This window comes from Scardinius erythrophthalmus (assembly GCF_964197995.2).
Source record: "Scardinius erythrophthalmus genome assembly, chromosome: 3".
NCBI lineage: Eukaryota > Metazoa > Chordata > Actinopteri > Cypriniformes > Leuciscidae > Scardinius > Scardinius erythrophthalmus.
Window position 1 is genome coordinate 58,218,981 of NC_138223.1, and position 144,179 is coordinate 58,363,159.

At 40.1% G+C, this 144,179-nt stretch overlaps 1 protein-coding gene and 1 pseudogene across 3 annotated transcripts; one reads left to right on the forward strand and one right to left on the reverse strand.

The window, feature by feature from the left end:
- The first annotated feature begins 9,566 nt into the window (after positions 1–9,566).
- LOC308687984 (E3 ubiquitin-protein ligase TRIM35-like) lies at positions 9,567–11,185 on the forward strand (annotated as a pseudogene). Its single transcript has 5 exons — positions 9,567–9,674; positions 9,756–9,778; positions 9,862–9,980; positions 10,063–10,656; positions 11,174–11,185. The product of its transcript is annotated as an E3 ubiquitin-protein ligase TRIM35-like (transcript).
- Positions 11,186–11,861: 676 nt separating this feature from the next.
- Positions 11,862–113,587, reverse strand: LOC308687548 (uncharacterized protein). Of its 2 annotated transcripts, XM_081360144.1 has the most exons (11): positions 113,445–113,587; positions 90,106–90,166; positions 27,978–28,024; positions 27,321–27,897; positions 15,286–16,205; positions 14,893–15,035; positions 14,404–14,583; positions 14,040–14,292; positions 13,828–13,911; positions 13,019–13,128; positions 11,862–12,867 (listed from the first exon to the last, which is right to left on the reverse strand). In XM_081360144.1, exons 1-11 carry the CDS (start codon positions 113,584–113,586, stop codon positions 12,757–12,759), a joined length of 2,628 nt encoding a protein of 875 aa, XP_081216270.1. In that variant the 5' UTR covers position 113,587; the 3' UTR covers positions 11,862–12,756. The 2 variants fall into 2 exon arrangements, with proteins under 2 accessions (XP_081216270.1, XP_081216271.1); XM_081360145.1 differs by lacking the exons at positions 27,321–27,897; positions 27,978–28,024; positions 90,106–90,166; positions 113,445–113,587 and adding exons at positions 17,151–17,727; positions 17,808–17,849.
- Between the last annotated feature and the right edge of the window lie 30,592 nt (positions 113,588–144,179).

Consider the following 144,179-nt stretch of genomic DNA (forward strand, 5'->3'; position numbering starts at 1 on the left):
ATGTACAAGGGTATAACGTTTTTAGATGTGACCGAAAACAAGGAAAAGGTGGTGGAGTAATGATATATGTGAAAGAGAGGTTTGACTGTAAATTAATTGAAAACCTCAGTGATTCTTTAGAATGTGTGGGTTTAACCATCAGACTCTCACCGGAAATTTAATTTGTGGTTACTGTGTTGTATAGACCTCCAACAGAAAAGGACATTTTCTTTCCCCATCTCACTGAGATACTTAAAAAATGTAACAATAAGGAAATTATTTTGCTAGGAGATTTTAATATCAATAGGCTAGATAAAAGCTGCAGAAAAAAATTAAAACAAATAACAATTAAGTTCTCTTACGAGAGGTTCTCTCGTATTGCGTAGTTGCTTACGCTACGGGAAAGCCTTTCTTTCTCGAGATACTGAAGCCAAAAATTATCCTTAATTTTTATAATCTTGTCAACGCAGTGCGGCAGCCTGCAGACCTAGGGCAAGCTTACTAGCGTGCCCATTGGCTGCCCTGCGGCAACTGCAGCAGCCTACCGCTGAGCCCTTGGCGTGACGTCACGACCAATGAGCGCGCTTGGCGCGCTTAATGCGTCACAGCCCGCGAAAAGGGGTGTGGCTTAGCGTATATAAACAGGGCTCGGAGGCTGCTTCTCTGATTTCTGTCTTTCAGCGAAGCTCTACGCATCGCTGCTCTCTGAGGAAGCCGCCGTCGAATCAAGCGACCAGCACGCCGAGGATCTCAGCCTGAGGACGCCGGCCGCCTTCGCCGCCTTCAGCTTTCCCTGCCTGCTTCGCTATCCGGCGAATATATCCTTTTACTGCTCTGTGTTGTATGTGTTTGTGTGTTCGCCCCGCGACACACTTTGCATCTAAAAGAGCGCGAGGCGTTGTTGCAAATGCCTCGCTCATCCTGTGGCTCGTGCAGAGCCGCGCTCAGCGACGGAGACCGCCACGTGATCTGCGCTCTCTGCCTGGGTTTCGACCACGCAGCCCGCGCCCTTCACGGGCGGCTGCGAACAGTGTGAGGACTTGCCGATGTCGACCCTGCGGGCTCGACTCGCCATGTTTCACGATCCTCCACCTTCTCCGGCTGCCTCTTCCGGGCCGCGTAAGAAAAAACGCCGCTCTCAAAGGCCTTCCGAGCCGGTGGTTATAGCTGAGCGCTCGCCGGAGCCCCTCCCGCGAGCCTCGCTCTCTCCTTCTCCCCCGCCCTTCACCGACGCGCAGCGGCCGGCCTCTGCCCGCACTGCCGTCGCCTCAGGGGATGAAGCAGACCAGCTGGTTACTCCCCTCTGTCAAGCCGCGCAAACGGCGCCGCTCACAAGGGATGTCAGAACGGACGGTCACGGGCTATAGCTTCCTTTACGTTACAAGGAAGCTACCCCCCCCGGATGACGCACGCCCTCTCCCCCTCTGTTCGAGCCGCGCAAGGCGCCGCTCACAAGGGATGTCAGAAGTAGACGGTCACGGGCTGGCTTCCTTTACGTTATAAGAAAGCTACCCCGCGTCTCGGTCGCGCGCGTCACTCTCCGGCCACCTCCGTTTCTCACACATTTCTCAGTCCCCTCCTAGCTCAGGCGACTAGAAATATCTATATTGCAGTAAACGAGCCTGTTATACACGCACGCCTGCAAACAAACGATGTCACAGCACATAATGACATCTTCCCGCTCTCTCTCCCTTTGTTCGAGCCGCGCAACTGCGCCGTTCTCAAGGGATATCAGAGCGGACGTCACGAGCACCGGCGAAAGGAGGAAGAGAGAGTGTTTACGTCCCGCTTAGGCCGGACTCCCTCCAATCCTCGCATATTTCTCAGTCCCCTCTAAGTTCAGGCGGCTGGAAATACTATTATTGCAGTAAACGAGCCTGTTGTAATACACGCGCGCCTGCAAACAAACGCTCGGTCATATGCTCGCACTGACTGGAAGCTCTTGTGTGCCCCTGTGGCTCAGTGGCAGAACATTAGACTTCCGCACCGGAGACCCGTGTTCGAATCCGGCTCTGGCAGCAGAAAAACTTTTTTCTGCTTGCTTCTCTCGAGCTCGCGGCCAGCTTTCTTACATACAGAAAGCAAACCCGCATCTCACGGGATACAGATTTCTCAGTCCCCTCTAAGTTCAGGCGGCTGGAAATACTAATACTGCAGTAAACGGGCCTGTTTTAATACACGCGCGCCTGCAAACAAACGCCGAAACGAAACACGACGCTCGGTCATATGCTTGCACTGACCGGAAGCTCATGTGTGCCCCTGTGGCTCAGTGGCAGAACATTAGGCTTCCGCACCAGAGATCCGTGTTCGAATCCGGCTCTGGCAGCAGAAAAAAAAAAAAAAAAAAAACTTTTTTCTGCTTGCTTCTCCGAGCTCGCGGCCAGCTTTCTTACATACAGAAAGCAAACCCGCATCTCAAGGGATACATATTTCTCAGTCCCCTCTAAGTTAGGCGGCTGGAAATACTAATGCTGCAGTAAACGGGCCTGTTTTAATACACGCGCGCCTGCAAACAAACGCCGAAACACGACGCTCGGTCATATGCTCGCACCAACTGGAAGCTCATGTGTGCCCCTGTGGCTCAGTGGCAGAATTTTACTGGAGAACCGTGTTCAAATCCGGCTCTGGCGGCAGAAAATATTTTTTCTGCTGTCTTCTCCGAGCTCGCGGCCAGCTTTCTTACATACAGAAAGCAAACCTGCATCTCACAGGATGGTGCTTGAGTATTTATGAGCGTCTAAACATATGAGCCATCAAAGCATTTGCTCTATAACGCCGATGGTGTTACAAGTGTAGAAAATGTGCCCACTCCCATGTGCTCACTGCTACACACAAACACGGTCCCCATGGTAACGCGTTCAGAGCGCTCTCTCATAAAGCGGTCACACGCCGCTCGAGTAATAAGTGTAGTAAATGTGCCCACAACTCTGTGCTCACATCTACCTGTAACTCGCTCTGCCACTCGGTTACCCCGGGCAACAGCGGCTCAAGCCGAGGGTGTTATAAGTGTAGAAAATGTGCCCACTCCCATGTGCTCACTGCTTCACACAAACATGGTCCCCATGGTAACGCGCATAGAGCGCTCTCTCATAAAGCGGACACAAGCCGCTCGAGTACTAAGTGTAGTAAATGTGCCCACAACTTTGTGCTCACACCTACCCGCTGCTCGCTCTGCCATTCAGTTACCTCGGGTCGCACACCCTCTAAGCTCCCAAACTCTGGCCGTGTCATAAGTGTAAACTCTGCGCCCGCTCAGGTGCACGCGCACTCACTTTTAGACATTACAATCCCCACGCCGCTTTCGCGCCAGGGGTGTTTGTCAGCAAATCGCGCTCCATCCTCTGGGACCGAGCTACCGAACGCTGTACAGCCGGCCAATACTGTTTACCAGCCCCCGTGTTCGAGCACCAGCGGCGCGCACGCCGCTCCATCCTCTCTGATACAGGTTCCCCAATCCCGCGCAGCGCGGCGATCTGAACCCAGAGACCATTCGACCCCTAGCTATGCATGCGGAAGCATGGGAAGCTATTCAGGGCGCGTCAGAATGGGTGCTGAGTACTATAAAACACGGCTATTCGCTTCAATTCGCTCGTCGCCCTCCGCGCTTTCTAGCACAGACGGAGACGAAAGTGAGTTCAGAAGCTGCGCACCTGCTTCAAGCCGAAATAGCGAAGCTACTGCGCAAAAGGGCTATAGAACAGGTTCATCCTTCTCTAAGCGAGTCGAGCCTTTACAGCCGCTACTTCCTCGTACCCAAGAAGGACGGAGCGTTAAGACCTATTTTAGATCTGAGACATCTGAACAAAGCCCTCATGAGACGGCCGTTCAAAATGATCACAACCAGAAAATCCTCGCGCAGATTTGCCCAGGAGACTGGTTTATCTCTCTCGATCTAAAAGACGCATATTTTCAGATCCAGATAACTCCCCGTCACAGGCCATTCTTGAGATTCGCCTTCAACGGTCGAGTATATCAGTACACAATCCTGCCCTTCGGCCTGTCTTTGGCACCCCGTACATTACGAAATGCATGGACACGGCTCTCGCTCCCCTGAGAAAACAGGGAATGCGAATACTGAATTATCTGGACGATTGGCTTATTCTAGCGCTGTCAGAGACGGAACTTGTGTCTCACGGAACAGCGCTTCTCAGCCATCTGGAGGAGCTGGGTCTCTCGGTCACTGGACCAAGAGCTCGCTATCGCCCCGTCAGTCAATTTCCTTCTTGGAATAGAACTGGACTCGGTGGCTATGACGGCCAGACTGTCGGAGCAGCGCGCGCGCCGCATCCGCCTCCTCGCCGCATCCCTCCAAATAGGCAGCCGGGTTCCGCTGAGGACATTCCAGCGTATCCTGGGGCATATGGCCTCAGCTGCAGCAGTGCTCCAGCTGGGCTTACTGCGCATGCGCCCGCTTCAACGCTGGCTGAAAGCGCGCGTGCCCCACCGAGCCTGGGCGGCCGGCGGCTTGCGAGTCAGAGTGAATCAGAGCTGCTTTTCAGCCCTGCAGCCCTGGCTGGCAGCCGAATGGAATCACACAGGAGTGACTATGGGAGTGATTTCACACCGGAAAGTTGTCTCGACAGACGCTTCCAACCTAGATTGGGGAGCGCTCTTCGAAGGCAGACCGGTCTATGGCCGCTGGTCAGACCAGGAGAATTTCCTACACATAAACTGTCTAGAGATGCTCGCGGTCGAGAAAGCTCTCAAACACTTCCTCCCATTCCTCCACGGTCACCATGTTCTAGTCCGCACGGACAATACATTGGTAGTGGCCTATGTGAATCGCCAGGGCGGTGTCAGATCAGACACTCTGCACCCTGGCGGAACGCCTCCTCGTGTGGGCTCAGCACTCTCTGCGCTCGCTGAGAGAGCCGCGCATGTGCCTGGCCACCTGAACGAGGGCCCCGACAGACTGTCCAGGGACAGCGTTCCCCCTGGGGAGTGGTCTCAACACCCCCAAACAGTCCAGTCACTGTGGCGCCGTTTCGGCAAAGCGAAAGTCGACCTTTTTGCGTCAAAAGACAACGCTCATTGCCCAGAGTTCTTCTCGAAGAACGAGGACACGCTGGCCCAGACCCGGCCCAGCGGCCCGCTGTATGCTTTTCCCCCGGTCTCTCTGCTGCCTCAGGTCATCAAGAGAATCAGGGAAGCGCGCCACACAGTGCTCCTCTTAGCCCCATACTGGGAGAACCAAGCTTGGTTCCCGGATCTAATACAGCTGGCAGACTCAGCCCCCTGGCCGATACCGGTGAAGAGAGACCTTTTCTCTCAAGCCCGCGGCTCGATATGGCATCCCCATCCAGAGCGCTGTCTCTGCATGCGTGGAGCCTCAACGATTACACGCTGATCTGCCAGACGGGGTCATGAACACGATCATACAATCTAGAGCCCCCTCTATGAGGCGGCTCTACATGTCGAAATGGTCAGTGTTTAACAGATGGTGCACTGCTAAGGGGCTCGATCCACAGACATGTGGGGTATCGCGAGTACTGTGTTCCTTCAAGAGTTACTGGACGCGGGCAGGTCCCCCTCCACGCTCAAAGTCTATGTCACGGCCATTTCAGCGCTCTCTGTTCAGAGCTGGGCCGCGCATTAGGAAGGAACGAGTTCGTCATCCGCTTCCTTAGAGGAGCCAGGAGGATGAACCCCCCGCGACCCCCCTCGGTTCCTATGTGGGATCTTTCACTGGTCTTGGAGGCCCTGAAAGCGCATCCCTTCGAACCCTTGGAAACTGTGGATATGAAATACCTCACGCTCAAAACCGTTTCTCTGTCTTCAGTCAAACGAGTGGTGGAACAGCTCTTTGTTTCGTTTGGCGGGCGCACCAAGGGTCTCGCCGCCTCGAAACACAGCCTGTCCAGATGGATAGTGGACGCTATTGCTGCTGCTTATGCGTCTAAAGACCTGCAGTGCCCATTGGGCATTCAAGCTCACTCCACCAGAGGCATGGCCTCGTCGTGGGCGTGGTCCAGCGGGATTCCCATTCATGACATTTGTGCAGCGGCAGGCTGGGCCTCCCCCTCCACATTTGTTAGGTTTTACAACCTGGATGTTCCCGCCTTGCAGGCGAAAGTGTTATCAGTCTAAGTCTCGCGTATGCCAGCCCACTATCTGTGCGCGGGCTACGTTGTGTGATTTAGCTCTACTGGTTGAGTTGCACTATGCAGGGAATTGTCAGTTCGGACCGGCCGTGCCGCTCCTTACCCCCTAGTGTGTGCTTATGTACGGCGCTAGCCCTCTTCGGGCCGCCCGGCTCTCTGCTATCACGTTCCCCGGGCTCTCCCTGGGACTCATTCAGTGGATGCTGGGCGCGCACGGCGTTGACAAGGGCGTTCCCGTAGCGTAAGCAACTACGCAATACGAGAGAACCTCTCGTAAGAGAACGTTTCGGTTACTCACGTAACCTCTGTTCTCTCTAGAAGAGGGAACGAGTATTGCGTAGCCCGCCGTGCTCGCACCACGAGCTCATTTCGCTTCATGCGACAGAAACCAGAGAAGCAGCCTCCGAGCCCTGTTTATATACGCTAAGCCACACCCCTTTTCGCGGGCTGTGACGCATTAAGCGCGCCAAGCGCGCTCATTGGTCGTGACGTCACGCCAAGGGCTCAGCGGTAGGCTGCTGCAGTTGCCGCAGGGCAGCCAATGGGCACGCTAGTAAGCTTGCCCTAGGTCTGCAGGCTGCCGCACTGCGTTGACAAGATTATAAAAATTAAGGATAATTTTTGGCTTCAGTATCTCGAGAAAGAAAGGCTTTCCCGTAGCGTAAGCAACTACGCAATACTCGTTCCCTCTTCTAGAGAGAACAGAGGTTACGTGAGTAACCGAAACGTTTCACATGGCGCAAATGATAAAGAATGCAACTCGTATAACAAAATCATCCCAAACATTGATTGATCTTATATTCACAAATAGAGAAGAACGAATTGCAAAATCCTATAACCTGATAACTGGTCTATCTGACCACAACCTTACTTTAATAGTCAGGAGGTTATCAAAAAAGATTTAAAACTTCTAATAGAATTGATATCAATTCAGGGACTTCATATATCTCAAAAAGAGACTTGGAATTGTTTTATAATGAAATAGAACAAATTCATTGGAAGCAGATAACTTGTGGCAAAAATTGCCAATCAGCAAGTAATGACTTTATGATAACCTTTAGTGATCTCCTATCGAAATATTCCAAAGAATCATCTCGGAAGATCAAAAGTAAAACACCTCTTCTCTGGATGAATGAGACGGTGTGGAATTTAATGAAACTAAGAGATGCAGCACTTAAAAATTCCTTGAAAACAGGCCTTTTGACTGACTCGCTTTTGTACAAGGAGCTCAGAAACAAAATCACCACATTGTTACGAAGAACTAAAGCAAATTTTTTATGAATTTAATTGAACAAGCAAAAGGAAACGCTAAAAGACTTTGGCAAACCATTGATAAAGTAACTGGTCGGAAAAGTTGTAAAGGTCATAAATTAGAAATTAATATTAATGGAAATCTGGAAACTGATGCTCAATTAGGGCGAATCATTTTAATAATTACTTCATAGAATCAGTCGAAGAACTGGGAATTCAAGCCAGAGACTCAAATAATTATGTACGAGCATCTGATTGTATTGATTTATGTACGAAGTCTGATTGTATTTCACATGAACAAAACATGCTAAATTTTAAATTGGCAAACGAATTTGAAATAAAAAAATGTTCAAAAGTCAAGTCAAAAGTAAGTTATCAACATCTAAGGCTAATGACATGGGTGTCCCACAAGGCTCTGTTCTTGGGCCATTGCTGTTCGCGCTTTACATAAATGATCTTCCTTCGGTGTGCGGTGAGGTGGACATGCAGATGTACACGTGCGTTTTAACCACTCTGTATATTCTAATGATTTTATGTATATTAGAGTTTTAATAGGTTTACATGTTGTCTTAGTCATTTTAGTCCATTTTATTCCTCTTATCTGTTTTATGTGTGTATGTCTTTAAATGATTATGGATCTGCCTGTCATGTGAGCAATCACATGACAGGAAACAGGAAATAGCCAGCATAAATGAAGCAGCATGGCAAACAAACGAGGTCTCTGTCAAGAGGACCAAAGCTGGATCGAGGAGTTGCTTTTAAGGACTTACCATTCCAGCAAACCACATCACTTTCATTGGATTATCACTACAGTTGGATTGTATATACACCGGTGGACACTTACACATTGGGACTTACAGCACCAGGACTCTTAAGGACTGTTTTAGGGGATGGAACCAATGGACTATGCTTTTAACAGCTTAAGGCTTCTATGTTGTATTGTGTTGTTTTAAGTTCCTTGTGGAAATTTCAAATACACTTCATTTATTCACTTTATTTCCGTTGTCGTCTCATCTTTTATAACACTTTAAAAACTTTAAGTTTAATCTGACCCCATTTTTAGCTCATGTAACTCTACCGATAAGGCCGATTGTTACACACGGACGATAATGTAGTTTACGTGCATGGAAGCGATGCGACCATTGTAGCTAATAAACTAACCAATGTTATGGGAAATATCTTAAATTGGCTTTCCTCTGCCTCGCTCACACTGAATGTAAATAAAACAGTAGCAATGTATTTTACCAAAACTCAACGACTTTCCATGCATTTATGCCAACCAGAGTCAAATAAAAGTAGTGAAGGAATTTAAATATCTATGCCTCGTTTTGAATTCAACCTTTACTTTTAAAAAACATGTTAAGAAAATTTGCAGCACGCTAAAATACAGTTTGTCTGTTTTTAGACATATTAGGAATACATTGACATTGACATTGACATTGATAATTCTTCATATTAATTACTGTATTTCTTGTTGGTCACAGACGAGTGAAACCGCAATAAAACCTTTAAAATCTTTATATAATCAAGCTGTTAAAGTATTAGACAAAAAGCCACTGAGATATCATCACTGTCTGATTCTTGGAAAATACAGCATGTTAAACTTTGATAATATAATTGTGTATACCAATGTGCGATTAGTTTTTTAAAATTTTGAATAATATCGTGCCTCCTCCCCTGAAAACATTTGTCCAGCTCTGTTCTGAACAGATGACTAGGAGCTCCAGGTCCACGAGTCGCAATGACTGCAGATTGCCTAAACGTGGCTCGGCCTTTGCACAGACAGCCTTCTTATTTAAAGGCATCAAAGAATGGAACAAACTCCCACAGAGTCTGAAACTTTCCTTAGACCTGAAGGATTTTTCTCGCAATACAAGGAAAGTCGTGTCAGCATAGATAACTGTATGTAAATATAATTTTTAGTGATGTTTTATTGTAGTAATTTTGGTATGATTTACTTGGGACTGATGGTTGTAATGGGGAATGGTTGAATGAATGAATTAATAGTTGTATTTGAGTGTCTAATTACATTTTATATTGTATATGGTATTTTAATTCACCTGCTCGGGTACTGCAGATGGAAACTAGCTTAAGCTAAATCTGGTGCAAAGCATCTTTAATTAATGTTTTTTGCACATTGTCCCTGTTGAAATAAATAATTAAACAAAAATCCACCGGTTCCTCAAAAAGGAGGAGGAGAGCAGGATAGCAGCTCTAAATGAAGAAGAGAAGCAAAAGAGAGGAAAGATGGAGACGAGAAGGAAGGGCAGAATACATTCACTCTCAGACAGACTCCGAGAGGTGGAGGAGGGAATGAAGGATGACGACATCACTTTCCTTCAGGTGGGGGAGGGAATACACTTTACATACTCAAACTTTTTGTTATTTTATTACAGTCTCTAATCTAGCTGTGCATTTTCACAGAATTACAACAGCCTAATGAACAGGTATTTATTGTTTTCTAAAAGAAAATATTCATGAGTATATCTGTGTAAATATTTGTTTCTCTGAGGTTTGTGTGTGTGTTTAGGACTAAATACACGCTTCCAGATGCAGAACTGAATTCAGAAACTCTTATTGATCTTCCTAAACATCTGGGCAACTTGAAGTACCAAGTGTGGGAAAAGATGAAGAACATCTGTCCTTACTGTGAGTACTAGTAATTTGTCGGATACTGTAAGAAGTGCTTATAAGTCGACTAACAGATGTTTTATTCTTCTAATCTCTCCAGACCCCGTGATCCTGAATCCAAACACAGCTCCACCAGACGTCTCTGTGTCAGATGATCTGACCTCTGTGACCTCATGTTTCCGTCGGCAGAACGAATCAAACCCTCTTCATCTGCACAGGAACCGGATGGTGTTGGGAAGTGTGGGATATGGTGATGGTGTTCACACATGGGAAATTGAAGTGGGAAACAGTCACCAATGGAGTGTGTTTTGGATTGGAGGGAAAGCCCATAATGCAACCTTTGACCCCTGAAAACGGCTTCTGGGGTCTCAGACGTGATGGAGACTTGTACAGATTGCTGGCCACTGGAATGTCAAGATTAAATATCAGTGTAAATCCAGAGGTAGTGAGAGTAAAGCTTGAGTGTTATGATGAGGACTCATGGAAGAAGAAACGCTGGAGGAAGGTTAGCTTTTCTGATGCCAGCAGTGATTCTCTTATTGCACAATTTATCAGAGTGCCGTTGGAGGAGGATCTCTTTCCCTTTGTGATGCCGGAAAAGCGCTCCGTCCCACTGCATGTCGTCCCAGCTAACGTTATTCTGACTGTTGAACAGAAACTGTCGTTCATGGAGAGACATCGAGTCTTAATCGACGTCTGTTTTTATTTTGTTATGGCTATATTGATGGTTATGTTATGGAAGATTGACAAACAAGGCAGATGAAAAGGAAATAACTGTTCATTTACTGTAATGATCTGTTATACTGATCACTTCAGCTGAGACTTGACTGGCCCTGCTGAACCATCTCTTATTTATTTGAAGGACCTTTTCCCCCACATCAGTTTTAATTTATTTTTTTTTTGTATTAGATTGATTTCAGAACAATCACGGAAACTGACCAATTCTTTATCCTCATCACAATATCCCAAAGCTTTTCCTGTTGGTCCGCAGCAGCAAAGCAGATATAACAGTCATAATGTTGAATGCTTGTGTATCATTGTGATCTAAAGTGACACCCTGTGTTCTTAACTGACTCGTTGGTTTCAGCAGCACTTATTATCATGGTTAATGTGTGTAAATATCCAGTTGAGGGTTGTTCATATTCTATGATTCTGTTTTGCTGGCGTAACCTTCCATGCCTTTCCACTTTTCTCTGTTTTTTGACCATTAGTTGCTGGATTAGATGTTTAGATTGGTATTTTTTAACTATGATACTAGGTTATTGTTTTTTTTTTTGTTTTTTTCAATACATATTTACATCACATTATAAATGTTAGTTTATAAACTTAAATGTCAGGCAGTCAGCTTTTAACAATTTTGTATTTGACCCACTGGAATCCTTAAAGAAATGAATAATTGGGGCCCAGTGTTCACCCACTGTTTTCCCACAATAAAACTGTAATGGGGCCATTTATGGGTCCAGTGTGATCACCCATGTGGGCCCCATAAGGTTTTGTGTGTAGTCCACTTCAGAACCATTATTAGCACCCATTGGCAACCCAAGTAAGCCCACATAATGAACATCTAAATGGGTCCCTCTTAGAGCTCATGGACCCATCATGTGCCCCAATGGGATAACATACATGAGGCCCATGTGGAGCCAATGGATACATTTCTATGGGCACCATTTGGGTTGTCCAATCTGGTCCCAAGTGACAGCCCATCAAAAACCCACATGGGGACCACATGGACATATTGGCTGGGCAGATGCAGGAGGCAAGAGACAAAGGCATGGTAACAAATTAGAAAAGCTTTATTGATTAATTTCCACTTTTATCAAAGTTATATAAAAAAAGATTAGCAAATATTCTTATAACAAACTATCTGATGGAAGAAGTAGTGCACATTGACACTATTTTGAAGGCAAGGCAAGTTTATTTATATAGCACATTTCATACACAATGGCAATTCAAAGTGCTTTACATAGAAGAAATTAAAATAATAAAAGAAATAAGAATAATTAAAACAGTTAAGAAAATAAAAATTAAATAAAATACAATACAAACAGTCGGACGATTTGCACAGTGCTCATTCAGTAAATGCACAGCTAAACAGATGTGTTTTGAGTCTGGATTTGAATGTGACTATTGTAGGAGCACATCTGATCTCCTCTGGAAGCTGGTTCCAGCATAATAGCTAAAAGCAGACTCGCCATGCTTAGAGTGAACCCTTGGTATTTCTAGCTGATATGATCCTAGTGATCTGAGTGTTCTGTTGGGTTTATATTCAGTGAGCATATCTGCAATGTATTGAGGTCCTAGGCCATTCAATGATTTATATACCAGTAATAATACTTTAAAATCAATCCTAAATCTAACTGGGAGCCAGTGTAAAGACCTGAGGACTGGTGTGATATGTTCATATTTTCTGGTTCTGCTCAGAATCCTGGCGGCAGCGTTCTGTATGAGCTGCAACTGTCTTATGGTCTTTTTGGGAAGGCCAGTGAGGAGTCCATTACAATAATCCACCCTGCTGGTGATGAAAGCATGAACAAGTTTCTCTAAGTCTTGTCTGGAAACAAAGCATCTAATTCTTGCAATATTTTAGATTTTGAAAGGAGAAAACTCCTTAGCAGTTAAATGGTTAATATAATAATATTACAATAGCAAAGTAAATGAGATTGAAGTAAAATAAATGTATATAATTGCATGCAATAGACTGCCTGTATATATTTAGAATGTGTTTTTGCATAAAAGACCAATCTTTACTATTAGCCTGTGGTGTCTTGCCTTAAACATTTTAAACTGCACATAATCAGAGTCCAGGGAACAGGTAGAGTTTCTTTGGAAGGGACGTCCTGTCAATACATGGCATTAGTTTACCATAGGCTGACAATCTTGTGTCTTTCTCCATGCTTGAGGTGACCTATAAAAAAAGATCTTATTTGAATGTGACAAACAAACCCCTGTATTCATTTTAGGCGAGCAAAAAAAAACACAAAAAAACCTGGAAGAGATTATTTAGACTTTGGGTTTAAATAAATCAAACCAATTTAAATGGGATTTTCAACATTTACCTTCCTGAACAACTCCATAATGTCATCAACATGAGCTCGTTTACAGAACACCTCCATGATGTACATGATAAAATAACTTCCGTTGGACATATTCCTCCACGCGCTGATACCTGTGGAGAAAAGCCATTGGTGGGTTGAGGTATTTCACAAAGTAACCCAAAATTGTAAACATTGCTCATCATTGAAGAAACACTGGCCAACACGAGTGATTTCATCAGTTCACCATGGCAGTGTGAATCCATATTAAAGTAATTTTGTTAAAAAAAGGAAATCAGTTGCTTTATTTTTACCAGGTGTTACACCACGAAAGTGCGGATTTCGTAGGAAGACCGTGAGTGTTCAGGGTGCCATTTGGGACAGGGCAATAGTGTCTGCCCAGATCTGGCCCACATCTGATTATGTGTGGAACCCATGTGTAGGGTTGCCACCTGTCCCTTAAAATACGGAATCGTCCATCAATACGGGACGCGATTTGTCCCGTGTTTTACATAGGCCCACACATGGGCCCACACAGTGTGGAGAATACTAATAGTAAATATAAAGAAATCAATTTCACAATAAGTAGTAGAGAAGCTCATTTTCCCGTTATTGCATTTTGGGGGCTTTGTTTCCATAGCGACGGAGTCTGGTGAACATGTGCTGTAAACCTGCATGGTTTTTTAACCCCTTGTGCGCTGTTCGGGGTCGGAATGGGTGTCCCTTATTTTCCAACCCTATCCATGTGTATCAGGTGTGGGCCAGATCTGGGCCGACTCTCTGCTGTCTGGGCAACAAGTCAATCTCATTTCAGAAATCAGTGTTTTACTGACCAGGGAGGCAGGACTTAAAACAGACGAAGTCTTTCTCTCTGTGCACAATGAAATCTGATTGTATATCCACAGCTCCTGGATGACCTGGACAGAGAAACAATTAATGATATCAATGATAATAATACAGTAAATCCAGGAAAAATATGAATACAAATTACAAAGAGAAACAGAAATATGACAAAAGGAGTTGAGTTTTATCAGTAATGTCATACCTCCTCTGCAGGCTTGAATCAGAATAACCTTTGGTTTATCAATCAGATCAGGACATTTCTCTGAGCTCAGACTGGAGAAGATGTCGTCAACAAAGAAGAAATCATTCGGGTTTTGCTGGTGATGATAGTTGACACCTAAAATGGCATCTTTATTTAGGATTATGTTCCCATGAGACATCAGAACCACAAAGGTGCTGTCCGAGTCTTTATGTTTAGAACGTGCAGCGAAGTTCTCGACTCTAGCAGATATTTCCTGTCAATAAAAACATTTTTTTTTTACAGAAATGCAGAGTATATAATGCATTGTAAAATATTTGTTCACATTTCTATATCCACATCAGAAGTCCACTAGCTCTATACGCACTTTCCCAGTTAGATCTGTGTATTTCTCAACTCTGTAACCCAAAGCATTTTGCAGCAGCCACTCCATGTTCTCCTCGTCTCTCTCTGCTCCTCGCCTGTTGTACTCTGAGTGCTTGAATCGTATGTTGGTGATCAGCAGAGCTGAACGTTTCCTCTGAGACTTGTCCATTGGAATATAAACCTGTGAGAAAACATCAGTATTAACAGAATTATAACACTAATAGAGTCACCTGAACTGAAAATAAATTGTGAAACTAAGGAGCATTGTGTGCAAACTAAGAATATGCATTGTGTGAATAGATGAATCAACAATATAAAATTCATAATTATTCAAATAAATCATAAAAAGTGATTTAGATGAACTCCTGAACTCTTGCTGCTTCAGCTGCTGAATGGACTTAAACTCTGCAGGACGACAGCTCTACAAAAGCTGGACTAGCAATCCCTGAATGCACTGTTTTCACAAAAGTATAGAAACAGAGATACTTGCCTCATCTGTGTTTTTTAGAATTCTGTCCTTAAAGTCTTGGCTGCTTTGTTTAATAGTGTCTGGTCTCTTCCAGTCGGACTGGATGGGCTGATACTCCACAGACACTGAAGCATTTCTTCTGTCCTCCGGCTCAGACCGCTGAACTGAAGTCAGGAAAACACACATCACAATATATCAACAGCCTGAAGAACATCTCTACATCTGTCTGCAGCTACATACGTATACTATCACAGATCTTTCTCATGCTCTCCTGACTGGTTAAACTTTGTGTGATTTCTGAATATTGTTCCTCATGAATTAGTTTCTGCTGACAGAGTTTATCTGCAATGATCTGGACATTTGTAACCATCTGAATGAGATCTGGCCAATGGTAATCAAAAAACTGTTATTTACCTTCCTCACTATTCAGACGCGGCTTGTCTCTCTTAGAACGAATCTGATCAAGTTCATTTTTCTCAATCGTTGCAGTCCAGACCTCCTCCTTATCCTCTTCTCTGATAAGAGTCATTTGAAGATCATTCTCCAGACTTATGTTGACCCTGAAGTAGTTTGGGGGAGTTTCTCTTCTGAGTGTGATCCCTTCTTTGGGATTGATAGTGGAGGCACCAGGAACGTCAAGAATGTGTGGCGTTTTCATCCGAAATGGCCCGTCAGGTCTGGGATGCCTGATGATGCATGATGAAAAAGAATTTTCAGTTTCCTCAACTTTTTTTTTTTCACAGTCATCAACTGGAAAAAAGTAGAGATGTAGTATGAGAGGATCTTTAGAATGCATGTAGAGAAGAAGATCGCAGTGTGCATCCACTCGCATTATCCAACTTATAATTAAAGTTATAATAGAGAAGGATGGTTGGACAATCTTAGCATGGAATCGGGTCAACTGCACAGGTTCTGTGGTTATTCCCTCGTCTTTTACGGTGAGGACTTTCACAGCATCTTTGAGAGAGGGGTCAGACTCTCCTAAACAGGCGTAATGGGGCAGATGAACTTCCTCCAGTTTCCCTGAGATCACCGTCACGTCAATCACTGGACCGATCCGGTTGCACTGCAGCCTCTCCAGCTCTGCGTTGAGGAAGAGTCCGTCTACGGTACGGTACTGAAGGGTGACGACACAGTCACAGACCCATCGCATTCTGGTCCTGACACACTCGTAACGGCCTGGGTCAGTGCTGACCCTGAACTTTGACCCTCCTTCATCTGTACAGGCCGACGGCTCAATCTGAAGCCACTGATCAGAATCAGCTATATGGACACAAGACTGACAGTTCAGCAGCGGGTGAATATCGAGCCCAGAAGGTTTGGGCTGAGAGAACCTGTGAAGAACCAGAAGAAGGCAGAAGCAAAGAGTCAGCTGCTTTTATTAATCTCAGTTAATGTTATTTTCAATGATTATTAATACATTATTAAAATCAAAAGTTATATCTGTCAATATTATTTAATGGACCTGAACTAACATGAACTAACAATGAACAGTTGACTAACTAACGTTAACAAATACAGTTAATGCATTAACGAATGTTAACTAATGGGACCTTATTGTAAAGTATTACCAACAATTCAAAACCAACAACATACAAACAGTTTACTATAAAAACTATTTGACAGGCAGTTTCACAGAGAGAAAATATAAAGCTAGTATATAATGCTGCGACTGACACCTGTGATATCACTCACTAATAACAAACAAACAATTTTGTTCTTAGCACCACCCTGAGAACAAGAATTCGGAGACAAATAATTGTGCTTGATTGTAATTGAGGGAGTGCTGGAATAGATCATGTAATACTGAGTGAATTTGACTAGTTCTGTCTTATTCCTCGTCTGCAGGAATATTAATAGAAAAGAAGATCACACTACAGCTAGAAAATTACAGAACATTAATAGCAAATTACAGTTTAGAGATCGTGTGGGATCAGGAGCTTTAGAGAAATACCAGTAAATCAGTCTAAAGCCCTATTCACAGAGACCTCACAACTCTGAAACTGAAGGAGAAATAGATTTAGCTCTAAACTAACTAAAATGAAGAATAATGTGTTTATAGTCTCTGCACAGGAGAGACTCTGTGTTGTTTCAAAACAAAGGAAAATATGTATTTATTGGTACTGGCCAAAACATGTTGTAAAATATCAGCATATGGAGTATCAGCACAAACCCAATATGGTGCATCTCTAGTGTTTAGTGATGTATGAAGAACAGAGGATTGAACTATTATTCAGTCTGGAGAAATCCTTCACTAAGACACAGTGTATTTCACTCACCCGGTTGTGTGTGTATCACTGGTGTTTCTCTCAGGACGCTGTTTAATGTCACACAGAGACACTGAGGAGTAATAATAAACCCCAAATCCAGCATAGAGGGGTTCAGTGAATGTGGTGTTGAGTGTGTGTAAGTGTGTGAGTGTGTGTGTGTCAGAGACGCTGTAGAAGGACAGAGTGCCGGCCGACACGTCCACATACACTCCTGCTCTCTTAGAGGATGAAGAGACGACAGGAATAACAGTGTAGTTCTTATTGTGACGGACAGAGAATCTGTTATTAGAGCAGAACAGACTCCAGGATTTGTCATTTAATCCAAACACACAGTCTTTACTCCGTCCTTTCCTGCTGATTCCTTTATATGACACTGATATAACAGCACCTGTTCTGCTCCATTCAGCCTCCCAGTAACAGCGTCCAGTCAGACTCTCTCCACACAGAACCTGAGGAAGAACACCAAATCTCTCTGGATGATCAGGATACGGCTGACGCTCAGACACACTCTTCACTGTCCTGTTCTCATCAGACAGAATGAGTTGAGTGTGTGCTGTGTTTGGATCCAGTGTGAGATCACAGGCATCTGAACACAAGAAGAGAAACATTTCACTAAATGACACAAATCAACAATAAATCACTAAATGATTGTGTGTGTAGACCTACATTTGTGTAATCCTGCTCTCATTCTGAACTCTCCACAATGATCCACACTATAAAACACAAACATGATTCATATTCATTTCTAAAGGAAACACAAGAAAGTGTGTGTGTGTGTGTGTGACTCATCCTTTCTTTTTGAGTCAGTGTGTGTGTGTGTGCATCATCCTCCCTTTGAACATTTACATTTACATTTATGCATTTGGCAGACGCTTTTATCCAAAGCGACTTACATTGTATTCAAGGTACACATTTTACATTTTGTCAGTTCTTGCTTTCCCTGGGAATCGAACCCATGACCTTGGCGTTGCTAGCGCCAACGCTCTACTGTTTGAGCTACATGAAAACGCATGAGTGAGTGTGTGTTTGTGTGTGTGTGTGTGTGTGTGTGTGTGTGTGTCTTATCTGAGCTGTGATTGGTCTGTCACCGCTCGTCAATGTCAGAATATTTGAGAATAATGACCAATCAAATCAAAGTAGGCGGGCTTTATGTTCACAGCACCAATTCCAGTTAACGCTCAAAAAGTGCGAGTTAAGATCTAAACTACCATTCAATAGATTTGGATCCGTATGATTTCTTAATGTTTTTTAAAATGAGTCTCTTCTGTTCACCAACTCTGCATTTATTTTATTAAAAATACCAACAACAACAACAACAACAACAACAAAAAACAGTAATATTGGTTATTCCAGTCTAAATCAGCTGTGTGTGAATATTTAATAAAATGTAATTTATTCCTGTGATCAAAGCTGTATTTTCAGCATCATTACTCCAGTCTTCAGTGTCACATGATCCTTCAGAAATCACTCTAATATGATGATTTGATGCTCAAAAAACATTAATTATTATTATCAATGTTGAAAACAGTTATTTACATTTTTATTTCAGGATTCTTTGATGAACAGCATTTATCTGAAATATAAGCTTTTATAACATTAAACACTACCCTTCAAAAGTTTGGGGTCAGTAAGATTATTATTTATTTATTTTTTTGCATTTAACCGTTTCATTATCTGAAATAGGGCTGGGAGATATATCGCACGATATTGTTATGCGCATCTCGTCAGTAAAGCCGGTTCCTTGATTAGTAGTAAATCGCCATCACCTGCTTTCAGATGGAGCGGCATTTACTACAAAGCAAAAACTCCAGTGTTAAATTAACACTCAAGAGTGTTAAAGTTAACGAGATAATTAAGTGATTAATTTAGTGATGCTTGAGCATTATTGAAGACACCTGATGTTAACAAGCAGAATCACTGAAGGAGAAAATCACAAATTGTAAGCCACCGTTTTGGCGATCAGTGTTTGCTTTAGTTGGGCTCTTGACCTTTACACATTCACTTTAAATTTTGTTTGTTTGCTGTTATTGATTTATAACAGTCAAAATGAACAAAGAAAAGTGTGATCTGATAGTGTTGGTTACGTTTTGACATAATCATGCTGTGATCTAAAAAATGAAACTTATTGAGATAGTTTGGTTTAACTTGTTAACAGCAGCTTTGTGAGTCTACAGCATATGATTTTCAGTATATTTCTTTTAACCCATAATATTTAATAAACATTGTTCTGATCAAAATACTTTCAAGTTTTTTTTTTAGAAACACAGACATCAATAATCAGTCTGTGAATCTCAACAATGGTGACAATAATAAAGTATGTTGCAGTGGCTGCCACCAATCACAACTCATTAATGGCTCCCATCATGCATTGCGGTATGAATAAATTATGATCTGAATTGTCTATGTAATTTACTTTTCCTAATTGAATATCCTGCTCGTCACCATTGTTGAGATGCATATACTGAATTTTGATGTCTGTGTGTGCCTAAAAGAAATATTTTTTATTTTTTTTAAACAACTTTTAAGAAATCCTTTATATTACATCTAAAATTCTGGATATTTATGCAGAAAAACAGTTATTCTGTGGTCAATAACATAAATTTAAGTTAGAAATAAGCAAATAAGGAGTTCATTGATCAAGCTCAAATGATGATTGTCATTATATAACCAACACCATCAGATCACTTTATTCTTTGTTCATCTGGCAGTTATAACTCAGATACAACAGCCAAACAAAATCTAAAGTACACATATAATGGTCAAGAGCCCAACTAAAGCAACTACCCATCACAATAATGGTAACTTACAATTTGTGATTTTCTCCTTCAGTGATTCTGCTTGTTAACATCAGGTGTCTTCAATAATGTTCAATCATCACTAAATTAATCACTTAATTATCTCATTAACTTAAACACTCTTGAGTGTGGACTCATACACTCCCAGGAGTGTTAATTTAACACTGGAGTTTTTGCTGTGTACAAAGAGCCGTAGTTAACTGACAAGCTGAGCCATATCGCATTAATTATTGCTGGCGATACGTCCGCGATATTGATGCGATATGGCTCAGCTTATCAGTTAAATACGGCTCTTTGTAGTAAATGCCGCTCCATCTGAAAGCAGGTGATGGTGATTTACTACTAATCAAGGAACCGGCTTTACTGACGAGATGCGCATAACAATATCATGCGATATATCTCCCAGCTCTAATCTGAAATACACTTGCATATTATTTTGACGTGGAAAAACCAAAACTTCCCCAGAAAACCACCACAAATTCTCATGACAGACCTATTAAGCTATAACTCTTTTACTGCTGAAATAATTGTAGAAACCAGGTCCTCTGTATATGTATTGTATATACTGTGTGTATGTGTGTGAGTGCATGAGTGTGTGGGTGGGTGGGGGGGTTTGTGGTGTTTAAAACATGCCTATGTTTTTAAATATTGTTTAGGTGTGTGGTGTTGGGAAAAACTGGTGTAAAATTGTTTGAAGAGAAGCATGTTGGTTTGACTCCAGGAAGAATAGCTGTACTTGTTACAGCTAATGGAAATCAAAATAAATACAAATAACAAAAAATATATGAATTTTTTTTAAGTGTTTTTGTTTCATGTTGTGAAATTGAAGCTTTGAAGAAGTCACTCAATTTAAATGAAAATTTGTAGGATTACTAACTTCTAAATTGTCAGAAAAATAAGCTTGTTTTAAAGGCTAAAAGGTGCTTCATTTATTTGGCCTTTACTGTGCGCACACACACACACACACGCTCATGCCTCCCCGATAAATATTTTGATTTCTCTGATCTTCATCTGTGCATTTCAAGACGCTTGAAGGCTAAAAAATGGATAAGAAACATCTTTAAACCCATGACAGTGGACAGTAGATTATTTGTCAATCCCTGTTCTCTCCTCATCTCCATCACTCTTTTCCTCTCAGTCTGCTTATTTTGATGCTTCTTCCCCTCCTAAAGCTAAGCTTTGACTTATTTTACTAAAGCTACGAACGCTAGATAATCATTTTTTTAAAAATCATTCACAATATGTACACATTCATTATTAATCTTATGCCTAGTAAGATGGAAACAGCTTTGTTTATGTTTCTCGTCTGCTCTCATTGAGTTAATTACTACATTATATGAATCACGTAAATTATATAGGCCTATTTTAAGTTCAAAATGGTGAAATTAGACACATGTTTATTAGTTTGCCTGATTATTTTCGTTTAACATTTAGTCAGAAACACAGGGATAGGTCTAGTGTGAAAACAGTCAAAAAGAGTGAACCCAAATGCAAAAAACAAAACAAAACAGATGACAGTTTTGGGGAAATGTTTTCAATTCTATAATTTGATGAAAAGGGCAAAAAATCCAAAAAGTCAACTCCAAAAAAGTTTGCCAACAGTTCCACAAAGTAAATCAAGAAGAAAAAATAAAAAATAAAAAATTCTCAGGAGTCAATACAAAAAACGAAGAGGAATAGTTCCAGAAGGTAAATCCCAAAAGTTCACAATGCCAATCCAGAAGCCATTCAAACAAGTTCAGAAATATCGGTAAGTAACTCCAAAAATTTCAAAGAGCAAATGTCAATAAAACAAAACAAAGGAACACCAGGTACACGAAGTAGATTTTAGATAAATCCAAAATGCACAGCAAGAGAATGACCTAGACCGGAAAAACTGATCAAAGTACTCAGGAGAAGGGAGATTTAAATACACAAACAGGGAACAAGGAACAGGAGACAACAATATGACATGATGACAGAGACTGACAACCTAATGGTGCCTCTAGTGGACAGAAATAAGTCTATAAACCCTGACACATTTCTATTCTAAAACAGCTGTCACATATGAAATGTTTAGTTTAGCTACTTACACTACCAGTCAAAAGTTATGGATCAGGAAGATATATATATATTTTTTAAATAAGTGTCTTCTGCTCACCAAGGCTGCATTTATTTGTTTAAATTTGTTAATTTTGCAAATTTGTTTCATTTATGTGATTAAAAAAAAACAGTAATATTGTTAAATATTATGACTGTGTTTGGGCTGAAAAAGGTACATGATCTTGGTAAGCAATTGGACAACATTGTAGTAAATATTTTCGGTGCAACAAAAAGTGTGCTTGTTAAGATACCAGCATGCAAGGTGTTAAGGTCCACCTTTTTAAAAAGTTCTTTAGAAATAAGCCTAAATAAAACAATTAAATGTAAAATTAAATGCGTTTCCACTGCCCGCATTTGGCGTCTTTGCGTCTTGCGTTTTCGCTTTGAAAGATTATGCTTTCTGTGTGAACCGGCACTCCTGAGTTAGTATCATATGGTAATATGCAGATTTGTGTGCTGTGCTTTTTAAAATGCATCATGAGTTCTGAGCGTTCTCACAACGCTGTACTCATTCATTTGTATGTTCATATTTTTGTTTGGGCTGTTTAATATTAGGATTTTGTTTAAAAAAAAACTTTATCATAGCACCGCCCCGCAATATCAAGCCCTGCCCCCTAGTACCCCCCTGATAAAATATGTTCCCGTGGCTATGGACTACTGTAACGTCTGAAGAACGTAAGACAAGGGAGGCTCTGTTTCTGAACTTTTAACTGGAACGCAACAACTGTACACAATCGCACCAGCTTAACTCACTCGCTCGTTTCTCTCTACCCGGCCTTTTCCGAACTCACCGCCTTAAACAGCAATTTCACAACAATTATAAAGAGTCTGTGCGCTAGAGTACTTTGATTATGGTGGCACTTGCACTTATTGTTTGCACTTAATAAGACTAAGAGGCTATGGTTCTGTCGAGAAAGAGGCCTCCATCCTGCCCGGACCTTTTCTTTGGGGCAACCAGAATTGACCTTTTTGAGCAGTTGAATATTCTGGGACTATGTATCGATAAGAAGTTGCTATGGACTAATCACCTGTCAAACATCTGCAAGCGTGCTGGACAGCGTCTTGGAGCTCTGCGCAGGTTGGCCAACAAGCTTGATGTCAAAGGTAGGGCCAACGTCTACAAGGCACAAGTCAGGAGTACCATGGAGTACTCATGCCTTGCCTGGATGAACGCATCACAGACCACCCTTGGGCAGCTTACCAAAAACATCCAGAAAAAGGCACTGAAAATCATTGGGGAGGATGAGGACACTGCCCTAAGGAAATATGCAATCAGCCAGCTCAGCCATCGTAGAACTGTTGCAGCAACAACTGTGCTTTTCAAAATGCACAATGAAAACTGTCTAGAGGATCTCAAAGCTCTGCTACCCCCACCTGATCTCCTTTGCCGAACCACTTGAAGAGCACGACCAAGTCACGCCCTAAAACTCCCCAAGTCCAACACCAAATGCTTGGGGAGGAGCTGTCTTCATTCGGCTATAACAACTTGGAACTGCCTCCCCTGTACTGTAGTAGGTGAAATCACCTCAAAGAATGTTCAGGCCTTCAAGAAGAGACTAAACAAACACCTCCTTAGCAAAAAAACTGTAATCTCCTGATGCTTAATGTCACTTATCCTATATATCTAGTCCTGAGTAGCTGCAGATCACGATAGGCTTTCGGAACATGAACTGTTAAAGCCTGTATCTGCTTAAAGGAGAACTCCGGTCAATTTTAACATTGAGCTCATTTTTTTGTACATTTGGAGTGCTGTCAATACAGAGTAGTCGATTGCCGAGTTCACGCGCATAGGTTTAGTTACCTATGATCACGCGCGTGAACTCGGCAATTGACTACTTTGGACTTCCACCGAAAACAGGATGTAAACACAGGTATTTGCGCTGGCTTAAATAACATCATTTTTATACATATCTTTCACATCTACTGCAGTCAGATTCACTCGTGTTCACTCTGAAGGAATCACTCACATGACCTGTGCACTTGTAATGACACATCAAGGATGTTAAGAGGCTAAAAGCAGGTTTAGTACTTGCCCCATTGAAGTCAACAGGGTGCAAATTTTAAAAAGAGGATAACACGGTGTAGGCAACACCGATTTTTGTCGTTGTTCTCTGTATTGACAGCACTCCAAATGTACAAAAAAATGAGCTCAATGTTAAAATTGACCGGAGTTCTCCTTTAAGCTTGAATAAAAAAAAAAAGAGAAAAAAAAAAAGAGAAAACTTTTTTTTTTTTTTATTATTTATACTGTTTTTATTTCTATGTTCAATTTGTGGAAAGGAGTTCAATCACAGAACACACAGCCTCAATCAGAAGTTCTGGAAGCTCATAATTCATGTACAGTAAAGTCTGAAGAGAATCATGTGAAATCATACAAGAGAAAAGCTAGTCAATTGAGTTTGTGGCAAAACCTCATACAGTGCTTGTATATTGTTGTCTTTCAATGCATATGGTAATTCATACTCGAAGTAGAACTGAAATTACATTAATTTGAAGATTATTAGTTAAAACGTTTCAAAATGCACCTGCAGACTGTTTTTCCAGTCATGAACTTTGTCATTGAGGATTTTTATAAAATATTGTGCAAAAATCTCATCTCGTCTCATTCTCGTGAGATAAGGGTCTTGTCACACCATTTTGAGTGGGTGTGCCACAAGTTTTTTTTTTTTTATAGCGGAAATATCACCCCTTTATGGAAAAGTTTGTTTCTATTGTTGCTGTCAACATTGTCTTCAGAAGATACAATTAAAATGCAGTTAGCTTCTGTATACGTATCTACAATGCATGGCATGATATGTGTGTCTCACTTGCTGCTCGTACATGATAAACCATTTGTTTAATTTAACTAGTGATGTAGTACTCGGTGATGTACGGTCTCGGACTCGAGTCCGGTCTCGAGACCGATTTCTGCTTTCTCGGACTCGACTCGGACTTGTTCTTACAAAGACTCGGTCTTGACTCGGACTCGACCCTTCAAAAACTCGGTCTTGACTCGGACTCGGCATAGGCGGTCTCGTCCCATCACTAGTCCACTAGAATACATACCACTAGAAAATTTTAATTGACTGTTCGCAAAGACCCGCCCCCCTTAGTTACTGTCGCTATGTCCGACAAGCTACACCGTTCTCACGCCACACCATGTTCTCACGCAGTGAAAAATACATCGCGGAGCAGAGAGGAGACTGACAACACGCTGACAGACAGGACAGACCAGGTTACTTTTCGGTTACTTTTGATATTAAACATATTAAACAAAGTCTCGCCTTTCAAATTTGGTCTTTTTAAAAAGAAATTTAAACAATAAATACCGTTTTGTGGCTCTTAAATGTGTAGTGACAGATCGCTGTAGAGCATCAGTTAAAGCTGCTCGTGAACCGATCATCTCTTCCTTCTAGTTAATTTATAGCCTCAAATAAACATGAACAAACATAAGAAGCAATGTTGTTTTAACCACGGAAAGGCGTCAGTACACTCCGTGTTTCAAGTTCAAATCCTCCCATGTTAACCAACGGACTCGGTCTCGACTCGGACTCGACCCTTCAAAGACTCGGTCTTGACTCGGACTCGACTGAATTTCAAAACCAACGGACTCGGTCTCGACTCGGACTCGACCCTTCAAAGACTCGGTCTTGACTCGGACTCGGCATAGGCGGTCTCGTCCCCATCACTACATTTAACCTATAATATATCCCGGATAATTCCAATAGATGATTTAAAGGTGAACTAAGTAACTTTTTTACCTTAACCGAACAGCTTCGGAGTCATTGGAATGGTTACATTACTTATTTTGGGTTGAATGGTGGTCATTTCGCACCCCCCTGGTGCCCGTGAGCGGAAAATTCGCACTTGCAACTTTGAGCCGGCGGGCCGGCGGCCGCCGCGTCAGGAAGTCTCGCGTGATATCAGGTCTCGCGATGTAAACAATTGCTTTACGGCCAAAAGAAATCTGCTAAAATGGTGTCATTATTGCGCTCCCTCACGCTGTCCGAACCCGAATGAAGAAGACGTTTTAAAGAATGTCCCATCTGCTTTGATGTCGTTGATCTACTAGCCTCTGGTGTCCGAGAATCGCCTACGAGTTTTTACAACAGTGTTGTCAAATATCTATTCCGAAGCTGTGGGGGGAGCTCTAGAGAGAAACCTGCGAGCAAAAAGCGAGAATACAGCGAAGAAATCCAGAAGTTACTGAGCCCCGCTTTAACCTAAATCGTGTGATTAATCAGTATCTAAGAGCAGCATCTTTGGAATGCGTTATATTTTTAAGTAGAGATGCACCGATTACAATTTTCTAGGCCGATTCCGATTTCCGATTTTTCCTTGAGTTTGTCCTGCAGATACCAATTTTAGCCGATTCTGATTTAATTTTTTTCTAACCACTTTACAGCACACACAAATATTTATTTTCGATCTTTTCTTTAACCCTTTCACGCATAAGTTTAAAATATTCTAACTGACACCCCTACCCCCCAGAGTGAGTTTTTTTTTAGGCGAACATTCCCTTTAATATTTCCATGGCGATGTGTCACGCGATACACCGCAGCCACAATAATACTGTATGACAGATGTGTCGCTTTTATTTCGCTTTTCCTTTTTTATTACCATGTCATCAACTAGCCTATCTGATATTCCGATTTTCGAATACGTGTAAGTGAGTGTGTTTGGTCGTTTAAAAACCTTTAGAAATAATCTTGATCTATAACATGAGATGGGCACCACAATGTTGTCCTGTCAGTCGGATTTACAGCACGTGAATTCATCAGTTTCTCCTGAAATAAATGCAAGAAAGTGGCCGGTGAACTGAGAAGAATAGAGTCAACTTTATAGTTACTTCCACTATGTTTGTCTGATATGAATAACACATGTCGGCAAATTATATTTGAATAGATTGTTATTGCTGCTTCCACAGACATCAGTGTGTTTTACAAACTCCAAATGTATTGTTTTACTCGTGCTTATGTGTATTTAAATATGTGAAACCTAAAATAAACATTATGAGGTTGAAAACACTGCTTAGTTGTGATATATGACAGCGCTGAACGTATCCAACTCTGGCTCAGCGCCAGCCAACACACGAAAGCAGTTTGAATCTGGCAGTGATGCGACAGAGTGCTGGAATAGATCAAGTAATAATGAGTGAATTTGACTATTTGACTATCTTATTCCTCGTCTATCAGCATATGGAGTATCAGCAAAAACCCAATATGGTGCATCTCTAGTGTTTAGTGATGTATGAAGAACAGAGGATTGAACTATTATTCAGTCTGGAGAAATCCTTCACTAAGACACAGTATATTTCACTCACCCGGTTGTGTGTGTATCACTGGTGTTTCTCTCAGGACGCTGTTTAATGGCACACAGAGACACTGAGGAGTTAGAATAAACCCTTAATCCAGCACATAGGGGTTCAGTGAATGTGGTGTTGAATGTGTGTAAGTGTGTGAGTGTGTGTGTGTCAGAGACGCTGTAGAAGGACAGAGTGCCGGCCGACACGTCCACATACACTCCTGCTCTCTTAGAGGATGAAGAGACGACAGGAATAACAGTGCTGTTATTATTGTGACGGACAGTGAATCTGTTATCAGAGCAGAGCAGACTCCAGGATTTGTCATTATATCCAAACACACAGTCTTCTATCTCTCCGTTCCTGCTGATTCCTTTATATGTCACTGATATTCCAGCATAATATCCGCTCCATTCAGCCTCCCAGTAACAGCGTCCAGTCAGACTCTCTCCACACAGAACCTGACGAACATCATCAAATCTCTCTGGATGATCAAGATAAGGCTGACGCTCAGACACACCCGTCACTGTCCTGTTCTCATCAGACAGAATGAGTCGAGTGTTTGCTGTGTTTGGATCCAGTGTGAGATCACAGGCATCTGAACACAAGAAGAGAAACATTTCACTAAATGACACAAATCAACAATAAAGCACTAAATGATTGTGTGTGTAGACCTACATTTGTGTAATCCTGCTCTCATTCTGAACTCTCCACAATGATCCACACTATAAAACACAAACATGATTCATATTCATTTCTAAAGGAAACGTAAGAAACACACACACACACACACACACAATCTGTTCTGTGACTAGGGTTGCCATCCGTCCCATAAAATACTAGATCGCCTCGTATATTTACAGGTAAAATGCGTATCAAATCAATAAGGGTTTGTTTGATTTGTCCAGTATTTTACATTAGACTCACACAGTTGAATAGTTAGTTAGTTAGTTAGTTAGTAGGGGTGTCAAAATTGACTGTTTCTACGATGCATCGTGATGCAGATGAGGACGATTCGGTATCGGTTCAGTAATAGACCATAACCGATTATAATGTACTGACGCTTTTCTGACGTCATTTGTGGCGTAGGCCTATGTGCTTGTCGCGGTAGCATACAATGGCAGAGGGAGGAGAGTGCGAGAAAATTAAAAATGCTCCAACTACTTTAAAGCCAACATCTGGGCACATTTAATTTCGGCTATTATGAACAACCTGGTAAGCACGACCTGCAGAAGACACGCGCTGTGTGCACTCATGTCACGCACAAATATTCATTTCATTCATGAAATAGAATATGCAGGAGGTAATACCACTAACTTCATAAACCACGTTAGCCGTTTTCACCCCGAGCTGTTAATGCCTGGCAGAGTCTGACTGCTTTAGGGGCCGATCACACCTGACTTGTTTTTTGCAGTGAGAGGCGCCTATTTTCAATTGCTTTCCTATGGCAGCGAGCGTTCTGCGCGCTGTTTATGCGCCCGCTGCGCCTCGCGTTTTACCGCCCGCTGCGCCTCGCGTTTTTGAAGTTGAAAAAAAAGCGACTCCGAGCGGAAAAAGCGCCCGACGTCATCACGTTTTTTTCCACTGTCCAATCGAATGAAGTGAGAGGCGGGCCTTCCGTTTAAATGATGAAAGCTACAGTTGCTTGAATGCCAGGAGAGTGCGATGATAGAGGGTAAACTTGTGGTGCTCTCGCGGGTTACAAGGAGCTTAACGACTTCACGAACCGTAACTACCACAATGTTAACAGAAAGTAAATAAAGGTAATAAAAGGCTGATTTGACGTTTACTTGACTGACAGGACAGCTGTTTCATTGGTTGCCTAGCAACATAAAAAACAACGCAGCGCACTGCTCGTTCTGTGTAATGTAAATTGCTGTGCACCTCGCGTTTTCGAACCTGAAAAACGCGTCAGGTGTGATCGGCCCCTTAGAGATGCGTGGATGAGCTCCAACGTCACTCGAATCCACAGCCAAAAATAAATCATCCACCCGCCTCAATAACTCTCTCTGATTTAAGTATCCGCACCCTATGGTCAAATTACAATTATTCTGTGTTGTTACGCGTGATTATAAATGGATGACCGTTAGCGGATTCGGCGACGGTTGATGCGCGCATCTCTATGGTAATATACTAACTTACACTGATTAATGAGCGCTGCTTTCAAATGAACATTTCTTTAAAACAAAATGTATTTGACAGATTTTCCTTTTCTTAATGGCATAAACAAGCTTTACTCCCTTGAAACTTGAACTGGAATGTCACTGTTTCTGTCACTGCGACTTCCCGAACAAGTGAGCACGCGCGCACACATCACTTTTGAAGTCAAATTTAAAATTGAGGATGCGGTGCATCGCGATGCATTGTGATATAGAATTGAACTGAATCGATGACATGATAATCGTGATCGAACTGAACCGTGAGACCAGTGTAGGTTCACACCCCTATTAGTTAGTAGTATTTTATTGTTCAGCCTTAGCTGAAAATTGGTCTTTGGTCTCGCCATACAATCACAAAACAATTAACAATACACAATATACATCAAAATTAAAATATTCACATTTCCTTCCTCTTATTCAAAAGACTTATTGCATTTGGTACAAAAGTTTGTTTATATATTGCTTTAATCGCTTTTGGTGTTCTGTAGCGAACACCAAAAACATGATAATTCAAATTAATTCAAAAACATGATTCAAAAACGTGATTCAAGGGGTGTGTTGTGTCTCTTGCTATAGTCAAAGGTTTTCTCTGAAAAGCAATTTGATATAACTGTGCGACTGATTTTTGCTTAGATCCTATAATTTTTCCTACTACTCTTGTAATTCTGTCTAATTTGACTTTATTCACAGATGTAACTCGTCCAAACCACAGTTATATTATACCCTAAAACACTCTCAATTAAACTTCTATAAACTCTTTGCAGAACATCTTGACTTACAGAATATTCCCTCAATTTCCTTAGCAAGAATAGCCTTTGATTTGCTTTCTTACAAATAAGATTCACATTATTTGTAGAAAGCTCTTGTAGAAAGCTTTTGTAACATTAAACACTACCGTTCAAAAGTTTGGGGTCAGTAGGAATTTAAATTTTATTTTTTGGGGAAAGAAATAAACTAAATAAATACTTTTATTCATCAAGTTAAACTGATCAAAAGTTACAGTAAAGACATTTATAATGTTACAAAATATTCTATTTCAAATAAATGCTGTTCTTTTGAACTTTCTATTCATCAAAGAATCCTGAAAAAAATTGTACACAACTGTTTTCAACATTCATAATAATAATTAATGTTATACTGGTAATGGTTGAATCCCAAACCCTCAAGCTAGAGTGAGTCTGGTGTGACCCCCAGGCTGGGAAACACTGGCTTAAAACACCAACATATCCTGGAGAGTTCTTTAGAAATAGGCCTAAATAAAACAATCAAATGTAAAATAATATAAAATGTGCTCTGTTTTTCATTCGATTGCTTCCTGTATAGGCACCATTGCGCGCAATATGAGGCAATATGTTAATATAATATAATATAATTTCTTAATTCCGCATTTCTTAAAAACATTTTCTTAAAACAGTGAATTGCTGTTTCAGTTTAATATTTAAACGTATAATTTCATTGTTTCCATCATTTCATTTACATTTATTCATTTAGCAGATGCTTTTATCCAAAGCGACTTACAAATGAGAACAATAGAAGCAGTGGAACTAACAGTAGGAATACAATATGCAAGTGCTATGACCCTTCTCAGTTTAATCTAACGCAGTACATGTTAATTGTTTTTTTTTCATATTTCAATATTAAAAATGTTATATTTAAAACATTAATCTCATAACATTATTATGCAATTGTAATTGCAGTGTAAATGCATCCATGGCTCCTCTGCATCTCCTCTGCAACAAGTTGCAGTCTCACACAGTGCAGCCTGAATCACAGTTGACTGATCGCGTGATGATGGCGGAGGATTTTTTGTGCAACAGAGCCTTAAACGTCTGATAAAATGTCTTATCTTGTAGAATGCACGCACAGCACTGCCGCTACGGAGTACGGAATCCCAAAGTGAAAGTAAAACGTCTCGGTTACATTTGTAACCGTCTCCGAGCCGTCTCCGATTTTGGGATCTCGCTCAGAGGACCGATCTACTTTGAGTGTAACTAAACGAGTCAATTTCACATTGGTATGCAATCATTGCATTCAGCTGCTCTGCCTCATCAGCGTGGGTATAAATGAGCAGCTGGTGCGTGATGCAATCAGTTTTTCGCTGAGGAGTTGAGCTGAGTTGGCGACCCAGGCCCCAGCAACGGTACAGCGACGAGACGAGATGTCTCCGTTCCCTCTCTCAGGGAACGAGGGTTACATATGTAACCTAGACGTTCCATATTGTTCGGTCACTCTCGACGTCTTGTCGTGACTGACGATTTTAGGATGCCTACCAAAGCGCCACGGGCGTTGCCTGCTTCCAGCGCCCTGGGCAAGCCTCCTATACCCTCTTACTCTTCTTGGCGATGAGACAGGGCTTACCCAGAGAGTATCCATCACTACTGTTCCGAATAACCCCTTTATAGTGACAAATATTGGATAACGCTGGGAATGCGTGCCTCCCTTCTTTTACAAACTAACTACTAACCTTGTGATGACTGTGCAATACCCTGAGTGGTTCTCACCATCCGGAGGATGACAACACAGGCAAGGACGGCAGGGCGGACTCTGCCAGGGGAGACACAGGCTTCATTAAGAGCTTGCCGTGGAACACGCATATGGAAACCTGCTGAAGGTCGTACATATGGGCATCCAGGCCTAGAGCTGGCTCTCGAGGATACATCAGTCGTAGACCTGGCACCGGACGCTCCGCAACGTCCGGACGCCATAGGGATGATCGGAGGACTAACTGCAGACACGACTAACATCGGAGGACTAGGCTATAAAACCTAGTGAACGTGTTGGGTGTTGCCCAGCCCGCAGCTCTATGTACAGATGTCTGTCAGCGAGGCGCCCTGTGCCAGAGCCCAGGAGGATGCAACAGAGTCTGGTAGAGTGAGCTCGTAACCTGAGAGGACAGGGCATACCTTGTGCTTGGTAAGCCAAGCAGATGGCATCCACTATCCAGTGGGCCATCCTCTGCTTGGAGACATTTACATTTACATTTACATTTATGCATTTGGCAGACGCTTTTATCCAAAGCGACTTACATTGTATTCAAGGTACACATTTTACATTTTGTCAGTTCTTGCTTTCCCTGGGAATCGAACCCATGACCTTGGCGTTGCTAGCGCCAATGCTCTACTGTTTGAGCTACAGGAAAGCCTTTCCCTTCTGCTGGCCTCCAAAACAGACAAAGAGCTGGTCTGAGGTCCTGAAGCTTTGTGTCCGTTCTATGTACACTGAGTGCTCGGACGGGACAAAGCAAAGCTTGGGCTGGGTCTGCCTCCTCAGCGCTTGCAGGTTCACCACCTGGTCCCTGAAAGGAGTGGTGGGAACCTTGGGCACATATCCAGGCCAGGGTTTCAATACCACGTTGGTGACACCCGGCCCGAATTCCAGGCACGATTCGTCGACCGAAAATGCATGCTTCCCCTACCCTCTTGATGGAGGCCAATGACAGCAGAAGCAAAGTCTTCATAGTTAGAAGCTTTAAGTCAACTGACTGCATAGGGTCAAATGGGATGAGCTGAAGTGCTCTTAGTACCAGCGTAAGGTCCCAAGAGGTTATGATGGGAGGTCGAGGAGGATTTAACCTTCTTGCCCCCCTAAGGAACCAGACGATCAGGTCATGCTTCCCAACCGATTTACCCAGTATGGGGTCATGGTATGCAGATATTACAGCAACAAAAACTTTGAGGGTGGAGGGGGACAGCCTCCGCTCCAACCCTTGCTGCAGAAGGAAAGCACGGCTCTGATCGAACATTTCCGGGGGTCTCCTTGGTGAGAAGAACACCACTCGACGAACAGGTTTCATAAACAGCTAACAGCGCATAAGCTCGTCTCGTAGACGGTGCTCGGGCTGAAGTGATGTTGTTAAGTACCTCTTTGGGTAAGTCACCTAGAACTTCCGCGAGTTTCCAGAGGTCTGGGCATGGGTGCCAGAGTGTGCCCCATCTCTGAGAAAGCAGGTCCTTCCTCAGAGGAATCGGCCAAGGAGGGGCTGTCGCGAGGAGCATTAGTTCTGGGAACCAGGTCCTGCTGGGCCAGTATGGAGCTACTAGCAGGACCTGCTCCTCGTCCTCCCTGACCTTGCACAATGTCTGTGCGATAAGGCACACTTGGGGAAACGCATATTTGTGCATGGCATGAAGCGACCTCAGATGCTTCTGACTCCAGAGGAGGAGGTGGCGGGTGAGTTGCGACATGTGGCGAGAGCGCAGACCACCTTGATGGTTGATGTACTCAACAGTTGCAGTGTTGTCTGTTTGGACCAGCACGTCTTTCCCCTGAAGGCACCGTTTGAGGCGGCTCAGAGCAAGACATACTGCAAGCAACTCTAGGCAGCTGACATGCCAATGCAGATGGGGTCCCGTCCAGACCCCTGAGACTGCATGCCCGTTGTACGTGGTCAAATCAAGTCAAGTCAAGTTTATTTATATAGCGCTTTTCACAATACAGATTGTATCAAAGCAGCTTCACAGTATTAAATTAAAATAATACATCAATGCTTGTTTCTAGTGGAAAACGTCCACGTTTGGTAATGCTGATCAATAGTATTGTTGATTGATTAATTAAATTAAATATCCCCAAATATCCCCCATCATACGTGGCACCCCAGTCGGTGGCAGAGGCATCTGTGAACACCACTGCATGTCGGGACACTTGTTTCAGGGGGACTCCTGCCCGCAGAAACAACGGGTCTGACCACGGGCTGCCACGCCCACCTCGGAACTCAGCCATGGAGCCAGTGCTGAAGCGGTCTCATATGGAGAAGACCGAGCGTACTACTATATGCCCAAGGAGCCTCTGAAAATGTTTCAGTGGAACCGCAGTTCTGCCCTTGTAAGTGTTCAGTCAGTTCAGCACCGACTGGACACACTCGTCTGTGAGATGTGCTGTCTGTGAGACCGAGTTCAAGAAAAGAGATCCTCTGCACTGGCAAGAGTTTGCTCTTCTCCCAGTTGACCTGAAGTCCCAGCTGGCTGAGGTGACTGAGCACCAGGTCCCTGTGTTCGCACAACTGAGCTCGGGACTGTGCTAGGATGAGCCAGTCGTTGAGGTAGTTGAGGATGCGAATGCCCTGCTCTCTCAGAGGAACAAGGGACAAGGGAACAAGCCTCCGTGATCTTGGTGAAAACACGAGGCGACAGGGACAGCCCGAAGGGTAGGACCTTGTACTGGTATGCACGACCCTCGAACGCGAAACGCAGAAATATTCTGTGTCGCTGGAGGATTGAGACATGGAAGTACGCGTCCTTCAGTTCTATCGCTGCAAACCAATCTTGGGGACGGATGCATTCGAAAATGCGTTTCTGCGTCAGCATTTTGAACAGTAGATTGTGTAAGGCCCGATTCAAAACTCGTTAGCCCTGACAAGTATTTACAGGCCCGGGGGGGGGGGGGGAGACACGGTTCCCCCCTTAGTGTGGAGTTAGGGGAAAGTTGCATGGCAACTGCCCGCTCCATGGGGGGGATACGCGCATAACCCTTGGCTGCCCCACCATCGAGAGTAGTGAGGGGGGAGGGGACCCTAGGACCACTACTGGCAGTAAAAGGTGCCGTCCATGACCTAGTGATCTCCTCATGCACCTCGGGGAAGAATGGCACCAGGGCAGGACGCTGAGAACCAGCACGGGCTGCCCCGAGAAACAAATCATCCAACCGAGAGGGTTCGAGACACGGTGGAGGGTTCCACATGAGCCTGACACTCTCGGCGGGCCGAGATAGCATGGGTCCGACTCGGGCAACACTGCCACACCCGAAGGGAGCAGCACAGCAGAGTCATCATCCCCGGATAGAGAGGGCTTTCCCTCCGATTCTGCGATCGACATCTAATCCTCCTCGGGGCGCCGAAGGATACGACTGGTGCAGACCTCAAGGGTGCCCGTTCCTCCGACGGTCAAGCTGGTTGCGGAACAGGGGAGTGAGTGGATCCCGGGGATGGTGGCCCCGCGGAACCAGTCCTCACTGTCACCCTCAGATCTCTCAAGCTACGGCCTGAAGTAGCCCCCCGAGGAGGATTAGATCAAGGCAGAGGCGAGGGGACTCCCATACCTTTAACCCCCTGAGGTCGACAATCAAGCCGGCGTGATCTGCTCGTTTTTTTTTTATATCAGTGCAAAATACTCTGTTGATTTTGATTTTACATACTTGTGTTGTACATCATTCAAAGCTGTTAAATGTCTTCTTTTATTTGTGTACACTCATAATAAAAACAAAATGTTGTGTTTTTCGTAAAACAAAGAAAATAAACATGATGCGCGTTCTGCCGTCTCTCTCAATGTGAAACTCATTCTGAAACGCGACAGAAAATGACCTGTAACTCAGCGAATGTTTGTCACACAGACTTGAAACGCATGTCTATACAACGCTTGGAATCTCTATTTTTAAAGTATGTAAATTATATAAAAAACAAATATTCTATTTTTAAGTAATCCATACGAAAGCAGCGGCATGTACAGTTTCTCAAACGCGTCCTAATTAACTATAATGTGACCACACCCACGCGCGCACGAGCGATTGACATGCAAATGATCCATGCGGAGAAATGCAGACCTGTAAACGCCCTCATTACCTCAAAACAAAGAAGCAGAGACTTCATAACTTACTCTTCTCTGCTTTCATCGGGTTTGGACAACTGTAAGCTGTGCTGTGCTGTGCTGTTTACCTTGAATTTACCTCGGATTTACCTCAGAAGAACGCGATTTGAAGATGAGAAGATCTTTAAGGTAAGACATGTTAAACTGGTCGTGCCAGATTAAAATGTATGTTATGAAATGAGTTTGGAGTAAAAACATGAACTAAGCCTAATGTCATATATGTACATGTATATATAGACAGAAACATGAAATGTGAACTAGAATGGTAGGTAGGCAACCTTTCAGTGCTTGTATACATGTTCGACACGAGGATGTTTTTATATTCTATAATAAAACACAGCATGGTAACAGTAGGCTAGTATATATATATTTATATATATATATATACACATTTATATATATATTTATATATATATATATACACATAGTGTGTGTGTGTGTGTGTGTGTGTGTGTATTCTGTACATTTAAAAAAAGATATTTTAACCTGAAAAATCTAAAATGTATTTCCCAAATTGTTCAGCATAGTTTCTCTTGATATCAGCATGTTCACAGCTGTTTTGTTGTTGTTGTTGTTTTTAGAGGAACAAGATGCCACTGAATAAGTCCTGCTGACTTCAACATTCACATAAGTCTCCATACATGAACATGCTAAAGTGAAAAAGTGAAAAATCAAACACCATGGAAATGAAAGGTATGTAGCCTACTATGTTTCAGGAATGGCACAAAGGTGTGTGACAGTTCAAGTCTCTGTCTTTAGTTCAGTGTGTTAAATAATGTGTTTTTTTGTCATTTGTGTATCTTTGGATTATGTTGTGTTGTAAATAAATTAAAAACAATCTAAAAGTCATTCTTTTTTAAATCTCCTCATTCTTTGTGCAAGGTTGCTCAGAATGGCAGGGCCTGATAGCTCCTAATAGGGCCATTAGGGAGTGTCTTTGTCTTTCTCAGGTGAGAAAAGCTTACATATTAATGAGGTGATCCGCCCCTTCGAATAAAGCTTTCTAACACAAAACACGTCGTAAAATTTTTAAATCAATATATTGTCTTCTCTGAATGAGCAGTCAGGATGATTTTCACATAGTTTTGAAGCAAATATTCTAGGCTACGTGATACAATTTTCAAAAGTCTTATGAAGAAATAATCAGTATGGGTTTCATGAGCTTATTTCAGTGACAATTGTTTTTTGTTTTTTCACAAACCACGCATAAATGTTATTATCTCAAAACTACAAACTTTTATATACTTGCTGCTGATATATTATTGTAGCAGAGTTTGTGCTGAATACAGTGTAATCAGACTTTAGCCATGAAAATGTCACAAGTAACAGAAATAAGCACAAATGTCAGAGCATGTCAGAACACCTCCAGGGCCCAGAAAACAGCTCAGACCCCAGAGGGTTAAGGAGTGAGAGCCGCAATCAGAGCTCTAAATGTTCATGTTCCTGCAGTGAGAACATGACTCATCCACGAACGCTGACATTGCATGCCGAATGCCCAAGCATACAATGCAGCGTCCGTGACCATCACCTGACGTCATGAAATGACCGCATCCAGAAACGCAGAAAAACTCGTTTTCTTACAGCGAAAGACTGATTGCATCACGCACCAGCTGCTCATTTATACCCCCGCTGACGAGGCAGAGCAGCTGAATTCAATGATTGCATGCCAATGTGAAATTGGCTCGTTTAGTTACACTCGAAGTAGATCGGTCCTCTGAGCGAGATCCCAAAATATCCCAAAACTCACCGCCTTAAAACAGCAATTTCACAACAATTATCAAGAGTCTGTGCGCTACAGATTATGGTTGCACTTGCACTTATAGTTTTGCAATTAATAAGACTAAGAGAAAACTTTTTTATTTTTATTATTTATACTGTTTTTATGTCTATGTTCAATTTGTGGAAAGGAGTTCAATCAGGAGGTCACACACAGCCTCAATCAGAAGTTCTGGAAGCTCATAATTCATGTACAGTAAAGTCTGAAGAGAATCATGTGAAATCATACAAGAGAAAAGCTAGTCAATTGAGTTTGTGGCAAAACCTCATACAGTGCTTGTATATTGTTGTCTTTCAATGCATATGATAATTCATTAGAAGATTATTAGTTAAAACGTTTCAAAATGCACCTGCAGACTGTTTTTCCAGTCATGAACTTTGTCATTGAGGATTTTTATAAAATATTGTGCAAAAATTTCGTCTTGTCTCATTCTCGTGAACCCAATCTCGTGTCTCGTCTATTCTCGTGAGATAAGTGTCTCGTCACACCGTTTTGAGTGGGTGTGCCACAAGTTTGTTTGTTTTTTAAGCCCCTGGAAATCAATTTATAGCGGAAATATCACCTCTTTATGGAAAAGTTTGTTTCTATTGTTGCTGTCAACATTGTTTTCGGAAGATACATTAAAAACGCAGGTAGCTTCTGTGTACGTCTCTACAATACATGGCATGATATGTGTCTCACTTGCTGCTTGTACATGATGCACCTTTTGTTTGATTTAATCCCGGATAATTCCAATTAAAGATTTAACCTAAATCGTGTGATTAACCCCCTGAGGTCGGCTATCGCGCCGGCGCGATAGGCTTGTTTTTTTCCTTATCAGTGCAAAAAAAAATCAAAATTCTAATATTAATTTTTATCTTATATGCTTGTGTTGTACATCAATCGATCCTGTTAAGTGTGTATTTTTTTGTGCATACTCATAATAAAAACAAAGTGTTGTGCTTTTCGCCAAATAAAGAAAAATAAACATGATGCGCGTTCTGCCGTCTCTCTCAATGTGAAACTCATTCTGAAACGCGACAGAAAATGACCTGTAACTCAGCGAATGTTTGTCACACAGACTTAAAACACATGTCTATACAACGCTTGGAGTCTCTATTTTTAAAATATGTAAATTATATAAAAAACAAATATTCTCTGTTTAAGTAATCCGTAAGAAAGCAGCGGCATGTACAATTTCTCAAACACATCCTAATTAACTATAATGTGACCACACCCACGCGCGCACGAGCGATTGACATGCAAATGATCCGGCAGAACGCAGACCTGTAAACGCCCTCATCACCTCAAAACAAAGAACCAGAGACTTCGGGAACTTACTCCTCTCTGCTTTTCATTGAGTTTGAAGACGTTTGTGCTGTGTTGTGCTGTTTACCTTGGATTTAGCTCAGAAGAATGCGATTTGAAGATGAGAAGATTTTTAAGGTAAGACATGTTAAACTGGTCGTGCCAGATTAAAATGTATGTTATGAAATGAGTTTGGAGTAAAAACATGAACTAAGCCTAATATCGTACATGTATATGCATCTGTAATACTCGGATTTGCGAGTCTCGAGGAATCCGTGCTTACCGAGTATTATGCGTGGGTTCTTGGCTATTTTCTGTATCCGTCGTGGTCACTTGATAGAGGAGTCAGACCAAGACTTCTGTGCTCAGAACTCAGTGTTTATTTCAACATTTGAACTCTATGACTCTACATCGTTCCACCCGATTACATCGTCCATTCCTCCATCCATCTCAACTCTCCTCTCTTCCTCTCTTTTTCAACCCCTCCCCTTTTCGCGTGTCTCTTACACTCGCGATATCTCGCGTACCATCTAACTTTATTTAAACCTTCCCATTTCAATTCTTACATAATACTCCCCTTCCTATAAGAAATGTCCTCATTTCTATGTATGTCGACACAAAACCCCATAAGAGAACATGTGATAACAGTGCATGTCATGAAATGTACACATTATATATATATTTTTCCCACTACTGTAAGGCCATGAGAACAATGAACTCGTCATACTGTTAAACAACTTACAGTGGTATCAAAAAAATAAAAAAATAAAAAATAAAAAAAATAAATTAAACAAAATACTCATTACACTATGCATACCGTATAATGATAGAACCAAGTCACATCAGAACCTCAAAGTACACTATTTAATACAACTGAAAGTCTTTCAAGTAAGCCGGCATTCGACGCAACCTTGGACGTTCGTGTGGTGCGGAGGACTGCGTGACAGGGGACACTGGGGAACCAGTGGGTACTCCCACTACCATCGAAGGTGGCATTTGGGGGGGCTGTACCAAGGAAGATGCGGGGCAAATGTCACTAGCATTATCCTTTGAAACATCAGGTAGGGGGCCGTACTGCGGCAATGGTTGGTGTGCTGGCGGCAAACGTGGCCTGGGGGGTCCAGCGGGAGGTCCTGGGGCTATTGGCGTAACATGAGGTGGAAGAAGACCTGATAACGTGTTCAGAGTGTTTGGTTTGTCGGTTAACTGAGGTGAGGGGGGTATGTGTGTTTGTGAGTGCTCAGTGATGTATGGCTTCATGCGGTTATAGTGAATGACTTTGGTCTTGGCGTGTGGTTTGGAAGTATCACGAACAGCAAAATCCACGGGGGTAAGACTACCAAGAGGTGCTATTGAATGTAAAACCTCATAAGGACCCACTCAGCGAGGACGTAGTTTATTATGCTTGTTGGCTGGGTCATCGAGGAGTACCAAGTCACCCGCCTTGTATGGAGTGTACTTCACATGACGATCATAGTAATGTCGCTGTTGTCCTTGCGCTTTGTCCCGGTAGGCAGTTGCTGACCGATAAGCAGAGGATAATCTGTGTCGTAGTGAATTAGCAAAAGCTGCAGGCGTGCCCGATGTGGCTAAAGTGATAGAGGTGCCATCCTGAAATAGCACGTCTAAGGGAACGCGGGCCTTGCGTCCATGCGCTAAAAAGAATGGCGTGAACCCGGTACTGGAATGATTGATGGTGTTGTAAGCTAATGCGACATGTGGGAGGTGTTCGTCCCATTCCCTACCAGACTCAAAGAGATATTTGGCAAGCTCATCTTTTAAGGTTCGATTGAAGCGCTCCACAGCGCCGTCACATTGGGCGTGGTAGGGAGATGTGCGGAGCTTTTTAATGGCCAATAACTTACAGAGATTTTGAATGAGGTCAGATTCGAATTGTCTGCCTTGGTCGGAGTGCAAGGCATCCGGAACCCCATGTTGCGGTATATAATGATCAAAAATGCAACCTGCCACAGAGATAGCTGTCTGATCCTTCAAAGGATACAGATTTACAAATTTAGTGTACAGGTCCATCATCACTAAAACTTAACGGTTGCCTTTAGTCGACAAAGGCAGCTCGGTTATGTCCGCAGCGACAATTTTGAATGGTCGATCAGGAGAAATGGAAATGAGTGGAGCTTGTGGTCGGGGTACAGGCGAACGTCGGGACTGACAGGCCGCGCATCGAGAACAATGTTTAGATATGTCTGCAGACATGTAGGGCCAATAAAAGAGCCGCCTAGCCCTATTCAAGGTTTTAGCATGTCCGTAGTGGCCAACTGAAGGATCGCCGTGCACATGGGTCAATATGTCTGGAACCAAGGACGTCGGAATGACAATTTGGAAGACGTCATCCGCAGGAGATTCGCGCGACAGTCTACACAAGACATTGTCATGTATAGTTAACCGACTGAATTGTGACCACAATTTCCTAACGTATGGTGATGCGTTCCGGAGCCTCCACAAAGGGGGCTTATGACCCGTTTCTACCCATGAGAGGACAGTGGCCAAGTCAGGGTCAGACCGTTGTTGTTCTGCTACTTTCCAGTCACTTTGAATTTGAATTAGGTTCGCTGTGACATAATTGAGAACAGGCGTGCCTACGAGAGAATTAACATCCATTTTTGGTGTTTGCAGAGGTGTCGACGCAAGGTTTGACTGAGGCTCGAACAATGTGGTCTGTGTGGCGACCGAAAACTTGGCGGACTCCCGTTCGTTGCCATTATCTTGTTGAACAACCTCACCCTGTGGCCGTCGAGACATAGCGTCTGCGTTCAAGTGTTTGGCACCTTCGCGGTGGCGCACACACCAATCATAAAGGTCTAATTCGACTGCCCAACGTGCACGTCTACCCGTTGGATCGTGGTCCAAAGGGAGCTTTTTTAGTCCGACCAATGGCTTGTGGTCCGTGATGATAGTAAATGGGTGGCACGCAAGGTAGTGGCGGAAATGGCGCACTGACCACACAATGGAGAATAGTTCTCGATCAAAAGTGGACCATTTCCTTTCCGACACAGACAGCACATGGCTGGCGTATGCAATAACATGCTCCTTGCCATCCACCTGCTGTGAGAGGACAGAGCCAACTGAATACAGGGACGCGTCTGTGTAAAGTAGGAAGGGTATCGAAAGGTTCGGAAAAGCCATAATAGGCGGCGACGTCAATGCTTCCTTTAAGACACGAAACGATTCATCCGCCTGAACTGACCAAGTGAACGCAACACCCTTGTGTGTTAACCGGTGTAAGGGCTCTGCTGTATGAGCGAAGTTTTTTATAAACCTGCGGTAATACGAACATAAGCCTAAGAAATCCCTGACCTGCGTGGCGGATGTTGGAATTGGCCACGTCTTAACTTTCTCGATGTTTGATGGGTCAGGCTCAACTCCGGCGCTGGAGACACGATGGCCCAAAAACGTAACCGAGGAGCATGCCAGATGGCATTTAGACGGCTTGAGTTTAAGTCCAGCCGAACGGAAGCGTCCAAAGACGTCGCACAAATGTTTCAGATGTTGTGCGAAGTCTGCACTGTAAACTATTATGTCGTCTAAATAGATCAAGCAAATGCTCCAATGAAGACCACGGAGCACCAACTCCATTAAGCGCTGGAAGCTAGGCGGCGCGTTTGATATACCCATGGGCATCATACGGAACTGATAAAGCCCTGCTGCCGTTGAAAACACAGTTTTTTCTTTGTCTGCCGGGTTAAGGGGTATTTGCCAATAACCCGCAGTCAAATCAATCGTGCTGAACATTTGTGCCCCAGACAGCCTATCTAGAGTGTCGTCGACCCGAGGAAGAGGGTGTGAGTCCTTGATTGTGACTGCATTGAGTCGTCTGTAGTCCACACAGAACCGGTATGTACCGTCTTTCTTTCGAACGAGTACAACCGGGGCTGACCATGGGCTCTGTGACTCCTCAATGATGTCACGCTCCAAAAGCCTAGACACCTCTTCTTGTAGAATATTCTGCGTCGCTGGTGATGTGCGATATGGGCGTAGTTTGATTGGCGCTGCGTCTCCTGTGTTAATGGTGTGTGTGACTAAATCGGTCCGTCCGTAATAGTGTGGATGTGAACAAAAAATGTCTGCAAATTCTGTCAGCAACTCCTTAAGTAACGACTGCTGGTCTGCATCTAAGCAGGTGTCTGCTAAAAGCGTGTCCTGAACAGTGCATGTTTTGTCAGTGGAGGTGGATACAGATGAAACTAGTACGTATTCATCCTGTGTTTTTCGCGTTATGGAGAAAAACTGGCCAACGGGGCATCCCGCCTCTAAAATAACCGGTTGGCTGGTCGGATTAACGACTCTAACGATGCCTCTACCGTTTTGAATCGACGTTAGAGTGCGCGCGATGCCTAAAGGCACAGCCTGGGGAGACTGAGGCTCTACAATACCCACATATGAATCTGTGAAGGGGTTTGCGACAGCACCGTCTTTAATTGAAACTGAGATCGTCATTTCTGACATTGATGGCAGTTACCTGTGCGATAGTGATCGCTGTGCCCTGTACTGGAATGAATGACTGTGGCGGTGAGAGAAATACTGTAGTGTCATACAAACGAAGCTGTTTGTGTGGTATATCGACCGTAACTGCGTGTTTGACCATGAAATCCCATCCGATAAGCACCGGATGGGTTGCGGTTCGTGTTATGTGAAAAATGTGAGAAAATGTGGCATCCCCAATATGCAGAAGGGCTGTTACAGAGCCCAGTATGTCTAATGGTTGTCCTGTGACTGAGGAGGCCAACACGAATGACTTATTAATAGGTTGAGATGCCAAGGCTGGGATCGATCTACGACAGTCGTCGGTAATGAGGGATAAACCCGAACCAGTATCGACTAGAGCGTAGATTTCGGTGCCAGCCAGCGTAACTTGAATGAATGGTGTAGGTGGGGTGGATGTATGACATCTGCTCCTGTCTGCCTCGCTGCCTGCTGTGAGTGTGTTTGTGTGCTTCGGTGCTGTAAGCTCCGTCTTAGCCTTATATTTCTTTGTTTTGAACCATCATTTTACTACCATTTCTAGTTGTTTATACTACTACATTTTACCCAACATCTCAGATTAACCTGACATCGCTAGCTTTTGTTATTAGTACTACTAGCACAAAACGCTAGTAATTCGCTAGCCTGTTAACGCGCCACCCGTGCGCTCAGCTATTTTTATTTATTTATTTTTCTCTCGCGCGTCCGCGCCTTTGAGTTCATAAAAAGCTCAGGTGAGTAATAATCAGTCAACAAACACGGTGAGTAATGTCTTGTCCTGTTATTGTCACTTGCACTTCATGTCACATGTTTAGTATAGCCTTCTCTGTCGACAATATAGGATTTATATGTGATAAATGTAAGGAGACAGTTAGGTTGACAGAGAAGATTTCAGAATTAGAAACACGCATCCAAACTTTAATTGAGGATAGTAAGAGTGCTAGTGCTTTAGATGTTTTGGATGCGCATAGAATAGTGAACACTTTACATGGCGTGGTTCCGGCTGAAGTAGAGCCCGTGCAGCCGGGCAAATGGGTGACAGTGAGGGATCGCTCTAGTCGCGGATCTAAAAACCACTCTTCCGTTCCGATTACCATAACAAATCGATTTGCCCCGCTCAGTGAAACACCCACTGAGAATGATTGTGCCCTAGTTATTGGCGATTCTATTACACGGAACGTGAAAATAGAGACACCAACCACCATAGTCACATGTTTGCCGGGAGCCAGAGCGCCTGACATCAAAGCAAATTTAAAAGTGCTGGCTAATGCTAATCGTAAATTCTCTAAGATCATTATTCATGTCGGCACTAATGATGTTCGACTCCGCCAGTCGGAGATCACCAAAATTAATATTAAAGAGGTGTGTGAACTTGCAAGTTCGATGTCAAGGACTGTAATTTGCTCTGGCCCCCTTCCTGTTCGCAGGAGTGATGAGATAGTTAGTAGATTGTGTTCGCTTAACGGTTGGCTGTCTAGGTGGTGTCCGCTTAATAATATAGAATTCATAGACAATTGGAAAAGTTTTTGGGGCAAACCTGACCTGTTGAAAAGAGATGGTATTCATCCCTCCTGGGATGGTGCTGCTCTTCTCTCTAGTAATATGGCTCATAGTCTTAGAGCTCAAACATGACAATCTGGGGCTCAGGTCAGGAAGCAGACAGACTGGCTTAACCGACCGTCTGCTAGCGGCCTCGCGTCACCAAGGTCAGATAAATCCCATCACATAGAGCCTCTTTCACCTAGCTATCATCATATAGAGACTGTGTCTGTTCCCCGAATTTGGAAATCCAAAAAACGTTTAAACCCATCTAAGGTTAAAAATTTAATTGATGTTCAACAAATAAAAAACAGCTATATTACAGATGAGCAAATGCTAAAGCTTGGGTTGCTGAATATTCGATCGCTTACTTCAAAAGCACTCGTTGTTAACGATATGATTTCAGATAATAACCTAGATGTGCTGTGTTTGACAGAAACCTGGCTAAAACCAAACGATTACATTACTTTAAATGAATCAACCCCGCAAGATTACTGTTATAAACATGAGCCTCGTCCGAAACGCAAAGGGGGTGGTGTTGCTGTAATTTATAGTAATAGTTTCAAAACCACTAAGAAATCAAGTTTTAAATATAATTCTTTTGAAGCATTGGTGCTTAATGTAAAAATATATAGTGTAAACGATAAATCACGTTTGAGATTTGTGCTGGCTACTGTATACAGGCCACCAGGGCACCATACAGACTTTATCAAAGAATTTGCGGACTTTCTATCAGAATTAATATTGACTGCAGATAAAGTACTAATTGTTGGTGATTTTAATATACACATCGATAATGAAAAAGATGCATTGGGATTGGCATTTAAAGACATTGTAAATTCAATTGGAGTTAGACAACACGTGTCAGGACCTACTCATCGTCGTAATCATACTCTAGATCTAATATTATCACACGGAATAGATGTTGATGCCGTTGAAATTCTGCAGCAGAGCGATGACATCTCAGATCATTACCTAGTCTCGTGTAATTTGCATTTAGCCAAGGCTGCAAGGCCGACTCCGTGTTTCAAATATGTGAGACCTATCACTTCTGCTACTAAAGATTGCTTTATTAATAATCTTCCTAATCAGTTTCATCATCTCAGCATCTCAGATAGCTTAGAAGAACTAGATATTACAACAGAAACGTTTAACTCTCTCTTTTCCAGCACTTTAGACACAGTTGCTCCGTTGCGCTTAAAGAAGATTAAAGAAAATAGTCCAACGCCGTGGTACAATGAGCACACTCGGGCCCTTAAGAGAGCAGCCAGAAAAATGGAGCGCAACTGGAAGAAAACAAAACTAGAGGTATTTCGCATTTCATGGAAGGAGAGCTCTATTGCTTACAGAGAGGCTTTAAAAGCTGCTAGATCTGCTTATTTTTCAACCCTATTAGAAGAAAATAAACATAATCCTAGGTATTTATTTGAAACGGTGGTTAAACTAACGAAAAATAAAGCTTCAAGCCCAGAAGTTTCCAAGCAACACAGCAGTAATGACTTTATGAACTTCTTCAATTATAAGATTGATAATATCAGGGACAAAATTATAACTATGCAACCGTCTACTACTGTATCGCATCAGGCAGTGCATTGTAGTTTCCCTAAGGAAAAATTTGATTCATTCGTTGCTATAGGAGAGGAAGAATTTACTAAACTCATTAAATCATCTAAATCTACAACATGTATGTTAGACCCTATACCGACTAAGCTACTGAAAGAGATGCTTCCAGAGGTCATAGATCCTCTTCTTAATATCATTAATTCGTCTTTGTCTCTAGGATACGTACCAAAAAACTTTAAGCTGGCTATGATTAAACCGCTTGTTAAAAAAACGCAACTTGATCCTACAGAATTAGTCAATTACAGGCCGATCTCGAATCTACCTTATCTGTCAAAGATATTAGAAAAGGCAGTATCCTCACAACTGTGTTCCTTTCTTGAAAGAAATGATATCTGCGAGGATTTCCAGTCAGGATTTAGACCGTACCATAGTACCGAGACAGCTCTCGTTGGAGTCACAAATGATTTGCTCTTATCATCCGATCGTGGTTGTTTCTCTCTATTAGTGTTACTCGATCTTAGTGCTGCATTTGACACCATTGACCACAACGTTCTTTTAAATAGATTAGAACATTATGTTGGCATTACGGGAAATGCACTAGCATGGTTTAAATCATACTTATCTGACCGTTATCAGTTTGTAGCAGTAAATGATGAGATGTCTCATCGATCACAAGTTCAGTATGGCGTACCACAAGGCTCAGTACTAGGACCGTTGCTGTTCACTCTGTACATGCTACCCTTAGGAGATATCATTAGGAAACATGGCATTAGCTTTCACTGTTATGCCGATGATACTCAGCTCTATATTTCTTCAAAACCTAACGAAACTTATCAATTCACAAAATTAACGGAATGCATAGCGGATATAAAAAATTGGATGACTTGTAATTTCCTACTTCTAAATTCTGAAAAAACAGAGTTTCTAATTATTGGACAAAAAACTTCCTCACGTAATAATCTAGAATACTGTCTAACACTCGATGGCTGCTCTGTTAAGTCTTCGTCGTCGGTTAGGAACCTGGGTGTGCTCTTTGATACCAATCTTTCATTTGAAAGTCACGTGTCTAGTATCTGTAAAACTGCATTTTTCCATCTTAAAAATATATCTAAATTACGCCATATGCTCTCATTGACAAATGCGGAACAATTAGTTCATGCGTTCATGACCTCAAGGCTAGATTATTGTAATGCTCTACTGGGTGGTTGTCCTGCACGCTTAATAAACAAATTACAGCTGGTTCAAAACGCAGCAGCTCGAGTTCTTACCAGAACCAGGAAGTATGACCATATTAGCCCGGTTCTGTCAAAACTGCATTGGCTCCCTATTAAACATCGCATCAATTTTAAAATATTGCTGATCACTTACAAAGCACTAAATGGTTTAGCTCCGCAGTACTTGAGCGAGCTCTTAACGCATTATAGTCCGTCACGTCTATTGCGATCTCAAAATTCCGGCCAGTTGATAATACCTAGAATATCAAAATCGACTGCTGGCGGTAGATCCTTTTCCTATTTAGCACCAAAACTCTGGAACAGTCTTCCTACCATTGTCCGGGAAGCAGACACACTCTGTCAGTTCAAAGCCAGATTAAAGACACATCTCTTTGACCTAGCTTTCACATAATACATTATAGACTTCTATAATTTAATGTTAGGCTGCATAGATTAGGTCAGCCGGAACCGGGAACACTTCCCAAAAATCCTGATGTACTCGTTACATCATGAGAAGAATGGCATCTACGCTAATTTTAGTGTCTGTGTTTATCCCGAGGTTTTCCTGCAGCCTGCCGGATCCAGGCCGTATCCAGATCTGACGAAGGACCTTCGCCTGGACCCGATGACAACGCAGTGCTGAAGTGCCAACTAGTCTCTCCCTATGGAGGATCCCACTACCACTCTACAGATAAGGCGTTGTCGGGAAAATCCGTTTCGCGTTCCTACCCCAAAGCAACAAAATAAAATAAAATTCTTTATCAAAATTCATAAGGAAAGACAAGTACTTTGTTTAGGCTTGGCTTGTAGGGAATTCCAAACCTGCGTATTTTCAAACGCACATAACTACAGATGGTGGACAACCAGAATGAGACTTTTACCGCCGCCGTTCCCGCGGCGGCAAAATTGGGATGTGTATTTGCTGCCTTTTACCGCTGAGTGGCGCTGTAATCACAGACTTTGAAAAGTGTCAGTTTATTCTCTTTATGACGTAATCTGCCGCGGCAGTAATCTGAGCTGAGGTCGCAGATAAATTCAAGATAAATATTGTGGTTAAACGAATTCAAATTCATTAAATTTAAACAAAGTAGACACGTTAACATTGTGTGCCCAGTTTTTCTATAATTTAGAAAGGCTATGTCAATAGGTTACTTGTCATTTACTTCGTGTTATTTTAATGTGTTTGTAGATTTATTAACTGAAACATAACAGTGAAATAAATTAAAACAATTTACCGTAAAATTAAAACATTTTCAAGACTTGCAGTTCCTAACCGATGTAGTCGGTTTAAGCATTCTTTGTTATATTCAGAATTAAATAGGCTTACATGTTGTTATGATTATCAATTGAATTCTTTAATAAATAATCAACCACAATGCCTATTACTACCGCAGCAAAAATAAACCAGTCGAATTTCAAAGTCGTTCGCGAAATGACTTGGCTATACCGGGTGGCCAAGTGACAGGGCAAAACAGCAGCAACTGCGGCATTTTAAAAGGTAAGTTTCCTATCTGTTTATTTAAAAAAAAAAAAAAAAAACATGCATGGCGCAAGATCTTGTAAAAAAAAAAAAAAAAAATTTCATTATTTGAACAAAAATGAGACCAAAATGAGAACAAAAATTTAATATGTAAAAATATAAACAAAGCAGAGAATAAAACAAACTTTTAGGGAAAAAATATAGGCCTATTATGCTACAACAGAATTGGTTAACATTAATGAAAGCAAAATATGTAAAAATACATTTCAAACAAAATAAAACAAAACAAATTCATAGCCGAGTGGTAGGCTATAACTTACATTTCAATAATTCAGATGACACGGGTTCTAATCCCGAACAAATATGTGCTACTTTTTTATTATTAATGCAGATAGATTTGATAGTTCCAAAATATTGCTACACCATATTGTTTTTTTTTTCTCCTATAGCCTATATTAAATATTTTATATTTATAAAATACAATTACCATTCATTTCCATTTTACATTAGGGACAATTTTTATCCAACAGAATGGCTGAATTAACATCTGCATAATAATAATAATAATAATAATAATAATAAATAAATAAACAGCACAAGGTCTTGTAAAAACACTTTTTTAAAAAAAAATTCGACACAATTTCGAGACAGTAAATAGCCAATTAAAAAATTAAAAAATAAAAAATAAAAAAATAAAAAAGAATATAACAAACTTTTAAAACAGAGAAAATAGTAGATCTAGGCTGTTTAGACGATAGCTCTGTGGTCAATGCATTAACTCTCGGAGCTTCAAACGATCTGAGATCGAATCTCAGTGTACGACAGTGTTTATGTTTTTCCGTTCTTGATGCTTAAAAATTCATCTGTTTATTAAAGTCAATCATCTTGTTTAATTATCAATTGTACATTACAACATAAATTTGCTACATTCCAGTGGAGCCGCTGCAAAGACGACACATCTGATGAAGGACTGTCAGCCGATCGCACCAGAAAATGAAGATGATGAAGCTCGCCTTTAATCTGCTAAAATATTTTTACAGTTTATTTATTTAAACGGTTGCATCGAGTTTATTCCCTTTGTGATGCAAAATAAGAAACACTGAATCTTATTCTTGCAACATTTTAAATTTCTATTGTCAAAGAAATTGCAGCTAAATTAAAAAATTAAAACGGTACAAAACGAAAAAAGTTCAAAGCAACATAAATTAAGAACAGGCGTTTTTCTTTGCCTCTCTCGCGCTGGATATTTTTTTAGTAAGTTTGGTCTCCCTCACTGCGCGCGGCGGGTCTCTCTCGAAATTAAGCATTTCAGCGTAAAAAACACCATACAGCTGATAATACTGTAGCCTATATGTCGCTGTGTGTCATCCACACAAATCACGAAAGAAAAAACTGTAACAAATAGCTTTTGTTCCTTCAAAGATACAACATGCCTTGTATAATATTTGTTCCTTCCTTAGTGTAAAATGGAAATGCATGGTGATTTTATTTTGTAAATAGGTTTTAGAACTAGACAAATCTCTCTGCATTAACAATAGACTATAAAATGCATTAATAGGCTAAAAATAAAAGTAGTGCAAGTTAGTTCGGGATTCGAACCCGTGTCATCTAAATGATCGTAACGTAAGCTCAACCACTCGGCTACGATTCACTCGTTGTGAATTGGCCTAACGTTCCAGTGTGTGTTCGCTCGCACGAGCGAGAAGCGCTCTTCATTCAAATGAACGCGCCGCCGCGTTTGTCGAACACTAATTCAACATGCCAGAATAAAACCTGGCTTTAGAACAATCGATGCATAGCGCCACTCGTCGTGGTGTGCCAAAAAAATTACAATAATTTAGTTTCATTTTTTTCAGTGTTAATGTTTGAGTTAAAAAAAATCCTCTACAAATTAAATTAACACAAAGTCGGCTATAAGAGCCCTTTGGCTACGTAAAAAAAGCAAAGGGCTTACAGTCTTAACATTTAGGCTACTTTGCTTAAATTCGATACATTTATTTTCAGTAGGGCCTAATACATTTAGGGATGTAATTTCAGTATATATGCTTTACCAACGCTTTATATTCAATTAAAGTTCCAAGAGGTCTGGTCTCTATATTTCCTTCTAACTTGTATATTTCTAACTTGTGCTTGCTGCGAACGCAAGTTATTTAAGGTGTCTCAACTGAATTCGTTACAAGGTTTCATTTAATTAAATTAATGTGCAGCAATTTGTACAAATAGAGTGTATATTAGGCCTACTATGTTGTAGCCATTTAGTATCATATTTGTTAAAATATTATAATGTTATTTTTTTCCATCTATGTTGAATATGAAAAGTGAACAGCATGAGTAAGATAGGATACATTATATCGAGACATGGATATGGAGTGGGTCAGACATGATTTTGACCACTTCATTAAGTTTTGTTTAGTAGAAAACCTTTCTTTAAAATGAATTTCGTTTTCTATAAATTGTATCTTAATTTTAATAAATTTTTCATCAACCAATTTCATGGATTAAATAAGTAAGAGAAGCAAATATAACAGACACTTATCATGCAGGCGCCCGCGCGGTCACTTGCATTGCACGTCAGCTGGAGCGCATCTCATCCTCCTAACTTAACGAAACTCAGCGTATGCCTCACACAGATAAATACATCAAATACACAAAGCTTCAAATGTCTTCAAACGAAATAATTCAAAACGAAAAGAAAAAGGCTACTCTCTGATTAATATTTATTTTTTGTGCATTTCTCTCTAGGTGCGTTCACAACAAATATGGCGATCGTCAACTTCAACTTTGCAGTCGACACTGTCAGAAAACACTAGTTTATTGATAAAAATCAATGCACGCACACCGGATTTACAAATACACATCTTGCTTGTTGCACGCACACATAGCTATTATGTCGAAAAAACGAAATATTATGTTGAAATAACATTATTATTAATAATACATCTTTTAGAATATTTGATTAAATGCTGATTGTTGCGCTTGTTCAATTTAATAAAATTAAAACTTTAATTGTGATAATTAAAATAATTGAAAATTAAATATTTAGTGGCCAAGTTTTGCTAATTTATTATATAGGCTATTATATGCCTATTGCCTATATTAAGTAGGTCATATTAAGACAAGGCATATATTAAGTTATTTTAGCTGTTATGAGAAAAATAAATCTAACGAAATCTAAAATCTAAAACTAATAAATCTAAAAAAAAATTCTAACGCCAATTCAACATGCCAGAATAAGACCTGATTTTTGAACAATGCGTAACGCCACTCGGCCAAAACACTACATTTTAAACTTCAATGTTTAATTCAAAACAATCTCAAAACGCGTTTTGACATTTTTTTTAAAGCCTATATACATTAAGGGCATTGAAACCAGGATCTTAACTAAAACGCGTTCCGCATAATCTCTCAAAAATTATGACACACTACTCCATGTATTTTTTTTTTTTTTAAGGACTGCTTTTGAAATCACTATAAATTACTATGTAATTGTATCGCTCACGAGAGCTCTTCATTTATCTAATTCCTCAATAGAATATTAAAAATATTCAGCGTCATTGCTCCTAATATCGTCTCTATTTTTAACTTTTGATTCTATTTTTTCAGTTCTAAAATTTATTCTATCTTTGGTTCTATTCTGTTGTAGCCTAATAGGCCTATTTATATATATGAAAAATATGCATATTAGGCTTAGGGTTTTACATTTAACCCACTTACATTTTAAAATACGGCAATTGCTGCTGTTTTGCACAATGTCCCTTTGCGCCACCTGGCGGTCATTTCGGGAACGACTTTGAAATGCGGCTGGTTTATTTTCGCCGCGGTAATTTCGCCGCGGCGGCTGGCACGGCGGTAATAGGCATTCTGGTTGTCCACCATCTGTATAGAACTCATTCTAAATGCTCATGTGAATGCCATCAGTGTTTCTCACAGGTTCGCGTTTAAAGTCTGTGTAGAGGGAATGGTGTCGTCTTAGCGGCCCCTAATTTAATAACAAATGATCATTGCGACAGAAGCAAATCAATCAAAACTAACTTTAGATGGAAATAACTTAACTCTGCTGTAAAGCCGAAACAATCTCTGTTACCTTAAATTATACGCTTATCTCTGTAAAGCTGCTTTGAAACAATCTACATTGTTAAAAGCGCTATATAAATGAAGATGACTTGACTTGACTTGACATGTATGGTGCATATTATCAGAGTGGACCATCGAGTGTGCTGGAGCTGACATTTGGTCCCCAATGACAGCTTCTACTCGTTTCCCTGATGTGGCGAAGGAGGGGCAGTATCTCTTTTGACTGAAGAGAAATGTACATGGCGGGTAGGGGATGTATGAGAGTGTGGTGACTGTTTGTAACGCGGAGCTGGTGATGGTGAGCGATGGGTGCGATAAGTAGAATGCCTGTAATGTGAGTTTGGTGAGGGTGAGCGAGTGGTGTGTGGTCTGTCATCATAGACCAGATGGGATCGGGGTTCTCTTGAGGGGGAGCGGTCTGGTCTAGGGTGTGTATAATTGTGTCTATGGGGGCTATGTTGATCGGGATGTGAATGATATGGGGTGTGTGACTCACAACACAGGGGAGGGGGAGAATAGCTGCGACGGCTCTGATGACGAGGGTCTTCATCAGATGTAGTGTAATCGTGAGAAGAGCGGCGGCAGTGCGAGGAGCTGTAGTCATCATAAGGTTGTTGCCGTCGCTCTCTCTGTAGGTGCTGTGACGGGCAGCGGCAGTCCTGACGACGATGGTGACGGTCATCCCACTCAGGCTGGCGAGTCCGTGGTGTTATGTTGTAGTCAACAGCTGCGCAGGTGTGTTTAGTCTGTCATCTTGTGCTGAAGGTTGGCGATCTGTTGTGAGAGTACATCCAGGCGGTCGTCAGTCCGACGCTCATGAGACTGGCGTAAAGTATGCAGGTCCATCCGGAGGTCTGCGATGGCTGAGGCCAGATCTGCGATGGGCGTTGGCGTCGCTATTGCAGATAAAGGCTGCTGATGCACAGTCACTGGCATGATAGCCGTTGGATTGGCTATGCTGATGGCCAACTGTGCACGTTCACATTGACTGGCTATTTTTAAAGCATTGTCCAAGGTCACTGACTGGCTATTTTTAAAGCATTGTCCAAGGTCACTGCTCCATGCTCATGTATTTTCAATTGAAGTGCAGGATCTAAGCCAGTAATAAATCTACGAAAAATTTCACAATTCCGAGCAGTGACATCATACTGAGGAAAAGCTTCCGTCACTAAACTGGTGAGCTCAGCTGCATAAACTTCGAGAGGCTCCTGAGGCTTGCGGGGACGAGCATTCAAATATGTTTGAAATGTGGCCAAAAATGTGGCACGTCCAAAAACAGCACCTAAACTGGCCTTAGTCAGATCATAGTCCGCTTTAACAGCAGGGGAGAGAGACTGCCAATATGCAAACGCGGGTCCTGAGAGCTTAGCAGGGAGAAGTTTAGCTTTATCTGGTGGTGTGGCAGAGACATTAAGAGCAACTTCAAATCTCTGAAGCCAGGAGCTGAATGATTCAGCGCTATCACCCGAAAAGGGAGCAGGAAGATCAATTCTGAAAGGCACATGTGAATTTGTACCAGCCATCACGTTATGTGGTTGCGGCTGCTCCACAATATCATGCTCACCATCAGACATTTTGTGTGCGCGAGCAATGGCGAGAGGGGGGGGGGGGAATGGCACGTGATCTGAACTTGCAAAAATATAGCACGTAAAATATTATGGGCAATATTAACGTGCCTGCAGGTTAATGTGGCTATTTTATGTCGTTCAGAGTCAAGTAGAAAATGTCCATACTGAAAACAGAAAGATAAAAATAGCCAACCAGCGCTGCCACCAGTGTAATACTCGGATTTGCGAGTCTCGAGGAATCCGTGCTTACCGAGTATTATGCGTGGGTTCTTGGCTATTTTCTGTATCCGTCGTGGTCACTTGATAGAGGAGTCAGACCAAGACTTCTGTGCTCAGAACTCAGTGTTTATTTCAACATTTGAACTCTATGACTCTACATCGTTCCACCCGATTACATCGTCCATTCCTCCATCCATCTCAACTCTCCTCTCTTCCTCTCTTTTTCAACCCCTCCCCTTTTCGCGTGTCTCTTACACTCGCGATATCTCGCGTACCATCTAACTTTATTTAAACCTTCCCATTTCAATTCTTACACATCTATAAATAGTCAGAAACATGTTAAAATGTGAACTAGACTAGTAGGCAACCTTTCAGTGCTAAATTTATATACTTCATAAATATTTCACTCAGTTTTGATTAGCTTATGACACTGATTATAATGCTAAAATACTTCTTTATGCGTAATGTAGCTTGTTTGCGAATATCTGCTAATGTGATTTAGTGCAAATATGTTTCAGCCTCCGGTAAAAAATGTGATAGCCTACTGTCTACATTATATTTTTATATAAATGCTCGATTTTGGTTAACCTAAGACACGCTTCAATACTGCCTTATGCACAGATGTTTGTGAATACAGGTGTAAATGTTTGAAATGTAGTGATGTGTGTCGTTCGCGAACGATCCGTTCATTGCGTGTCACTAAATGCGTGCGGATACCCATCAACAGATACTCGCGGTGACGCGGTCTATGGCCCATAAATAGATATTTATCCGTTCTATGGCTCATCAACTATACATTGTTTGTCCATAACCATCACTTGCTCAGCAGTTTACTTTGTATAATGTATGCTAAAAGTTTTATTTTGATGTTGTTTTTTAGGAATGTGAACCTTCAGTTCTCAGTGCGATCGAGAAATCATACCGAGTAAGTGCATAGACGTAATATTTTACAGATGAAATGTAGCCTAATTGTGTTTACATTGTCATAATATAAAAGTAGCCTACGTATTCTTGTGTGAAATGACAAAAAACATCCATTCTGCTTATACAGGAGACACTGCGCAGATGAGGGTGAAAACACAAGATACATGGAGGACAAAGACATTTCCATGTCCTGCACCTGTGACTGCCTACAACAAACACATGAGGGGTGTTGACCTGTCTGATCAGCTGTTACAGTACTACACAACACAGCACATAACCATGAAGTGGTATAGTAAGATTTTTCTACACTTCTTGGACATTGCTTCCACCAACTCTTTCATTGTGCACAAAGAGCTACATGGTAACTTGTCCCATAAAGAGTTTATGGAGCAACTTATAACAGAGCTCTGTGGTGTGTCACAGAAAACGGCAATGAGTTTTAAATCAGTGTTGGAAACCGTTGTGCTGCTTAATATATATTTTTTATAACCTGTAATAGTTTTTTCAGGATTCTTTGAATAAAAAATATTTTTTTATAAAAAAACAAAAGTTTGGTCTTTTTTTCTTTCTTTTTTGGAAAGGATGTATTAAGTGATAGTAATAACTTTAAGTCTTTCCATTGTTAGAAAAGATTTCTATTTTGAATAAATGCTGTTCTTTTTAACTTTTTATTCATCAGTGAATCATTCTTAGATCATCATTCTTTGTTCAGGCTGCCTCACAGCACCTTGATGGCCCATTAGCCATGGGGGGAGTGTCTTTAGTCACACCCCTGGTGTGAATCACATTAATATTCATGGCCCACGCATACAGCAGTGCTGACACAAAAACTGACATGCAAAATTAAAATCGTTATATTGTTGTTTGTGAAAGAGTGGTCAGAATGATTTTCACCTCATTTTGTAGAAAAAATTCTAGCCTACAAGAATAGTAATTCCAAAGTCTTATGGAAAACTATTCAGTATGTGTTAAATGGCCTTATTGCAGTGACAATGTTTTTCCCAAAACATACTAACCACGCATAATATTTTTTTTCTATAAAATGCAAACATGTACATCCATTTTGCTCACATATTATTGTAGCAGAGTTTGTGCTGAATACAACAAAATTACATGTTGGCCAATAGTATGTTGTAAGTAGCTGAAATAAGCACAAATGTCAGGTCATGTCAAAACATCTCAAGGGCCCCAAAAATGTTGTCCATGTGTACTTCCCTCATCTAAAATATAAAACAATTATAAACTGATATTTTTTTATTTTTAGGGGTTTAGAAAAATATAAACAGTGACTCAATATTAGGGCTGACGATTTAATGCAAAGAAATCAGACAAGTACTGTTTTTCTGTCACGAGTGGAAATGCGATCTGATTTATTGAACTAAAATCAGTAAGTTAATGTGTTATTTTAGACAATATTATCGGTTTTGCCAATAAAAAATATAAAGAAAGCAGAGCTCTTCGCAGACTTTGTTTTCAGTTTGCACCACTTTCTTTTATTTTGTTTCACTGTTGAGTTAGTTGTCATTGTTTCTGATTAGTTCTCATTTAGTTCAAGTGTGTGTTGTTAATTTTCCTCATTTGCTTGTATACTTAAGTCCTCTGTGTCTATTCACTTGCTGTCGGGTCACGTCTGTGTTACATGTGTTGAAAGCGGTTCTCTCTGTTTGGATTCATTTGCCTGTAGATTTATTAAAGATTACCTTTGCCTTCATCATCGTGTTCGTGAGTGTCCTACAACACAGCGCTGTGACAGCGGCGTTTCATTTCTGAATCTGTGATTTGGACGAATCGGGTGAACCAATGATTCAATGGTCCATTCATAAAGATGGTTCATTCCTGAATGAATCAGCCGTTTGAACGAAACAAATGAATCTACCTCAGTTAGCTTGTTTATTTGTCACATGGTTTCTAATTTAATTAGTCATTGTTTTCAGCTGTTAGTTAATTAAAGAACCTAGTTAGTTCTCTTTGTTTTCCCCCAGTATAAATCTGCCTTTGTTTCAGTCTTATGTTGTCGGTTATTGTTAGGCATTTTCTAGGTTTTCCTTGTATTAGTAAAGTCTGTTTGAATTGATTATCTTCCTCTTGGCTTCTGCCAGCACCACGCTTAGGAAAAGTGACAAATTCAATGACTTAATCATTAAGAAATTTACCTGTATGCCTTGCTGCTGGTTTACGTCTGTAAGCTCTGTATAGCTTTCTGTTTTGAATCTCAATTTACTATCATTCCTTGTTTTTTATATTGTTAAATATAACTTACTCATCAGCATGTATTAGATATGGTCTTATATTGCCACATTAATCACATTAATCTGACATCGCTAGCTTTTATCTAAATTTTATCTAATATCTGAGTAATTAGTGGGCCATTTGCCCTTTCACCTGTGAGACCACACCCACACCCCCAGCAGGGACATTTAGAAGATGTTGAAGATGTGCTCCAGGACGATGCTGAAGATGTGCTCCAGGGAAATTAGTGTCTTTGTAACTAAATATTTGTTATTTCGCAAATAATATTAAGATTAGAATTTGTTATGTAACAATATGTAAATTGATGTTGATTGTATGTGACGAACTTTATGAAGTTAAGATGCAATTTTCTAAACATGTGCGTTGCATGGCTGTCTGGCTGACGCCATCTTTTCGAATCAAAGCAGATGAATCTCTCATTTCTGTTTGCTTTTGTAGATGCATGTCTGTGTAAATGCCCACTGTCGCCAGAGGATATGTTTGTCCTTGTGTTACAGTAAACAACGCATGAAACGCAGTTCTCCATGTCCGTCTGTGATTCAAGTGCTGTCGGATGAGAAGCGTTACATATAGTATAGCATTCTCTGTCAGCGCTGAGGGCATAACATGTGATAAATGCAGGGAGATGATCAGGCTGATGGAGAAGACTTCAGAACTAGAGTCACGCCTCCAAACTTTAAAGGAGACATATCATGCTTTTAAATCGTTCCTTTTTACATATAAATCATACATTTGTGGTCTATAAAGCGGAGCTGCAATGCTTGGGTCTGAATTCCTCATTATTATAGCTCCATAGACCCCTTTTCTACCCCTTTTCTGATGTGCGTCTGAGAGCAACTCGTTTTGGTGCGGTCTCTTTAAATGCAATTGAGACACTTCATACCCCGCCCCTCTCCAGGATGCAGCGGTGACACTCGGTTCAACTCCACCCCGTTCGGCCATTTTTGTAGTTTGATAGCAGAGATACGATTATCTAGCGGCACAGAAACGTTTTATTCACAAGTTTTTAACAAAATGTCAACAACGGAAGACTTGTCCAGCCAGCCTTACATGTTCGAGCCAGAGTCGGAGCCGGAGCGAGATGAAAATGAAGACGACGTACCTGCAGAACAACGTCTTCATATGGATGTTTCGCAATAGAGACAGAGCGTATTTAGGCCACGCCCACACCCAGGGGGAAAACAATCCAAACGTCTCCATTGACTTTGCATTGCGAGAGGCTGCCTCCTTGTCATTTCTTGCTTCTGACAAAAGACAGAAAAATGCCTAAAAGCTGCTGTGTGACAAGGTGTACAGAAAACGATCTAAGAAACCCAGAAATACGTTTTTATTAGCTCTTGACCCCCAAAAACGAGCATTTAGGACATAAAAGTGGATACAGGCAGTTGAGACAGAGCGTCACGTGTGTCATTACTCTGATAACTAACGTACGCCCGCTGGAGGAGACCGTTATCGGCAACACTGGATAGTTTATCTTACAGAAATATAATATATAAAACTGACATTTGGATATTTGACTCACCAGTGACCAAATGTTTAACTTACTGCACACGTGGTGTATTTTTAGTGCATACTGAGTGTCAGGATCCCACAATTTACCTATTCGTTCCAGCCTGTATCCACTTTTGTGTCCTCAAATGCTCATTTTTTTTGTGGTCGACAGCTTATGAAAAATTATTTCTGGGTTTCTTAGCTTGTTTGCTGTACACCTTGTCACATAGCAGCTTTTAGGCATTATTCTGTCTTTTGTTAGAAGCAAGAAATGACAAGGAGGCAGCCTCTCGCAATGCAAAGTCAATGGAGACCGTTGGACTGTTTTCCCCCCCGGTGGGCGTGGTCTTCAGATTATGACACGTTGCGCTCTGTCTCTATGGTGTGTAACTGTATTTACACATGAAACTTTGGTCTTCCGACCTTTTACCACCGTGTCGATTTATTTTGATTAATATGTGCGAGGGAGAGAGAGCAAGACAGCGCCTTGTTACGTTCCACGTGTCTGTGTATGTTTCTGTTGCTCTGTCTCTTCATTCATTGCTTTCAGGTGGAGATTGCTCATTCGCTGCGTGTAGTCATTACGGGCACGCGTCATCAGCTGTTCCACCAATCCACTACTGCGCTGCTGGATTTAAAAAGCCCATTCATGAGAAGGAAGACAGATCTCCGCCAGATCTCACTTGACTTGCCCTCACAGAGATGCTTTGTTTTAAACGTAACCACTGTTTGGAATGTCTTCGAGTTTAATACCACTAGAGACCTGAGTAACACTCCCTTGAGTTTTGTTGTTAGTTTTATAGCATATGCCTAGCACGCGATTTGAGAAAGCGCACGCCCAGTAACAACGGGAGGTAGGCTTTGTTATTGTTAACTAGGCGTGGAGTGTTCGCCAGTATTGTACTTTCGTTTTTTAGTTAGTGTAGTTTATTTAAGGCGGCGCACCCGCTGAAGATTTCGGTTTTGTTTCTACATTTTTCTTTGTCAGTTAGTTTAGAGGTATGATTAAAATTTGATATTATAGTTATGTTTTGATTATTTCATTGATTTGGCGACACTCCTGTTTTTCCTTTATTTTGTATTTATTTTGTTTGATCTTGTTGTGCACCTAATCTTTCATTCCGCATGAATAAACGTTTTAAACGTTTGTGACGTTTCTTGTTGGGTTTTTCCTGTCTTCACACACAGCAACTGTGCCTCACATAAATGTTATGTCATCATCCCCTTTTCCAACTTTAAACACGTAACATTTGGTGGTGGCAGCGGTGGGATATTCCTTTAATGGGATATCTTATTTTTCTGGGATGAGTTTTGTGAGCGCTGTTGCTTGTGTGCGGGTTGGAGCACCCTTGAAAGAGGTATTGTTGGAATGAAAGATTTTAGGAGGTTACCGTGGAGTTTAGCGTTTGTGGTGGTAAGTTTAATCGGAATGGCTGATTTTGATCTAGATAGATTTACGAGCGCACCCACCGTCGAACAATTGGATAGGTGTAGGAAGGATGATTTATTGAGCATTGCTGAACATTTCCAAATTAGAGTTTCTAGACAGCAGCTTAAGCGTGAAATTAAAAACGTTGTGGTACAGGAGTTGAGGAATTTAGGGGTGTTAAAATTGGCTGATAGATGGGAGGAGGATCCTCTGAGCTCTGAAGTTTGCCATTCGGGTGAGGAGGATGCGAAGGAGATTGGTGAGGTGGAGGGCATTGAAGCCAAAGCAGCCTTGCCGCCCTTCGAACCTTTTTCTCTGGCTCTGACTGGGTCGGGAGATCAGTCGCGTCTCCGACTAAGTTTGGCAAAAGTCCAACGGGAAGAGCGCGAGAGGGCAGAGGATCGTAGAGCTCAGTTAGATCTGCAGCTTCAAATCCGCCGTATGGAGATAGAGGCGGAGACACAAATTAAGTTGCGTGAGCTGGAGCTTAAAGCAGCCAGAGAAACACCGGTTCCCAAGTTTCCTGGGTCAGGTGCTCAAACCGGGCATCAAATTCATCTGAAGTCAGATTTGTTTTCAGGAGTTGTGAAAGTTGGAGTGCGTGACAGTTTACCAGTGCACGGAGTGAATTTCATTCTTGGTAATGATATTGCAGGTGGTAAAATTTTGCCGCTATTAGAGGTTTGTGATAACCCTGTTTTGAAATTCCCTGAGGTTTTTCCTGTTTGTGTTGTGACGCGAGCACAGGCTCGTAAGTACGCTGATGCCGACGATCTGTCCTCCACTTTCATGATACCTACGTTTGTGAACGATGTCCTGTTGCCTGAGGTAGGTAAGCCAGATGACACAGTCATTGTTTTGAAATCAGATGATTTGAAATTCGAAGTTACCAGTGAGAAAATTATCGCGGCCCAAAAAGATGATTTTTCCCTACGTAAATGTTTTTCTTCTGTCATTTCTGTGGAAGAGGCACGAAAGAAGAGAAACGCTTACTATATGCAGAACGGGTTGCTGATGCGTTGGTGGTGTGCTGACGTTGCGAATGACTCGGAGTGGGGTTTTGTGACCCAAACTGTCATCCCGACGTGTTACAGACACTTAGTACTTTCGCTCGCTCATGATCATGATTTGTCTGGTCACTTAGGCATTAAGAAAACGTACCATCGAATTCTGAGACATTTCTTCTGGCCCAGAATGAAGGCTGATGTGGCCAAATTTTGTAGAACCTGTGAGACATGTCAATTCTCGGGTAAGCCAAACCAGGTGATTCCGCGCGCACCGCTGGTCCCTATACCAGTGCTGGGAGAGCCTTTTGAGCACGTCATTGTAGACTGTGTTGGACCTTTACCCAAGTCAAAATCTGGTAATCAATATTTGCTTACAATAATGTGTACAGCGACGCGTTTTCCCGAGGCGATTCCCCTGAGAAAGATTACGACGCCGTTGATCAGCAGCGCGCTTGTAAAATTCTTTTCAATGTTTGGGTTACCGAAGATTGTGCAGTCTGATCAAGGTACGAATTTTTTGTCAAAGATTTTTACACAAGTGTTAAAGACTTTGAATATTTCTCACAGAATTTCAAGTGCCTACCATCCAGAGAGCCAAGGATATTTGGAACGGTTTCATCAGACCATGAAAGCAATGTTGCGTCGGTACTGTATGGATACAGATAAAGACTGGGACGAGGGGGTACCGCTAGTTTTGTTTGCTGCTAGAGAAGCAGTACAGGACAGTTTAGGATTTAGTCCTGCGGACCTTGTTTTCGGGCATACTGTGAGAGGTCCGTTAAAGATGCTCAAAGAAGATATTTTAGATCACGAATTGAGTGTTAAAACCACGGTGTTGGATTATGTGAGTAAATTTCGTGAGCGATTGCACAAGGCATGTACTATGGCACGACAGTCATTACTGAACGCTCAAGTGACAACGAAGAGTAAATATGATCGTAAAACTGTTCAACGTCATTTTAAGGAAGGAGATCAGGTGCTTGTTTTATTACCTGTCGTTGGTTCTGCTTTGTCTGCACGCTTTTCAGGTCCATATGAAGTGATTAGAAAAATGAGTGACACCGATTATGTGATTCGTACTCCGGATCGTCGAAAGACATCTCATATGTATGTATGTCATGTAAATATGCTGAGGGCATATCATGTTAGAGAGTCATCGCAAGATGTTCTGAAAGTTAATGAGTCGAGTACATCCTGTGCTGTTGCGCTTACGTGTGAAGCGTTTGATTTCACTGCTATGCAGGACAAGGAAGATGATGGAGTTTTAGTACGACACACGTATCAACAGTGCGCCAGGTTGAAGAATTCTGAGGTGCTGGCTGATTTGAATTCTCACTTGTCTCATCTGTCCGAGTCTCATAGAAATGACGTGAAAAAAGTAATTCATGACTTTCCTTTGTTATTCCATGACGTTCCTTTTCATACCACGGTTTTACAACATGATATCGTCGTGAGTAATGCAGTTCCTATTAAGCAACATGCTTATAGAACTAATGTCTTTAAACGTTCCGTGATAAAAACTGAAGTTGAGTATTTATGTGAGCATGGTTTAGCGAAACAGAGTTTTAGTCCATGGAGTTCACCGTGTTTACTTGTGTCTAAGAGTGATGGGTCCGCTAGATTTTGCACGGATTATCGAAAGGTAAATTCCGTAACTGTTCCTGACTGTTTTCCATAACCTCGTATGGAGGACTGTGTGGACAACTTGGGGACCGCCAAATTTGTCAGTAAATTAGATTTACTGAAAGGTTACTGGCAGGTGCCTTTAACATCACGTGCGTCCGATATTTCTGCTTTTGTGACCCAAGATGATTTTCTACAATATTGCGTAATGGCGTTCGGAATGCGTAACGCTCCAGCTACATTCCAACGGCTTATTAACATCGTGCTTGCGGGTGTCCGAAACTGTAACGCATATTTAGATGATCTCGTGATCTATTCCCCTAGTTTGGAGACGGTGAGGTCTTGTTTACACTTTCGCCTGGCTCCGAAGAGAGAGAGAGCACGTGACCGGGGTCTCTCTCTCTGCTCGTTCTTTCAGTTAAACATGCGTCACAAGCACGGCAGTTCATCTACATTAGACGGTGTAATGAAGCGTGTGGGTTACTACATCCAACAACCGAACATTTTTACTTACCCTCTCGTAACTTCTGCATCCTTTAGCTTGGACTACAAAATTGCAGCGAGAAATAAAAATGGCGGATTGCTCGAAGTGTTGGGCCGGAAGTCGATGTCTTTATTTGGCAGTTCCGCTGCAAATACTGTGACGTAATAGTTCAAAAAAGGTCATAGAGAACAGAAAAATCAGAACCGGTTGTAAAATATGACCAAAACAGAAAATAAAAACATCAACGAAGCACCTGAAGAGAATAATGTCAACTTTTCTGTACTTCTAAACACTCCAAATATACAACTAAATGCATTTAAGGGCTAAAAAAGTGGATTTAGCATGATATGTCCCCTTTAAAGGAACACGCCGACTTTTTGGGACCGTAGTGTATTTTCACCGTATCCCCCAGAGTTAGATAAGTCCATACATACCATTTTCATCTCCGTGCGTGTTGTAGCAAATTACAGTTTAGAGATCGTGTGTGATCAGGAGCTTTTGAGAAATACCAGTAAATCAGTCTTAAAGGAACACATACATTTAGATAGGTGGGTAAATGCATTTTTGTCTCAGTGCATGCATTGTTTTAGTTTGACAGGGTCGGCGCTAGCTTAGCTTAGCATAATGAATGGAATCCTTTGTTGCCAGCTAGCATGGCCTGAGTAAAAGTGATAAAAAAAAAAAAACACGTAATTACTTCTTGTGGCCTGCGTATTCACAACGAGTACAAATAGCAATGCAGATTAACACTAGGCGATTTCCTAGGCAGATATTGACTTGGGACTATATTAGGGGGAAGCACAGGCGAAGCACTGCTACTTCTTTCAAGAAATAAGTCACTCACTGTCGCTGCCTGTTACAGACCTCCCTCAGCTCCCAGTCATGCTCTGGATGCTATATGTGAACTGATTGCCTCTCATCTCTCCTCAGAGTTTGTGTTGTTAGGTGATTTAAACTGGGATATGCTTAATGCACCAGCTGTTCTTCAATCTAGGATAGATGCTCTCAATCTTAGGCAAGGCAAGGCAAGGCAAGGCAAGGCAAGTTTATTTATATAGCACATTTCATACACAGTGGCAATTCAAAGTGCTTTACATAGAAGAAATTAAAATAATAAAAAGAAAAAAGAATAATTAAAACAGTTTAGAAAAATAAAAATACAGTACAGTACAAACAGTCGGACGAACATTTGCACAGTGCTCATTCATTAAATGCATAGTTAAACAGATGTGTTTTGAGTCTGGATTTGAATGTGACTACAGTAGGAGCACATCTGATCTCCTCTGGAAGCTGGTTCCAGCATAATAGCTAAAAGCGGACTCGCCATGCTTAGAGTGAACCCTTGGTATTTCTAGCTGATATGATCCTAGTGATCTGAGTGATCTGTTGGGTTTATATTCAGTGAGCATATCTGCAATGTATTGAGGTCCTAGGCCATTGAATGATTTATATACCAGTAATAATACTTTAAAATCAATCCTAAATTTAAGTGGGAGCCAGTGTAAAGACCTGAGGACTGGTGTGATGTGTTCATATTTTCTGGTTCTGCTCAGAATCCTGGCGGCAGCGTTCTGTATGAGCTGCAACTGTCTTATGGTCTTTTTGGGAAGGCCAGTGAGGAGTCCATTACAATAATCCACCCTGCTGGTGATGAAAGCATGCACAAGTTTCTCTAAGTCTTGTCTGGAAACAAAGCATCTAATTCTTGCAATATTTTTCAGATGATAGTATGCTGATTTAGTTATTGCTTTGACATGACTACTGAAACTAAGGTCTGACTCTAGTGTCACACCAAGATTCCTGACTTGATTTTTAGTTGTTTGACCCCTAGAGTGAAGGTATGCGTTCACCTTGAGAACTTCATCTTTGTTTCCAAATGCAATGACTTCAGTTTTGTCTTTGTTTAACTGAAGAAAGTTTTGACACATCCAACTGTTGACTTCATCAATGCATTGGCACAGGGAGTCAATAGCCGCGTTTCCACTGTCGGGCCAGGGCCGGGCCGTGCTAGTGCGTGCCAGGGCCAGTCGCGTTTCCACTGTCACTTCCGGGGCTGGATCGGGGCTTACTCGAGGCCAACGGCCAGGATTTCTGGCCCGTCGAATACCTTGGGCCAAAGCGGGCCAGCTCGGGCTAGAGGAGTGGTTACCAACAGAGGAGGAGTTTACCAGCGCCGGATGATTCTGTCAGCATTAAAGACTTAAAAATAAAATAATTTAACTCGCGTTCATGTTTGAATGCCTTCTGTTTGTGATGCAAAAGACTATGCGCGCTAACCGTTACCATAGTAAACATAGTAAACGCTTGAAGATACGCATAGTAAAAAAAAAACATAGCGAACGCTTGAAGAAATCAGATCAATCTTAAAGGCTATGACAGTCATGTTTTTATTTTATCTGTCATAGCCTACGTCTCGTCTCTTTAAACCGGACTATCATAAAATAAAGTAACTTTTTTTTCCGGGAGCTTCCTCTGTTTCTCTGACTGAAATATCTGTATGGGAGTCGAGAGATTGCTAAAGCTCCTCAGGTCGTGGCATATTTGTAGAAATTATCATTTTTTTCTAAACGTGATGTAAATATGATAAAGAAACAGACACGACTGAAAAAGTAAGTGTGTCCTCTTTCTTTTGTGAAATAGACCTAATGGTAATTTATTTCTGAGTGACTAATGTGCAATTTTGACATAAATTAATTCATTATGATCAATGTATCACGTTTTATTGTAAATCTGTGGTAAAACATCGATGCTTGGGTTTTAAATATTCAAGTAAACAAACAAAAAAAATGCTAGCAAACGGCCGCTTTTATCGTGTTTGTTTTCAACGCTGTTTCCAGTGATTTCTGATTAGTTTTCTGATAAAACCTCCATTTGTTGGTGAAATGATGGGTTAGTGTGACGTTGTTCCAGAGAGGCGTGTTTTAGTGAAGCGCTGTGGAGCTTCTGGCCCGACAGTGGAAATGCAGGCCCTGTGCTATTGGCCCGAGGCTATTAGCCCGGCACGGCCCGTTTAAAGCCCTGGCCCGGCCCTGGCCCGACAGTGGAAACGCGGCTATTGGGGCTGTAATCGTTAGGCGATAGGGCTAAGTAGAGCTGTGTGTCGTCAGCATAGCTGTGGTAAGCAATTTGGTTCTTTCTCATTATTTGGCTCATTGGGAGCATATACAGGTTGAACAGGAGTGGTGCAAGAATTGAGCCTTGAGGAACTCCGCATGTCATGGATGTCCACTCAGACTTATGATCTCCTATACTCACATAATAACCTCTCCCATCTAAGTATGACCTGAACCATTTTAGGACTATCCCAGAAAGCCCCACCCAGTTTTCCAGCCTGTCAAGAAGTATGTTATGATCGACAGTGTCAAATGCAGCACTGAGGTCGAGTAGTACCAGCACTGATAATTTGCCTGAATCAGTATTTAAGCGAATATCGTTTATTATCTTTATGAGCGCTGTCTCTGTGCTGTGGTGCGGTCGGAAACCAGATTGAAAATTGTCAAAGTATCCATTCGAGCATAAGAATTTGTTCAGCTGATTGAAGACAACTTTTTCAATGATCTTGCCTATGAAAGGAAGATTTGAGATCGGCCTATAGTTGCTTAATATGGTCTTATCCAGATTGCTCTTTTTCAGGAGGGGCTTGACAACAGCAGTTTTCAGGGAGTTTGGAAAACTCCCAGAGAGAAGTGAGGCATTTACCACTTCTAGGAGATCTGCTTCTAAACTGTTTAACACACAAAAATGATGTGGGAAGTGTGTCAAGGGCGCAGGTTGATGTTTTAAGGTGCTGTACGGTTTCTTCCAAAATTTTGCCATCAATTTCTTTGAAGTCAGACATAGTAACTACTTTCTCAGGTGGACTGATCTGTCTGACCTCAGTGCAACTCAAGGATGTGCTGATCACCTTTCTGATATTATTGATTTTCTCAGAGAAGAACGAAGCAAACTCACTGCACTTGCTGTCTGAGAGCATTTCACTGTGAATCTGGCTTAGGGGGTTTGTCAGTCTCTCTATAGTAGCAAAAAGAGTGCGTGTGTTGTTTAAATTACTGTTTATAATATTTGAGAAGAAAGTCTGTCTACCTTTGCCTAGTTCCATATTAAAAGCATGGATGCTGTCTTTGTAGATGTTATAATGGACTACAAGTTTTGTCTTCCGCCACATGCGCTCTGCTTTTCTGCATTGTCTTTTCATATTTTGCACTGCTGTTGAGTTTCTCCAAGGTGCTTTTTGTCTGCCACTCTTCTTCCTGACTTTAACAGGAGCAATTTCATCAATTACACTTTTAACTTTTGAGTTAAAGGAATCAAGGAGAAAATCAACAGAGTCTGCAGATATGCTTGGTGTTAAGGATATAGCCTTCATAAATAGTACACTAGTGTTCTCATTTAAGCATCTCTTCTTGACAGACACAGATCTAGCTTCAGTGGCAGGAGAGATCAATATATCAAAGAAAATACAGAAATGATCAGACAGTGCTACATCCTTAATAACAATCGATGAAATGTTTAGACCCTTACTGATAAGTAAATCTAGAGTGTGTCCACGATTGTGTGTGGGTCCATGAACATGCTGAGTCAGATCAAAAGTTTTTAAAACAGTATTGATTTCTTTTGCCATATTGGTTTCTGCATTATCTATGTGGATGTTAAAATCTCCAGCAATGGCAAAACAGTCAAACTCTGCTGTAATTATTGATAACAGTTCTGTAAAGTCCTCAGCAAAGGCTGAAGAGTATTTTGGAGGCCTGTAAATAATGATAAGTAAAATGCGTGGAGCACCTTTTAACACAATACCCAGATATTCGAAAGACAGGTAATTCCCAAATGATATTTGCTTACATTGATAGATATCTTTAAAAAGAGCAGCTAGACCCCCACCTCTCTTAGCAGCTCTGCAGACACTCATAAAAGTAAAGTTAGGAGGGGCTGTTTCATTGAGGATTGTTGCACTGCAGCTGTCTTCTAGCCAGGTTTCATTTAGAAGCATAAAATCCAGGTTGTTTGTGGTTATTAAGTTGTTGACTAGAAGTGATTTATTTTTAAGTGAGCGGATGTTAAAGAGTGCTAACTTAACAGACTTACTTTTCCCCACAGCAATATTAGTTTGACGTGTATTAAGCACCAGATTAGTTGGGTTTGCTGTACGGCTATTGAAGGCCTTAGACGTTCTATCTTGTAATAGAACAGCAATAGAGCAAGATACAGGCACACTGGGTTCCCGCTTGTTCTGTAAACATTTGAGAAAGTTACTGTTATCAAAACGGGGACCCGACACATATCACTGAGAGCTGGTATCAGTTGTTTTTGGTTCACCTCGAGCAGATGGAGGAGGGTGTGGGCCCTGGCGTTGTGGCAGAGGCCGAAGAGCTCTCACAGGAGGAGGGGGAGGGCGAGCTGGGTCCGCAGGCTTGGGTGGTAATGGTGCCTGTCTTTTTTTGGTTGGTATCTGGGGGCTCGCAGCAAAAGAGTGGGATAGTTTGGTTCCAGCATACACCAGTTCTTCCATTTTCTGTGAGAAGCACAGAAGTGGAGTTGCTGGAGAGAGGGAGAGAGTGTCTGGTGAAAGGGGCTGTTGCTCTGGTGTTATCGGAGGCTGTGATATGCTGTCCTGGCTTCCCTGGCTGTTTTCCAGGAAGTCGTCCTTGGGTGCTGAATCTTCAAGCAGTTCTAATATGTCACAGTCTGTCTGTGGTGAGCTCTGTGGGCAGGGCTCAGCTGAGATTGTGTCCGTGAGCAGAGGTTGTTGTGAATGTTTGAACTTTCAGTTTTTTAAGTGTTTCAAAAAGTTCATGGAAATCCTTCTTAAGGAGTTCTGACTGCTCTTTATGAATATCATTCTTCCCCACATGAATGATGAGTCGATTTGCAGTCTTCTGTTTCATCAGAATGTTTTGAAGTTCCTTGTTTACATCAGAAGTTGTTGCTTGTGGAAGGCAGCATGTGGTTGTATCCCTGCTGCTAATGTTTCTGATTATGGAGTCCCCCACTATCAGAGTCCTGGGGCCTCATGTATAAAACTTTGCGTAGATTTCATCCTTAAAGTGTGCGTACGCACATAAGGCAGAATTTGCGTACGCACAAAAGTTTTCAGATTTATAAAACCGTCCGTACGCCAGAACCTGCGCAGAATTCACTTTATAAATCCCAGTCAGCGGAAGATTGTGCGCACATGCGTCTCCACCCTGAAATAACCATATATGGAGCTTACAACGCCTAGTTTTACTATGCATATCCTCATCTGCATATCATTTGCATATGATTATTCATCTACGTGATAACGTTTAACGGTACAAGACACATTACATTAATAAAAATCATGTATTTGCCTATCCTTGTCTTGTTTTTGAATACATAAATCAAATATAAAATGTAAAATACATTTAATCTTTTCCACTGGCCGAATAGTATTTTTAATTGATTTATATTTTTAATGGAAACAGATAGGCCTTGGGCATTATTTGCACGAAACTATTTTCTCAGACAATCTGGTATTATCATGATAAGCAATTATCTCTGTGGTTAAAACATTTAAATACAGCACGCTACAGGAAACGTGTTCAAAAACATCGCATCCACAACAAATATTTCTATTGATTGAATTTGAATATAAAAAATGTTGTAACTTCTCAGTAATGATTTAATGTTTAAGTGTTCTCCATTAATTTGAATGGCATATTTAATCGTAATGTTTATATCATAAGTAAAACATAGTTTATATCAGAAGTATTTTATTTATTTAAACTGTTATTTGCGTCAGTTTCACTAAACGGCCCAACGCGCTCGCTGGCGCGGACATTTAAGAAGGGATGGATATTTGCTTCAAGTGACAGGTTGGTGAGCGAAATTATATTTGTATTATCTTGTATTTCTTTAGATTTTCTGTCTAAAAGTGATCTTCTGCAAGACACCAGTGCAGAGCTATAATGAAATAGAGTCCAAATTTTATTAAAATCAATGAATCCATCAAACTTCATCATAATCATATCGTAATGATAATTCAGGTTGATGCAATTTGATTTATTGGGTGATGTAATAGGATAATTTAGAAGTTTTTCATTTTAAATAGTTATTGCTATTTGGGCCAGTTGGTGTCGCCAAAACACATACTCTTCTAAAAGAGTGCGTACGCACAGTCAAGAGCATCCTTACGGTGCGCACTTATCTACGCCTAGTTTATTTTTTATAAATCCCGATGTAGCGACTAAGTACCACTAAATGCTACCGGTTGATGACTGATAGCTTACTTTCTTACGTGAATTCAATAAGGCTCATGATCACACTCTCATTGTTAAAGTTAAACATTTATTCGTCTTCCTTTTAGACAAACGCCTGTCATTTGAACACAGTAAAAAACTGTTCGCCTCCTCAATCATCCAACCCCTGAGTGACAAACAGTTGACCTTAAATAACCCCAGGCCACAGGCAGAACACCCAAACAATGAAAACACCACCCTCCAGTGGTTGGGGGAAAAACTTAAAGAAAAACATGGCTCCTACACGCCAGCCCCTAATTGCGTGTGGCAAAAGACATAGCAATTAACAAAACTTAACTTAAAAGGAGCCATAATAATGAAAGAAAATCTATATTCCAATACACATTCAGTGTAGTCAAAGTTTTTGCATGACATTCATCTCATATTACATCAAGATGTAGCTTCACATAATAAACATATTTTTGTAACAGGTCTTTCAATCACGTTTGTTTTGGTTTGGAGGCTAACCACTCGGACCAGACCCTTCTTATCCGGAAAGGTTTTAAAAATTCTGCCAAGCACCCAAGATCCTCTTGGTGTTGTGGAGTCCATAACGACAACAATGTCTCCAGGCATGAAACTCCTCTTCTCGTTGGTCCATTTCTGCCGTTCTTGTAGCAGTGGTAAGTACTCTCTGATCCATCGTTTCCAAAAGAGGTCAGAGATGTACTGAACTTGTTTCCATCTTTTCCTGGAATACAGATCCTTTTTGTCAAAAAGTCCTGGTGGGAGAACTGGTTTCCCTTTCAGGAGAAGTAAGTGGTTGGGTGTTAACGCCTCAAGGTCGTTAGGATCCTCTGACAACTTTGTGATGGGGTGATCATTGAGCATTGCTTCAGCTTCACATAGTACAGTGTGAAATCCCTCATCATCCAATGTTTGCTGCCGCAGCACAGAATGCAGAATCTTTCTGACCATACGTATGAGGCGCTCCCAGACACCACCATGATGTGATCCAGATGGCGGGTTAAAACTCCACTTTATTTCTCTATGAGACATGGCTTTCTCAATCCGGTGATGGTTTAAAGTGGCTAAGGCTTCACGAAGCTCTCTTTCTGCTCCCACGAAATTGGTGCCATTATCTGATCTCATGTGTGACACTTGTCCTCTCCGAGAGATGAACCTCCGCAAAGCATTGATGCAAGAGTCAGTGTCCAAAGAGTAAGCCACTTCGAGGTGCACAGCCCTACTTGTCATGCAAGTAAACAACACTCCATATCGCTTCACAATGTTGCGCCCTCTTTTTATATCAATTGGCCCAAAATAATCTACGCCGACGTTGGTGAATGGCGGTAGATCAGGAACCACTCTTTCCTTGGGCAGGTCTGCCATCTTCTGTTCACTTGTCCTTCCTCCATACAGCTTGCAGAATAGACATTTTGTTATGACCTTTTTCACAGCCGAAATGCCATTTGTGATCCAAAACTTTCTCCTTACAGAAGAAAGAACATGACTTCTGCCTCCATGACCAAGCTGCAAGTGGTAATGCTGGAGGATAAGGTAGGCGATGTGTTGGTCTTTTGACAGAATGAGGGGATGTTTTAGGCCCTCAGGAATAGCTGCTTTGCTCAGCCGGCCCCCAACACGCAGAAGTCCTCCCTCCAGCACAGGGTCCATTCTGTAGATGCTACTACTCCTGGGTATTACTGGATTCTTGGAGGTCAATGCAGCAATTTCATCTGGGAATCTTTCTTGCTGACAAAAGGCAACTATGGCTGTCTCGGCTTCTGCAAGATTTTTTAAAGACAACTTTTGATTTCCCAGTGAATCTTTGAAGGCTTGCATCTCTTTTGTCACATTCAGTACTTGTGTTCCATTAGCACTTGCAAGCTGAAGTTCCTTTCTCTTTTTACACAGTTTCGATAGAGCTCTTTTCAGCTTGAGGATCCAAGCAACCGCCACCTTTAATCTTTGCCAGTCTGAGAAAAAAGATATTAGTTGCGAAGTGGCATTTGTGTTGATGAGGGTTACGTTGATTATGGGATTCCTTTTTAACTCTGGGTCATCAACAGTCACACTTAAATCTAAAGGTGACTTTGGCCATTTTCCTTCAGGTTCCCAAAGAAATTCGGGGCTTTCCATCAATCTTTGTTTCCAAAGACCATCTGCCTTTGTTCCCCGAGATGCATCATCTGCAGGGTTTAGAGTCGAAGGTACATATCTCCATTGTGAAACTTCAGAGCTACTCCTGATTGTAGCTATTCTATTTGCAATGAATGTTTGAAACCTCCGGTCCTCATTTTTTATGTACTTTAAAACTGATGTGCTGTCAGTCCAAAAGAAGGCTTTCATTAATGGCAGCTGGAGCTCTGTTTGAAGCATTTTGTCTACTCTCACTGCAACAACAGCAGCAGTGAGCTCTAGGCGAGGAATGGTAACAGGCTTAAGCGGAGCTACTCTTGCTTTGCCATACAAGAAAGAAACATGCTTTGCATTCTGATATATGTAGCTGTGCCGTAGCCCTTCTCACTAGCATCAGAGAAATGATGCAACTGGGCACAAGCCACCTTGCCAAATCCATCAGGCTTGATGCACCTATTGACCTGGAAATCTGCCAACTTTTCCAGATCTTTCAGCCACTTGTTCCACTTTTCTTGGAATGCTGAAGGTATAGGATCGTCCCAGTCACATTTCATCCGGCATAGTTCCTGTAACAGCAGTTTGGCTGGGAGTATGAGAGGTGCTAGGAATCCTAGGGGATCATAGATGGAGCTGATTATTGATAGCATACCCCTTTTGGTAGAAGGCTTCTCCTTGATTTTGACTTTAAACTTGAAACTGTCCGTCTCGATGCACCACTGCAAGCCTAAAGCCCTGTCCACAGGCAGCTCATCTCTGGCTAAGTCCAGCTCCTTCAGAGTTTGAGACCTTAACTCTCCTGGAATACTTTGAAGTACCTCTCGGCTGTTGCTGATCCATTGGGTTAGAGTGAATCCCCCTCCGCTGCAAATGGTTATGAGGTCCTTAACCATGGCGACAGCATCCTCCTCGGAAGGCAGGCTCTTTAGAAGGTCGTCCACGTAGAAATTTCTGGTGACTGTTTCAATCACGTCTAGTGAAAAGTTGTTCTTGTTATCCTCAGCAGTCTTTCTGAGTGCAAAGCAAGCGCAGCTTGGGGAGGAAACTGCTCCAAATAAATGCACAGTCATGCGATATTCTTTCAGGTCTTGTTCCAGATTACCTTCAGGCCACCACAAAAAACGCAAAAAATCCACATGTTCCTCAGTTACCTGTACTTGATGGAACATGGCCTTTATGTCAGCCATTAAGGCCACGCGTTCTTGTCTGAATCGCATCAGGACCCCTACCAATGAGCTTGTTAGGTTGGGACCTTGCAAAAGTTGACTGTTGAGTGAAACCCCTTTATATGCAGCTCCACAATCAAACACGACTCGTAGCTTATGTTTCCTTGGATGGTATACACCATGGTGTGGTATGTACCACACTTTGCCTTTTATCGCCAGTAACTGATGCTGCGGTACCTGTTCAGCATAGCCATTATTGATGGCATCAGTGATGAAGTTTGTGTATTCTTCATGAAAGCTTGTATTTCTTTGCAGTTTCCTTTTTAAACCAAGGATGCGTTGCAAGGCAACAGAGATGTTGTTTGGCATTGTGACATCTTCCCTTCTAAAGGGCAGTTGTAATTTGTAGTGTCCAATTTCAAGTTTGGCAGAGCGTTCCATTATGTCTAGGAACCTTTTTTCCTCTTGCTCTGTAGCAGACCTTTTGTTGAAGTCATAGTTATACTGGCTGGTTAACAGCTCCTCAATTCTGTCAACTACAGTCCTGTTAGCGTGAACTGATGGGCAGCCAGTCTCACTATCATTGCAACCTTGTACCGAGCCATTTATGACCCATCCTAGCAAAGTTTTGACTGCGTAAGGCCCATCAGCCTGGCTGTTAACTACCTCCCACGGTTCCATCAGCTTGGATGCATTGGTGCCAACAAGAAGATCCACATCAGCATTTATATGTGGAACTTTAATGTCTTTCAAATAAGGCCATTTAGCTAGCTCCTTTTCACTGATGATGTTGTCTGTGGAGACGGGCATCCCTTCTTGAGTGAACACACAAGGAAGTTGATAGAAATGTTTGCCAGATAATCCTGAAATCTCCAGGCCTTTAATGATGGACGTCGTCACGGTTTTGTTATGACCCATGGTGCGAAGATGAATCTGAGCATTTCGACCTTGAATGTTTAACTTATTAAGAAGCTTTTGTGAGCAGAAAGTGTCTGTACTCCCTGCATCCAGAAAAGCATATGTTTTAATAACTTTAGTTCCCTTTGAACTCTTCACTTGAACAGGCAAGATGGGAAGAATACCATTATGATGCCCAGCCCCTGTATGACCACAGGTGGAGGAGGGTTTGCAGCTTACAGAAGATCTCTTAAGGTGATCCATATCCTTCTGATTACTTCTTTCCCTTTGTCCAATATGCAGAATACTAGGGTGCATTTGACTGCAGTGTTTGCAAGTGATGCGCTTATCACAACTCTTACTCATGTGTCCTGTGTTTAAGCAGCCGAAGCATAGACCTTTCTTCTTTAGAAAGTCTAATTTTTCCCGGTGTGCCCTTTTTCCTAGTTGATGATAACAAGATGGCTGAAAGTGTGCGTCATGTTGTGGCTGATTCAAGTTTTAGCCGGCCTCGACTAAAACCCAAGATTTGGGAGACTGTGGAAGGCAAGGTTATCGTAGAGGATGAATTTCTGAACTTCCTTGCGGTTAAAATAAAAACGATGAGTCAGGATGAACTTGTCCTAGTAGCCTCGAATACCTTCGACTCTGAGTGGATTGAAGCATCTAAAAAGGTGCTGTTCGAACTTTGTCCTAATACTAAGCAACGGTGCGTTGCATTTAAAGGCAACCAGAAGGATGTAAACAATATTAAAAGTTGCCTAAAAGTGTTAAACGAGTGTGGAGAAAACATTCCGAGATTTGTTTCCCACTACCTGGATGAGCTGCCGCCTGTGACGTTTAACAACATGGATGTCTCAAACCTGCTCAGTAAGATGGAACGCCTGCACAGTGAGGTTTGTGCGCTTAGACATGCAGTGAAACTTCAGGCCGATGTTGGTGACAATCTGTATGCTGCCACTACGACCATTGATCAAAGAGTCAACGCACTAGAGCGACATTTGGAGTCCAGTCATGGCATAAGGAACTGTCTGGACTTACCGAGTGATGGTGGATTGCTCGGAGCCTCTACCGAGGATGGTGGTGTGGAGTTGGTGGCGGCTGCGGGCGTCTCCGGATCACCTGTTAACAGTGAACTCATAGGTGTTGGTCATGCTTCTGCGCGCAGCGCGAGGATCGGCTTGGGTGAGGGTGTCGGTGCTGGGGGTCTCGCTGTGGGCGCAGTTGTATGCCCTGGAGGGACTGTGGCAGTGCCAGATTCACCAAAATGGAGCTATGTTGTGAAACAGGGCTGAAGAATGAGGAAGCACACACAGGGCCAGTTGGCTCTGGGAAAAGAGCGTGCAGACAAACCGGAGCGGAGGATACCTAAGCCTATTGTTGGCACGGGTGCGCAAGGAAATATAAAAGTGGTTCGGACGAAGATGGTAAGTGTTTTTGCTACAAAATTCTCTCCAGACCTTGACGCAGAGACGCTGGCTAACTATCTTAAAGAAAAGCTTGGCCGTGAAGTTATCTGTCAACGGGTTGTCACTGTGAGTAATAGATACAGTTCATTTAAAGTGTGTGTGGAATGCAGTGAAGTCGCGGAGATGTACAACCCCGAACTCTGGCCTGAAGGTTCTGTTGTGCGGCGATATTATGAGCCCCGTAAGGCGGGAGTGACTGGTAGTAGTGTAACAAGTTCAACACTTGGAGCGGTTGTGCCGGTTAGGGCTATGGCAGCACTGTCCTCTTAAATTCTCCCATGCGTGTTGCATCTTACAACTGTCGGGGGTTGTGTGTCGGCAGCAGCGCAGGGGACAGGGCTCGGCGTGTAGTTGTGGATAGCTTGATGCAAAACTGTGAAATTTTATGTTTACAGGAAACGTTTTTACCTAAACAAGATTTGGAGAAATTGAACTCTTTTAAAGACAATTTCTACGGTGCTGGTGAATCTACAACTGATCTTTCAATGGGAATAGTGAGAGGAAGGATAGCAGGAGGTGTGGCTATCCTTTGGCACAAAAAATTGGACTCAGTGATAAAAGTCATAAGGCTTGAAGTTGACTGGTGCATTGCAGTACAGTTAAAGGTTAACAATAGAGAGTTTATTATTCTTAACATATATACACCATATGAGTGTCAGCAGAATGAGGATGAATATTTGCATAGACTTGCTTTTATAAATTATTTTATTCATTATAATCATTCCATGAGTGTATATGTGGTTGGTGACATGAATGCTGATCTTTCAGACAGAAGCTCAGCTTTTGCTAAACATATGTTACAGTTTTGTGAAGACAATAACCTTATATTATCCAGCCAATTGTTGTTACCTGCAGATAGCTATTCTTACATAAGTGAAGCCTGGCATACAACATCATGGCTTGATCATTGTATTAGCACTGCAGATGCCCATGCTTGTTTGCGATCAATGAAAATCTTGTATGAAACGTCCATGTCTGATCATGTTCCGTTTGTTATGTTGCTTGATGTTGACAGTCTTCCTGAAATGACCAATGTGGGTAATAGTGCTTGTAAAGCTAAACTGGATTGGGCTAAGCTCTCAAATGAGGATGTTTTGTTATATTGTAGGAAAACAGATGTTCTTCTGAGTAGTGTATATTTGCCAAAAAGTGCAATTATGTGCTCTAATGTAAATTGTAATGACAATGCTCATTGTGAAGCTTTATGTGCAATGTATGATTCTATTGTGGATGCTATGTATAAGGCAAGTAGATCATACTTTACTTGCTCTGATAAGCCACATAACATCAAGCCAGGTTGGAATAAGTTTGTGGCTGCACATAGGGCAGAAGCCAAGGAGGCATTTAAAGCTTGGGTTCTGGCTGGTAGACCCAGACAGGGGCCTGTCCTGGACCTTAAAAATATTACTAATGCTAGGTATAAATATGCAGTTCGTTATGTTAGCAAATACGAGCAAGTCATGAGAGCAGACTCTTTGGCTGAAAAGCTACTTTGTAAAAATACCACTGACTTTTGGAGGGAGGTAAGAGCTCTAAACAAGGTTAATACTCTGTTACCATGCACTACTGAGGGAATTTCGGGAGTCGATAATATAACGGAGTTGTGGAGGCAACATTACTCTGCTTTATTTAATTGCGTCAATAGTGATCCTTATAAAGTGGGCAATATTGCCAAAAGAGACATATTGGGAATCACAACTCATGAGGTTCATCAAGCAATTTCTCAGTTATCTGAAAATAAAGCAAGTGGCTCAGATCAAATCATAGCAGAGCACCTTAAGTATGCAAGTCCAAAGGTTGCAGCTCTCCTTGCCTTTTGCTTTAATGGATTTATGACTCATGGAATGTTACCAGACTCGATGTTAGCCGTTACTCTTGTGCCTGTCATTAAAGACAAGGCTGGCAAGGTTGGAAGCATGGAGAATTATAGGCCAATCGCACTAGCCAGTGTGTTATCTAAAGTTTTAGAGAGGATTTTATTATATCGTTTGAGTGAGTATATTGAAACTACAGACAACCAGTTTGGCTTTAAGGCTAAACATGGTACTGATTTGTGTATATATGCCTTGAAAGAAGTAGTTGAAGTGTACAGGAGGCAAAACTCCTCTGTTTTAATTGGTTTTATAGATGCCTCTAAAGCTTTTGACCGAGTCAATCATCGGAAGTTGTTCCTGAAAATGAAACTAAGGGGCGTGCCTGACAGCATGATACGAATCTTGGCATACTGGTATGCCAACCAGAGTATGCAGGTCAGATGGGGTAATAGTGTCTCCCCTTCCTTTAGTGTTGGTAATGGAGTAAGACAAGGGGGGTTACTCTCCCCGGCCCTTTTCAACCTGTATATGAATGACTTATCAGAACAACTAAGAGGCGGCAAAACCGGTTGTATGATTGGTAACGTTTTAATAAATCATTTTATGTATGCCGATGATCTGGCTATTGTTTCCCCTAGCAGTGCTGGACTTCAACAGTTGCTGAATATATGTTCTGATTATGGGCTCAAATATGACGTGCAGTATAATGCTAAGAAGAGTGTTGTCATGATATGCAGAACAAAAGGGGACAAAGACCTCAACTTTCCAGTTTTTTATTTGGCAGGTAAAGTGCTACAGTAGGTGTTTGTAATAAAACAAAATACCTGGGGCACTTCCTCACAGATCAATTGTCTGATGATGATGACATGTATAGGCAGTGTCGTATGCTTTATGCCAGGGTTCCTCAATTGGTTTTTACAAAGGGCCAAATTCTGCCGACAATACAAAGCCAAGGGCCACCGATCAAAATGTTATGACCTTAATGTTTGCTCTTCTGCTATTATTGTTGTTGTTGTTTTGTTAAAAGAGTCACAAATCACAATATAATTATTCTGATTTTATTTATTTTTATTTATTATTTTTCTCATTAGTCTGTTTTATTCAAGCACTTATCAGCATTTTTGTATTCAGATAAAGAAAACTAAAGAACTTTGCATGGTGGATATTAAAAACAAATGAACAAATAACAACTCTAGATCTCCATGTCCGGAAATGTCATCATCCGTGAACAGCTTTTTGGCCTTGTTTGCCAGGTTCCAAGCCACACGTAAGGATGCTGCGGTGGCATTCTCCTGTATGGATGTGGTTTTATGAATAACAGCAACTGATTGCTTGTAAGCTGCTACCAATTGTGTTACCTTCTGTTTGCGACTCTCAAAATGTTCAGGAAAATTGCTGTTAAAATTGCAGTGCAATGAGTTGAAATGGCGTTTGATATTATCAGCCTCATGCCTGGTTCAGATTACACGATTTTTTTGTCTGTTGCGATAGTCACTGTGTCAGATTACACGATTTTGACTCCTAAAAATCTTGTCATGTTGTGGACAAGAAACATGTCAGACTACACATTGTTTTCCGACCAGTCATCGCGAGCCGTCTCACTCTCACACACTCATTCACTCGCACATATACACACGCTCACTCACATACATGCACTCACACACGCACACACTCACTAACACACACACGCACTTACTCACATAAGTTACACGCACTCACTCTCTCTCTCTCTCTCTCACACACACACACACACACACACTCGCGAACACACACTCTCACTCACTCTCACTCACTCACTCGCGCGCCGTCGTCGTGGAGGACCGTTAAAAAATTAAACATGCTAGTCTTTTGCTTGTTCAGTCCATTCAGATTTGAATCGTCTATTTTCTGTGTCCACTTTTCTTTTCTTAACACTTGCCATATTTTCGATGTGCGTGAATGCTGTCAGATACAGCGTTTGAATTTTAACGCCAGTGACGTGCTTACGCTGATGTTACCATGACAACCTTGAAATAAGCGCGGGCCAAACATTTTTCTCTCACGGGCCGGATGTGGCCCGCGGGCCGCCTATTGAGGAACCCTGCTTTATGCTCAAGCTAACATGTTAGCAAGAAAATTCTATATGTGTTCAGACAATGTTAAGATAAGGCTCTTTCAAGCCTACTGTACTCCTCTCTACACTGCCCCATTGTGGGCCAAGTTTAAAAAGACAACCATACATAAGCTTCAGGTGGCTTATAATGACTGTATGCGAATATTGCTTCAAAAACCTAGGTGGTGTAGTGCAAGTGAATTGTTTTGTAAGGCAAGAGTCAACACTTTTCAGGCTTTATTGAGAAATCTGATGTACAAATTTATTGGTCGGCTGGATGGTTCTCAGAATGGTATTATTAAGTTATTGGCAAATCCTAGTGAAAGTGTTGTGCGATACCAGTCACAGCTGTGGAGGCACTGGTATAACTGTCTTTTATAATTGGTAATTGTCTGTTTGTTGTTGTGTTGTATATGTGTGTTCTTGGAATGTTGTATGGTTTTCTAATGGACCTTGAGTCTGTCAATAAAGTTGAACTGAACTGAACTGAACTGATGGCAGTGTTCCAATACATGACCATCCTGTGCACAGTACAAGCAAGAAAGGTTTATTTTGGTGGAATCCTCTTTATCTTTGTAAGCAACCATTTTGTATCCATCTTTAACAGAAACATGAGTGGCAAAGATGTTTCTTTTCAACTGTGATTTCATTTGAGAATTGCTTGGTTTCATTATTCCTTTAACAGGTGGAGTGTCCTGAATGACTCCAAAAACTGGGTCTGAAGTAATCCTGATCTGCTGCTCAATGAAGTCAACAATGTGTGGGAAACGTGCCCTTTGACCAGTTCGTTCCAAGATTTCATTTGCCTTTGCCCTCCACTTTTCTCTGAGTTTGTAGGGAAACTTCTGAATCAGAATCTTCATGTTAGCTGACATGCTTAATTCCTCCAAGTATCGTAACTCCTCCATAGCATTGCAGCACTCACGAAGGAAAAGTCCATATGCTTTTAGTGCTTTAACATCCTCACTTTTGATACTTGGCCAGCTGGTGACCTTTTCCATATAAGCTGCAGTTATGTTGAATTCATTTCCAAAATGTTCCTTGAGCAACTGTTTGGCTACAGCATATCCCTTTTCTGCTGTCATGTGAAGACAACTGCGTACCATGTCTCTTGGTTGTCCTCTGGTGTACTGCTCAAGGTAGTACAGACAGTCTCCTTTACAGCTGGTCTTTGCCTCCACACAGTGCTCAAAGGCTTTCATAAATGAATTAAATTGAAGTGGATCTCCATCATAGGTAGGGATTTCTCTGTGTGGCAGTAACTGGGCTGTTTGCATTTGAACGAGAAGAGCTGTTATGTCATTCTGTTGTTTCAACACACTGTAGAGGTCTCCTGTTGCTTTGTTTTGACTTTGTAGAGGTGAGGTATCTTGAGTGACAGTTGAGTTTGTAGGCAACGTAAAAGGGGGTACAGGACTTGTGACATAAGATGACCTTGTTTGTGATACAAGAGGCTTTGATACAGTGTCACCTTTACAAGCTGGGCCGTGACGGTTATAGGCTGCACTTGGATCAGATGCAACTTCTTTAACCACCAAAGGTTCAGCATGTTTTTGCGGTGGCTGAACAGATGCGTGCTGCTGTGAAGCCTGGGAAGCAAATGATGGCGCATGAGGGTTGAGCAGAGTAGGCTTGACTTTGGGTTTGGCCCCCTTTCTGACAAAAGACTCCATTCCATCAGAGTGCTTGGAAGCCATGCTGCCTCTGCTACTGCCCTGTAGCACCGTTAGCTTCGCATTAGCAACAGATATTTTGGTTTCCAGCTCGAGTTGTTCTTTTTTCCTCTTTAACAGATATTCCTGGTCTTCCAGAGCATGCTTTTCCTTTAAAGCAGCAGCACAAGCCAAGAGTGCAGCTCTTTCTACCTCTGTTCGGATGCGTTCAGAAGCTGTGGATGATTTGCTACTAGAAGAGGAACTTGTAATTGAGGAACCCATTAGATGCTGTGATTTCACAGAAGTTGTAAAAGAGACATTTGAGATGCTGTCTTGAGGTTCAATTTGAGGCTCCTTTTCTTCCGTACCATCACCTGCATCTTTATATTGAACTTCATTGCCAATTCCAATATTACGGTCTGTTTCCTTAGCAGGAGCGGCAGAAGCTTCTGCATTCTCAAAGTCATTTCCAGTAACAGGTTCACCTTGAATTTGTACCACATTTTGTTCAGCATCAAATAAAACAGCTGTGCAACCTTGAGATTCAACCAACCATTTCTGAGTATCAGCAACAAAATCATGTACATTTAACATTTTAGCTTGATACCATATTTCATGTTTTTGTGCTTCATCAACAGGCAATAAATCCAACAACACTTTGTGTACCTGGTGTGATTCTTCAGACAAACACAGAAACCTTTTAAATTCATTTTGAACCTCTTTTACACACTCTTTATTTCCTTTTAATGCAGTAATGCTTTGACTTAATTTAGAAAGTTTAGTTATTTTGGTCTTTCTTTCATGTTCTAAATGACTTATTTTCTCCAAGAAAGCCTTGGCTGTTAATTTAACCTCTCTTTTTTTCTCTGTCCCACCATGCACCTTTGAAGCATTTTCACGCACATTAAAGTTCAGTTCACTCGCCAAAGTCTTATCAGTTCTCTTTTCTTCTGCCATATTGGCCAAAAGTCAATTGTTTGTTTATAAACGCACGACACGGATACTTTCTATCAACGCAGACGTCACGTATCGACGTGACACATTTTACGGCGATCGCAAGACTGCTACCAATGCATTGGTTTTACGCTTGTACGTGTGCACACAATAAATCAGAATGGCCATTCATAAACAGCGCTGAACCACATACCACAATGGTGCGTTGGCCGGCATATGATACTCCGATGTCCGCTGCTGGAAATCCCGGTTGCTCCAATAGCTCGATCCGGTGTCATCCCGTGCAGCCTCCGGACACCTGTTGCTGCGATGGCTCCAGTGTAACTCAGATCCTGCTGCGTGCCACTGTAGGTATTTCCATTAGCTCCTTTAGCTTGTTCCTGTGAAGCCTCCTTCCTGACGCTCCAATAGCCCTTGGTACGGCGTCTCGCAGTGCAAACGAGTCTGGCTTCCTCCTACCGAGGCAGTTTTTTACCTAATGTAGCGACTAAGTACCACTAAATGCTACCGGTTGATGACTGATAGCTTACTTTCTTACGTGAATTCAATAAGGCTCATGATCACACTCTCATTGTTAAAGTTGAACATTTATTCGTCTTCCTTTTAGACAAACGCCTGTCATTTGAACACAGTAAAAAACTGTTCGCCTCCTCAATCATCCAACCCCTGAGTGACAAACAGTTGACCTTAAATAACCCCAGGCCACAGGCAGAACACCCAAACAATGAAAACACCACCCTCCAGTGGTTGGGGGAAAAACTTAAAGAAAAACATGGCTCCTACACCCGATATGTGCGTGGAAAAATGCGTACGCATATTTCTATGCCCATTTTGTGCGTACGCAACGTTTATACATCAGGCCCCTGGGCTCGGCTGCACTCTGAGCTGAGTGCCGCTGTCTGCTCGACCTTGAGCGCCAGTTAGCATCAGTGTTAGCTACTGGCCCATTCAGTCTGTGTTCGATCACATTCATCACGTTTGGGGATTCCTCATTTACATTCATTAGCACTTCAAATCTGTTCTCAAGATGTATAAACGGTGGTAGGAGACCAGTGTTTGCAATCCTTGTCAGAGCTGTATCTGGGGTAGAGGATGCTACTGCGGCAATATGTGATGCTCGTGACAATCTGATGTCTCGAGTCCCTTTGGGTCTCGCTCCCTATTTGTGCCATCGATTAGTAAGTCGATCGGATTGTTTCTCTACCTGTCGAGGAGCACTAGTTTCATGGGACTCACCGGTATGCTGAGGGTGTCCATGAAGAAGCTTTGTTGTGTGCTCCGTCTGGTTTGGTGGTCCCGTAAGTAACTTTGTTTCAAGAACTGCAATCCTTTGTAAAAGTCTGTGGCAGTTGGTGCAGCAAGTAGATTCTTGAGGCATTTTCTCTTATCCTTGTAGGCAGTTGTGTTTTCCTTTCGCGGAATGTAAGCTGGTCGGGTAAAAGAATTCTCAGTTTTTGTAGTAATCCAAACTTTGTCGTCTGAGCACTGTGCTGATTTGCTGAAGTTAAAATTAGGTGATAAAAGGAAATAAAATAAAGGAAATAAAATATAAAAAAATAGGAGATAAAATGTAAAAGCGATAGAGCAAAGCGCGGAGCAGTTAGCAAGAGCGTCCGAACAGTAGCTGAGCAGGAAGTTTATCTTACACAAATCATTAATGAACCTACCAGGTACAACTCTAAATCCGTAAATGCGGGTACTATCATTGATATAATTCTGACTAACATGCCCTCCAATTATACCTCCTCTGTTTTCGACCAGGATTTGAGCGATCATTGCTTAATTGCCTGTGTTCGAAATGGGTTTGTGGTCAAACGGCCACCACTTTTCATTTTCAAACGTTCTTTAAAACATTTCTGTGAACAGGCTTTTTTATTTGAGTTGTCTCGGGTGTCCTGGAAGGATCTTGATTTGATCCCGTCAGTAGATGATGCCTGGTTTTTCTTTAAAAGTACTTTTCTCACCATATTAAATAAGTATGCTCCTTTTAAAAAACTGAGAACTAAGAATAGATTTAGCCCTTGGTTCACTCCAGATTTAGCTGCTCTTAATCAACATAAAAACATCTTGTGGCGCACTGCATTAGCATCAAAAAGTGGCCGTGATATGCAACTTTTTAGGGAAACCAGGAACAAATATACACAGTCAGTTAGAAAAGCAAAGGTTAGTTTTTTCAAACAGAAACTTTCATCCTGTAGTACTAATTCAAAAAAGTTCTGGGACACTATAAAGTCTATGGAGAATAAGAGCATCTCCTCCCAGTTGCCCACTGCATTGAAGCTTGGAAATACTGTTACCACAGATAAATTCACGATAATTCAACATTTTAATAAGCATTTTGCCGCGGCTGGTCATGCTTTTCATTTGGCTACTACTATCTCGGCCAAGAGCTTTGTACCTCACACAGCAACCGGTTCATGCCCCCGTCAGTTTTCCTTTACGCAAATCCAGATAGCTGATGTTTTGAAAGAGCTGCTAAATCTGGATCCTCACAAATCTGCTGGGCTTGACAATCTGGACCCTTTCTTTTTAAAACTATCAGCTGAAATTATTGCAACCCCTATTACCAGCCTTTTCAACCTCTCTTTTGTATCATGTGAGATTCCTAGAGACTGGAAAGCTGCTGCGGTCATCCCCCTTTTCAAAGGGGGAGACACTCTAGATCCAAATTGTTATAGACCTATATCTATCCTGCCATGTCTTGCTAAAATCTTCGAAAGCCAAGTTAATAAACAGATTACTGAATATTTTGAATCCCATCGTATTTTCTCGGCTATGCAATCTGGTTTTCGCGTTGGTCATGGATGCACTTCAGCTACGCTCAAGGTACTTAACGATATCATAACCTCTATTGATAGAAGACATTATTGTGCAGCCATCTTCATCGATCTTGCCAAGGCGTTTGACTCTGTCAATCATCGTATTCTTATTGGCAGACTCAACAGCCTTGGTTTCTCAAGTGACTGCCTTGCTTGGTTCTCCAACTATTTCTTAGATAGAGTTCAGTGTGTAAAATCGGAGGGTCTGCTGTCCAGTTCTCAGGTAGTCTCTATGGGGGTGCCCCAGGGTTCAATTCTTGGGCCAACCCTGTTCTCTATATACATTAATGATGTTGCTAGGGCTGCTGGTGATTCGCTGATCCATTTGTATGCAGGCGACACTATTTTATATACATCCGGCCCTTCTTTGGATTCTGTGTTCATTAACCTTCAAACTAGTTTCAATGCCATACAATACGCTTTCCGTGATCTCCAACTGCTTTTAAATGCAAGTTAGACTAAATGCATGCTTTTTAATCGAACACTGCCCATAGATGCAAACCAGGTTACCATCACTACTCTTGACGGGACTGATTTAGAATATGTGGACTCTTACAAATATCTAGGTGTCTGGTTAGACTGTAAACTTAATTTCCAGATTCATATTAACTATCTCCAATCCAAAATTAAATCCAGAATTGGCTACCTATTTCGTCACAAAGCATCTTTCACTTATGCTGCCAAATACGCCCTTGTAAAACTTACTATTCTACCAATCTTTGATTTTGGCGACGTTATCTACAAAATAGCCTCCAAAACTCTGCTTAGTAAACTGGATGTAATTTATCATAGTGCTATCCGTTTTGTTACCAAAGCTCCTTACACTGCTCATCATTGCGATCTTTATTCTTTCATTGGTTGGCCCTCACTATATACTCGTCGCCGAATCCATTGGCTTCAAGTCATCTATAAGTCTTTATTAGGCATATCCCCGCCCTATCTTAGATCCCCGGTAACCATAGCATCATCTACCCGTAGTATGCGCTCTAGCAGGTATATTTTACTGGCTGTTCCCAAAGCTTATACCTCTTTTGGCCGCCATTCCTTCCAGTTCTCTGCTGCCTATGACTGGAATGAATTGCAAAAATCCTTGAAACTAGAGGTTCCTATTCCCTTCGCTAACTTTAAGCATCAGCTGTCAAAGCTGTTTACTGATCACTGCACCTGTTTATAGCCTTTTATTTTTATTTATTGTGTACTTTAGTATTTTTATTTGCACTTCATTGTTTGCATTTTCATATTTCCAATGTTAATTTAGTGTAATGTGTAATTTATTTGTTACTATGGCCTATTTATTGGCCTACTTCCTTAATTATATTGTATTTTGTACTTTTTTTTTTTTTTTTTTTTGTGTATATGGATTGGTTTATTGATTGTATGTTTATTTATTTTTATGTGTAACTCTATGTTGTTGTTTTCGTCGCACTGTTTAGCTTTGTCTTGGCTAGGTCGCAGTTGTAAATGAGAACTTGTTCTCAACTGATTTTATCTGGTTAAACAAAGGTTAAATAAAATTAAAAAAAACTTGGGCGCAGAGATATCACGCAACACATGAAATCCCACGACTTCCGTCAACATACATTGCAATTGCAATACCGTGCATTGCAACGAGTCAAAACACAGAAGAAGAACGTGACCTGCACCGAGTTTTTTTTGAGAAGTTACAGCTACAGTTACAACAAACATGGTAATTACCTGCGTAGCAAAAGGTTGTGAGAACAAGCAAACGACACGAATGTAATGTTTCACAGAATTCCATCGAATGTGGAACTGAGAAATAAATGGCTAGCTGCTCTGGAGATCTGTACTTCAACGCCTCTCTACAAAATCAAACAGTATCGTGTTTGCGAAGAGCATTTTACACCGGAGGACTAAGTTAATGTTACTTTGAAAAAAATGGAATATGGGTCCAGAAAGACGGTACTACGTCTGAAACATACGGCTGTCCCATCCCATCTATTTTCAAAGCACAGGCAGAACAAAGTGCACATGTAAGTTGTCTTTTATTACTCTTCCTTATGTTAATCTGTGTCTTTATTCGGTTGTAAGATAGATGCTGAGAAGCTGTGTATAGACTATGGTTCAAATAACATTAGCCTCCTCTAGTATAACCTCATGTTGAATTCAACCTGTTTAGCATGAACAACCAAACTAAAATAAAAACCGCTGTTATCGTTACCTGTAAAATGAAATGACTGAGGGCTAAATTAGCTATATTTCTCTCACCGAGTTAGCCTGGTTCTTTTGACTCAGGAGTTTTAGTATAACTACTAGAGAGGAGAAGGCTACAAGCAGTTTACTGTACATGCATCATGTTTTAAATAATCACTTACTCTGTGGACAGCCCATTTGGTCCATTCGGCGTGGGGTTTTTTCCAGTTCACTTTATCACACGGAAAAAAAAAAATCGAGTAACGTTACTGCCGGATGGATCAGCGCCGTGAAATCCTCGGTAGCTGTGACACAACTGTGGCCACGCTCATTTTGATCTGATGTGTTGAGCCTGGTCATCGATGGCAGTAACTTGTCCCACTCTCCACAGCACAGACACTATTTCAGTCGGGATAGATTGGCATATTCCCCCACATTCACACCACCAGTTCGTGTTGGCTCTCATCCTCACGTCCTCAGGCTCTATTTCCACTCATTTTCTGTAAACTCTTGTACATATAGATATGGTTCTGGCTCACACAAAATCAGCCATGTTCATCGCCATTCATGTAATGATGGGAAAATAGCCAGGCAGCTACTATTCACGCCGGTATGCTGACGGAAGTCATGGGATTTCATGTGTTGCGTGATATCTCTGCGCCCAAGTACCAGTGCTTCGCCTGTGCTTCCCCCTAATATAGTCCCAAGTCAATATCTGCCTAGGAAATCGCCTAGTGTTAATCTGCATCGCTATTTGTACTTGTTGTGAATACGCAGGCCACAAGAAGTAATTACGTGGGTTTTTTTTTTCTTCACTTTTACTCAGGCCATGCTAGCTGGCAACAAAGGATTCCATTCATTATGCTAAGCTAAGCTAGCGCCGACCCTGTCAAACTAAAACAATGCATGCACTGAGACAAAAATGCATTTACCCACCTATCTAAATGTAGGAAAGAATATGAATAAGCCCTATTTCAAAAAACGGTGGAGTGCTCCTTTAAGCCCTATTCACAGAGACCTCACAACTCTGAAACTGAAGGAGAAATAGATTTAGCTCTAAACTAACTAAAATGAAGAATAATGTGTTTATAGTCTCTGCACAGGAGAGACTCTGTGTTGTTTCAAAACAAAGGAAAATATGTGTTTATTGGTATCGGCCAAAACATGTTGTGAAATATCAGCATATGGAGTATCAGCACAAACCCAATATGGTGCATCTCTAGTGTTTAGTGATGTATGAAGAACAGAGGATTGAACTATTATTCAGTCTGGAGAAATCCTTCACTAAGACACAGTATATTTCACTCACCCGGTTGTGTGTGTATCACTGGTGTTTCTCTCAGGACGCTGTCTAATGTTCCTCAGAGACACTGAAGAGAAATAATATTAAATCCAGCATAGAGTGAATGTGTTGCTGAGTGTGTGTGAGAGTGTGTGTGTGTGTGTGTGTGTGTGTGTGTGTGTGTGTGTGTGTGTGTGTGTGTGTGTGTGTGTGTGTGTACTTGTCTACCTATCTAAGTGGGGACCTTGGTGTCGTTACACACTCACCAACAGGGGACCGTCGAGCCAAGTGGGGACTTTTTTCAAGTCCCCTGTTGGTCATGCTTTAAAACATGTTAAAATCAGCTAAAACACACTCTGGTGAATTTTTTACATTTTTGACCAAGTGGGGACCTACATGTGTGTGTGTGTTTAAGTCCATACTCAGCAGCGCTCCTGTAGGCTGGAGCAGGAACTGCAGTGGCCCATTAACACACGTCGTTCACACTTCTCTATTGTTTGAATGGCTGCTGTCCTAGAGGCTCTGAGACTGTAGAGCTGCTGTTTAACTGGAGCTTTCAGTAACACTTTATAATAACTCCACGCTATTAATCATTAGTTAAGAATTAGTAAACAGTTAATCATTTTATAAAGTTTTATAAATGAATAGACATTAATAAGCAGTATATAAATACAGATATAAATGCTTTATTCTTGTTTTAAAAGCATATTTATAATGTGTTTAATAATTGTATTTTCATACTTTATTAATGATCAATTTATCATTTCTAAATAAAGTATAGAATCATTTACAAAGCAGTTATTTAGGAGTTGTCAGTGGTTCATAAGATCACTTAGAAAGTGTGAGTAAATGATTAAACTATTTAAATGTATATTCATACATATTTATTATTCAGACATATAGTAATAGTTACTCAGTGTGTTAATAAATGCTTTATTAACATGTATTTCTACTGTAATTCAGGTAGTTATGAAGTATTTAGTAGTGGTCAGATCACTATTTTTGAGCTCATCTAAAGTGAGGACTAGTTATGCCTTGTAAAACATTTATAAAGGAGATTTAAAGGCTGTTAATATTTCTATGTTCTGTATCACTGTGTGTGTTTGTTTCCTTTTTCTGTTTAGAAGAAAACTGAGTCTTTAAATCTCCTTTATAAATGATTTACAAGGCATAACTAGTCCTCACTTCAGATGAGCTCACAAAATAGTTAACTGACCACTACTAAATGCTTTATAACTCATGAATCTACAACATTTACTTACACTTTCTAAGTGATCTTATGAATCACTGACAACACCTAAATAACTGGTTTGTAAATAATGCTATACTTCATTTAGAAATGATAAATTGATAATTAATAAAGTACGAAAATACAATTATTAAACACATTATAGATATGCTTCTAAATCAGTAATACAGCATTTAAAGCTGTATGTATAAACTGCTTATTAATGTCTGCTTTATGAATTATGATTTAACTGTTTACTAATGCTTAACTAATGATTAATAGGATGCAGTTATTATAAAGGTTTACCATATATATTATATTTTTCATAATATAACTTCAAATATGCATTTTTTTGTCAAGAGGGGATCTGCAACTTAATGTTATAATTATAATGTAATTATTATTATATTATTAAGATATTGCAACTGATAGTATTGGCTGCATATTAATTAAAACATAATTTCTACTGTAATAAATTCAGTAGACATGTCCTTATTTTTTTTGTTTCCTTTGTTTCTAGGATGTTGATGTACAGAGATATTAAGTGTTTGAAATATTGCTCAATTTAAATGCAACCAAACATGTGTCGCTCGTTACCATCCAACAGTGGACCTTTCTTGAAGATCAAATTCAAAACTTTTAAGTTGACTTGCTGCATCTGGTCATTTTGAAGAAACAAAAATGAAATACACAATTTTCTTGTAAGGTCTTTTTTCATAATATAACTTCAAATATGCAAAAAAACATTTTTTTAAACCTGCCAAGATAGAATCTCAACTCTGAACGATCTCTACCTATACAAGTGGGGACTTTCTGAACGATCTCTACCTATACAAGTGGGGACTTTCTGAACGATCTCTACCTATACAAGTGGGGACTCACAATAGCCTGCAATGGAGCTGTGTGTGTGTGTGTGTGTGTGTGAACAGTTAAGTCTGTCTTTATTTTGTATGTCTTTATGTCTTTATGTTCATATAAATACAGTATACATATAATAACACATAATAACATATATATAATATATGTTCACACAGGCATCAGAGATCACAATATGCATAGTTAAACATATACAATAAAAAAAAAAAAAAGAATGACGAACATCATCAGTTATCAAAAACTTAATTGCTTGAGGAAAGACCATTTAAATCTACAACGGGGTAAAAAATACAGACGGCCCGGCTGTAATAAGGATCCACTGAAGGCAAGTGTAAATGAGAACCCAAGTGCAGTTTATTACAAACAAAAGCAAAGATAAAACAAAAACATGGCGTGGCATGAAAAAAAACCCTCAAAAACCAGAACATGAACAAAGACTTACAAACAGTGGTCTACAGGAAACAATACTTTACAAAGACACATGGAAAACATGAGGGCTAAATACAAAGACTAATGACAAGACAAGGGACACCTGTGATGAACAGTGATCACACAATTAACCAATGACAAGACACATGGCAGGATCACATGACAAACAGGGAATCACATGACAGACATGGAAACATGACATGACACAAAAACATGACAAGAACAAACCCACAATCGTGACACCGGCAGCAACAGTTCAAAATCAGAGGCGAGAATATCCTCTTATCATTCATAATATTATTTTTCTTATTTAACGCTCTCTCTTCAGAGATACTTTCTAAGCTTGGTTATGCAGTCCCTAACAATTTACTTGTCATTGTTATGTGCCATTGCACACACACACACAAGAGGGGATCTGCAACTCAATGTTATAATTATAATGTAATTATTATTATATTATTAAGATATTGCAACTGATAGTATTGGCTGCATATTAATTAAAACATAATTTCTACTGTAATAAATTCAGTAGACATGTCCTTATTTTTTTGTTTTTTTCCTTTGTTTCTAGGATGTTAATGTACAGAGATATTAAGTGTTTGAAATATTGCTCAATTTAAATGCAACCAAACATGTGTCGCTCGTTACCATCCAACAGTGGACCTTTCTTGAAGATCAAATTCAAAACTTTTAAGTTGACTTGCTGCATCTGGTCATTTTGAAGAAACAAAAATGAAATACACAATTTTCTTGTAAGGTCTTTTTTCATAATATAACTTCAAATATGCAAAAAAAAAAAAAATTTTAAACATGCCAAGATGGAATCTCAACTCTGAACGATCTCTACCTATAGCCTACAAGTGGGGACTTTCTGAACGATCTCTACCTATACAAGTGGGGACTCACAATAGCTTGCAATGGAGCTGTGTGTGTGTGTGTGTGTGTGTGTGTGTGTGTGTGTGTGTGTGTGTGTGTGTGTGTGTGTGTGTGTGTGTGTGTGTGTGTGTGTGTGTGTGTGTGAACAGTGAAGTGAACTGGCAGTGAAGTCTGTCTTCATTATGTAACTATATATATATATATATATATATATATATATATTAGGGGTGGGGAAAAAAATCGATATTGCAATATATTGTTGTGCTCTCTGTCGCAATAAATAATCGATACACTAACGCCCAATATCGATATTTTATTACAACACAAAATGATTAATTTACCCGTTGTCAGTGTCACTGTCACTACCCAATATCTACCATTCTGTTTGCGGGGGGCGCTGTTCGAGTAATTAGGGGTAAAGTGGCGCAAACAGCGGCCGGTGAAGAACACAAGTTAACTAACAACAACAGAGAATTGCAGAAAAAAAGAGAAGCAAGAAGAATGGCGGAAAACAATAAACAAGTAATAAAAACTCGGTGAGTGTTTTAGCGCAATTTTCTCACCTCATGGGATCACAACACTAAGAGATAGTAAATCTTTTCCTGGATTTTTTTTGTGCGTTCCCGAGATTAGACCTTCCTTAACATAATGCCGAAAACCTGAAGTCTCTAGGTGGTCTGGTTGAGGAGTAGATAGAAGTGCAAGATTGGTGCGCACAGACAGAACAGAAATCATGAGTTAACAATCGCAATTTTGTCCGGTGGAAAATTGCGCTAAAAACTAATCAAAGACCCACCCGCTAGTTTCCACTCTAAAGGGTTTTACGAGACAGTCGACGGAAAGGCACTGGATAAACACTATGCAATCTGCAAGAACTGCTTTGCAAAGATAAAATATAACAGCAACACATCGAATCTGCAAATGCACCTCGTTCGCTACTGACGTTTCAGTATTATGGTTTACACATGTTAATGTTCATGTTGTTTTGTAATGTTCATGCACTTTTATCTGTCTAGATGTACAGTGTTTACATTTAAGACCAGGAGGCAGTGAGTTATTATGCAAATGCATATTTCTTTGCACAATGTTGGAAATGTTGGCATTAATAAATGCATAAAATTTCCTTATTTCCTTATTCCTTCTTTTTCTTTTCAGTCACATATATCGTGATATATCGTTGATGAAATTTCTTCCAATATATTGAATATCGTAGATATCGCGAATCGTGATATTATCATATCGTGGACCACATATCGCCACAGAATTGAATCGTGAGGTACCTGTATCGTCCCACCCCTAATATATATATATATATATATATATATATATATAGTATATTATATATTATGCCTTTTATCATTCATAATATTATTTCTCTTATTTAAAGCTTATTTTCTCTCTTCATAGATACTTTCTATGCTTGGTTATGCAGTCCCTTTAGGGTTTATGGGATTAATCAAACAGAAATAGCTCTTTAAGGTAACAATTTCAGGTGACCTATATCTAGTATAGTGTAAAGCATACTTTAAACAGTGAATAATGATTTTATTAATCAAAATGAACTCCGCGTCCCCAGTTGGATGGTAAAGAACGATACTTGTTTGGCTGCTTTGTACATTTCTTGCCATCACAAACACACTGTAAAGATTTTGGAGGTCAATCTCAAAATGTTATGTAGACTTGCTGCACTGAACATTTTTAGTTGGTTCAGTTGAAATATATGAAGTAGGGATGTTCATTTAACATTTTGTTTTCTGACTGACAGCTGATGCTTGTTAACCAGTCAGATTAGTTAACTGACATGATTTGAAGGTTAGATTAGAATTAAATGGAATTAGAATAGATAATAGTCTGTGACCGATTCAAATACCTCAAACATGTAGACTTACATGTGCAAATAGCACCATAAACAACAGAACATGAGGATTCACACACCGTCACATCAAGCACCCGCAGTGCTTCTGTGAACACAGTAAACCAGAATAAAACTGTATATATAACTGTATATATAATAAATAGGCCAACTTAAATGAACACTTAACAAAACTAAAGTGCAATAAATAATAAACGCTTTAGGGTCTGTTTACACGACATCATTTTCAACTGAAAACGTTTTGGCCGTTCATTTCATTACATGGGGGCCTGACAATGCAAGCTTTTGAAAACGAGTTTTAAAGTGCAAGGTTTTGAAAATTATGCCTTTACCATCTGCATGTAAACAACATAAATGTGAATTTGTGAAATTGGTATGTCATTCCAACCCGGTCACAGTAAATGCAGCGACGCATGTATCATTCCTATTTTGCACCCGCGCAAAGCGGACTTTTCCCTCCACAGACGCACGTCGGTTAACTAAGAAATACACTTGCGCTTCCCGGGGCGGTTCAGCGCAAAGAGGAGGCGTGTTCCGGCGCAAACGTTCCCTCATGCTATTTTACAGGTTTAGAAAACAATTGCGCCACTGACCGAAAAAAACAAACAGTTTAAAGTCAGTGGCGCGTTGCGCATGTTATTCATATGCTATTTTAAGGGCGCATGCTTGGCCATAATCAATGTAGCGTGTGCACAACATACACTTTTATTCTCTCATCTACACAGAAGCAGCAGTTCTCATTTTTGCAAATAATACATTTTTACGATAGATAGATAGATAGATAGATAGATAGATAGATAGATAGATAGATAGATAGATAGATAGATAGATAGTTTATTATAAAAGCATACATCTAGCTCACACATTTACCCAAATTATCATACGCCTGTTTAATGTTTAACCAAAGTTAATTTGGGTGTGTTTCTCCATCCCCAACGTCCCTGACGAGAACGTCGGTCTCCTCGGCTGTGAACCGCTCCTCGCGTGCGCCTGGCAAATCCGCCGTTATAATAGGACTCCGCTATAGAACAAGCGCGCCTGCTCTCAAAGGGAATGTGAGATGACGCTCTGATTGGTTTATTTCACGTTACGCCCAAACCACACCTATGAATAATGAAGCTACTTCAGACCAACCCATTTTAGATTTGTGCCGGGCGCAAGAGTCATTTATCCCGCGGGGAAAATAGCAACAGCGCCGAGATCCGCCCAGAAAGTTACTTGCGCTTTGACACTTGAGTTTCAGATCGTTAAAATAGGGCCCATTGTGTTTATTGTGCAATTTATACGCGGAAATGAGTTTTTACGTGCATGTGATACGCATGGGTGGGTTTAGGGTAGGTTTAGTAGTGGTGTGTATTATGTAATATGTATTATGTTTGGTTAGGATTAGTGTTGTAGGGTGTGTGTACACGCAATAAAGTGCGTATCATATGCATGTAAAAAACGAATTTTCGCATAAAACATTGCACGATAAACAATGCGTGCTATAGAGATGCATGTTCATGAGATCAGGCTGGTCATGCACAAGTATATAACATGTTCACATGTGTACTTATCATCAGGTGTTCACATGGTCATGAGTATTACGTGTTTTTTTTTTTTTTTTTTTTTTTTAACAAAGTGAACTACTGGCCTGGCTTGCATAATACAGCCCTTTTAGTGTTGATAGGGTTTGTTTGTAAACAATGTTATAGTTGTATTTAACAATATTTTACATTTTGCACGCAGTTGTGTAGTGTATTACTTTAGTTTGAAAATTACTTGCATTATCTTTTTAACTGTTAAATTCTCATTAATTTCTCTTTCATTATGCTTAGATGAGGTTAAATCTTGGCTTGCTCAAAACTTTTTGTCTTTAAATGAAGACAAAACTGAGGTGATCGTTTTTGGCCGGGGGTGAATAGAGCAGAAATATTGCTTTAAGGTAACAATTGCAGGTCACCACACAAGTTAAACTGTACATGATCTAGACTCTAGATAAATATAATGCGACCGCAGCAGTAAGTCAGGGGAATGCTTATATTTATTCCTTTGGTTTCAATTTTGAACATGTTGCCGTTCTTTTTAAAAAGGTACACATTTTAATACAATTATAAAATGATATAACATGATTTGATACTGTATATTAGCAGCAATTACGGTACACATTTTTCACTTTAGCAACAAAGTGGAGACCCTCTTTTCTGTAATGAAAGACCAATCTTATGGGTTGTGGTCTCAGACATTGGCAGTAATAAAAATAAAATAAATACATTGTTTCCCTTTGGACTTAAATTACACTTGATACTGGGCATCATTACATTTTTCCCCTGACTGACAGGGGATGCTTGTAACCCGATCATAATCTGTTATCCGACAAGATTAGAATGTTATATTCTAATTAAATTAAATTAGAATGTATTTCTCAATACTTATCACTTCTTCCAAAGCTCTTCACTCCCATTGTCTTAACCAACTTTCAGCTTCACTGCAGTTAATTTCACATTTAAAACACATTAAAACTACCAGAACACATCATTCATGTCTCAAATTAAGTCATTCTTTCAGAACTGTGAAGGTTTCAGCCAACAAACATAAATTAAATATACAAAACAAAACACACACAAACAACAGGCAGCAATATGCACTATTTTCTGCTGTTCAGAATTCAATGCAGTTTATGTTATATGGTTCATGTTTACATTAATATAGAAAATTATTTCCTTTTGTATAGATGGTGATGAAATTGAAAGACTAAGACTTGTGTATGTGTTTAGTTACATCTTCATTTTTCTGATTTTTTTCAAAAAAGAATATTCAGAATATATATCAATGTGGTATACGGTAGAAATATTGCACATTTCAGTCTAGCTTAGGTTTTTAAATTAAATAACACAGTCTTGGAAAAATATGTAAGCATGTGCAAATAAGCCTGTATAGTAGAATAGAATAGAATGAGGCATTTATATAGTGCTTTCATATGTACTACTGTACACCCAAAGCGCTTTACAATCATATCAGGGGTCTCTCCTCAACCACCACCAGTGTGCAGCATCCACTTGGATGATGCAACGGCAGCCACAGAACAACGGCGCCAGTGCGCTCACCACACACCAGCTATAGGTGGAGAGAGGAGAGAGAGTGATAGAGCCAATTCAATGTAAGGGGATTATTAGGAGGCCATGATTGGTAAGGGCCAATGTGTGGAATGTGGCCAGGACACCGGGGTTACACCCCTACTCTTTACGAGAAATGCCATGGGATTTTTAATGACCACAGAGAGTCAGGACCTCGGTTTTACGTCTCATCCGAAGGACGGTGCTCTTTGACAGTATAGTGTCCCCGTCACTACACTGGGGCGTTAGGACCCACACAGACCACAGGGTGAGCACCAAGTAAATCAAGTTCTGTTGGTCTTTTTGTTTAAGTGAGAAATTAATTCATTTAAATTGAAAGATCTCAATGTTTATAAGATCTTTCAATTATGTTTAACAGTTTTGAGCGTATAAAAGAGTGTATAAAAATAGGCTCTGAGTTTTGGCAGTGGTTGTGTCTAAGTGAAATATGTAGTTTGGAAGATGTAGTCACTGAATGCATTAATACAACATTGAATGACACAGACATTTGCAACACTTCTACAGTAATACCGTATTAAAATATATTCAGAATCTAAAAAATTAAATACTATCAAAACAATTAGATGTAGCTGAACACATACAGGTATTAATCTTTCAGTTTCGTCACCATCTATAAAAAGGGGAAACTTGGGGGGGAAATGTGTACTGTACTGTAAACAATGAACATGTGACAAAATGCTGTGAATTCTGAACAACAGAAAACAGCAGAAATATGTTATAATGCTACCTGTTATTTGTGTTTTTTTATTTAACGTGTGTTTTTTGGGTAAAACCTTTTCTAGTGTTCTGGAAGAATGAGTTGACCTGAGAAATGAATGAAGTTTCAGTGCATTTTGAATGTGAAATGAACTGCTGTCAAGCTGTAAGTTGGTTTGGAGAAGATATCATAGTCTTTTAACCTGATATCATTTAAGATATCATTTAAGACTGTGGTATAAATGATTTAATGATTTAACTATAACTCATTATTATCCTTGATATTCTAAAATAGGTATGTTTCATGTGTATGTAGACTCTAGTGTGTGTGAATTGAGTTGTTGCACTTCCCCCCCACACACAATTTACATATCAATGCAGGAAGGCCTGAAAGGCCAGTGTTTGTCTCAGGTGAGAAAACAGGCCAACAACCCTCACAGTACTGTTACCAATATATGTGCAACTTCTCAAATAAACTAAAATAAACTAGAGAAAACACTGGGATTTACCCTGCCAAATTAAATTATATTACAGGTTTTTACAATTGCTAGGACATATTTCTCAATATTAAGGTACATTTTCAAAACTCTTCACTCAGTTCTCCTAACCAACTTACAGCTTGACAGCAGTTCATTTCACATTCAAAATGCACTGAAACTTCATTCATGTCTCAGATCAACTCATTCTTCCAGAACACTAGAAAAGGTTTCACCCATACACTTAGTGCATTTTGAATGTGAAATGAACTGCTGTCAAGCTGTAAGTTGGTTTGGAGAAGATATCATGGTCTTTTAACCTGATATCATTTAAGATATCATTTAAGACTGTGCTATGAATGATTGAATGATTTAACTATAACTCATTATTATCCTTGATATTCTAAAATAGGTATTTTTCATGTGTATGTAGACTCTAGTGTGTGTGAATTGAGTTGTTGCACTTCCCCCCCACACACAATTTACATATCAATGCAGGAAGGCCTGAAAGGCCAGTGTTTGTCTCAGGTGAGAAAACAGGCCAACAACCCTCACAGTACTGTTACCAATATATGTGCAACTTCTCAAATAAACTAAAATAAACTAGAGAAAACACTGTGATTTACCCTGCCAAATTAAATGAAATTACAGGGTTTTACAATTGCTAGGACACATTTCTCAATATTTAGGTACATTATCAAAACTCTTCACTCAGTTCTCCTAACCAACTTACAGCTTGACAGCAGCTCATTTCACATTCAAAATGCACTGAAACTTCATTCATGTCTCAGATCAACTCATTCTTCCAGAACACTAGAAAAGGTTTCACCCATACACTTAGTGATACACTTTGCCACTCATAAAATAAAAAAACACAAACAACAGGAGCATTACACAATGTTTTCTTTTGTAAAATGCTTTCATAAAACAAGAATGACACTATGTACTGTTTATAATTCACTGCAGTTGAACCCAGTTATCATCTATGATAATATCATTGAGCAGGTGGATATAAGTATCTAGGTGTGGTCATTGATCGTTAATTTACTTGGAAAGCCCACATTGATTATCTTTGTTCAAAATTCTGGCAACGATTGTATTTTTTAAGAAGACTTAGGCTGTTTGGTGTAAATCAGAGAATTATGCAATTATTTTATTATGCCGTTTTAGGTAGTCTTTTAAATTATTGGATGCAAACTTGGTATGGCAATCTTTCGGTCCAATTAAAATCACAGCTTGCACGTCTTGTGAAAACTGCAATGAAAGTTATGGGTGTAAGAGAGTACTCATCACTTCAATCAATTTACGAATCGATGGTTATTAAAAATGCACAGACAATAGTGAGTGATTCAAGCCATCTTTTATTTCCAATGTGCCAGCTTCTGCCATCAGGGAGATGGTATAGAGTCCCACTGAGTAAGAGTAACCGTTACAAAAAATCATTTATTCCTCTATTAATATGTTAAATAGCAAGATGTAGTAATGTAGTCGTCTTTTTAAACTCTTTTTGGTTTGTGTGTGTATGTATAGGTTGTGTACTAATGCAGCTATGAGTCCAAGACAGATTTACTGAAAAAGGGCAATAAAGTAAAGTATACTAACTAACTAACTTTTTAACATTATTGTACTAAAATATTCCTAAGTTTCCCCTTTTGTATAGGTGAACACTTGTGTTGGTGTTTAGTTACATCTAATTATTTTGATAATATTATATTTTAGAATCAGAATATCTATTTCAATGTGATATTACTGATATTACTTGTTATTTTTAACAGTTTAACAGTACTATTATTATTAACAGTTTTAAAAAGAGTATGTAAACATGTGCAAATTAGCCTGTATAGAACATAAAGTTCTGTTGGAGTTTGTGTTTAAGAATAATTCATGTAAATGGCACAAAATGCATTCAGTGACATCTTTCAAAGCAGTGATCCACAGTTTAGCTCACATAGATGGATGGTGTGATCACTGAGTGAAGAGAGTTTTGAAAAAGTGACATTAGTATTGAGAAACTGAAATTTTATTTGTGTTTGGAATAATCATTAATTTAGTGTCATTGTAAACATAGTGCTAAGATTTTATATTTTAATATTATATTATAATATATACACACACTGATTTCAGAAAATCACTGGTAGTGTGAATGAACAGAAATCAAACAATCCCGGGACAAATTATCAGTGTATTTTCCGGAATCTCTGTGTGAATGGGGCTTATGTGAGCCAAACTGTGGATCATTTATTATTGCTTTGGCAAAAAAAATATTTATTTCTCACTTAACACAAACACCAACAGACATTTATGTTCTATACAGGCCAATTTGCAGATGTTTACATTCTCTAATCAAAACTGATGTTCAAAACCTAATATTTAAATATATTCTGAATAATAAAAAAAAAAACTAAACACCTATACAAGTGTTACTCTCAGTTTCATATTTTTGTACAGTATTGTAAACGTGGATAATGTAACATTAACTGCAGTGAACAGTCGATAGTGTAATTCTTGTTTTATTTATTTTTAAATACATTTTTACAAAAGAAAACTTTACAAAATAAATTTGGCAGGGTAAATCCCAGCGTTTTCTTTAGTTTATTTTAGTTTATTTGAGAAGTTGCACATATATTGGTAACAGTACTGTGAGGGTTGTTGGCCTGTTTTCTCACCTGAGACAAACACTGGCCTTTCAGGCCTTCCTGCATTAATATGTAAATTGTGTGTGGGGGGAAGTGCAACAACTCAATTCACACACACTAGAGTCTACAAACACATGAAAAATACCTATTTTAGAATATCAAGGATAATAATGAGTTATAGTTAAATCATTCAATCATTTATAGCACAGTCTTAAATGATATCTTAAATGATATCAGGTTAAAAGACCATGATATCTTCTCCAAACCAACTTACAGCTTGACAGCAGTTCATTTCACATTCAAAATGCACTAAGTGTATGGGTGAAACCTTTTCTAGTGTTCTGGAAGAATGAGTTGATCTGAGACATGAATGAAGTTTCAGTGCATTTTGAATGTGAAATGAACTGCTGTCAAGCTGTAAGTTGGTTAGGAGAACTGAGTGAAGAGTTTTGAAAATGTACCTAAATATTGAGAAATGTGTCCTAGCAATTGTAAAAACCTGTAATTTAATTTAATTTGGCAGGGTAAATCCCAGTGTTTTCTCTAGGTTATTTTAGTTTATTTGAGAAGTTGCACATATATTGGTAACAGTACTGTGAGGGTTGTTGGCCTGTTTTCTCACCTGAGACAAACACTGGCCTTTCAGGCCTTCCTGCATTGATATGTAAATTGTGTGTGGGGGGAAGTGCAACAAATCAATTCACACACACTAGAGTCTACATACACATGAAACATACCTATTTTAGAATATGAAGGATAATAATGAGTTATAGTTAAATCCTTCAATCATTTATACCACAGTCTTAAATGATATCTTAAATGATATCAGGTTAAAAGACCATGATATCTTCTCCAAACCAACTTACAGCTAGCAGTTCATTTCACATTCAAAATGCACTGAAACTTCATTCATGTCTCAGGTCAACTCATTCTTCCAGAACACTAGAAAAGGTTTTGCCCAAAAAACACACGTTAAATAAAAAACACAAATAACAGGTAGCATTATAACATATTTCTGCTGTTTTCTGTTGTTCAGAATTCACAGCATTTTATGTCACATGTTCATTGTTTACAGTACAGTACACATTTCCCCCCAAGTTTCCCCTTTTTATAGATGGTGATGAAACTGAAAGATTAATACCTGTATGTGTTCAGCTACATCTAATTGTTTTGATAGTATTTAATTTTTTAGATTCTGAATATATTTTAATACGGTATTACTGTAGAAGTGTTGCAAATGTCTGTGTCATTCAATGTTGTATTAATGCATTCAGTGACTACATCTTCCAAACTACATATTTCACTTAGACACAACCACTGCCAAAACTCAGAGCCCATTTTTATACACTCTTTTATACGCTCAAAACTGTTAAACATAATTGAAAGATCTTATAAACATTGAGACCTTTCAATTTAAATGAATTAATTTCTCACTTAAACACAAAGACCAACAGAACTTGATTTACTATACAGGCTTATTTGCACATGCTTACCGTACATATTTTTCCAAGACTGTGTTATTTAATTTAAAAACCTAAGCTAGACTGAAATGTGCAATATAGTCAGGGGGCCAAAACTGATATTAAAACTTTGTGGGACACTTTTTGGTACAAGTATACAACCTATCCAGTATTAATATTTATCCCCTCAACATGTGTTCTAGCCAGGTTGTCAGCTTAGAAAATGTTTTTTTGTCCATTTTAACACTATATTCTTAAAAGTGGTAAAAGCGGATTTTTTTCCCCAAAGTGCTTCCATTTTCTTCCATGTTACCTATTGTAATTTTGGGCAAATGTGCAATATAATCCAACTTATGTGCAAGCATGATAATTAAAAAATAATAATCAATAAATGCCACAAGAGTATCACACCACAAGGGGCACTGTTGTGTCAGCACAGCTGTGATTTGGCAGTAGATTGAGGCAGCAGATCCAGAGAAGATGATCACAGCAGGTGTCAACAGTACAGTCTGAACAAAACTTTATAAAGGAGTGAATCACACAATCACACAACAGATTAACTTGATCTATTTGTCTACACAAACATTTACCTCAAGATTCTACCATTCTACCATCAAATGTTGCCAGAAACAGGTAAGCTAAACTGTTTTCCAACTAGCTATATACTTACCAGACATACACTCACCTAAAGGATTATTAGGAACACCATACTAATACTGTGTTTGACCCCCTTTCGCCTTCAGAACTGCCTTTATTCTACGTGGCATTGATTCAACAAGGTGCTGAAAGCATTCTTTAGTAAGGGTGTCACGATTCTCCAAATCCTCGATTCGGTTACATTTTCGATTCTAAAGTCACGGTTCGATTCGATTCTCGATTTTAAAAAAATAAATTGAAAGCACAAGCTATGCCATTTTAAGACTTTTATGCAATATAATAATATCTGACCTTTGTTCGCAATACCACACACTACATTGTCAAATTTAAAACGTTTATTAACAACATAATGTAACAATAACTTATATTTTCAGTCAATTGGAAACTTAAACAATATAACCTATTACCTGGCTATTATAGTCCCGGGGCTCCCTGGACTCCTCAGAGCAGTCACAGGCGAATAGCACGGCGTTTTAAATTGGGTTCCCACAGCGTTTGCAACGCAGTACGAGAGAACGTTCTCGTAAGGGAACGTAGGCTACTTGGTTACTTGGGTAACCTCGGTTCCCTTAGAGATAAGGGAACGAGTACTGCTTTGCCTTGCCGTGCTATTTCGCTCATATCAGGTACTTCGCTTCAGTCGATTTAAACCTAAAATCCTTTGGCGAGTTTTTTGTGAATTATACCCTCCAGCCACGTCCAAATTGGCGCGCTCGAGGTTGGCAGGGCGCCATGCGCTCCCATTGGACCGTACGCCACTGCTAACTCGCCATAGGTTCGTGCAGTTGCCGCAGCGCAGACAATCAGCTCGCTCAGACGAGATATGATGCTCTCGCTGTGCAGCTGCAATGTGTTTTAAAATAAAGGCTTCAATATTCTCGAGAAAAAGAGTTTTACCTATTACAGGCAAGCCGAGCTGCCGTGACATATGGGGCGTGGCAGCATTGACGATTCCATTTTTTGATTCGATAATCGAGATTGAGCATTAATTTCGATCGATTTCGATTTAAAATCGAAATCGTGACACCCTTATTCTTTAGAAATGTTGGCCCATATTGATAGGATAGCATCTTGCAGTTGATGGAGATTTGTGGGATGCACATCCAGGGCACGAAGCTCCCGTTCCACCACATCCCAAAGATGCTCTATTGGGTTGAGATCTGGTGACTGTGGGGGCCATTTTAGTACAGTGAACTCATTGTCATGTTCAAGAAACCAATTTGAAATGATTTGAGCTTTGTGACATGGTGCATTATCCTGCTGGAAGTAGCCATCAGAGGATGGGTACATGGTGGTCATAAAGGGATGGACATGGTCAGAAACAATGCTCAGGTAGGCCGTGGCATTTAAACGATGCCCAATTGGCACTAAGGGGCCTAAAGTGTGCCAAGAAAACATCCCCCACACCATTACACCACCACCACCAGCCTGCACAGTGGTAACAAGGCATGATGGATCCATGTTCTCATTCTGTTTACGCCAAATTCTGACTCTACCATCTGAATGTCTCAACAGAAATCGAGACTCATCAGACCAGGCAACATTTTTCCAGTCTTCAACTGTCCAATTTTGGTGAGCTCGTGCAAATTGTAGCCTCTTTTTCCTATTTGTAGTGGAGATGAGTGGTACCCGGTGGGGTCTTCTGCTGTTGTAGCCCATCCGCCTCAAGGTTGTGCGTGTTGTGGCTTCACAAATGCTTTGCTGCATACCTCGGTTGTAACGAGTGGTTATTTCAGTCAAAGTTGCTCTTCTATCAGCTTGAATCAGTCGGCCCATTCTCCTCTGACCTCTAGCATCAACAAGGCATTTTCGCCCACCAGACTGCCGCATACTGGATGTTTTTCCCTTTTCACACCATTCTTTGTAAACCCTAGAAATGGTTGTGCGTGAAAATCCCAGTAACTGAGCAGATTGTGAAATACTCAGACCGGCCCGTCTGGCACCAACAACCATGCCACGCTCAAAATTGCTTAAATCACCTTTCTTTCCCATTCTGACATTCAGTTTGGAGTTCAGGAGATTGTCTTGACCAGGACCACACCCCTAAATGCATTGAAGCAACTGCCATGTTATTGGTTGATTAGATAATTTCATTAATGAGAAATTGAACAGGTGTTCCTAATAATCCTTTAGGTGAGTGTATAGCTAGGCTAATTTACTTTCATAATTACTAGCTTACTTACTAATAGGTAAATTAAGTTTTGTGCAGATGTGTAATGGAAATATAGTTTTTAATTTATTTGCTGCACAGCAGCCTATTTTACAGTCTGCTATAGCTAAAAGCGTTAATAAGTTTGTTAGATAGCAAAGCTCTCAGCTTATGTCAGAGGACATTGTAGTGATCCACTCAGAAACCAATCAGACTAGTGTAGTGACAAATATATTTGCCTTCAGATGAGATAACATGGATCCAGAGGAAGCTGTAAGCCTAGCGTCCAAAGAAAAACAAATAGGAAGAGATATTGATTGGGAACAATGTTTCATTTGTCAAGACAAATATGGAAAATACAGCCAAGATAAAGCCCTTTGATTGAAGTGATTTTTCAGGAAGTGGTGTCTTTGTGCTCTTTCTGGAGATTATTGTAGTATAATATTGTGCAATATTTTTGCAATATAATAGACACACACCATTATTTGCATTGCGCTTAGCTTGACCTTGCTTATTCAATCCATTCAGTCTCAAAGGGATGAGACTGACAACCTGAGAGCCAACCTCTGCCAACCTGAGAGCCACTGCTTTGATGGGGAAAAACATACCTTTGCCATACGACTATTACATAGTTATTACTACTAACTAGTTACTAACCCCCAACCCTAAAGAAGTGAGAGAGCAGTTTTGTTAGGATGGAATTAATAACTATAGTGATATGTGAATGTAATATAATTTGTGTTACAACCTGGTACACTAATTAAGTCAAATAGCACCATAGACCATCATCTACAGTTCTAAATTTCCGCCTTGACATTAAAGTATTATAACTTGTGCAGCATTGCACTGTCTCTCCCTACAAGCTTTAAACTTGGCTTGACTCATTCCCATAGATATGGGTACTGATTGATAGAGGTTTTGGGATACTAGGTTATGTTTCCAAGCTGATATTCACTTTGAAAACTGGTTCTCTTTAGGCGGAGATAGTTTTTTTCATGTTCTAGTTCTGTTGTCTCTTACACTGTACAATAAATGTTCATTCTGACACTTCAGCAGACATCCCATGAGTGTTGGCTTTCATTTGATACCATTTTTATGAATATGGTCCTTGTGGTTGTGGAGATATTCAACATTTACTGTTGGCATGTCGTGTTGAGCAGGAAACCAAAAAATTGGCCTGAAATTGCTTGTACAAGTCACACAAAAAAAAATTCAGCTTGACAACCACCCTAATATCTTACCTATGGGTCTCTTCTAACTAAAAAAATAGGGTGACAGCTTGTACCAAAACATGTCCGCAAAAGTCTTAACGGAAGCCCTTTTCAGAATTGGCCCCCTGACTAATATTTCTACCGTATACCACATTGATATATATTCTGAATATTCTTTTTTGAAAAAAATCTGAAAAATGAAGATGTAACTAAACACATACACAGGTCTTAGTCTTTCAATTTCATCACCATCTATACAAAAGGAAATAATTTTGTACATTAATGTAAACATGAACCATGTAACATAAACTGCATTGAATTCTGAACAGCAGAAAATAGTGCATATTGCTGCCTGTTGTTTGTCTGTGTTTTGTTTTGTATATTTAATTTATGTTTGTTGGCTGAAACCTTCACAGTTCTGAAAGAATGACTTAATTTGAGACATGAATGATGTGCTCTGGTAGTTTTAATGCGTTTTAAATGTGAAATTAACTGCAGTGAAGCTGAAAGTTGGTTAAGACAATGGGAGTGAAGAGCTTTGGAAGAAGTGATAAGTATTGAGAAATACATACATTCTAATTTAATTTAATTAGAATATAACATTCTAATCTTGTCGGATAACAGATTATGATCGAGTTACAAGCATCCCCTTTCAGTCAGGGGAAAAATGTAATGATGCCCAGTATCAAGTGTAATTTAAGCCCAAAGGGAAACAATGTATTTATTTTATTTTTATTACTGCCAATGTCTGAGAGACCACAACCCATAAGATTGGTCTTTCATTACAGAAAAGAGGGTCTCCATGTTGTTGCTAAAGTGAAAAATGTGTACCGTAATTGCTGCTAATATACAGTATCAAATCATGTTATATCATTTTATAATTGTATTAAAATGTGTACCTTTTTAAAAAGAACGGCAACATGTTCAAAATTGAAACCAAAGGAATAAATATAAGCATTCCAACAACGGCAAACACGTAATACTCATGACCATGTGAACACCTGATGATAAGTACACATGTGAACATGTTATATACTTGTGCATGACCAGCCTGATCTCATGAACATGCATCTCTATAGCACGCATAGTTTATCGTGCAATGTTTTATGCGAAAATGAGTTTTTTACATGCATATGATACGCACTTTATTGCGTGTACACACACCCTACAGCACTAATCCTAACCAAACGGCGGATCTCGGCGCTGTTGCTATTTTCCCGGCGGGATAAATGACTCTTGCGCCCGGCGCAAATCTAAAAGGGGTTGGTCTGAAGTAGCTTCATTATTCATAGGTGTGGATTGGGCGTAACGTGAAATAAACCAATCAGAGCTTCATCTCACATTCCCTTTGAGAGCAGGTGCACTTGTACTATAGCGGAGTCCTATTATAACGGCGGATTTGCCAGGCGCACGCGAGGAGCGGTTCACAGCCGAGGAGACCGACATTCTCGTCAGGGACGTTGGGGATGGAGAAACACACCCAAATTAACTTCGGTTAAACATTAAACAGGCGTATGATAATTTGGGTACATGTGTAAGCTAGATGTATGCTTTTGTAATAAACTATCTATCTATCTATCTATCTATCTATCTATCTATCGTAATAATGTATGATTTGCAAAAATAAGAACTGCTGCTTCTGTGTAGATGAGAGAATAAAAGTGTATGTTGTGCACATGCTACATTGATTATGGCCAAGCATGCGCCCTTAAAATAGCATATGAATAACATGCGCAACGCGCCACTGACTTTAAACTGCTTTTTTTTCGGTCAGTGGCGCAATTGTTTTCTAAACCTGTAAAATAGCATGAGGGAACGTTTGCGCCGGAACACGCCTCCTCTTTGCGCTGAACCGCCCCGGGGAGCGCAAGTGTATTTCTTAGTTAACCGACGTGCATCTGTGGAGGGAAAAGTCCGATTTGCGCGGGTGGAAAATAGGAATGATACATGCGTCGCTGTACAAAGTCAATTGCGCTGGGTGCGAGATGGCCCATTGTGTGCTATAGAGAAGCATTTAGTGTGACCGGGTTGGAATGACGTACCAATTTCACAAATTCCCGTTTATGTTGTTTACATGCAGATGGTAAAGGCATAATTTTCAAAACCTTGCACTTTAAAACTCGTTTTCAAAAGCTTGCATTGTCAGGCCCCCAAAATGGCATTTTCGTTGAAATGAACGGCCAAAACGTTTTCAGTTTTCAGTTGAAAATGATGTCGTGTAAACAGACCCTAAAGCGTTTATTATTTATTGCACTTTAGTTTTGTTAAGTGTTCATTTAAGTTGGCCTATTTATTATATATACAGTTATATATACAGTTTTATTCTGGTTTACTGTGTTCACAGAAGCACTGCGGGTGCTTGATGTGACGGTGTGTGAATCCTCATGTTCTGTTGTTTATGCTGCTATTTGCACATGTAAGTCTACATGTTTGAGGTATTTGAATCGGTCACAGACTATTATCTATTCTAATTCCATTTAATTCTAATCTAACCTTCAAATCATGTCAGTTAACTGATCTGACTGGTTAACAAGCATCAGCTGTCAGTCAGAAAACAAAATGTTAAATGAACATCCCTACTTCATATATTTCAATTGAACCAACTAAAAATGTTCAGTGCAGCAAGTCTACATAACATTTTGAGATTGACCTCCAAAATCTTTACAGTGTGTTTGTGATGGCAAGAAATGTACAAAGCAGCCAAACACGTATCGTTCTTTACCATCCAACTGGGGACGCGAAGTTCATTTTGATTAATAAAATCATTATTCTCTGTATAAAGTATGCTTTACACTACACTAAATATAAGTCACCTGAAATTGTTACCTTAAAGAGCTATTTCTGTTTGATTAATCCCATAAACCCTAAAGGGACTGCATAACCAAGCATAGAAAGAATCTATGAAGAGAGAAAATAAGCTTTAAATAAGAGAAATAATATTATGAATAATAAAAGGCATAATATATCATATACTATATATATATATATATATATATATATATATATATATATATATATATATATATATATATATAGTTACATAATGAAGACAGACTTCACTGCCAGTTCACTTCACTGTTCACACACACACACACACACACACACACACACACACACACACACAGCTCCATTGCAGGCTATTGTGAGTCCCCACTTGTATAGGTAGAGATCGTTCAGAAAGTCCCCACTTGTATAGGTAGACATCGTTCAGAGTTGAGATTCCATCTTGGCATGTTTAATTTTTTTTTTTTTTTTGCATATTTGAAGTTATATTATGAAAAAAGACCTTACAAGAAAATTGTGTATTTCATTTTTGTTTCTTCAAAATGACCAGATGCAGCAAGTCAACTTAAAAGTTTTGAATTTGATCTTCAAGAAAGGTCCACTGTTGGATGGTAACGAGCGACACATGTTTGGTTGCATTTAAATTGAGAAATATTTCAAACACTTAATATCTCTGTACATCAACATCCTAGAAACAAAGGAAACAAAAAAAAAAATAAGGACATGTCTACTGAATTTATTACAGTAGAAATTATGTTTTAATTAATATGCAGCCAATACTATCAGTTGCAATATCTTAATAATATAATAATAATTACATTATAATTATAACATTGAGTTGCAGATCCCCTCTTGTGTGTGTGTGTGCAATGGCACATAACAATGACAAGTAAATTGTTAGGGACTGCATAACCAAGCTTAGAAAGTATCTCTGAAGAGAGAGCGTTAAATAAGAAAAATAATATTATGAATGATAAGAGGATATTCTCGCCTCTGATTTTGAACTGTTGCTGCCGGTGTCACGATTTTGGGTTTGTTCTTGTCATGTTTTTGTGTCATGTCATGTTTCCATGTCTGTCATGTGATTCCCTGTTTGTCATGTGATCCTGCCATGTGTCTTGTCATTGGTTAATTGTGTGATCACTGTTCATCACAGGTGTCCCTTGTCTTGTCATTAGTCTTTGTATTTAGCCCTCATGTTTTCCATGTGTCTTTGTAAAGTATTGTTTCCTGTAGACCACTGTTTGTAAGTCTTTGTTCATGTTCTGGTTTTTTAGTTTTTTTTTCATGCCACACCATGTTTCTGTTTTATCTTTGCTTTTGTTTGTAATAAACTGCACTTGGGTTCTCATTTACACTTGCCTTCAGTGGATCCTTAATACAGCCGGGCCATCTGTATTTTTTACCCCGTTGTGGCAATAAATTATAGTTACAAAATAAAGACAGACTTAACTGTTCACACACATACACACACAGTTCCATTGCAGGCTATTGTGAGTCCCCACTTGTATAGGTAGAGATCGTTCAGAAAGTCCCCACTTGTATAGGTAGACATCGTTCAGAGTTGAGATTCCATCTTGGCATGTTTAAGTTTTTTTTTTTTTTTTTTGCGTATTTGAAGTTATATTATGAAAAAAGACATTAAAAGAAAATTGTGTATTTCATTTTTGTTTCTTCAAAATGACCAGATGCAGCTAGTCAACTTAAAAGTTTTGAATTTGATCTTCAAGAAAGGTCCACTGTTGGATGGTAACGAGCGATATACAGAATGTTTGGTTGCATTTAAATTGAGCAATATTTCAAAGACTGAATTTCTCTGTACATCAACATCCTAGAAACAAAGGAAGTAGAAAAAAATGACATGTCTATTGATTTTATTAGAGTAGAAATTAAGTTTTAATTAATAGGCCAAATAAAGCAATAACTTTGCTGTAATGTCCACAACATAAAGCTTCTGATGTTTTATAGTGCTTCATTGTAAGTGTTATGATATTCTGTATTATTTGTTGGTATGGAACTGCTACTGAGGTACAGAAGAAATTATTAAGAAAAGTAGTAACAAGTAAATTGTTAGGGACTGCATAATCAAGCTTAGAAAGTATCTCTGAAGAGAGAGCGTTAAATAAGAAAATTAATATTATGAATGATAAGAGGATATTCTCGCCTCTGCTTTTGAAATGTTGCCGTCGGGCCGTCTGTATTTTTTTACCCCGTTGTAGATTTAAATGGTCTTTCCTAAAAAAAATCATTTTTTTATTTTTTGATAACTGATGGGTTATGTATGTATATATATATATATATATATATATATATATATATATATATATATATATATATATATTGTATATATAGTTACATAATGAAGGCAGACTTCGCTGCCAGTTCACTTCACTGTTCACACACACACACAGCTCCATTGCAGCCTATGAGAGTCCCCACTTGTATAGGTAGAGATCGTTCAGAGTTTCAGGTCCCCACTTGGCATGTTTTTTTTTTAATAAAAAAATGCATATTTGAAGTTATATTATGAAAAAGGAGCTTAAAAGAAAATTTTGTATGTCATTTTTGTTTCTTCAAAATGACCAGAAACACTAGTCCCCTCTTGGCCAGTGTAGAGCGATAGTCCCCTGTTAGTAATATAGACATGTATGTGTGTGTGTGTGTGTGTGTGTGTGTGTGTGTGTGTGTGTGTTTGAGTTGTGTGAGTGAGTGTGCATGTGTGTGAGTAAGTGTGGGTTTTTGTGTGAGTGTGTTTGTGAGAATGTGTGAGTGAGTGAGTGAGTGAGTGAGTGTGTGTGTGTGTGTGTGTGTGTGTGTGTGTGTGTGTGTGTGTGTGTGTGTGTGTGTGTGTGTGTGTGTGTGTGTGTGTGTGCATGTGTGTGAGAGAGAGTGTGATTACCTTCCTTGTGTTTGTTCTCTAACTGTTTGGCCAGATAATTATGGTTGATCTTCCTCAGGATCTCCACTGTGATCTTCACAGCTCCTTCTGGTCCTGAACGTTCCACCATCTTGTCCACTGTTTTTAAGATATCTGCTTTCATCTCAGACTTTGAAATGTGTTTTTGAATCTTCAAGTGCCACTTAAAGAGCTTCAGATCTTTTTTTACTAGATCCCTCAGTGAGTTCACGAGCAGCTCCTCAACAGACGCCATATTCCTTCACAGATTCACTTCTGCAGGACAAAGAGAAAAAGACAAAGTAATTACACTCTAAACACATGGATCACGAAACTAAAGCAATGCTCAAAAGGAGCTTTAAGCCGCGATCCCTTCAATTAAAAATGAATGAGGTTTTTATTTTCCAACAGGTTTCATTTACTGCCATCTTCTGGTCAAACAGCAGAAGCACATGTCAAATATTACTGTGTCCCATTACCGCAGCTCATCCTGAAATATGTCCTGTATTATTCATCAAAGTATTTATTAACTAACCATGTAGATATAAGTGTCACACACACACAAGTGTCTCTCCTGGACTTCTGTTCTATTCTCCTCCACTCGCAATCAGAAACACACTAATGAAGGGCCTCATTATATTTACTCGCGTCCCGTATAAGATGGATAAATGGATGTACCAACATACTACAAACCATGTTGGCCTGTTGTTTTCAACATTTTGTTTTAAACTATTGTTTAATCAATAGAAATAATCCGAGCACATAGACCTTCATATGGAGGATTAAATAAGATTGAATGTATGCATTAATATGTAAGATTTCATTACTAGTATCACTGATACTGTACCACAACTTTACATTTCTAATAAGAGCCGAATAACAGACATTAAAAAAATTAAGATACAAACAAACCAACGTTACGCTTAACCTCTTTAGGTTATAAACAACACCTGCAGGGAACCTTCTCTTGTGTGTGTTACAACAACAGAAAAGTATAGAAGCCCTGAAGCGCAAGAAAAAACAAAAACAAAAAAACTTATCTCGTTTTTTCACCATAATAAGGGGACATTCTAATCTGCATTAAGCCACATTCAGCGTTCTTATAATGGTTTTCTATGGGAGGAAAATGATTAACGTGAAATTAAATGCGTTGCGTTCATATTCTGGACTCATCTGATTTTTTGTAGTATATTTTATTATGATTTTAGTATCATAATGATTAATAAATGTACGCCCAATTATCCGTGAACTTGTTAAATGTTGCAGATATGTTTTAGGCTACTAAACTCTAAAAAGAGATGTGTTAAAAATGACACATGTTGTGTAGATTTTAACACATGTAGTGTGTGTGCTCAGGGACAACACATGTTGTGTAGATTTTAACACATATAGTGTGTGTGCTCAGGGACAACACATGTTGTGTAGATTTTAACACATGTTGTGTAGATTTTAACACATGTAGTGTGTGTGCTCAGGGACAACACATGTTGTGTAGATTTTAACACATGTAGTGTGTGTGCTCAGGGACAACACATGTTGTGTAGATTTTAACACATGTTGTGTAGATTTTAACACGTAGTGTGTGTGCTCAGGGACAACACATGTTGTGTATATTTTAACACATGTTGTGTAGATTTTAACACCTGTAGTGTGTGTGCTCAGGGACAACACATGTTGTGTAGATTTTAACACATGTAGTGTGTGTGCTCAGGGACAACACATGTTGTGTAGATTTTAACACGTAGTGTGTGTGCTCAGGGACAACACATGTTGTGTCAGTTTTAACACATGTAGTGTGTGTGCTCAGGGACTACACATGTTGTGTAGATTTTAACACATGTAGTGTGTGTGCTCAGGGACAACACATGTTGTGTCAGTTTTAACACATGTAGTGTGTGTGCTCAGGGACAACACATGTTGTGTAGATTTTAACACATGTAGTGTGTGTGCTCAGGGACAACACATGTTGTGTCAGTTTTAACACATGTAGTGTGTGTGCTCAGGGACAACACATGTTGTGTAGATTTTAACACATGTAGTGTGTGTGCTCAGGGACTACACATGTTGTGTAGATTTTAACACATGTAGTGTGTGTGCTCAGGGACAACACATGTTGTGTAGATTTTAACACATGTAGTGTGTGTGCTCAGGGACAACACATGTTGTGTCAGTTTTAACACATGTAGTGTGTGTGCTCAGGGACAACACATGTTGTGTAGATTTTAACACATGTAGTGTGTGTGCTCAGGGACTACACATGTTGTGTAGATTTTAACACATGTAGTGTGTGTGCTCAGGGACAACACATGTTGTGTAGATTTTAACACATGTAGTGTGTGTGCTCAGGGACAACACATGTTGTGTAGATTTTAACACATGTAGTGTGTGTGCTCAGGGACAACACATGTTGTGTAGATTTTAACACATGTAGTGTGTGTGCTCAGGGACAACACATGTTGTGTCAGTTTTAACACATGTAGTGTGTGTGCTCAGGGACAACACATGTTGTGTAGATTTTAACACATGTAGTGTGTGTGCTCAGGGACTACACATGTTGTGTAGATTTTAACACATGTAGTGTGTGTGCTCAGGGACAACACATGTTGTGTAGATTTTAACACATGTAGTGTGTGTGCTCAGGGACTACACATGTTGTGTCAGTTTTAACACATGTAGTGTGTGTGCTCAGGGACAACACATGTTGTGTCAGTTTTAACACGTAGTGTGTGTGCTCAGGGACAACACATGTTGTGTAGATTTTAACACATGTTGTGTAGATTTTAACACATGTAGTGTGTGTGCTCAGGGACAACACATGTTGTGTAGATTTTAACACATGTAGTGTGTGTGCTCAGGGACAACACATGTTGTGTAGATTTTAACACATGTAGTGTGTGTGCTCAGGGACAACACATGTTGTGTAGATTTTAACACATGTAGTGTGTGTGCTCAGGGACAACACATGTTGTGTAGATTTTAACACATGTAGTGTGTGTGCTCAGGGACTACACATGTTGTGTCAGTTTTAACACGTAGTGTGTGTGCTCAGGGACAACACATGTTGTGTAGATTTTAACACATGTTGTGTAGATTTTAACACATGTAGTGTGTGTGCTCAGGGACTACACATGTTGTGTCAGTTTTAACACATGTAGTGTGTGTGCTCAGGGACTACACATGTTGTGTAGATTTTAACACATGTAGTGTGTGTGCTCAGGGACTACACATGTTGTGTAGATTTTAACACATGTATTGTGTGTGCTCAGGGACAACACATGTTGTGTAGATTTTAACACATGTAGTGTGTGTGCTCAGGGACTACACATGTTGTGTAGATTTTAACACATGTAGTGTGTGTGCTCAGGGACTACACATGTTGTGTAGATTTTAACACATGTAGTGTGTGTGCTCAGGGACAACACATGTTGTGTAGATTTTAACACATGTAGTGTGTGTGCTCAGGGACAACACATGTTGTGTAGATTTTAACACATGTAGAGTGTGTGCTCAGGGACAACACATGTTGTGTCAGTTTTAACACATGTAGTGTGTGTGCTCAGGGACAACACATGTTGTGTAGATTTTAACACATGTAGTGTGTGTGCTCAGGGACTACACATGTTGTGTAGATTTTAACACATGTAATGAGTGTGCTCAGGGACAACACATGTTGTGTAGATTTTAACACATGTAGTGTGTGTGCTCAGGGACAACACATGTTGTGTAGATTTTAACACATGTAGTGTGTGTGCTCAGGGACTACACATGTTGTGTAGATTTTAACACATGTAGTGTGTGTGCTCAGGGACTACACATGTTGTGTCAGTTTTAACACATGTAGTGTGTGTGCTCAGGGACAACACATGTTGTGTAGATTTTAACACATGTAGTGTGTGTGCTCAGGGACTACACATGTTGTGTCAGTTTTAACACATGTAGTGTGTGTGCTCAGGGACAACACATGTTGTGTAGATTTTAACACATGTAGTGTGTGTGCTCAGGGACAACACATGTTGTGTAGATTTGAACACATGTAGTGTGTGTGCTCAGGGACAACACATGTTGTGTAGATTTTAACATGTTGTTTAGATTTGAACACATGTTGTGTAGATTTGAACACATGTTGTGTAGATTTTAACACATGTAGTGTGTGTGCTCAGGGACAACACATGTTGTGTAGATTTTAACACATGTAGTGTGTGTGCTCAGGGACTACACATGTTGTGTAGATTTTAACACATGTAGTGTGTGTGCTCAGGGACAACACATGTTGTGTCAGTTTTAACACGTAGTGTGTGTGCTCAGGGACTACACATGTTGTGTAGATTTTAACACATGTAGTGTGTGTGCTCAGGGACTACACATGTTGTGTAGATTTTAACACATGTAGTGTGTGTGCTCAGGGACAACACATGTTGTGTAGATTTTAACACATGTAGTGTGTGTGCTCAGGGACAACACATGTGTAGATTTTAACACATGTAGTGTGTGTGCTCAGGGACAACACATGTTGTGTAGATTTTAACACATGTAGTGTGTGTGCTCAGGGACAACACATGTGTAGATTTTAACACATGTAGTGTGTGTGCTCAGGGACAACACATGTTGTGTAGATTTTAACACATGTAGTGTGTGTGCTCAGGGACAACACATGTTGTGTAGATTTTAACACATGTAGTGTGTGTGCTCAGGGACTACACATGTTGTGTAGATTTTAACACATGTAGTGTGTGTGCTCAGGGACAACACATGTTGTGTAGATTTTAACACATGTAGTGTGTGTGCTCAGGGACAACACATGTTGTGTAGATTTTAACACATGTTGTAGTGTGTGTGCTCAGGGACAACACATGTTGTGTCAGTTTTAACACATGTAGTGTGTGTGCTCAGGGACAACACATGTTGTGTAGATTTTAACACGTTGTTTAGATTTGAACACATGTTGTGTAGATTTGAACACATGTTGTGTAGATTTGAACACGTGTAGATTTGAACACATGTTGTGTAGATTTTAACACGTGTAGATTTGAACACATGTAGTGTGTGTGCTCAGGGACAACACATGTTGTGTAGATTTTAACACATGTAGTGTGTGTGCTCAGGGACAACACATGTTGTGTAGATTTTAACACATGTAGTGTGTGTGCTCAGGGACTACACATGTTGTGTAGATTTTAACACATGTAGTGTGTGTGCTCAGGGACAACACATGTTGTGTCAGTTTTAACACGTAGTGTGTGTGCTCAGGGACTACACATGTTGTGTAGATTTTAACACATGTAGTGTGTGTGCTCAGGGACTACACATGTTGTGTAGATTTTAACAAATGTAGTGTGTGTGCTCAGGGACTACACATGTTGTGTCAGTTTTAACACATGTAGTGTGTGTGCTCAGGGACAACACATGTTGTGTAGATTTTAACACATGTTGTAGTGTGTGTGCTCAGGGACAACACATGTTGTGTAGATTTTAACACATGTAGTGTGTGTGCTCAGGGACAACACATGTTGTGTAGATTTTAACACATGTAGTGTGTGTGCTCAGGGACAACACATGTTGTGTAGATTTTAACACATGTAGTGTGTGTGCTCAGGGACAACACATGTTGTGTAGATTTTAACACATGTAGTGTGTGTGCTCAGGGACAACACATGTTGTGTAGATTTTAACACATGTAGTGTGTGTGCTCAGGGACAACACATGTTGTGTAGATTTTAACACATGTAGTGTGTGTGCTCAGGGACTACACATGTTGTGTAGATTTTAACACATGTAGTGTGTGTGCTCAGGGACAACACATGTTGTGTAGATTTTAACACATGTAGTGTGTGTGCTCAGGGACTACACATGTTGTGTAGATTTTAACACATGTAGTGTGTGTGCTCAGGGACTACACATGTTGTGTAGATTTTAACACATGTAGTGTGTGTGCTCAGGGACAACACATGTTGTGTCAGTTTTAACACGTGTAGTGTGTGTGCTCAGGGACTACACATGTTGTGTCAGTTTTAACACATGTAGTGTGTGTGCTCAGGGACTACACATGTTGTGTAGATTTTAACACGTAGTGTGTGTGCTCAGGGACTACACATGTTGTGTAGATTTTAACAAATGTAGTGTGTGTGCTCAGGGACTACACATGTTGTGTCAGTTTTAACACATGTAGTGTGTGTGCTCAGGGACAACACATGTTGTGTAGATTTTAACACATGTTGTAGTGTGTGTGCTCAGGGACAACACATGTTGTGTAGATTTTAACACATGTAGTGTGTGTGCTCAGGGACAACACATGTTGTGTAGATTTTAACACATGTAGTGTGTGTGCTCAGGGACAACACATGTTGTGTAGATTTTAACACATGTAGTGTGTGTGCTCAGGGACAACACATGTTGTGTAGATTTTAACACATGTAGTGTGTGTGCTCAGGGACAACACATGTTGTGTCAGTTTTAACACATGTAGTGTGTGTGCTCAGGGACTACACATGTTGTGTAGATTTTAACAAATGTAGTGTGTGTGCTCAGGGACTACACATGTTGTGTCAGTTTTAACACATGTAGTGTGTGTGCTCAGGGACTACACATGTTGTGTCAGTTTTAACACATGTAGTGTGTGTGCTCAGGGACAACACATGTTGTGTAGATTTTAACACATGTTGTAGTGTGTGTGCTCAGGGACAACACATGTTGTGTAGATTTTAACACATGTAGTGTGTGTGCTCAGGGACAACACATGTTGTGTAGATTTTAACACATGTAGTGTGTGTGCTCAGGGACAACACATGTTGTGTCAGTTTTAACACATGTAGTGTGTGTGCTCAGGGACAACACATGTTGTGTAGATTTTAACACATGTTGTAGTGTGTGTGCTCAGGGACAACACATGTTGTGTAGATTTTAACACATGTAGTGTGTGTGCTCAGGGACAACACATGTTGTGTAGATTTTAACACATGTAGTGTGTGTGCTCAGGGACAACACATGTTGTGTAGATTTTAACACATGTAGTGTGTGTGCTCAGGGACAACACATGTTGTGTAGATTTTAACACATGTAGTGTGTGTGCTCAGGGACAACACATGTTGTGTAGATTTTAACACATGTAGTGTGTGTGCTCAGGGACAACACATGTTGTGTCAGTTTTAACACATGTAGTGTGTGTGCTCAGGGACTACACATGTTGTGTAGATTTTAACAAATGTAGTGTGTGTGCTCAGGGACTACACATGTTGTGTCAGTTTTAACACATGTAGTGTGTGTGCTCAGGGACAACACATGTTGTGTAGATTTTAACACATGTTGTAGTGTGTGTGCTCAGGGACAACACATGTTGTGTAGATTTTAACACATGTAGTGTGTGTGCTCAGGGACAACACATGTTGTGTAGATTTTAACACATGTAGTGTGTGTGCTCAGGGACAACACATGTTGTGTAGATTTTAACACATGTAGTGTGTGTGCTCAGGGACAACACATGTTGTGTAGATTTTAACACATGTAGTGTGTGTGCTCAGGGACAACACATGTTGTGTAGATTTTAACACATGTAGTGTGTGTGCTCAGGGACAACACATGTTGTGTAGATTTTAACACATGTAGTGTGTGTGCTCAGGGACAACACATGTTGTGTAGATTTTAACACATGTAGTGTGTGTGCTCAGGGACAACACATGTTGTGTAGATTTTAACACATGTAGTGTGTGTGCTCAGGGACAACACATGTTGTGTAGATTTTAACACATGTAGTGTGTGTGCTCAGGGACAACACATGTTGTGTAGATTTTAACACATGTAGTGTGTGTGCTCAGGGACTACACATGTTGTGTAGATTTTAACACATGTAGTGTGTGTGCTCAGGGACTACACATGTTGTGTAGATTTTAACATATGTAGTGTGTGTGCTCAGGGACTACACATGTTGTGTAGATTTTAACACATGTTGTGTAGATTTTAACACATGTAGTGTGTGTGCTCAGGGACAACACATGTTGTGTAGATTTTAACACATGTAGTGTGTGTGCTCAAGGACAACACATGTTGTGTAGATTTTAACACATGTAGTGTGTGTGCTCAGGGACTACACATGTTGTGTAGATTTTAACACATGTTGTGTAGATTTTAACACATGTAGTGTGTGTGCTCAGGGACTACACATGTTGTGTAGATTTTAACACATGTTGTGTAGATTTTAACACATGTAGTGTGTGTGCTCAGGGACAGGACATGTTGTGTAGATTTTAACACATGTAGTGTGTGTGCTCAGGGACAGGACATGTTGTGTAGATTTTAACACATGTAGTGTGTGTGCTCAAGGACAGGACATGTTGTGTAGATTTTAACACATGTAGTGTGTGTGCTCAAGGACAACACATGTTGTGTAGATTTTAACACATGTAGTGTGTGTGCTCAGGGACAGGACATGTTGTGTAGATTTTAACACATGTAGTGTGTGTGCTCAGGGACAACACATGTTGTGTAGATTTTAACACATGTAGTGTGTGTGCTCAGGGACAACACATGTTGTGTAGATTTTAACACATGTAGTGTGTGTGCTCAGGGACAGGACATGTTGTGTAGATTTTAACACATGTAGTGTGTGTGCTCAGGGACAACACATGTTGTGTAGATTTTAACACATGTAGTGTGTGTGCTCAGGGACAACACATGTTGTGTAGATTTTAACACATGTAGTGTGTGTGCTCAGGGACAACACATGTTGTGTAGATTTTAACACATGTAGTGTGTGTGCTCAGGGACAACACATGTTGTGTAGATTTTAACACATGTAGTGTGTGTGCTCAGGGACAACACATGTTGTGTAGATTTTAACACATGTAGTGTGTGTGCTCAGGGACTACACATGTTGTGTAGATTTTAACACATGTAGTGTGTGTGCTCAGGGACTACACATGTTGTGTAGATTTTAACATATGTAGTGTGTGTGCTCAGGGACTACACATGTTGTGTAGATTTTAACACATGTTGTGTAGATTTTAACACATGTAGTGTGTGTGCTCAGGGACAACACATGTTGTGTAGATTTTAACACATGTAGTGTGTGTGCTCAAGGACAACACATGTTGTGTAGATTTTAACACATGTAGTGTGTGTGCTCAGGGACTACACATGTTGTGTAGATTTTAACACATGTTGTGTAGATTTTAACACATGTAGTGTGTGTGCTCAGGGACTACACATGTTGTGTAGATTTTAACACATGTTGTGTAGATTTTAACACATGTAGTGTGTGTGCTCAGGGACAGGACATGTTGTGTAGATTTTAACACATGTAGTGTGTGTGCTCAGGGACAGGACATGTTGTGTAGATTTTAACACATGTAGTGTGTGTGCTCAAGGACAGGACATGTTGTGTAGATTTTAACACATGTAGTGTGTGTGCTCAAGGACAACACATGTTGTGTAGATTTTAACACATGTAGTGTGTGTGCTCAGGGACAGGACATGTTGTGTAGATTTTAACACATGTAGTGTGTGTGCTCAGGGACAACACATGTTGTGTAGATTTTAACACATGTAGTGTGTGTGCTCAGGGACAACACATGTTGTGTAGATTTTAACACATGTAGTGTGTGTGCTCAGGGACAACACATGTTGTGTAGATTTTAACACATGTAGTGTGTGTGCTCAGGGACAGGACATGTTGTGTAGATTTTAACACATGTAGTGTGTGTGCTCAGGGACAACACATGTTGTGTAGATTTTAACACATGTAGTGTGTGTGCTCAGGGACAACACATGTTGTGTAGATTTTAACACATGTAGTGTGTGTGCTCAGGGACAACACATGTTGTGTAGATTTTAACACATGTAGTGTGTGTGCTCAGGGACAACACATGTTGTGTAGATTTTAACACATGTAGTGTGTGTGCTCAGGGACAACACATGTTGTGTAGATTTTAACACATGTAGTGTGTGTGCTCAGGGACAACATATGTTGTGTCAAATTTAACACACAACCTGTGTCGATTCTTAACACATCTCTGTGTTTATAAGGACTACACATTTTGTGTTACCTTTAACACAACTAATGTGTTATTCCTCTTACACAGAAGTGTGTTGAAACCTTTTACACACTAATGTGTTATAGTTACACAACTTGTGTTAGATATGTGTCACATGTGACTGTAGTCGGTGTGTATTTGCCAGAGTCACTTCCTGTGTTTTTACAACTGAGTGTTTGGATGAACACTGAAACGTATTGTTAACTTGTGTTTATGGAGTCCAGTGACGTTTAATAAAGAGTTTGTTTGAACATTTGGATGTTTTAGACATCATGAATCTACATAGACAAGCTCTTATTGAGAATTAACTGAGGTTTAGATGTTGATGTTTCACTGAATGTTTTATTTGAAGTCACCAGAATCGTGAATAATGGCTCCTTTATTTGAGCTCTTGACCCTTTACTCTTCTTTTAGAGTTTCTCTGGCTGCTGTAACTGTATTTTAATCAAATACATTTGCTATGCCGAGAGAAAATATGATCAGATGTTTCTTGGTAATGTTATAATCAGCAAGTGCTGATCTGGTCAAGTTTATGAGTATATGGATGGTGCGCATTTAATTTATTTATGTGCTGTCAGTTATAATGATCTTGTGAAACTGCATCATGCTATCCAGCATAATAAAAAAACATTTCTGAAAATTTTAATCTGCAGCAGAAACTAGTCAAACACAGACCTCAAGAATCAGCGTATGAATCTCAACAATAGTGACAGACGAAAAGCTTCATGCCGCAATACATGCTGGGAGTCAAGGATTAGATTTGTACTATGGTGGCACCCAGCATGCATTGCGGCATGAAGCTTTTCGTTTGTCACCATTGTTGAGATTCATGTGCTGATTCTTGATGTCTGTTTGATACCATAGTTTGTAAGATTCTGTACAAACTGTGAATTTAAAAATTAATTTTAAAGGAACACTTCGACTTTTTGGGACTTTAGCTTATTCACCCAGAGTTAGATAAGTCCATACATACCTTTTTCATCTCCGTGCGTGCTGTAAGTCTGTCTGACGCACCCACCGCTAGCCTAGCTTAGCACAAAGACTGGATGTAAATTGCTACAGCTAGCATACTAATCCCAATAAGTGACAAAATAACGGCAACATTTTCCTATTTACATGTTGTGATTTGTAGGCCTATAGGTTGGTTTCACGTGACGTCACGCTGCTGCATCGAGAGAGCGTGAAATTCAGGCAGGAAGTGAAATAGCTGAGGATCTGCCGTCTGAAAACATGCCAATGTTTTGTGTAGTTTACGGCTGCTCCAATCGTTCTAATCGAGAAAAGTGAAAGGGTTTTTATAGAGTAAGGAAGATTGTCACTTGTAAATGTAAAAAGCTCACAGAACAACACCGTAAAAAGTGGATTTTTAACACGTTTCGTCGGGAGGAGCAGAGTCTGTTAATGCCCGTGTTACGGATCAACTGGGGATCATGTTAACTGGGGAACGCGCGTGCACGCAGGTAGTTTTACCTGGATTTCCAGCAGATGTTAGACGGCTACAGATTCGTCGCAGCCATTTTTCACGGATCCACGATTAAAAACGTATGTTTCACCAGTTGTATACACACTGGTATGCATAATAAAGCGATTTGTTTTTGAAGTGTATATTCCTGCGTATTTGACGCAATTTCAAATAAGTTTAACATACTTAAGTGTCAAGCTCAGAAACCACGCCTATGTTAACATGGGGCATTCGGTTTCATTGGATGAACAGACTTGTCAGTGCACTTCAGAAGACGTGTAAGAATCTTCTTCTCAACATTAGTGTATCATATTTTCTGTAGTGTGTTGTCATGAGTTCTAATCACAAATAACAACAGACAGTAGATAAATTAAAGTAGCTAGGCTACCTAAAAGAAACATAAATTGCAAAGTCATTTACATTTTTTTCAAGTTGCATTTATTGATCTGCATATAGCCTCATTTTATAATGGATCTATTATTTTTTATATAAAAACACTTATCAGCTTATTTTACTCTGCTGATTATATTAAGATCTCTTTTCTGTACAACCAGCTCTGACGCCTCTATCCTTTTCCCTGGACATAAAGCAGCTATGCTTATACACGTAGGGTCATTAAGTTAATTATCTCATGAACTTGTAACATTTTCAACAGATTTATAAAATAAAAAATTAAAAAATAAAAACGAATTTTGACTCTTCTTTCAGAACAATTCTATATAGTAGCAAATATATAGTAATATTAAATTATACATTGTGTCGAGTTTTCCTGTAGCTCAAACAGTTGAGCATTGGTGCTTACAATGTCAAGGTCATGGGATCGATTCCCAGGGAAAGCAAGAACTGATAAATGTAAATGTGAACTTTGAAACGCGATGTAAGTCACTTTGGATAGAAGTGTCTGCCAAATGTGTAAATGTACATTATGCTCAGTAGGAGCATGAACTTGAATGTTGTGTATCTAATGTCTTGTATTGGACATGTAGAAAACACTTTGTCTTTAGTGATTAAAGTCCACCTTAAAGGCAACCATGAATTGTATTATTGAAATAAGCAAAATATATGATATAGTGATAATGAATTATTACAAATATATACTGATATTCTCTATGGCTAATATTCTCATAGGCCTACTGTCACTAACCTCTTAATCATTTGTCACTTCACACGAATAGCATGACCCTCTCTAAAACAATAGGAAATGCTTTATTGTTTACTTTTTTGCTGACCTCTTTAACAAAAGAAATATGACACAATCTTTTTATGTAATATACATTTAAATTATGCCAGTTCTCTTCATTTGACTGGTACCATGAATCTCATTAACATATTCTCTTTACTTGTTATCCATCACATCATGTGCTTTCATTATTGTTGTCTGCTAACCATTAGGAACAGATTAAAAGGTCTATAAATGAAGTGTCATTGTTGTTAGGCCATATACTGCCACAGCAAATTGATGCAATTAAAGTTAGACAAATCAAAAACTTTGCAGGATAACCAATATCCCGATTGCTGCTCAAGAAAGGAGCGTGATTATAAAGAGGAGATGTGAAAATTTCACAATGAAGGGTGATGGTGTGTTAAATTGTTTTTAAAAAGATAATACAACTGTGACATTTATGTACTAATATAACATGATTACATTAGATGGAGAGCAGCATAGGTATGAAGGCCAAACTGGCCAATGGGTAAGAAAAATGTATACATACATTGCAAAACAAGTAACGGTTCTTCATTAACATGTAACTTAGTCTATAGTTTGTTCTCCCTTCTTTAGATTGAATGTTCAGAATGTGGAAGGTGGGACTGTGTGGTCAGATCTTCCACTGTTGGCAAATACAGCTGTCCTGCATGCATGCACATTTGCCTATTTTTTTCCCTTTTTTTTTCTTCTTCCTTTTTTTATTGTTACTTTCATACCTGTTAGCTAATGAATATGTTTGTTGAACATTCCCCTGGATAAATGCTGTGGGTAATTCACTGGATCCATCAACTATGGCTTCTCAATTTTCAACACTCTTTAGGAACATTTATGGAGTGTAGCCTACTGTATGCTTTATGTTTTAACTCATTCCTCAGTAACATTAAAATAAATAATAAATAAATGCTTGACATCCCTTTTACCACAGCAGTATTGCTGCTCAATTTAAATTAAGCCACAAATTGGCATCATAACAATAATCTGCGAATATACATGCACTGCAAAGACACAATGTCTATAGCATAATTTATTTAATCTACTAACAGTTGTCATCAGATATTCAATTTCATTGAAACGAGTAACAAAATAATGTGGGCGTGGTCTGTGTCGTGAAATTAAAGGGGTGATGAACTGAGAAATCAAATTTTCCTTGAGCTTGTGACATATAAGAGATCATCATACTATAATAATATCCTGTAAGTTTCAGAACTGAAAACTACCTTGTTAGTCCAATAAAAGCTTTTATAGACATCAGGCTCAGCAAACGACTCGTTTTTCAAAGTGGGGAACTATGACGTCAAAGAGGATAAAACACCGCCTCCACTAAAGAAGATCAACGCCTACTTCAACACAGCCTGTTTAGCCCCGCCCACCGATTCGCCCAAACATGCTAAATAACATAGGACGACATGATGATTGCTAAACCGGATCGAGCTACTTACAAGCAATAAACATGCTGTTTACTAAATATTGTGCGTGCCTGTTTGTGGAAGAAGACAGTCTGCATAAGCTTCCTTCGGATTCCAGCATGGTTAAACTTTATTAAATCAGTCAATCACAATTTCCCGACGGATCTGCCAGCAACATGTAAGTAACCATGTGTATTCTAATGCCTGATCTGCGATCAGTGATTTCTGATGTGTAATTATTCAAGTTCAGATATCTTTCTCTTAAAATCGTTCAATACTGTTTATGCATCAGTGACTAAACGATCAACTTCACATAATTTCTCGTAGTAGCCTATTATGAAAATAATATTTTTTAAACTGTTATTAAATTATATACAGAAAGCGATCAAAGAACGATCCCTTTCCATTCGGAAGCTGTCAATCAAACAGCACAGCGCGAGCCGCGAGGGCTTATCTGGACACTTACCAAACTCGTGATGAAATAATGACACTGTTGCACTACACAACGAAGCTCTTACTGTGTATTCACATCGTGTTTGCATTGTGATTTGGTGTAAGCATTTGTGAGAGTGCAAAAATTGCGTTGCAATGATAAGATCTTTATTCACGCGATCAACAGACTGTCTGTCATCTGCTCAGTCAGTGCTCATCATGCTGCAATCTTTCATGTGATGGAATAGATTTAAATATAATGCTTTAAACGATACTTTTCACGATTTGTTAATCTCGATAGCTGTAATAGTAAAAACGTAGTAAAAGTTTTCGAGAGAGTTCATGTAATACTAGCTATTTCATATGCAAGCATGTCAGCCAATCACAGCAGTGGGCGTTTGCACTGCAGTCTCACAGCAGACACGCCCCTTAAAACGGAGCGTTCAAATCTGAGGCAGAAATCAGGCTTGGAAAAATGGCTTTTATTTATAAATTATGAAAATTTTTGATGTAAAAATCATACTAACATTATAAAGGCACCCCAGGCAACATTATAAAATAATAAAACAATCCAGTTCATGACCCCTTTAAAACACATTAAAACTTCCCTTAAATGCGTCTGAAACATTCAGCAGAGCAGCGACAGAGTAAACAACAGTGTCCTAATATGATACAAACATTTACCAATAACGTGGAAAGCTTTTAAATCTGCTCAGTGAAAAATTCGCTGTGACGAATCTGTCACCGTTCAACATCTGCTGGAAATCCAGGTAAAACTATCTGCGTGCACGCGCGCGTCCCCAGTTAACATGATCCCCAGTTGATCCGTAACACCCGTGTCTGCAGCGACCACTTCGTCGGAGGTATGTTAGCTAGCCAACGTGTTTTTTGTGTCTGTGTTTATATAGCATTAGGTTGTCGTTAAATGCTCATTTACTTACTCATTTACTTGAAATGTGACCCAATTCCTATTTTCTGCTCATATGTGACACAGATCCGATGTGTTCTTCTATGACAGTAGTGTAAACAGGCAAAAAACGCATGCATTCGGATATTTCCAGATCGGTTTCAGGCCTCATTCATATGTGGAAATAAATCGGATATGTGCCAATGCGACTGTCAGGCGGATCGGATTTTCTGAGGCATTAGGCAACGTCTCCGCGGTTAACAGAAATATTTAAACACAATATGCTCCCACCAGTCCTGAGATCTCTCCCACACACAATAACTGAAGCATATGTGCAATAATGGCACTTTTCGTCCTCCTTCGCCTCAAAATCATGGTGATGTTTGGCGAACTTCGCATACATCGCAGAGCTAGGATCAAGCATATTTCGCGTCCGCCCATCTGTGCAAGAGAATTTAACCCTTTAAGCATGCGCAATGTTTCAGATAGAATGGCAAGTGTAAACACATGAATTGGATATGGGTCAGAGTTGAAAGAACGTGTAACGGACTGTCAAAAAAAAAAAAAAAAAAAATCGGATAAAGGTACAATACGGACACTCCGCAACGGTTTCCTCCATAGACGTATTCTCCGTGTTTACTTCCTGCCCTCCATCTGAAATCGCCCCGCCTTCGTGCGGCATCATAATCATGTGACTGAAACCCACCTATAGTCACAGTGTGTACAAATAACAAGGTCATATAAGACACAGACATTTTTTAAACGTTTAAATGCTGGGAACTATTTTCTCAGAAGGCGAAGCACTGCTACTTGGGCGGAGTGATTAGCGCAGCACCCGAGAAGCGCCGTTCCGTCAACAAAACCAACGTGACTAACTAGCTTAGCGAACGTGATTCGTGATCTTGGCTGACTTTGAGGAATTGTCAGAGGATTTTTATTTGGTATCAAACCAAGATCCAGAACCATATCGTTTTGAGCCAGACACAGACGAGGAGTTACAAACTTTGAAAGCTGATAGACAAGATGCCGAACAGACTGAGATCGGGGGAGAATCAGAACGGGAGTAGCCTACTATTTCACAAACAAGGTCACGGTTTCTCAAAAATGAAAATCTGGGGGATACGGTGAATAAGCTAAAGTCCCAAAAAGTCGAAGTGTTCCTTTAAAGGTCCTGTATTATGCCCCTTTTCACAAGATGTAAAATAAGTCTCTGATGTCCCCAGAGTGTGTATGTGAAGTTTCAGCTCAAAATACCCAACAGATCATTTTTTACAGCATGTTTAAAGGAGAACTTGGTAACTTTTTTAACTTAATAAAACTGTCTAGAAATCATTTGGATGGTTAAACAACCTGTTCTGGTGATATTGGTGACTTTCCCCGCTCCCCCCAGCGTTCCCAGGCGGAAAACCAACCTTGCAACTTGGGGACTACCGTCCCGGCAAAATAGAAATTGGAAGTCTTGTGAGAAGCGAGAACGAGAACGAGCGCGAAACACGAATTGCTTTACGGCAATTCGACATAAACACACACGCATGTATGATGTATTACCAGATTACCCACCTCGGTAGACATAGCTCCACACGATACAGTTGGCTTGCTCCGATCAAAACAAACGCACATGAGCAGCGGTAGAGAGGGGGAGGAGGCCGCCGCAAGTGAGTTTTTTACGACCGTGTTGTGAAATATACGCCCCCCCACAGCTGTAGGGGGAGCTCGTGGGGAAAACATGCGACAACAAAGGGGAAAATCAGCGAAGAAGTGACTAGAGTTCGCTAGAGTTACCGAGTTCTCCTTTAAATTGTCATTTTTTGGGGCACAGAAAAACGCGCTGTTTTAGTGTGTGCCCTTTAAATGCAAATGAGCTGCTGCTGGACGACACAGGGGGCGGAGCTTCATGAGCTCGTGCTCAGTCTGTCAGGACAATTTCATCTCACGGAATGATGATAATATCAGAAACTCTCAGTAACGGCGTTCATTTCGAGTCGGACAATAATGCCTACAGAGTCAGAGTGCTGTATAGAGATGAAACAGGTATGGTTTAGTAGTTTAATTACGGTTATTATAACGTATTTGTCATCTGCTTGTATGTATCCATTATTTATTAATAGCCTACAAGTCTGCTGTCTGAATGATGATCAAACATATACTGATGAGTTTAATAACGTTTATTGTACATCACACAAAAGATGAAGCGTCAGTTTTACTTCAGAAAATCACCGTAAGAGCTGAGTAAACACAGTAGCCTAAGTTATAAGAAGTGCACAAGTAGCCAGTAGAGTTGAGGGAGCATTCCTGTGGGCGGAGGTTAGTCAAGAAACGGTTCTAGTGACATCACTAAAGAAGGAAGTAGAGGGGTGTAGTCCAAACCGGCCGTTCACTGTAGTCGACTTCTGTTAAATAAAATATCTCGCTTGGCATTGAACTTTGAGCTTTATAATTTTACAGATATTATTTATGCTCTAACAGCAACATTACACACTAACTAAAGTTTGAAACATGGGCTCACGAAGAACGGGACATTTAAGCTAATTGCAATATGCTAATCTTTTTAAAAAAATCATCTTTTATATATTACACTCATCTTTCAAATATTAAACTCTTGCTGAGCTTAACAATCTTACATGTCCATGATGATAATCATCTGAGCATATTTTTCTCATGATTATTTCTGCTGTTTCAAATGTGTTAAAATAAATACACATTTACAGCATTCAGAGAAAACTAATGTTAAAGAGTCAAGGGTCAAGAGCCCAAATAAAGCTGACACTAATCACGATTCTGGTGACTTTAAACGAAACATTCAATGAATCGTCAACACCAAAACCTGTTAATTCTCAATAAGAGCTTCTGTAGAGTCTGACAGAAATAAAGTTAAAGGGATAGTTCACCCAAAAATGAAAATTCTGTCATCATTTACTCTCCCTCATGTTGTTCCAAACCTGTATGACTTTCTTTCTTCTGCTGAACACAAAAGAAGATATTTTGAAGAAAGTCGGTAACCAAACAGTTGCTGTTGCAATACTATGGAAATCAATGGGGACCAGAAACTGTTTAATTACCAACCTTCTTAATTAATTCCCTGTCTTATTCTGCCCTCTGTGGCATATGGACATTAACAAACCTTGACATAAGAGACGGACAGTGTAATTAACAGTACAAATCATACTAATAAAGTAGCCTATGTACAAAAAAATCTGATGAGCCCCGAATATAAACTCAACGCGTTTAATTACACGTTAAAGGGCATCTTGCAGGGTTTTTTTTGTTTGTTTTTTCAAAATTAATATATAAACTTGTATGAAAATACCATATGAAAAGTTAATGCAGGATTTAAAATTGTTTTGCAAGACATGAGGGCACAAATTCAGTAGAAACATGACAGATTCAAAGCCTTTTATAAAGTCCCTCATCCTCTGGAAACTGTCTCCTAATGACTGACACACACAACACATGCAGGTAAGGGTCTAAATACTAGCTTTGCTATTGCCTGATACATGATGATAATAATCTGTACAGTATTGTGATCTGAGCATAGTGTTATACATATCGTCGGCTAACGTGAATACATCTATAAGCTAACGCTGTTCTCTCGCCCTGTTCTCCTCACACCACAACGCACCGTTGTTCTGTCTAACCCTGGCCTGTCCTGCTCACCTGGCTCATAATTATATGATATCATATATACTGTATATATCAGTTACATGAATTATATATATCATGAGTAAACATTTAGGCTACAATTTCCTCAGCTTCCGAGCTGTCATTGCAATCCATTGCTTTCCTATCGTTTACTTTGACCGCTCTCCCTCCCATTACGTCACTTACGGTTCGGCGGTTTTCAAATGCGGAAGTAAAATTTTCTCACAAAAACGACTCCAGAACAAGCGGGAAGGAAGTCGACCGGAAGTTGAAGCCGGCCGCGTGCCACCATCTTGTAGCAGAACTTCACTTGCGTTAGCATTCCATTGACTCCCATTCATTTTGGCGTCACTTTGACGGCGAATAACTTTACATCTGAGGCGTTTGAAGACTCCATTTGTCCATTATTTATTCCTAAAGAAACACAAAAATGTATAAAAGGCTCCATTACCTTGTATCTTACGTTATGGCCCTGTAGAAGCAGTTTTTGTAAAAGTAGGCTAACGATTGCGTCATAACCACGCGACTCTCTGTCGCACAGTAGAGTATTACCGTATGGACGGGAGGAGAAGCTCGCGGGCAATCAGGAGGACGTGGAGGCAAAGTGACAAAGTAATTAATCAGAATACCTATCAAAAGTTTCTCCTGCTCCAAGCTCATGGACAGCTCCTACTCACTATTCCTACTCCGTCTCTGCAAGTTTCGGAAGGGAATGATTCAGATTGATCTTGGCACAGCTACTAGAAGACAGACGGGTTGCTCAAGTCACATCTACGTCGTCAAGCTCAGTTTGAGTCGGTTTGAGTCTGCGCGTCAGGGAGGGAGACCCAAGATGGCGGTGTGAGTGCATGTATGCTTCGGAGCTGATCACCTTCAGACTTGCATATTAGTGATTCATAGTTACTTTAAGTATATTTTTGGAGATTCATTAATGTAGATTTGAGTGCACCGTGTCAACTTATTGTTAAGGTTGTATCGTGTAGAATTCTCGCCTCTTAACGACACACGTGGGGGAAACCTCGGCTTACAGCATCGCTAACTAGCATACCACAACTACGGCAGCATGCAGGTACCGACGGACGATCTGCTTGTGAACAACCTATGTGACTACCGTATGGCGGATGCCCCAGTGTTCTCCCTCGGGGACCCAGATTTCCCCTCTCTCCCCATAACTCCTTCCACAACTCCCTCCAAACCTCCTGCACCAAAAAAATTAAGCCGCAGCGCTCCGTGGATCTAGACAGTGAAGGTCATTTTCAACACAAGAATCGACTCTCTGGAAAAGAGTGTGGAGAGAATGATTTCCAACAATACACTGAAGATTGAGGGGCTAAAGAAGACTGTTGATTTTGCCTGCGCTGAGATTCGTAAAGTGAAAGGTACAGTGACACACATTGATGACCGAGTCAACATGGCGGAGAAAAAGACGAGCCTACTGGAACAACGAATTACTGAGCTGGAAAACTATTTGCGACGGTGGAACTTGCGACTCTACGGTTTGGCTGAAAACAAAGACCAGAACATCCTCCAAGAGGTTATACACATCTGTCAGTTAGGGCTGGGTAAAAAATATCGATTTCTCGATTTTAATCGATTCTCATTTTTACGAAACAATATCGATTCTTAAATCCAAAGAATCGATTAGTCATCCTGTTGTCACAGTGTCTGGTTGTGTTTCCCTGGGTTGTCACTAGAGGTCCTCGTTCTCACAGTGTCTTTCACATTTGACTTCAATTCCCAGCATTCTGTCTGTCACTGAGTGTTCATTGTGTTCAGCTGTTTCTCGTCACCTTGTTTAGCACTTGTGTATATATACCCTGTCAGTTTCAGTGTTTGTCACGGAGTCCTTGTTTAATGTCCTCACACTTCTGTTCCTGTTTGCTGCCTGTTCCTGTTGTGTTTCTTGTTTTGGATTGACTTATTGGATTTTGACCATTTGCCTGAACTGATTGTGAGTACGGATTACCCCAATAAATTAACTGCACTTGGATCTCTCTCTTTTGTGTGTGATACGTGACACCTGTTTTCAGTTGATGAATTAATGGAACATTGATGCACGCATCCCATCCAATAAATCGCAATAATCTTTGTGCTTTGTTATTATTGATATGAAACAAAGTCTCAGATTTCAAATTACGTCCATTTTCTTACGAAATTCAAAAACATAATTACCGTTTTGGCGCTGTGGTGTGAGATCGCTCTGGCTCAGCTCAAGAGAAGCAGCAGCGCGGAGCGCACATGATCTTCTCCTCCTCCTTAATAACCAGTTACAGCGCGAGATAAACATGAATGAGCTTCTGAAAGTATGTTAAAAGATAGAGTACAACTTATCGAAGTCCGTATCATGTAACATGGAATCGCTCAATCAGTGTTTCAACCGTGGAAAGACGTTAGTAAACAACGTCATGTAACGTCATTTATATGGGATGATTATAGTATCAATATGATTGACACGTGCAAGCACACTTATCAATGAACTTGATACATGTTGCAGAAATGTTTTATCCATGCCTTTCAACTTGCGTGTGCAAAATTCAAAATTGAATGAATGTGAAGCAATTTGTACAAATAGAGACATTTTTGTTAGTGATCGACCGATGTATCGGTTTACCGATATTTTTCCCGATATTTAAGCATTTTCCTAGCCTGGTTAAAACCAGACCCTTCTCAGTTGAAACTGAGTGTAGGGTCTGGAGAAGCTATGTAGACAAATCATTTCCAAAGGGGCGTCACCAACCGACGTAGCTCAGCTTGATTGACAGGTGATCTGACCAATCATACTTCGCCATCCGCCATTTTGTCCAACAAAGCAGTCAGGAGAGAGTAGATTAACAGGATTTGAACTTGAAAAACGGAGTGTACTGACGCCTTTCCGTGGTTAAAACAACATTCCTTCTTATGTTTGTTCATGTTTATTTGAGGCTATAAATTAACTAGAAGGAAGAGATGATCGGTTCACAAGAACAGCTTTAACTGATGCTCTACAGCGATCTGTCACGGCACATTAAAGAGCAACAAAACGGTATTTATTGTTTAAATTTCTTTTAAAAAATTACCAAATTTGAAAGCTGAGACTTTGTTTAATATGTTTAATATCAAACGTAACCGAAAAGTAGCCTGCTCTGTCCTGTCTGCCAGCGTGTTGTCAGTCTCCTCTCTGCTCCGCGATGTATTTTTCACTGCGTGAGAACTCCTTCAGCGTCGCTGCGCTGTCGTCATCATGTAAATCCCTCCCCAAACGTTTCTGATTGGTGCCGCGATTTCGGCGGCACAGAAATGAGTTTGAATGGGCTCTTCTCCAGACTATCCTGAAGAGAGAATTAAAATTCGCCGGAAGTAGTCTGGGTTTTCCCAGGCTAGCATTTTCCCATAATCGGGTATCGGTTTTGTAATATCGGATTCGCCGATAAACGGCGCCATCTTGTGGCCGTTTTGAGAATTCCGCCATTGCAGCCCGCGTCTGAGGAGATCAGTCAACAACAACTCTGTGCACAGGTAAAACATATGTTCTGCTTGCTTTGCTTTAATTATTCAACTTTATTTAACGTAACAGACATGCAGAAATTAGATTTGAGACATGAATGCCTGATATAGTTTATTTATGCAGCTTGGTTCTAAAAAATTGAGACGAACTCATGGAGTAGCGAAATCCGTCATGTCCTGCCCCAATAAAGACGTAAATTTACATGGATTAAATAAAACAGACATGAATGAGTGCATGTTGAAAATAAAAGCGCTGAATTTAATTATCTATCTGTTGTATTCGCTCACCATTAGTCTCGAGAAAAAAGTTCGTTCATATTGCTGAGCCTATGGAAGCTTGTTTCCGCCACAAAATAAAAAAAAATAAAAGATAATTGCGACTTTTTATCTCACAATTGCGAGTTTACATCTCGCAATTCTGACTTTATTTCTCAGAATTGCGACTTTATATCACGCAATTCTGACTTTATATCTCAGAATTCTGACTTTATATCTCACAATTCTGACTTTATAACACGCAATTGCGACTTTATATCTCGCAATTCTGACTTTATATCTCAGAATTCTGACTTTACACTGTAAAAAAGAATACATTGATTTTATTGATATCTAATTAATAAAAATGAGGCAACAGATTACAAGCAATATTATTAATTAAATTTAACAAATTAGAATTGAGTAATAATTAATCAAATGAATTCCTTAAAAGGTAACCATTTAAAATGAGTAAAATTTACTAAATATCTTTTATTGCCAACATTGAAGACACCTGGTGTTAACAAGCAGAATCACTGAAGGAGAAAACCATAATTAAAGTCAACCATTGTGGAGATCAGTGTGTGTTTTAGTTGGGCTCTTGACCTTAAATTATTAACTTTAAGTTTTGTTTGGCTGCTGTACATGAGTTATAACAGTGTGACGCAGACTCAGACTGATTAGGATCCATGTGCAGTTTTATTTAACAAAGGTGCAAGCTCAGTGTACAAACAGGCGTGGGTCAAAATACCAGGGCGAACAACAATATCAGAGACAGAACAACAAACGTGGTCAAAACTGGCAAAAGGTCAAGACAGGCAGCTAACAACAGAAGTGAGAGTCCAGGTGAAACAGAGATCAAGGGCAGGCAGAGAAGAGTCGTAAACGGTAATCCAAGGCAGGGTCCAAAAACAGGCAGAAGATACAATCAGAAGATAATGCTCAGAAATGCAGCCGGGGCAAACACGACTTCGCAATTTGTGTATGAACAGACAGAGTTTAAATAGTCTGGTGATGAAGATCAGGTGTGCAGTAATCAGTCCCAGTATGTGGCTTCTTGGGAATTGTAGTTCAAAACCAACACTAATATTCAGGAGAGTGAGACCTCCGGTGGCCGACAGAGGATTCTTCACTGGCGTTCATGACAAACAGCCAGATGAACAAAGAGAAAAGGTGATCTGATGGTGTTGGTTGTGTTTTAACATAATCATTAATTCACAATCATTTGACCTGAATCACTGAACTCATAGAGTCCAATTTATGAGTTAGGTTTACTTTATTAATTATAGCAGCACTGGCCTTGTACGGCATAATATTTTTTAACTTTTACAATGTAAGGCAAATAATTTCTAAAAAGTTTCTCTTACATAAAAAGGAGACACACAGACATCAACAAAATCAGCCTGTGAATCTCAACTATGGTGACATTTATAAAGCATGTTGCAATCAAAACTCATTCATGGCTCCCATCATGCATTGCTGCATGAATAAATAATGAGCTTATGTTCAGAGGTGATCTGTTCGTCACCATTGCTAAGATTCATACGCAAAATCTTGATGTGTGTTTGTACCAAAAAACAAAAACATATATATATATTTATTTTTATTTTTTTTATTATTGATTTGATCATTTGGAATTCATTGAAAAGGCTAAAAATATTATACTACTGTAGTTTAACTTAATAAATTTAACTTAACTCATAAATTGGACTCTATATGAGGTTCAGTGATTCAGATCTAATGATTGTGAAATAATGATTCTGTTAAATCACTACCAACACCATCAGATCATATTTTCTCTTTGTTCATCTGGCTGTTATAACTCATGTACAGCAGCCAAACAAAACTTAAAGTTAATAATTTAAGGGTCAAGAGCCCAACTAAAACACACACTGATCTCCACAATGGTAACTTTAATTATGGTTTTCTCCTTCAGTGATTCTGCTTGTTAACACCAGGTGTCTTCAATGTTGGCAATAAAAGATATTTTGTAAATTTTACTCATTTTAAATGGTTAACTTTTAAGGAATTCATTTGATTAATTATTACTCAATTCTAATTTGTTAAATTTAATTAATAATATTGCTTGTAATCTGTTGCCTCATTTTTATTAATTAGATATTAGCCTAATAAAATCAATGTATTCTTTTTTACAGTGTATATCTCAGAATTCTGACTTTATTTCACGCAATTCTGACTTTATATCTCGCAATTCTGAGAAATAAAGTCAGAATTGCGAGATGTAAACTCGCAATTGTGAGATAAAAAGTCGCAATTATCTTTTTATTTTTTTATTTTGTGGCGGAAACAAGCTTCCATACTCACTGGGTTGATGACAGCATAGATATCATATAAAGGCTAGATGTCTCGTCCGCGCTGCTGGCCAATGGAGCTCGACATCCGCACACGGCGGCCATCTTACCACAGGGTGCTCGCTCACTCATAACATGGTGCATGTACTTTTAAATAACCATAACTTGCTCAATTTTCTACCGATTTTCAAACGGTTTGGTTTGTTATAAACGTCAGATATGTAGCTATTATACTGCATACATATGAATAATTATGTTCAAAATGTTTAAGCATTCAGAATTATAGCCACGTTAATAACGTTTGTAAGAAACCAAACCGTTTGTAAATCCGTCCAGATTTCAGCGAGATAAGAGGATTTGTGTGCGTGCTGCTCACTCACCTTAATTCACAGAGCCCTGTCCTAAGATGGCCGCCGGTGATGCCGGAAGTGACTCCGCCTTAAGACATCTAGCCTTTATATGATATCTATGGATGACAGGAATGCTCAAGCACGGCCACTGAATGAAACTTTTGACAAGATTATCTCGTTTAAACACCCTAAATTATATGATCATTTACTACATAACCATTATTTCGCTAATACAAATCTAAATAAATACCGCTCTGTGGAAATAAATTATTTATTATCTCCACGCGCGATCGCGGTTGAGTAGCCTAAGTTATAGTTCTGTGTAAATGCATAGATAAACAGCGCTTTGTCAGAAAGGATTTCATTAATAACATACTAGTTGGAAAATGCAAATATGCTGTTTTGTTTGTTACTTTCCTGACAATGTTATATTCCAGCTAATATTATTCAGTGAATTAATATTACCCAGTGAATTATTCCTCACTCTTTAAACCTATTAAACGGCACATAAACCTTCTAAAACTGTTTAAAATAAATTACATTTCAATACAAAATACAATACAAAGATTACCTCCAACATGTGGAACCACTTAAAGATACATCACTCAACTATCTTAGAATATATATGTTAGAATTTTTGTGCTTTGTTTAAAAATAAAAGCTTTGATGAGGTAAAAAATAAAGACACTTAGTAACAGTGCACTTTATTTTTTTGGACTCAGACCCCTCTATTTATTTGTGTATAAATATAAAGTTTTTTTATGTATGCAAGGAGGGAGTGATTGTTAAAAAATAAAATTGTTTGTTCAGTTCATTTGTGTTGTAATAATTGTCAAAAACAGAAGTATAACAGTAAATAAATATCGGTTCTGCATATCGGTAATCGGCACACAAACATGCAAATAATCGGTATCGGTATCGGTTATAAAAAATCAATATCGGTCGATCACTAATTTTTGTGAATACAAATGTTTTCCTTTGTATTAGTGTATCATAATTTGCGCATGCAACACAGAAGATGTGCATGTGTGGATCAGGTGACGCGCGTGCATTCATTGACGTCTTTTCTGAGTCGATCTCATTTGATTCATTTGGATTTTGAGACTTTCTTTTCGCGGTTTTTAAGCATTTCACAACCCACACACAAACAACTACAAATGAATAGGCCTGGTGCTAATTATTAATGTGTGCACAATACCCATCTATTTGACAAATTCACAAATGTGCGTCACTACATTTAAACTAATACAATACAACTTGTGTGTGCAAAATCCAAAATCACATGAATGTGCAGCATTTTGTACAAATAGAGACATAGTTGTTAATACAAAACCTCGATTTTGTGTTAATGTAGGCCAGAATTTGTGCATGCAACAAGTAAGATGTGCATTTGTGGATCAGGTGATACGCGTGCATTCATTGACTCGTTTCTGAGTCGATTCTATTTGATTCATTTGGATTTTGAGACTTTCATTTCGCAGGTTTCGCCTTGCACGATCCACACACAGCTGTCTGAGGAAACCTGCTACCACTAGATGGCAGTATTCCGCTAAAACAGACAACGGCAGCGTAATCAAGAGTTCTTCCTCATTTAAGATGCTTAATGAGAGTGATATTGAAGCACCACATTTAGTACACAATATTGGCCTACCTTATTAATAAAGCATACTTTATAGAGGCAAACAGATTAAATCAGATTATGAACAACACCCATAGAAAACCATTAGAAAACGCTTAACGTGTAATAGCGCGTTGCATGTTCAATAAGGTGTATTGGCTACTGAGTTTAAATATCACCGTCTTAAGGCCTCATTATACTTCTGCGTCGGACCTACGCCGGAGCCTATACGCCGTAGGCAACGTGTTGGTTTTAATTTATACTTCTGTGTCGTTGTCCGCGTTGACGCGCACCTAGGGAGCATGTGAAACCCCGAGGGAGGGGTTCTGGCAGACCAATCACCGCGCTTGTGTCCGCGTAGAATTGACGCGTTGTTACATTTTTGGAGAGGTGCACGTCAGGGTACGCCGTAGGGTACGCGCGCTACACACAGCCTACGACGTAGCTACGGCGGCAGTTCGACGCAGAAGTATAAAACAGGCTTTACTGCATTGACGTTAAGCTTTTTCTTTATAATATGCGCTATGGGAGGAAAACTATATAGCCTACAGACAAGAGCCTATATGAACGCGACGCGCGGCGTTTCACGTTAATGGCATTTCCCTTCCTGCCTGTTAAAAAGAAAAAGCTTAACATGGCATTTTTTCCTGTTAAAAAGAAAAAGCTTAACATGAAATTCTGCAGTTGCGTTTAACTTTGCGTGTGTATGGGAGAGCAACCGGTCCGAGAGCGCAGTGAAGTAAGTTTTAGGTTTGATATTCGCCGCATTTTCTAAAGGGACCATCTGCAAATTCCACTCACAGTCAAAAAATATAAACGTCCAGTCATTCATTCAAATTATAGTAAATGCAAATTTTACCTGTAAGTCAGTCTTACAGGACCCTTCTACGAGCTTTGGAATTTGAAAATGTCTGTTTTTAAATATTAAAAGTAATTTTAATTAAAACAAATTATACGTTTTAACGCAGTTGAATTGGCAGACGTTCCCTTGTGCATCATGAGCTGTGGTTAGCGCGTCAAATCATTCTCATGTATAGGCCTAAATATGCAGCTACACACACAGGGCCAGCTGATTTTCAATTAACATTTCATGTCGATATACAATGGTTGCATATATTGTTAAAACTCATATAGCCTATAACAGTGGCTTATGGGTCAATGGAAAACAAATGTACTGCGAAAATCGTCTTTAACATTTAAAAACAGACATTTTCAAATTCCAAAGCTTGTATACTATGTATACAATGTGTAGTCAGATAAAAATTAAGCCTACAATATGAACGCAAATGCGAAATTTCACGTTTTTTAACAGGAAAAAATGCCATGTTAAGCTTTTTCTTTTTAACAGGCAGGAAGGGAAATGCCATTAACGTGAAACGCCGCGCGTCGCTTTCATATAGGCTCTTGTCTGTAGGCTCTATAGTTTTCCTCCCATAGAGCATATTATAAAGAAAAAGCTTAACGTCAATGCAGTAATGACGGTGATATTTAAACTCAGTAGCCTATACACCTTATTGAACATTCAACGCGCGATTGCACGTTAAGCGTTTTATAGTGGTTTTCTATGGGTGTTGTTCATAATCTGATGTAATCTGTTTGCCTCTATAAAGTATGCTTTATTAATAAGGTAGGCCAATATTGTGTACTACATGTGGTGCTTCAATATCACTCACATTAAGCGTCTTAAATGAGGAAGAACTCTTGATTACGCTGCCGTTGTCTGTTTTAGCAGAATACTGCCATCTAGTGGTAGCAGGTTTCCTCAGACAGCTGTGTGTGGATCGTGCAAGCGAAACCTGCGAAATGAAAGTCTCAAAATCCAAAAGAATCAAATAGGATCGACTCAGAAACGAGTCAATGAATGCACGCGTGTCACCTGATCCACAAATGCACATCTTACTTGTTGCATGCACAAATTCTGGCCTACATTAATACAAGATCGAGGTTTTGTATTAACAACTATGTCTCTATTTGTACAAAATGCTGCACATTCATGTGATTTTGGATTTTGCACACACAAGTTGTATTGTATTAGTTTAAATGTAGTGACGCACATTTGTGAATTTGTCAAATAGATGGGTATTGTGCACACATTAATAATTAGCACCAGGCCTATTCATTTGTAGTTGTTTGTGTGTGGGTTGTGAAATGCTTAAAAACCGCGAAAAGAAAGTCTCAAAATCCAAATGAATCAAATGAGATCGACTCAGAAAAGACGTCAATGAATGCACGCGCGTCACCTGATCCACACATGCACATCTTCTGTGTTGCATGCGCAAATTATGATACACTAATACAAAGGAAAACATTTGTATTCACAAAAATGTCTCTATTTGTACAAATTGCTTCACATTCATTCAATTTAGAATTTTGCACACGCAAGTTGAAAGGCATGGATAAAACATTTCTGCAACATGTATCAAGTTCATTGATAAGTGTGCTTGCACGTGTTAATCATATTGATACTATAATCATCCCATACATTTACCTCAGAAAAAAACATATCCAGTGACCATAAACTCGTCAGTCAGCTAGAAAAATTTACTCTATAGAGGAGCATTTTGTTAAATATATGCACCATATTACATATTCATTATAATTTTTAATGTTCTTCAATATTTAATGCATGTTTGAATAAATCTGGAAAGTTTATGACAGCCACCATTTAATTTTTTATATAATTTTATATAACTTTATTATCATAAAAATAATACATTTTTTGTATACAAATCAGTAAATTTTTACCTTCAATATTATAGTAGGCTAATGAAGCCTATATGCTACAACTGACTCCCATAGTTTAAAATATTTTTTTTCCCTTTTATTTTCCAGTTTTCCTTGAGAAAATTTACAATGTATTGTACCTGATATCCAAAATAATCGATATTGAATCGAATCGTAATCGAAATCGAATCGAATCGCAAGCTTGTGAATCGAAATCGAATCGAATTGTGAAATCTGTGACAATACCCAGCCCTACTGTCAGTCCATCCTGCCGGAGCACAAGGCCAAACTCCCTGATGTTATTGACTCAGTGCACTGTCTTGGCCAGTTAAAGAAAGGTGCCACCAAGCCTCAAGGAATAATTCTACAGTTTGGTGCTCGTATTTACCGCGACGCTGTCTGGAAGGCTGCAAAGAAGTCCACCTTCCTGCAAAACAACAAGCTACGTTTTGCCGAAGACCTGTCCCCAGCAGTCAGAGAGCGAAGGATGCAATTGTGGCCACTCGTGGCAAAAGCGCGTGAACAAGGGAAAGCTGCTTACTTCGTGGGAGCTCGAGCCTTTGCTAACGGGGCTGAACTGTTTCCAGAGACTTGAAAGTGGTAAACGTCACACCTGTTAACATGTGCCTTAAGCCGAGTTAAGCTATAATTTCCTAATTGCTTTTTCTCTGTGTGTAGGCCTATATTTTTCTATCTGTTCTGAGAAACACTATATTTTTTTATTATTTTTATACGGGTTGATGAGTACTTTAATGACACTCAACTGTTTATGTTTACAAGAGAGCTTCTATTACATCCTGTTCAATTATTTGCAATGCTCAATAGACTAGCATTCTATGTCTGTTAAGTGCTAAGAACTCGTATGTGTTAAGCTGTCGACTGAGAACCAGGTATCTCCTTAGTTTTCACTGTTTCACTAAG

Bases quoted from the DNA above. Each gene is read 5' to 3' on its own strand.
- LOC308687548 (XM_081360144.1), bottom strand. From the start codon at position 113,586: ATGAAAGCAGATATCTTAAAAACAGTGGACAAGATGGTGGAACGTTCA. The intron at 13,912-14,039 runs GTATGACATTAC...TTCTCTGTCCAG, and splicing joins GATTCAAGCCTGCAGAGGAG to GTCATCCAGGAGCTGTGGAT. The intron at 12,868-13,018 runs GTAAATGTTGAA...CTTTTTTTATAG, and splicing joins TTATGGAGTTGTTCAGGAAG to GTCACCTCAAGCATGGAGAA.